A 140,000-nucleotide genomic window follows, 5' to 3' on the forward strand; every position below is an offset into this window, starting at 1 on the left:
GGGGGCATACATCATCAGGAGGAAGGAAGGAAAGAAGAGGGGCTGGGATGAGATTACACTGCTTCGTATGGTCAAACAGGATTTCCCTTACTACTGTAGGCTGCTTTGGTAACACATATAGTACTAGGGCAGGCATGGGCAATGTCTTGGGCTGCTGGATGTGCAGGATTTAGTTCCAGCTCAGCTGTAACACGTGATTCAACGAGACGTGATCTGAATTGAAGAACATTATCAGTTGATTACTTGACATTGTCTGTGTGTTAGTGCTGGGCTGGAACAAAACAGTGCACACACTACAGCCCCTCTAGGACCCGAGGTGCCCACCCTGACATGTTACCACAGTTGGTTATTACACTGAACAAAAATATAAACACATCCTTTACTGAGTTACATTTTATATGAGGAAATCAGTCAATTGAAATAAATTCATTAGGCATTAATCTATGGATTTCACATGACTGGGGATACAGATATGCATCGGTTGGTCACAGACACCTTAAAAACAATGTAGGGGAGTGGATCAGAAAACCAGTCAGTATCTGGTGTGACCACCATTTGCCTCATGTAGCGCGACACATCTCCTTCACATAGAGTTGATCAGGCTGTTGATTGTGGCCTGTGGAATGTTGTCCTACTCCTCTTCAATAACTGTGTGAAGTTGCTGGATATTGGCCGGAACTGGAACATGCTGTCTTACATGTCGATCCAGAGCATCCCAAACATACTCAATGAGTGACATGTCTGGTGAGTATGCAGGCCATGGAAGAATTGGGTCATTTTCACCTTCCAGGAATTGTGTCAGATCCTTGCAACATGGAGCTGTGCATTATCATGCTGAAACATGAGGTGATGGCGGCAGATGAATGGCACGACAATGGGCCTCAGGAACCCGTCACGGTATCGTAGTGCATTCAAATTACCATTGATAAAATGCAATTGTGTTTGTTGTCCGTAGCTTATGCCTGCCCATACCATAACCCTACCACCACGGGGCACTCCGTTCACAACATTGACATTATCAAACCGCTCGCCCACACGTCTGCCTACTGCCTGGTACAGTTGAAACTGGGATTCATCCATGAAGAGCACACTTCTCCAGCGTGCCAGTGGCCATCGAAGGTGAGCATTTGCCCACTGAAGTCGAGTACGACGCTGAACTGCTGTCAGGTCAAGACCCTGGTGAAGACAAAGAGCAACCAGATGAGCTTCCCTGAGATGATTTCTGACAGTTTGTGCAGAAATTCTTCGATTGTGGAAACCCACAGTTTCACCAGCTGTCCGGGTGGCTGGTCTCAGACGACCCCGCAGGGGAAGCAGCTGTCCGGGTGGCTGGTCTCAGACGACCCCGCAGGTGAAGCAGCTGTCCGGGTGGCTGGTCTCAGACGACCCCGCAGGTGAAGCAGCTGTCCGGGTGGCTGGTCTCAGACGACCCCGCTGGTGAAGCAGCTGTCCGGGTGGCTGGTCTCAGACGACCCCACAGGTGAAGCAGCTGTCCGGGTGGCTGGTCTCAGACGACCCCGCAGGTGAAGCAGCTGTCCGGGTGGCTGGTCTCAGACGACCCCGCTGGGGAAGCAGCTGTCCGGGTGGCTGGTCTCAGACGACCCCGCAGGTGAAGCAGCTGTCCGGGTGGCTGGTCTCAGACGACCCCGCAGGTGAAGCAGCTGTCCGGGTGGCTGGTCTCAGACGACCCCGCAGGGGAAGCAGCTGTCCGGGTGGCTGGTCTCAGACGACCCCGCAGGTGAAGCAGCTGTCCGGGTGGCTGGTCTCAGACGACCCCGCAGGTGAAGCAGCTGTCCGGGTGGCTGGTCTCAGACGACCCCGCAGGTGAAGCAGCTGTCCGGGTGGCTGGTCTCAGACGACCCCGCAGGTGAAGCAGCTGTCCGGGTGGCTGGTCTCAGACGACCCCGCAGGTGAAGCAGCTGTCCGGGTGGCTGGTCTCAGACGACCCCGCAGGTGAAGCAGCTGTCCGGGTGGCTGGTCTCAGACGACCCCGCTGGTGAAGCAGCTGTCCGGGTGGCTGGTCTCAGACGACCCCGCAGGTGAAGCAGCTGTCCGGGTGGCTGGTCTCAGACGACCCCGCAGGTGAAGCAGCTGTCCGGTTGGCTGGTCTCAGACGACCCCGCAGGTGAAGCAGCTGTCCGGGTGGCTGGTCTCAGACGACCCCGCAGGTGAAGCAGCTGTCCGGGTGGCTGGTCTCAGACGACCCCGCAGGGGAAGCAGCTGTCCGGGTGGCTGGTCTCAGACGACCCCGCTGGTGAAGCAGCTGTCCGGGTGGCTGGTCTCAGACGACCCCGCAGGTGAAGCAGCTGTCCGGGTGGCTGGTCTCAGACGACCCCGCTGGGGAAGCAGCCGGATGTGGAGGTCCTGGGCTGGAAATGCTCACTAACAGGGATGTAACCCATTTTTTGTGAGTATGGAACATTTCTTGTATCTTTTATTTCAGCTCATGAAACTAACACATTACATGTTGAGTTCATATTTTTGTTCAGTGTAATTCATCAGGTAATCACTGAATAAAACCTTATATGATCACGAAAAAAAATAAAAAAATTGCAATGACACAAAACAGACACTTTCAATCTGATAAACATTGCACATAACACCTTACCCACTACACTTTAGTAGCCTGTAAAGTGGATAAGGTGTTATGGACAGTATACGAGGGGCCAATTGGTCAATACTCCAATTATAGAGACGAGGCTATCGCCAGGGCAAATGATAGCCACTCAGTGAAGTGCTCTAACTGCCCCTCTGGCCAGTGCTGACCCCTTTGATCCTTGCTGATGACCCTCAGGCCAAAGGTTACCTCTCCAGGGTCATAAGGCATTGCTATGGCGCTGAACAGAGAGCAGTCGCCATGGTTACGCCAACATTGACTAAGGGATCGAAGGGGGGGTGTACAGAAATGACCTACAGTGGGCTGCCATACCAGTGATGACTACCTGTACTGGACTACTACAAGGGCTATTCTCAGGCACAACTCAGCCCTTGGCCGTGGTATATTGGCCATATATCACAAACCCCCGAGGTGCCTTACTGCTATTATAAACTGGTTAACAACTTAATTAGAGCTGGAAAAACAAACGTTTTGTCATACCCATGGAATACAGTCTGATATACCATGGCTGTCAGCCAATCAGCATTCAGGCTTGAACCACCCAGTTTATAAAAACATATATAACCATATCATATACACTGAGTGTACAATACATTATGCTCATTCCATGACATAGACTGACCAGGTGAATCCAGGTGAAAGCTATTGATGTCACTTGTTAAATCCACTACAATCAGTTAATATGAAGGGGAAGAGACTGGTTAAAGAAGGATTTTTAAGCCTTGAGACAATTGAGACATGGATTGTGTATGTGTGGTATTCAGAGGGTGAATGGGCAAGACAAAATATTTAAGTGCCTTTGAACAGGGTATGATAGTAGGTGCCAGGCACACTGGTTTGTGTCAAGAACTGCAACGCTGCTGGGGTTTTCACACTCAACAGTTTCCTGTGTGTTTCAAGAATGGTCCAACACCCAAAGGACATCCATCCAACTTGACACAACTGTGGGAAATATTGGAGTCAAGACAGGCCAGTATCCTTGTGAAACGCTTTCAACACCTTGTAGAGTCCATGCCTCGACGAATTGAGGCTGTCCTGAGGAAGACTCAATATTAGGAAGGTGTCCTTAATGTTTTGTACACTCAGTGTACGCATGTATGTACAGTACCAGTCAAAAGTTTGGACACACCTACTCATTAAAGGCTTTTTCTTTATTTTGACTATTTTCTACATTTTAGAATAATAGTGAACACCTCAAAACTATGAAATAACACATAAAAGGGTTAAACGATTCAAAATATATTTTATATTCTTCAAAGTAGCCACCCTTTGCCTTTACACACTCTTGGCATTCTCTCAACCAGCTTAATCTGGAATGCTTTTCCAACAGTCTTGAAGGCGTTACCACATATGCTGAGCACTTTTTAGCTGCTTTTACTTCACTCTGCGGTCCAACTCATGCCAAACCATCTCAATTGGGTTGATGTTGGGTGATTGTGGAGGCCAGGTCATCTGATGCAGCACTCCATCACTCTCCTTCTTGGTTAAATAGCCCTTACACAGCCTGGAGGTATGTTGGGTCATTGTCCTGTTGAAAAACAAATGATAGTCCCACTAAGGGCAAACCAGATAGGATGACGTATCACTGCAGAATGCTGTGGTAGCAATGCTGGTTAAGTTTGCCTTGAATTCTAAATAAATCCCTGACAGTGTCACTAGCAAAGCACCCCCACACCATCACACCTCCTCTTCCATACTTCACCATGGGAACCACACATGCAGAGATCATCTGTTCACCTAGTCTGCATCTCACGAAGACATGGCGGTTGGAACCAAAAATCTCGAATTTGGACTCATCAGACCAAAGGACAGATATCCACCGGTCTAATGTCCATTGATCGTGGTTCTTGGTGCAAGCAAGTCTCTTCTTCTTATTGGTGTCCTTTAGTAGTGGTTTCTTTGAAGCAATTCGACCATGAAGGCTTGATTGACGCAGTCTCCTCTGAACAGTTGATGTTGAGATGTGTCTGTTACTTGAACTCTGTGAAGCATTTATTTGTGCTGCAATTTCTGAGGCTGGTAACTCTAATGAACTTATCCTCTGCAGCAGAGGTAACTCTGGGTCTTCCTTTCCTGTGGCAGTCCTCATGAGAGAGAGTTTAATCATAGTGCTTGATGGTTTTTGTGACTGCACTTGAAGAAACGTTTAAAGTTCTTGAAATTTTCCGCATTGACTGACATTCATGTCTTAAAGTAATGATGGACTGTCGTTTCTCTTGGCTTATTTGAGCTGTTCTTTTACCAAATAGGGCTATCTTTTGTACATCACCCCTACCTTGTCACAACACAACTGATTGGCTCAAACGCATTAAGAAGGAAAGAAATTCTACAAATAAACTTTTAACAAGGCACACCTGTTAATTGAAATGCATTCCAGGTGACTACCTCATGAAGCTGGTTGAGATAATGTCAAGAGTGTGCAAAGCTGTCATCAAGGCAAAGGGTTGCTACTTCGAAGAAGTTACTACATGGTTACTACATGATTCCATATGTGTTATTTCATAGTTTTGATATATTCAGTATTATTCTACAATGTAGAAACCCCTGGAATTAGTAGGTGTGTCCAAACTTTTTGACTGATACTGTGTGTAAGTATTCAGATCCCCTCATTTTGCATTTTCTTTTAGGTTGCAGCCTTATTCTAAAATGGATTCAATTGTTTGTTTTTTCATCAATCTACACACAATACCCCATAATAACAAAGCAAAAACAGGTTTTTAGATTTTTTTTACCTGAAATATTACATTTACATAAGTATACAGACCCTTTACTTAGTACTTTGTTGAAGCACCTTTGGCAGCGATTACAGTCTCGACTTGGGTATGACGCTACAAGCTTGGCACAGCTGTATTTGGTGAGTTTCTCCCATTCCTCTCTGCAGATCCTCTCAAGCTCTGTCAGGTTGGATGGGGAGCGTCGCTGCACAGCTATTTTCAGGTCTCTACAGAGATGTTCGATTGGGTTCATGTCCGGGCCACTCAAGGACATTCCGAGACTTGTCCCGAAGCCACTCCTGCGTTGTCTTGGCTGTGTGCTTAGGGTCGTTGTCCTGTTGGAAGGTGAACCTTCGCCCCCAGTCTGAGGTCTTGAGCAGGTTTTCATTAAGGATCTCTCTGTACTTTGCTCCGGTCATCTTTGCCTCAATCCAGACTAGTCTACCAGTCCCTGCCGCTGAAAAACATTCTCACAGCATGATTCTGCCACCACTATGCTTTAACGTAGCGATGGTGCCAGGCTCCCTCCAGACATGATGCTTGGCATTCAGGCCAAAGAGTTCAAACTTGGTTTCATCAGACCAGAGAATCTTGTTTCTCATGGTCAGAGTCTTTTGGTGCCTTTTGGCAAACTCCAAGCGGGCTGTCATGTGTATTTCACTGAGGAGTGGCTTCCGTCTGGCCACTCAACCATGAATGTCTGATTGGTGGAGTGCTGCAGAGTTGGTTGTCCTTCTAGAAGGTTCTCCCATCTCCACAGAGGAACTCTTGAGCTCTATCAGAGTGACCATTGGGTTCTTGGTCACCTCCCTGACCAAGGCCCTTCATCACTGATTGATAATTTTGGCCGGGCGGCCAGCTATAGGAAGATACTTGGTGGTTCCAAACTTCTTCGATTTAAGAATGATGAGGCCACTGTGTTCTTGGGGACCTTCAATGCTGCAGACATTTTCAAATCAAGTCAAATTTTATTGGTCACATGCGCCGAATACAACAGGTGTAGACCTTACAGTGAAATGCTTACTTACAAGCCACTAACCAAGAGTGCAGTTTAAAAAAAATATGGATAAGAATAAGAAATAAAAGTAAAAAGTAATTAAAGAGCAGCAGTAAAATAACAATAGCGAGAATATATACAGGGGGGTACCGGTACAGACTCAATGTGCGGGGGCCCTGGTTAGTTGAGCTAATATGTACATGTAAGTAGAGTTATTAAAGTGACTATGCATAGATGATAACAACAGAGAGTAGCAGCGGTGTAAAAGAAGGGGGGGCAATGTAAATAGTCTGGGTAGCCATTTGATTAGATGTTCATGAGTCTTATGGCTTGGGGGTAGAAGCTGTTTAGAAGCCTCTTGGACCTATACTTGGCGCTCCGGTACCGCTTGCCGTGCAGTAGCAGAGAGAACAGTCTATGACTAGGGTGGCTGGAGTCTTTGACAATTTCTAGGGCCTTCCTCCTACATTGCCTGATATAGAAGTCCTGGATGGCAGGAAGCTTGGCCTCAGTGATGCACTGGGCCATTCGAACTACCCTCTGTAGTGCCTTGCGGTCGGAGGCCGAGCAGTTGGCACACCAGGCAGTGATGCAACCAGTCAGGATGCTCTCGATGGTGCAGCTGTAGAACCTTTTGAGGATCTGAGGACCCATGACAAATCTTTTCAGTCTCCTGAGGGGGAATATGTTTTGTCGTGCCCTCTTCACGACTGTCAAGGTGTGATTGGACCATGTTAGTTTGTTGGTGATGTGGACACCAAGGAACTTGAAGCTCTCAACCTGCTCCACTTCAGCCCCGTTGATGAGAATGGGGGCGTGCTCGGTCATCTTTTTCCTGTAGTCCACAATCATCTACTTTGTCTTGACCATGTGGAGGGAGAGGTTGTTGTCCTGGCACCACACGACCAGGTCTTTGACCTCCTCCCTATAGGCTGTCTCGTCATTGTCAGTGATCAGGCCTACCACTGTTGTGTCATCGGCAAACTTAATGATGGTGTTGAAGTCGTGCCTGGCCGTGCAGTCATGGGTGAACAGGGAGTACAGGAGGGGACTGAGTACGCACCCCTGAGGGGCCTCTGTGTGGAGGATCAGCGTGGCAGATGTGTTGTTACCTATCCTTACCACCTGTTGGCGGCCCGTCAGGAAGTCCAGGATCCAGTTGCAGAGGGAGGTGTTTAGTCCCAGGGTCCTTAGCTTAGTGATGAGCTTTGAGGGCAATATGGTGTTGAACGCTGAGTTGTAGTCAATGAATAGCATTCTCACATAGGTGTTCCTTTTGTCCAGGTGTGAAAGGGCAGTGTGGAGTGCAATAGAGATTGCACCATCTGTGGATCTGTTGGGGCGGTATGCAAATTGGAGTGGGTCTAGGGTTTCTGGGATAATGGTGTTGATGTGAGCCATGACAAGCCTTTCAAAGCACTTCATGGCTACACACGTGAGTGCTACGGGTCTGTAGTCATTTCGGCAGGTTACCTTTGTGTTCTTGGGCACAGGGACTATAGTGGTCTGCTTAAAACATGTTGGTATTACAGACTCAGACAGGGAGAGGTTGAAAATGTTGTGAAGACACTTGTCAGTTGGTAATCCGTCTGGCCCTGCAGCTTTGTGAATGTTGACCTGTTTAAAGGCCTTACTCACATCAGCTGCAGAGAGTGTGATCACACAGTCTTCCGGAACAGCTGGTGCTCTCATGCATGTTTCAGTGTTATTTGCCTCGAAGCGAGCATAGAAGTAGTTTAGCTTGTCTGGTAGGCTTGTGTCACTGGGCAGCTCTCGGCTGTGCTTCCCTTTGTAGTCTGTAATGGTTTGCAAGCCCTGCCACATCCAACTAGTGTCAGAGCCAGCGTAGTACAATTCGATGTTAGTCCTGTATTGACGCTTTGCCTGTTTGATGGTTCATCAGAGGGCATAGCGAAATTTCTTATAAGCTTCCGGGTTAGAGTCCCGCTCCTTGAAAGCAGCAGCTCTAGCCTTTAGCTCAGTGCGGATGTTCCCTGTAATCCATGGCTTCTGGTTGGGGTATGTGCGTACAGTCACTGTGGGGACGACGATGTTGATGCACTTATTGATGAAGCCAAAACCTGATGTGGTGTACTCCTCAATGCCATCGGAAGAATCCCGGAACATATTCCAGTCTGTGCTAGCAAAACAGTCCTGTAGCTTAGCATCTGCTTCATCTGACCACTTTTTTATTGATCGAGTCACTGGTGCTTCCTGCTTTAACTTTTGTCTTGAAGCAGGAATCAGGAGGCTAGAATTATGGTCAGATTAGCCAAATAGAGGGTGAGGGAGAGCTTTGTATGCGTCTCTGTGTGTGGAGTAAAGATGGTCTAGAGTTTTTTTCCCTCTGGTTGCACATTTAACATGCTGATAGAAATTTTGTAAAACAGATTTAAGTTTCCCTGCATTAAAGTCCCCAGCTACTAGGAGCATTGCCTCTGGGTGAGCGTTTTCCTGTTTGCTTATGGCGGAATACAGCTCATTCAATGTGGTCTTAGTGCCAGACTCTGTCTGTGGTGTTATGTAAACAGCTACGAAAAATACAGATGAAAACTCTCTAGGTAGATAGTGTGGTCTACAGCTTATCTTGAGATACTCTACCTCAGGTGAGCAATAGCTTGAGACTTCCTTAGATATCGTGCACCAGCTGTTATTTACAAAAATACATAGTCCACTGGCCCTTGTCTTACCAGACGCCGCTGTTCTATCCTGCCAGTACAGCGTATAACCAGCCAGCTGTATGTTGATAGTATCGTCGTTCAGCCACGACTCAGTAAAGCATAAGATTTTACAGTTTTGAATGTCCTGGTGGTAGTTTAATCTTACGCGTAGATCATCTATTTTATTTTTCAAAGATTGCACGTTTGCTAGCAGAATGGAAGGAAGTGGGGGTTTATTCGATCGCCTATGAATTCTCAGAAGGCAGCCCGCCCTTTGGACCCTTCTTCTCCGCCTTCTCTTCATACAAATCACGAGGATCTGGGCATATTCCCGGGAGAGCAGTATATCATTCACGTCGTGCTCGTCAGACTCATTAAAGGGAAAAAGGATTCTGCCAGTCCGTGGTGAGTAATCGCAGTCCTGATGTCCACAAGTTATTTTTCGGTCATAAGAGATGGTAGCGACAACATTATGTACAAATAAGTAAAAACAATTAGTTACAAACAACGCAGAGAAACAAACAAAAAAACACAATTGGTTGGGGACACGTAAAACGTCAGCCTTCTTCTCCGGCGCCATGTTAAACAGTTTTTTTAAACAATATTTTTTGTACCCTTCCCAAGAACTGTGCCTCGACACAATCCTGTCTTGGAACTCTATGGACAATACCTTCGCCCTCATGGCTTGGTTTTTGCTCTGACATGCATTGTCAACTGTGGGACCTTATATAGCCAGGTGTAGCCTTTCCAAATCATGTTCAATCAATTGAATTTACCACAGGTGGACTCCCATCAAGTTGTGTAAACATCTCAAGGATGATCAATGGAAACAGGATTCACCTGATCTTAATTTCGAGTGTAATAGTGAAGGTTCTGAATACTTATGTAAATAAGGTATTTCTGTTTTTTATTTTTTATTAATTTTTTAAAAATCGAAAAACCTGTTTTCACTTTATCATTATGGGGTGTTGTGTGTAGATTGCTGAGGATTTTTATTTATTTAATCCACTTTATAATAAGGCTAGGCTGTAACATAACAAAATGTTGAAAAAGTCAATGGGTCTGAATACTTTCCAAAGGCACTGATATATATAAAAATGATACAAATATTTTTCAATGTGATGAGAAGTTCCTTGTCTTCTGTAGTCTACTGAGGGTAGATGACAAAAATATGGGTTAATGAAATGGTTTATAGAGATTGTTTATGATGGAAATCGTTAAGGCGCAATCAGCCACTTCGTTTATAATGACCTGGCGCCATCTAGTGGTTTCTAACGACCCACTGACTAATGCTGCTGAAAGGAGCAAAGCTTTTCATTTTTAACATTCATTAATATAATCACAGAGTGTACATTGACATTTACAACATTGAAATGACATGAGATTACAGATCCAATCAACCATGTCATTTAAATTTTGCAAGCACCAATGGCTTGATGATTAAATAAAAATATGCTTATTTTGATTACGTAAGCTGAACTATTTTAATAGGGCCTACAGGCAATCTAACGTGTATGCAGAAAATTTATGTTAGCCTATATATAATATGTATATTCCAAATGTGCTGACCAGTCTAACATTACATTTTTTAAATGTAACCTATTTAACTAGGCAAGTCAGTTAAAGAACAAATTCTTATTTACAATGACGGCCTACCGGGGAACAGTGGGTTAACTGCCTTGACGGTAGACCGTCATTGTAAATAAGAATTTGTTCTTAACTGACTTGCCTAGTTCAAATAAAGGTTACATTTAAAAACGACAAATGTTTACCTTGTCAGCTCGGGGATTCGATCCAGCAACCTTTTGGTTACCGGCCCAACGCTCTAAACACTAGGCTACGCGTTTGACAATTTATAGTGAAGTATATTAGTCATGCCCATAATTATTTCAAAATATAAACAATACATTCATATTCATACATATTAATAATTACATTCATATTCACATCTCGGGAACTCGGAACTAGTGGTGCTTTCACGACAACTGGGAACTCGGACAAATACGAGGTCAAATCATGACGTCAGTGATTTTCAGGTCGGACAGTCGGAGCACTGGAAAGAGGCCTAAATTCCCGAGCTGGAATTCCGAGTTGGATGACCGTTCAAAACGATTTCTCAGTCGCAGCTCGTTTTTTCCCCCGACTTCTCAGTTGTCTTGAACGCTCTGGTGTCGGAAGTCGGAGAACGCGGCATAGGATATCTCCGACCCCCGACCCCCGACTTCAGTGCGTTCAAGACAACTGTGAACTCGGTGAAAAAACGAGCTCGATTTGAAAAATCATTTTTAACGGTCATCCAACTCGGAATTACAAGTCGGAAACTCGTGCTTCATCCATTGTATGCCAGCAGGTCAAACGAACGACTAAAATAAACGAGTCACTCTGAGAAACGAATCATGGCTCTCGAGTCAACTGCACATCATGGTTGATGCATGCAACTTCTGCAGCAGAATGCAGCCCGCATCGCGAGGACTCCGCCACGTTATCTGCCCAGGCGTTGCTGACGCCAGCCAGATCTTACAACACCTGGATGGTTGATGCAAGCAACTTCTGAGCAGGGGAACACAACCAACATCTCGACCGACCTTGACACACATGGCGAGCCAATCAATCAAGTGCACCTGATGTGTTGATTTACCGTTCATTTTTCTGATCTGTCGGTGTCACTCTTCTAATCTTAAAGTAATTTCAAATGGCTGGGGACATAGCAGAAGCAATTGTAAGTAACATTTGGCATTCAGTCAATAAATGCTCTAGATAAACAAGCAGTGCTCATGGTAGTCTGATTAATCAGGCTGTAATACACTTAATTCGGTATATACAGCCCGAGACGTGTGCAAAATTGTGTAAATGTTCCTTACAAGCCAGAATGATTAAATTAAATGTAAACTTCCTATACAGGTTGTCTGTGCGGTTTGTCCTTCTGCTGATTAAAATTTGAGACAAAATATCCACAGGAAAGTATTATTTACCAGACTTTTTAGAGAGATGTAGGTATATGGTTAGGTAACAAGGTAAAATTCGTTTTATATTGGATTCTCTCGTTAATATCTATTGAACCAAGCATGCCTAGACAATGGAAATAGTATATTCTGAATCAAGGGAGGATGGAGAACAATCCACACCTTAATTTTTTTATTGAAATCCGAATATCGAATGTAAAATGAGTTCTCAGCCAAACATAACCATATGCCTACATATGGACTTAAATTTAGAGCAGCAGAAGGACAAAACCCACAGACGTGTAGAGTACATTTTAAATGTAATTGTATTCAACATTCTGACTTGTAAGAAACATTTACACGATTTGGGGATTTTCAGGCTGTATATATCAATTAATTGTGTATTACAGCCTGATTAATCAGACTACGGTCGTGGAAACACGTGAAAATTATTTAGATTAGTATGAAGTGGGGTTAGCAAGTCACATTTCAGAGTTTCCTAGTTCCGACTACCACGTGAATGTGGCAAGAGGCCTGAGTTCCCCACTTGGAATTCCGAGTTAGATGACCGTTAAACGATTTTTCCCAGTCTAAGCTCCTTATTTTTATAATTTTTTGATGGGGGAGTTCCCACAGTTGTCTTGAACACTCAGAAGTTGGTGTTTCTGAGTTCTAACTAATTTTGAACAAGGCATTTGGCTGCTTGATTGACAACTAGTCAACAAACACACCCTGCTGTGATACTGACGTTAATAGAATACAATTTGGTGCGCTGTTCTGCAGTGTTCGTTTAAGAGTCACCTTGCAATCAGTAGAATCAGTTTCATTTAGTGCCTCTGTCTCTCCTGTAGAGGTTGTTGGCGCATCTCCGTGTCACAGAGCTACGTTCTCTAATGGCTGCCATGGGCCAGACCAAGAGTGGTCTGAAGTCCAATCTGCTGGTGAGGGCTGTGGGGGTTATACAGACCCAGTGCAATCCCCACCTGCTCACAGTCGTCCGCCAGCTCTACCAGGAACGCTACTCCGACCAGATAGTTCCTGGCAGCAGACCGGTGAGTCAGACATGGAATTTTCCCCCAATATAGATCAGGAATTCCTGTTTTTCTCTCACCTTAGGAGAAACGGGAATACTGCTGTTTATAGTCTGCCTGTCTCAAAATTGTGTTGCTGGCAGTGTAATGATTTGATATTTTCTGACAATCTCATGCCAACTAGACGACTCGTGGAAGCCACCAGGAGGAGCAGACCGTGGCGCCGGCGGAGGAGCCATCACACAACCCCACACAGCACATAAACAATCTGACACACAACCCCACACAGCACATAAGCAATCTGACACACGACCCCACACAGCACATAAGCAATCTGACACACGACCCCACACAGCACATAAGCAATCTGACACACGACCCCACACAGCACATAAGCAATCTGACACACGACCCCACACAGCACATAAACAATCTGACACACGACCCCAGGTTGTTCCAGATGGTACCCCTTCCCTTTTACCAAGCCCTGGGGACAGTCCTACCCCCCACACAACTGGGTAGGTTGACCTTATTGTTTCCTTAGTGAAACTTGAATATTTATCTCTTAATCTTGGGGCTGGATTGAGGTTTGTGATTGTTTGACATGACAGTTTCTCTTCTCCCACTGATGTTGTCTGTGGGAGAATCTAAATTGCATACTCCTCGCCTCATTCCTCGCCTTCTCCAATGGGTTTTGAGAAAGTCCGAGACTTTTTCACATCCAATGTGTTTTGCGATGGAGGCGAGGAGTATGCAATTGAGATTCTCCCTGTGTCCATCCAGTGGGCTCTTTCTTTTCCGACATGCAAAACCAGGAGTTCATCCTCATGCTGACGCCAAAGCAAGTGGAGCAGAACAGAAACTGCAAGTCAGCACATTTTCTTACTACACAGGGTGCATTTGTAAATTCACTCTGGAGTGCCACGGTGCACTCTGGACATTCGTAAATTCAGAACTTTGTCAGATTGTCTGTTCATAAATTCCGAGCGTTTTGCTTTCTGAGCGCACACTGTACACTCTGGCCGAGGAGTAGGGTTGATTCGTGCGTTCTGACAACGGCAGTCAAGCACCCAAGCTACCTGACTAAAGTTGGCTCGCTTGCTTGCTTCTTCCAGACACAAATGAGAGAACATCTGACTCTGACCATTTTTCTCACCCTAGCAGAGCTGGTTAGGCTGTTTTCAGGTTATCCAGAGCGTTGGTCACTGTAACTGTGCTGCTGGCCACAATTTAATTACGCTTTTTTACCAAAGTTTACTGACACGGCAATATTCAACGAGTATAGAGTGTTCATAAATGAATCAGTTATCCTGAGCTCTGGCACACTCAGACGAGAGTAGATAGCCAGAGGGAATTTACGAATGCACCCACAGAATTCACTCAAACTCACCATAATATTGTTTATGTTTACAAAACTACTACCAGCACATTCATTCTGAGATCTGTGTATGTATCCACAGGGCGCTGCGACCAGGTGTGCAGAGTGTCCAGGTGGTTCTCAGGTGAGTAGGATGGAGCCTGTAGGAGCCTGCTGGTCATCACTAGAAAGGACTGGAGTACGACATTCTCTAACCACTAACCAAGAGCTTATGTACCTGCTCATCAGTTCTAATGATGTCGCCACTTCTGTCCGTTATGCCAAAGGCTGGCTGCCTGACCTCTGACCTCTTTCAGATTCTGCTTCACAGAGAGTCTTGGGTACGAGGAGGATCAATACCCACCATGCCTGTCCATCAAAGTTAATCAGAAATGCATACCCTTACCGGTAAGCACCAAAAGCTGTTAAATGTTGAACTGAGAATGTTGTGGTCTCTTCACCAATCATTCTTCACTGTCCTTCCGATGCGCTGGGACAGGAACTTCACAGACACTGTACACCCATCAACATAACCCCAGCAGTTTCTCCCGGCCTCCTCCCCTCATTTCATTTATATGTCTGGTGGAAGAGATGTTGCAAAGTAAGTAGTCTTCCCTTTTAATCTTTACTTTCATTATTATTTTAAGGATTTTGTTTTCAATTCTGTATTCTATGCATAAGGAGTGTTGTCTTGAAAATGCCTAGGCAAGATCTAGCGTGTGTGTGTTTATGTAGAGGTACTCTGTGGCTGTGTACCTGGTGAAGGTGCTGTCCCCCTCAGACCTCCTCAGTCAACTGAAGAGCCAATCAGTGGAGAGTCTGACATTCTGCAGACAGCGCAGTGAGTATGGCAACACACACAGAAGCGCACACACTATTTTTGCCTTTATTGCACACAAATACAGTGCAAAAAGACCACTGACATATTGTGTATTAGCACCCAGCTTGAGTTGATGCTCTCTGGTATTTGTAGTCCAGGAGAAGCTGCGTTTCGACCCAGAATGTGAGGTGACCACAACAGGACTACAAGTGTCCCTTATATGTCCGGTAAGAGTTAGCCACTTATCCCTCAGCTGCAAAGGGCAACAATTCCTTCAGCAGACTGAAACATAAATTGAACTGACTGACAGGAAGTTGATTATGACTGTCCAATCCATTTAATGCATTAAATGTATCGATCTATAGACAAAGGGGTGCACTTTTTGTCTTTATTCACTAATCAATTTATCATCAAGCCTTTGATTCGTGGAATCAGGTGTGTAGTGCTAGGGCAAAAACAAAAATGTGCACCCCTTTGGGTACCTAGGAACAGAATTACGAAACACTGATCTAATGGTCAAGGTTAGGCTTGGGGTTGGATAATCTGATCCTGCAGTAGATTGGTTTTAGGGTTGGATCATCTGATCCTGCAGTAGATTGGTGTTGGGGTTGGATAATCTGATTTTGCAGTAGATTGGTGTTGGATCATCTGATCCTGCAGTAGATTGGTGTTGGATCATCTGATCCTGCAGTAGATTGGGGTTGGATAATCTGATCCTGCAGTAGATTGGTGTTGGGGTTGGATAATCTGATCCTGCAGTAGATTGGGGTTGGATCATCTGATTTTGCAGTAGATTGGTGTTGGATCATCTGATCCTGCAGTAGATTGGGGTTGGATCATCTGATCCTGCAGTAGATTGGTGTTGGAGAATCTGATCCTGCAGTAGATTGGTGTTGTGGTTGGAGAATCTGATCCTGCAGTAGATTGGTGTTGGGTTGGATAATCTGATCCTGCAGTAGATTGGGGTTGGGGTTAGATAATCTGATCCTGCAGTAGATTGGTGTTGGGGTTGGATAATCGGATTTTGCAGTAGATAGGTGTTGGATCATCTGATCCTGCAGTAGATTGGGGTTGGATAATCTGATTTTGCAGTAGATAGGTGTTGGATCATCTGATCCTGCAGTAGATTGGGGTTGGATAATCTGATTTTGCAGTAGATAGGTGTTGGATCATCTGATCCTGCAGTAGATTGGGGTTGGATAATCTGATTTTGCAGTAGATAGGTGTTGGATCATCTGATCCTGCAGTAGATTGGGGTTGGATCATCTGATCCTGCAGTAGATTGGTGTTGGATCATCTGATCCTGCAGTAGATTGGGGTTGGATCATCTGATCCTGCAGTAGATTGGGGTTGGATCATCTGATCCTGCAGTAGATTGGGGTTGGATCATCTGATCCTGCAGTAGATTGGGGTTGGATCATCTGATCCTGCAGTAGATTGGGGTTGGATCATCTGATCCTGCAGTAGATTGGGGTTGGATCATCTGATCCTGCAGTAGATTGGTGTTGGTGTTGGATCATCTGATCCTGCAGTAGATTGGTGTTGGTGTTGGATAATCTGATCCTGCAGTAGATTGGTGTTGGATAATCTGATCCTGCACAAGATTGGTGTTGGGGTTGGATCATCTGATCCTGCAGTAGATTGGTGTTGGGGTTGGATCATCTGATCATGCAGTAGATTGGTATTGGTGTTGGATCCTCTGATCATGCAGTAGATTGGTGTTGGGGTTGGATAATCTGATCCTGCAGTAGATTGGTGTTGGGATTGGATAATCTGATCCTGCAGTATATTGGTTTTGGGGTTGGATAATCTGATCCTGCAGTAGATTGGTGTTGGGGTTGGATAATCTGATTTTGCAGTAGATTGGAGTTGGATAATCTGATCCTGCACAAGATTAGTGTTTGGTTTGGGGTTGGTTCATCTGATCGTGCAGTACATCGGTGTTCAGGGTCATCTTCAACCATGAGCCACATTCTATAGGCAAAAGTTGTGGAACACTGCAGATAGAAATGTCATGAATAGAGCTGACATGGTTGTTTATTGTTCGTGTCAGAGGTATGTGTGTTCTACACACCGTATTTCTATCTGAAGGTTCCACAAAGTTCTGCCCAGGGGTGTATTCATTCCGCCGATTCTGTTGCAAAACGTTTCTTAAACAGAAGCAAACGAAACCTACCTACATTTGTCCAATATAAACTTTTGTTTTAGTTTTGCAACTGTTTGGTAGAATGAATACACCTCTGTTCTCCTCTGTCTACAAGCTGGGGAAGATGCGTCTGTCAGTGCCCTGCAGGGGGCGTAAGTGTGCACACCTCCAGTGCTTCGACGGGACGCTCTACCTGCAGATGAATGAGAAGAGGCCCACCTGGACCTGCCCAGTGTGTCACGAGCCAGTTCCGTACAGCCAGCTAACTATCGATGGGTAATTGTGTATCATATATTTAAATACCGGCACCCTGCCCTTTGGCATCTCTGTATGACTATCTGGTCTCTATGGTGATTGATGTAATCTGTGGTTTCATTATCATAGCATTATTATTGTATTGACAGAACAAAGTAAACTGTATGTGCCTCTCACTAGCTGCACCCACAGACAGTCAATTATTGGATATGATTAACTAAACTCAATGCAATGCCAATTTTCCACGGGTCCATGGCACTTGTTGGTTTCCATGTTAAATTAAAATATTTTATAGGCCGACCATGAACCCATGTTACCCACAATTTTTAAGGATGCACATAGCGGTATACACCACTCCAGTTTGAGTACAAATCCCAGCCCCACCGCTATTCTGCAGCTCCCTCCCTTTCATACAAAACAGTGAAATCTATAGTTGCCTTCCCACGGTCACGGAAAACGTGCTTCTTTTGAGCCTAAAATGTAGAAATCTGTCAAATTGTAGGATGCAAATCCGCCGCCAGTTGTGGTACACTGTATTATAATGGCCTGTAGATACTCTTGTGAACGGAGACTTGGCCAAAAGTCGGCATCACCTACATTTATGATAATGAAGTGTGGTGTTCTGCTACAGTTGAGGTCGGAAGTTTTCATACACCTTAGCAAAATACATTTAAACTCAGTTTTTCAAAATTCCTGACATTTAATCCCAGTAAGAATTCCCTGTCTTAGGTCAGTCAGGATCACCACTTTCTTTTGAGAATGTGAAATGTCAGAATAATAGTAGAGAGAATTATTTCAGCTTTAATTTCTTTCATCACATGCCCAGTGGGTCAGAAGTTTACATACACTCAATTAGTATTTGGTAGCATTGCCTTTAAATTGTTTAAATTGGGTCAAATGTTTCGGGTAGCCTTCCACAAGCTTCCGAAAATAAATTGGGTGAATTTTGGCCCATTCCTCCTGACAGAGCTGGTGAAACCGAGTCAGGTTTGTAGGCCTCCTTGCTCGTGCACACTTTTTCAGTTCTGGCCACACATTTTCTATAGGATTTGAGGTCAGGGCTTTGTGATGGCCACTCCAATACCTTGACTTTGTTGTCCTTAAGCCATTTTGCCACAACTTTGGAAGTATGCTTGGGGTCATTATCCATTTGGAAGACCCATTTGTGACCAAGCTTTAACTTCCTGACTGATGTCTTGAGATGTTGCTTCAATATATCCACATATATATCCACACCATTCCTCATGAAGCCATCTATTTTGTGAAGTTCACCAGTCTCTCTTGCAGCAAAGCACCCGCACAACATGATGTTGCCACCCCTGTAATTTACGGTTGGGATGGTGTTCTTTGGCTTGCAAGCCTCCCCCTTTTTCCTCCAAACCTTATGATGGTCATTTTGGCCAAACAGTTCAATTTTTGTTTCATAAGACGAGAGGACATTTCTCCAAACAGTACGATCTTTGTCCCCATTGATTTGCACTTTTCGCACCAAAGTACGTTAATCTCTAAGAGACACAACTCGTCTCCTTCCTGAGCGGTATGGCGGCTGCGTGGTCCCATGGTTTTATACCTGCATACTATTGTTTGTACAGATGAACGTGGTACCTATAGGCGTTGGGAATTTCTCCTTAGGATGAACCAGACTTGTGGAGGTCTACAATTTTATTTCTGAGGTCGGCTGATTTTCTTTAGATTTACCATGATGTCAAGCAAAGAGGCACTGAGTTTGAAGTTAGGCCTTGAAATACATCTACAGGTACACCTCCAATTGATTCATTATGTCAATTAGCCTAACCGAAGCTTCTAAAGTCATTACATTTTTTACAATTTCCAAGCTGTTTAAAGGCACAATCAACTTAGTGTACAGTCGTGGCCAAAAGTTTTGAGAATGACACAAATATTAATTTTCACAAAGCCTGCTGCCTCAGTTTGCATGATGGCAATTTGCATATACTCCAGAATGTTATGAAGAGTGATCAGATGAATTGCAATTAATTGCAAAGTCCCTCTTTGCCATGCAAATGAACTGAATCCCCCAAAAACATTTCCACTGCAGTTCAGCCCTGCCACAAAAGGACCAGCTGACATCATGTCAGTGATTCTCTCGTTAACACAGGTGTGAGTGTTGACAAGGCTGGAGATCACTCTGTCATGCTGATTGAGTTTGAGTAACAGACTGGAAGCTTCAAAAGGAGGGTGGTGCTTGGAATCATTGTTCTTCCTCTGTCATCCATGGTTACCTGCAAGGAAACACGTGCCGTCATCATTGCTTTGCACAAAAAGGGCTTCACAGGCAAGGATATTGCTGCCAGTAAGATTGCACCTAAATCAACCATTTATCGGATCATCAAGAACTTCAAGGAGAGAGGTTCAATTGTTGTGAAGAAGGCTTCAGGGCGCCCAAGAAAGTCCAGCGAGCGCCAGGACGGTCTCCTAAAGTTGATTCAGCTGCGGGATCGGGGCACCACCAGTACAGAGCTTGCTCAGGAATGGCAGCAGGCAGGTGTGAGTGCATCTGCACGCGCAGTGAGCCGAAGACTTTTGGAGGATGGCCTGGTGTCAAGAAGGACAGCAAAGAAGCCACTTCTATCCAGGAAAAACATCAGGGACAGACTATCTGCAAAAGGTACAGGGATTGGACTGCTGAGGACTGCGGTAAAGTCATTTTCTCTGAATCCCCTTTCAAATTGTTTGGGGCATCCCGAAAAAAGCTTGTCCGGAGAAGACAAGGTGAGCGCTACCATCAGTCCTGTGTCATGCCAACAGTAAAGCATCCTGAGACCATTCATGTGTGGGGTTGCTTCTCAGCCAAGGGAGTGGGCTCACTCACAATTTTGCCTAAGAACACAGCCATGAATAAAGAATGGTACCAACAAATCCTCCGAGAGCAACTTCTCCCAACCATCGAGGAACAGTTTGGTGATGAACAATGCCTTTTCCAGTATGATGGAGCACCTTGCCATAAGGCAAAAGTGATAACTAAGTGGCTCGGGGAACCAAACGTCGATAATTTGGGTCCATGGCCAGGAAACTCCAGACCTTAATCCCATTGAGAACTTGTGGTCAATCCTCAAGAGGCGGGTGGACAAACAAAAACCTACAAATTCTGACAAACTCCAAGCATTGATTATGCAAGAATGGGCTACCATCAGTCAGGATGTGGCCCAGAAGTTAATTGACAGCATGCCAGGGCGGATTGCAGAGGTCTTGAAAAAGAAGGGTCAACACTGCAAATATTGACTCTTTGCATCAACTTCATGTAATTGTCAATAAAATCCTTTGACACTTATGAAATGCTTGTAATTATACTTCAGTATTCCATAGTAACATCTGACAAAAATATCTAAAGACACTGAAGCAGCAAACTTTGTGAAAATTAATATTTGTGTCATTCTCAAAACCTTTGGCCACGACTGTAGGTAAACTTCTGACCCATTGTGATAGTGAAATAATCTGTCTGCAAACAATTGTTGGAAAAATTACTTGTCATGCACAAAGTAGATGTCCTAACCGACTTGCCAAAACTATAGTTTGTTAACAAGAAATTTGTGGAGTGGTTGAAAAACTATTTTTAATGACTCTAACCTAAGTGTATGTAAACTCCCGACTTTACCTGTATATGCAGGCTACTGACAGTGATCCTGGCGTTGGAGGGCTTTCAGGACAATACAGAGGTAGAATACCTGGCTGACGGCTCTTGGAGGTTTGTTATAGATGGCGTGAGCAGGACAACACAGCCATTCGCACCGTTGGAGAAGATGGGTGAGACTATGAACAGAGATCACAGATTCAGAGTTGCGATAATAGCTGTCTCAACTCGGTTTTGCATCAATCAGTCACCGATGTGAAAGGGACACTTAGGAGGAAATTTGAGTTAGCGCTTGGATCTCAATTCAGAATATGGGCGTGGGTTAGCAGTGCTTTCACCCTCATCTCTCTCCAACAGAGGCCTGTAGTGCTAGTGTGACTGCAACCACCAGAGCCGTGTCAAAGGAAGTCGTCACTGTGGACCTTACGCAGGAGTCATCCGAGGACGAGGCTGATGAGGTCACAAAGGTGCGCCATAACGATGACCTCCCCGACAGGAACGGGTTTCATGAAGTTGCTCAAGGTTCTGTATGGTCATCAATGATAAATCCATCACAGAGATTAACAGTACAACACATGTCGGCGCAGAGGTAAAATGTGTATGTTTGTTTACAGTTAACCTGGACACCGACCTTTCAGGTCCAGTGGTCAGAAGAAAAAAAAATTGCCTAAGAGGCAATGGTTACTGAGCAGTCCCAAGAGTCTAGAAACTTAACTCACAATTATTGAGCATGGTTACATGCACACAATACTACGATTATTGGGGATAGCTAGATTTGATATAATAGTTTGTTTTAAAACGTTTAGGCCTACATGCTTTGCAAGAAGAATGATTTCCCTAATAATCCTGTGTAGATTGACACATCTGAAATCGGGTAACCACAGTAACCATGTTTTTTGTGAAGCCTATTTGATGCTGAGGTTCGGACATACAGTATAAAGTGTGTATGTGAAAACTATTTCTAAGATAAATTTTTTCCGAACTGACTTCACTCGCGCATTAGAGGAAGGGTTGCGCTACTGGTGCTGGCACATGCACAGATCAGATGCGTTGCTGGAATGCCAATTAAATTGTTTACAAGTCCTAATAATTCCGAAGATTGCTCTAAAAATCAGGTGTTTTATTCGGTGTAAGCTTACTTCAATTTTGACCTGAAGCCATTTTTAAGATGAGCAGAGTAATGTTTTTACATGACTATTTCCATACATTGCCTACGTCATAATCCGTTTAATATCTAATTATTGTGCATGTAAATGTACTCATGTTAATGTATTTAATGCTTTTTTGTAATACCAATTTCTAATAAAAATGATTGTTTCACCCTCCTAAAACATGTTTTGAGTCAAGTTCAAGATATTGTGGAGGAGTATAATAAGAATAAAATTGGTAGATGGATAGGCCTAGATCAGGAGTTCTCAAACTTTAATGGAAAAGGACCCCCTGGGCGAGGACTCCTGGGCGAGGACTCCTGGGCGAGGACCCCCTGGGCGAGCTGCCAATATGCTAGGCAATGACTACCACTGCTGTAGGCTAGTGAGACGGGCAAAGGCTATATTTGCATATTGATGGCAAAATATGATTGTTATTGCGGGTGCATAGGAAAGACAGAAATAGTAATAAAAATGTTACCCTAACACATGTTGTGTAGGTATAATAAAATCAATATTTAATTTAGTGTAAAATGACATTTTTATTTCACCTTTATTTAACCAGGTAGGCTAGTTGAGAACAAGTTCTCATTTACAACTGCGACCTGGCCAAGATAAAGCATAGCAGTGTGAACAGACAACAACACAGAGTTACACATGGAGTAAACAATAAACAAGTCAATAACACAGTAGGAAAAAGAGTCTATATACATTGTGTGCAAAAGGCATGAGGAGGTAGGCAATAAATAGGCCATAGGAGCGAATAATTACAATTTAGCAGATTAACACGAGTGATAAATCATCAGATGATCGTGTGCAAAAGAGCAGAAAAGTAAATAAATAAAAACAGTATGGGGATGAGGTAGGTAGGTAGACTATGTACAGCTGCAGCGATCGGTTAGCTGCTCAGATAGCAGATGTTTAAAGTTGGTGAGGGAAATAAGTCTCCAACTTCAGCGATTATTTTTTTGTTGTAATTTTTGTAATTCTATTTTTTTAAATTTATTTAAAAAAAAAAAAAATTATTATTATTTATTTTTTTGCAATTCGTTCCAGTCACAGGCAGCAGAGAACTGGAAGGAAAGGCGGCCAAATGAGGTGTTGGCTTTGGGGATGATCAGTGAGATATACCTGCTGGAGCGCGTGCTGTTATCGTGAACTGAGATAAGGCGGAGCTTTACCTGGCATAGACTTATAGATGACCTGGAGCCAGTGGGTCTGGCGACGAATATGTAGCGAGGGCCACCCGACTAGAGCATACAGGTCGCAGTTATGGGTGGTTTAAGGTGTTTTAGTAACAAAACGGATGGCACTATGATAAACTGGATCTAGTTTGCTGAGTATTGGAAGCTATTTTGTAGATGACATCGCCGAAGTCGAGGATCGGTAGGATAGTCAGTTTTACTAGGGTAAGTTTGGCGGCGTGAGTGAAGGAGGCTTTGTTGCGAAATAGAAAGCCGATTCTAGATTTGATTTTGGATTGGAGATGTTTAATATGAGTCTGGAAGGAGAGTTTACAGTCTAGCCAGACACCTAGGTATTTATAGATGTCCACATATTCTAGGTCGGAACCTTCCAGGGTGGTGATGCTAGTCGGGCGTGCGGGTGCAGGCAGGCAGCAAACGGTTGAAAAGCATGCATTTGGTTTTACTAGCGTTTAAGAGCAGTTGGAGGCCACGGAAGGAGTGTTGTATGGCATTGAAGCTCGTTTGGAGGTTAGATAGCACAGTGTCCAAGGAAGGGCCAGAAGTATACAGAATGGTGTCGTCTGCGTAGAGGTGGATCAGGGAATCGCCCGCAGCAAGAGCAACATCATTGATATATACAGAGAAAGAGTCGGCCCGAGAATTGAACCCTGTGGTACCCCCATAGAGACTGCCAGAGGACCAGACAACATGCCCTCCGATTTGACACAATGAACTCTGTCTGCAAAGTAGTTGGTGAACCAGGCAAGGCAGTCATCAGAAAAACCGAGGCTACTGAGTCTGCCGATAAGAATATGGTGATTGACAGAGTCGAAAGCCTTGGACAGGTCGATGAAGACGGCTGCACAGTACTGTCTTTTATCGATGGCGGGTAAATGGGTAAACGGTTAAAATGGGTAAACTTCTGTTGGAGAACCCCTGGCCTAGGTTGATAAGTACTTCAGGATACATCATGGAATTCTGTTGAAATTTGGAGACTTTACCACTGTGGCTTTACACAGGCAGTACAATTATGATCTTTTTTTTCACTAACTCGATTTGCGGTGGCAAAAAATTGAGATTCCTGCGCATGTGCGGGATTTCTTTTTACGTAGCTCGGTGCTCCGCAGGCGCTTTGATCAGCACTGAATTACTTTGTCTGGGCTGCATTCCAAACACGTAAAAGACACACCCTCAACCCTCAAATTAAGTAGACACCGGCATTATGACCTATGATGAGTTGACACTTACAGGGCAGGGGCAACGGAATAAATAGTTCATTTTAAATGTGTCACTCGTTCGCCCCATGGTTGTATTCTCAGTCATCATGGAACCACCGGTAGCAGTGTGCTTTATATGCGCTACAGTCAATTATAATTTCATATCTTGGCTAGAAGACAACTCATCCGCAGACATCGATTGCTATCCATCTGACGATATCAGGTACATCGAAAATTAGTGTATAAGTGTGATGTTAGGGAAAGTTGTATGTGCTAGCTAACGTTTCCAAAAGCTAACCAAACATAATTACTTTTATGATACGCGTTTGCCTTCGTGCATTAGTAGCACATTTTCTAACTTATTTACATCCATTTTTATTTACACTTGTATGTTGACTTCTCCATATTGATGTTGATTTAAAGTTTTGGCTGACTTTTCTTAGCGGATGTACAATCATCACAAATTGATGTGTGGGGCGTTTTCAGGCCCCGGAGTGAACAGAGGTGTACACGCAAACTCAGAGGGAGGGCTGAGGGTCTTACGTTGCCAACTTCCCTTGCTTGGCTAATTGTTTGGACCGATGGCAAAGATGGCTGTGGGGATTCCCCCAAGGGCATAAGGCGAGGGTAAGTGGAGGAGGGTGTGTCTTTGATGTGTTTGAAACGCAGCCCTGGTGTAGCCTACACACTTCATGTTGTACACGAAGGACATGTTCGAAGTACTCAGTAGGCCATTAACCATAAGTGTGATTTCAAGTTATAATTTTTTTTTTCAGGAGGGGAGTCAAGCTACATGCAACTATTTAAGCTACTGGTTGTACCCAAAATACATGAAGAAAAAAATCTGACAAATGGGAAACGGATCAATCAATGCCACCCGGAACCATCAAGCTGAATAAAAATGTTAATTGCTTGTTTGTTTTTTTAATTCCTTTTTTGTTGTTGCATATAAACCAAAAAATGACTTGATATTTAGATTTTCACAAGTGGGTGGGTTAAATGTGGAACGCTTGTCATTGGCCAAATGCACAGCCAACCCTTCCTATCCCTTTAAAATAGGAGTTCAACCATATAACTATATTGTGTTAATCTACTAAGAAATTTAGAAATATCACTTCCTATTTTAGATTTAAAGGGGCAATCTGCAGTAAAAGCGCCCACCCTGCAACAAAGCTGTTTCGGTAAACCATGACTCAACAAAATTATAGTTTTCACCATGTTTTGAGGCTATACAATGTTTACAATTACATTGTTTACAAACCAAGGAGTAAAACAAGCTTATATTTTGGGCTCTGATGAGATGAGACGGTTCAACTTAGCTCATGAGGCATTTATAAGTTATGGGAGCCATACTGGTGAACATAAGCCAATTTAAAATCTTTGATTTCTTGCATGTGACAGAACGCTAAATTGTAGCTTGTCCTATCAGATAAAATGGTACGCTTTAGCCCTATGCTATCTTCAACAGGTTGCACTGATTGAGAGCTGCAGTCAGAAGTTTACATAAACCTGTTTTAATAACTCCAACCTGTGTTTCAACCACTCCACAAATGTATTGTTAACAAACTATAGTTTTGGCAAGTCGTTTAGGACATCTACTTTGTACTTGACAAGTAATTTTTCCAACAATTGTTTATAGATTATTTCACTTATAATTCACTGTATCACAATTCCAGTGGGTCAGAAGTTTACATACACTAAGTTGACTGTGCCTTTAAACAGCTTGGAAAATTTCAGAAAATGATGTCATGGCTTTAGAAGCTTCTGATAGGGTAATTGACATCATTTGAGTCAATTGGAGGTGTACCTGTGGATGTATTTCAAGGCCTACCTTCAAACTCAGTGCCTCTTTGCTTGACATCATGGGAAAATCAAAAGAGATCAGCCAAGACCTCAGGAAAATAAATTGTAGACCTCCACAAGTCTGGTTCATCCCTGGGAGCAATTTCCAAATGCCTGAAGGTACCATGTTCATCTGTACAAACAATAGTACACAAGTATAAACACCATGGGACCATGCAGCCGTCATACCGCTCAGGAAGGAGACACCTTCTGTCTCCTAGAGATGAACATACTTTGGTGCGAAAAGTGCTAATCAATCCCAGAAAATCAATCCCAGAACAACAGCAAAGGACCTTGTGAAGATGCTGGAGGAAACGGGTACAAAAGTATCTATATCCACAGTAAAATGAAGCCCATATTGACATAACCTGAAGGCCGCTCAGCATGGAAGAAGCCACTGCTCCAAAACCACCATAAAAAAGCCAGACTACGGTTTGCAACTGCACATGGGGACAAAGATAGTACTTTTTGGAGAAATGTCCTCTGGTCTGATTAAACGAAAATAGAACTGCTTGGCCATAATGACCATCGTTATGTATGGATGAAAAAGGGGGAGGCTTGCAAGCCGACGAATACCATCCCAACCGTAAATTACGGGGGTGGCAACATCATGTTGTGCGGGTGCTTTGCTGCAAGAGGGACTGGTGAACTTCACAAAATAGATGGCTTCATGAGGAATGATGTGGATATACATGTGGATATATTGAAGAAACATCTCAAGACATCAGTCAGGAAGTTAAAGCTTGGTCGCAAATGGGTCTTCCAAATGGACAATGACCCCAAGCATACTTCTAAAGTTGTGGCAAAATGGCTTAAGGACAACAAAGTCAAGGTATTGGAGTGGCCATCACAAAGTCCTGACCTCAATCCTATAGAACATTTCTGGGAAGAACTGAAAAAGCATGTGTGAGCAAGGAGGCCTACAAACCTGACTCAATTACACCAGCTCTGTCAGGAGGAATGGTCAAAATGCACCCAACTTATTGTGGGAAGCTTGTGGAAGGCTACCTGAAATGTTTGACCCAAGTTAAACAATTTAAAGGCAATGCTACCAAATACACTCAATTAGTATGTGAACTTCTGACCCACTGGGAATGTGATGAAAGAAATAAAAGCTGACATAAATCATTCTCTCTACTATTATTCTGACATTTCACAGTCTTAAAATAAAGTGGTGATCCTAACTGACCTAAGACAGGGAATTTTTACTAGGATTAAATGTCAGGAATTGTGAATAACTGAGTTTAAATGTATTTGGCTAAGGTGTATATAAACTTCTGACTTCAACTGTATCTCCTCACCGTTGTGGGACTGAGTGTTTTAGCCGTCTTTGTTTTCCACCAGTTGTTAATTAATGCGTCTGACCAAGGACTTGGGCATGTCCTTCGTCGACAATTTTGACTCCTTCCTTGAATAGGCCTGGCTACGTTGTGGAAGACGGAATTCACCTGGGTGAAAATAGTTTGCTTGGGGTCATTGTCCATTTGGAAGACCCATTTGTGACCAAGCTTTAACTTCCTGACTGATGTCTTGATGTTGCTTCAATATGTCCACATATATATCCACATCATTCCTCATTATGCCATCTATTTTGTGAAGTGCACCAGTTCCTCCTGCAGCAAAGCACCCCCACAACATGATGCTGTCACCCCCGTGCTTCACGGTTGGGATGGTGTTCTTCGGCTTGCAAGCCTCCCCCTTTTTCCTCCAAACATAACGATGGTCATTATGGCCAAACTGTTCTCTTTTTGTTTCATCAGACTAGAGGACATTTCTCCAAAAAGTATGATCTTTGTCCCCATGTGCAGTTGCAAACGTAGTCTGTCTTTTTTATGGTGGTTTTGGAGCAGTGGCTTCTTCCTTGCTGAGTGGCCTTTCAGGTTATGTCGATATAGGACTCATTTTACTATGGATATAGATACTTTTGTAACCATTTCCTACAGCACCTTCACAAGGTCCTTTGCTGTTGTTCTGGGATTGATTTGCACTTTTTGCACCAGAGTACGTTAATCTCTAGGAGACAGAACGCGTCTCCTTCCTGAGCGGTATGACGGCTGCGTGGTCCCATGGTGTTTATACTTGTGTACTATTGTTTGTATAGATGAACGTGGTACCTTCAGGCGTTTGGAAATTGCTCCCAAGAATGAACCAGACTTGTGGAAGTCTACAATTTGTTTTCTGAGGTCTTGGCTGATTTCTTTTGAATTTCCCATGATGTCAAGCAAAGAGGCACTGAGTTTGAAGGTAGGCCTTGAAATACATCCACAGGTACACCTCCAATTGACTCAAATGATGTCAATTAGCCTATCAGAAGCTTTTAAAGCCATCATTTTCTGGAATTTTCCAAGCTGTTTAAAGACACAGTCAACTAAGTGTATGTAAACTTCTGACCCACTGGAATTGTGATACAGTGAATTATAAGTGAAATAATCTGTAAACTATTGTTGGATAAATTACTTGTGTCATGCACAAAGTAGATGTCCTAACCGACTTGCCAAAACTATAGTTTGTTAACAAGAAATTTGTGGAGTGGTTGAAAAACTTGTTTTAAAGACTCCAACCTGTGTATGTAAACATCCGACTTCAACTGTATGTTCTGCCACTCCATAAGGGTGGGGATACAAATGATCTTGACAACTATCGCCCCATTTCAAGACTACCTTCTTTAGCTAAGATTCTTGAATCCTTGGTTAATGTACATCTTCATTCCTTTTTATCTGATAATTGTATTTTTAATATAAACCAATCAAGGTTTAGGCCTGGGCATAGTACTACCACAGCAACCACGCTAGTTGTTGATGATCTTGTCAATGCCTTGGATGCTAAAAAGAGCTGTGCTGCCTTGTTTATTGACCTGTCAAAGCCGTTCGACATTGTTGATCATTCTGTTTTGCTGAAGAAGTTATCAAAAATAGGCCTGGGATATACAGCCTGTTTAAGGTTTCAGAATTATCTTACTGACAGCACTCAGGCCATCTTGACAAAGGTTAAATCTGAATTTCTTGAGATTCAAAAAGGTGTTCCTCGGTTCGATTTTGGGTGCATTATTGTTCACCTTGTATGTTAATGACATAGGAAACACTTAATAGTTGTAACATTCATCTCTATGTAGATGACACAGTTTTGTGGTCCTGTGCCACCTCAGTGCAGCAGGCCATTCGTTAACTTCAGCATGACTTTGATTAAATTCAGAAATCACTTACAGATCTTAAATTAGTGTTAAATACAAGTAAAACCAAGCTCATGCTGTTCTCTGGGTCACGAAATGTTGACCCTGAGGACCTGCATATAAATACCTGGGTGTCTGGATTGATGACAAGTTGTCCTTAGTAAATATAGAAAATCTGACTAAGAAGCTAAGATCCAAGAGTTTTTTTATATCAAAATAAATCATGCCTCAGTATTGAAATTCGGAGAAAGATTGTTCAAACAACGCTTCTCCCTGTATTGGATGTTGGTGATATTGTTTACATGCATGAGACAACCTGTTTTGAAACCCTTGGACGCAGTCTACCATTCTGTAATACGTTTTATCACGGGGGACAATTTTAGGACTCATTGCAGTCTGTATAAAAATGTAGGATGGACCTCTCTGTCTGTAAGAAGAGAGCTGCGTTCTCTTTTATTTATTTACAAAGGAATCTTACAGAAACTCCCTTCATATGTAACTTCATTAATTAAGTTAAGAATCGCAAGTTACCAAACCCATTCTCAGGAATGGATAACACTAGAGATCCCTTCAATTTCTTCAGATTTGGGAAAACCTGCGTTTTGGGTTTTTTGGCCCTAATTTGTGGAACAATCTGCAGTTCACAGCAGTTACATGTGTGCAGGCAATGTGTTCCTATGGGGTGAGATGTCATTGTAAACTGTTTGATGTAAACACCTTCTTTTAACTGTTAAGGGTTAATGCCACACGGTCAAGGTTAGGCTTGCACAGAGACCTTAGGAACGTTCCTGAGGTCAAATTGTGCTTCTAAACCTTAACAGTTCTCTCTCTGTCTCCCAAAAGCAAAAGACTTGAAATGTAGGTCAAGGGTCATCTTCTTGTCACTGTAGCTGCGCTCAGACCGAGCAAGCTACGGTCAAGCGGGGCATCTCGTTGAACTCGGCACGGCCTGGAGACTATGGTGATGTCATTTTTAGTGGTGATTTTCCCTGGCAACAGCCAAGTCAAGCCTATCAGATGGTAGGTCATAAAATAGATGAGTGCATTTACATTGTGCTTCAACAGCTGTCTTGTGAATGCGACATTGAACCATGGTACTAACTTATTAGTGTATTAGTACCATGGTACCATGGTTGTCATAGTTGTCAGTGGTTATGTCATGAACGGTAAAGTCATGTGCCATGTGATTTTGGAAAGAAAAGAGTCACGCACACCCAAGCACAGTACAGTAGCAGGCCCAAAAAATAGTAACTTAGGCAGACAGAAATGTGTACTTATCATTGTCATGTGATTATGACCTCCACTCCAAAAGAGATTAATATTATCCTCAAAGTATAATCCCTTTTTTTCACTTTTCTTTTAGCTTCTGCTCATCAAAGGAGTTGACCACTATCCATTATGACCTGAAAAACATCCCAATAATGGAACAGCACAGGCTCACCTGCCACTTGAAGAAAAAAGGGACTTTTAATGCAGTGTTTTGAGTCCACTCCTTCGGAAAGTATTCAGACCCCTTGACTTTTTACACATTTTGTTAGGTTACAGCCTTACTCTAAAATGTATTGAATTGTTTTTTTTCTTCATCAATCCACACACAATACCCCATAATGACAAAGCAAAAACTTTTTGGGGGACATTTTTGCTAATTTATAAATAAATAAAAACATCCCATTTACATAAGTATTCAGACCTTTACTCAGTACTTTGTTGAAACAACTTTGGCAGCTATTACAGCCTTGAGTCTTCTTGAGTATGATGCTACAAGCTTGGCACACCTGTATTTGGGAAGTTTCTCCCATTCCTCTCTGCAGATCCTCTAAAGATCTGTTAGATTGGACGGGGAACGTTGCTGCACAGCTATTTTCAGGTCTCTCCAGAGATGTTAGATTGGGTTCATGTCCGGGCTCTGGCTGAGCCACTCAAGGACATTCAGAGACTTGTCCCGAAGCCAGTCCTGCGTTGTCTTGGCTGTGTGCTTAGGGTTGTTTTCCTTTTGGAAGGTGAACCTTCAACCCAGTCTGAGGCCCTGAGTGCTCTGGAGCAGGTTTTCATCAAGGATCTCTCTGTACTTTGCTACGTTCATCTTTGCCTGGATCCTGACTAGTCTCCTCGTCCCTGCCACTGAAAAACCTCCCCACAGCATGATGCTGCCACCACCATGCTTCACAGTAGGGATGGTGGCAGGCTTCCTCCAGATGTGACGCTTGGCAATCAGGCCAAAGAGTTCAAACTTGGTTTCATCAGACCAGAGAATCTTGTTAATCATGGTCTGAGAGTCTTTTGGTGCCTTTTGGCAAGCTCCAAGCGTGCTGTCATGTGCCTTTTACTGAGAAGTGGCTTCCGTCTGACCACTCTACCATAAAGGCCTGATTGGTGGAGTGCTGCAGAGATGGTTGTCCTTCTGGAAGGTTCTCCCATCTCCACAGAGGAACTCTAGAGCTCTGTCAGTGACCACCATGTTCTTGGTCACCTCCCTGACCAAGGCCCTTCTCCCCTGATTGCTCAGTTTGGCCAGGTGGCCAGTCTTTGTGGTTCCAAACTTCTTCCATTTAAGAATGATGGAAGCCATTGTGTTCTTGGGGACCTTCAATGCTGCGACATTTTTTGGTACCCTGTCCCAGATCTGTGCCTCGACACAATCCTGTCTCGGAGCTCTACAGAAAATTCCTTCGCCCTCATGGCATGGTTTTTGCTCTGATATGCACTGTCAACTGTGGGACCTTCAATAGACAGGTGTAGCCTTTCCAAATCATGTCCAATCAATTGAATTTACCACAGGTGGCTCCAATCAAGTTGTAGAAACATCTCAAGGATGATCAATGGAAACAGGATGCACCTGAGCTAAATTTGAGTCTCCTAGCACTGGGTCTGAATAGTTATGTAAATAAGGTATTTCTGTTTTTAAATTCGTAATAAATTAGCAAAAATGTCTAAACCTGTTTTTGCTTTGTCATTACGGGTATTGTGTGTAGATTGCTGAGGAATTTGTTTTATTTAATCCATTTTAGAATAAGGCTGTAATGTAACAAAATGTGGGGAAAGTCAACTGTTCTGAATACTTTCCGAAGGCACTGTACATTTTATAAGAATCAATTCCTACAGTGGTCAAACCGTGGGGCCGAAACATTCATATACTTATAATGTAGTCTATTATATGGGGCTGATGGGATTCTTATCAGAATGCACTCTAAATCCAAACAGTAAGCCAGGAGAGTGAAACGGGTAAAAAGGTTATTCTTGTCCAGGCAAGAAATGAAGTATGACTGTCATGGCAACACCTTGAACAAATGGCACAGGACAGAACAGGTTGGATGCAGTCTGTTGATTTGCGGTTCTGCAAAGAATGCCCAAGTAAATCAGTAAGTTGTCAGCCTATCAGTAGGGTGACCCTAGTCTGGTAGCACCTCCTACTAGCTTGTCTCTGCAGTTTTATGCTATTTATGTGTGATACATAACTGCAGAAAAATGTGTTTTTAAAAAATCGGCATGTGTTCATTCAATATGATAATAAGTATTCTAATAATTTGTTTGCTTTAGCTTTCATCAATATGCACATTTGTATCTTTTTAAACTAAGGCCCATTTGTACTGTTACCTAAACTGTACACTGCCACTAGAGGTGAATAAAAGCCTGCTTGTGTGACTGACTAAATTACTCTTCTGCCTCCCCCACCTTTTCCACCAGCCCTTGGTCTTGATGGAAAATATCTCATTTAGATTTCATGGGAGAGTTCCCTGGTGAAACTCCATCCTAATAATTGCCTTTAAAAGCAGTTTATATAGCAAACTTTTACATCCTTAGGACTATGATACCACCAAAGATGTATTTAAACCCTGGATGACTGATGCTATGTATTGGTGATTGAGAGGCTTTGAAGTCACTGGTCGGCCATATTGGCACTCCCCAGTAGGAGCAGTCCTGGTTAAACAGTACAAATATGGCCTACGAAGATCGATCAAGATGGCAGGACAAAGTGGAGGAGCAATTCAGCAGGTCAGACACAAGGCTTAAGTGGCAGGGGCTTCTAACAACCACTGATTTAAAAAAGAAAGCCAGTCATGTCACGGACACCAACGTCACCCTACCGGACGAGCTAAACACCTTTTTCTCACACTTCGAGCATAATGACTCTGACGAGGAGAGCCCCTGAGGACAACGAGGGCTAAGGACTAACATTCTCCAGAGAGGATGTGTGCAAGTCATGCAAGCATGTTAACTCTCGCAAGGCTGCCGGCCCCAACAGCATCCCTAACCACGCCCTCAGAGCATGTGCAAACCAGCTATCTGTAGTGTTTTCGGAAATGTGCAATCTCTCTGTACCTCAGGCCATTTATCCCCATCTGCTTCAAGATGTCCACTATCATCCCCGTGCCCAAGAAGGGGAAAGTAACTGAGCTGAATGACTACCGACCCTTAGCACTCATCATAAAGTGCTTCAAGAGGCTAGTCAAAGATCGATAACATCACCTCCTCCCTCCTCGACACACTCAACCCTCTCCATTTCGCCTACCCCTCGACAGATCCACAGACGACGCAATTCCGCTGCACATTCCCCTTACCAACCTGGACAAAAGGAATGCATATGTGAGGATACTGTTAATTGACTACAGCTTAGCCTTCGATACCATAGTGCCCTCTAAGCTCACCACGAAGCTCACAGCCCTGGGACTGAACTCCTCCATATGCAACTGGGTCCTGGACTTCCTGACGGGCCATCCCCAACACTGATTCTCAACACGGGGCCCCACAAGGGTACGTTTTCAGTCCCCTCCTGTACTCCCTGTATACCCACGACTGGCCTCACACAGTTTCAACTCCATTATCAAGTTCGCTGACGACATGACAATAGTAGGTCTGATTACCTACAAGACGGCTTACAGAGAGGAGGTAGGCACTCTGATGGCATGGTGCCAGGTAAACAACCTGTACCTCAAAGTCAGCAAAACAAAGGAGCTGATTTTGGACTTCAGGGGGGACCAGGCTGGGCCCCATCCTCGTCAACGGGACCGCTGTGGAGATGGTCAAAAATATCAAGTTCCTTGGCATACACATCTCAGAGAAGCCCAATTTGTAAGTCGCTCTGGATAAGAGCGTCTGCTAAATGACTTAAATGTAAATGTAAATGTAAGCTGAAATGGTCAAAACACACAGACATTGTGGTGAAGAAGGCAGAACAGCACCTCTTCAACCTCAGGAGGCTGTAGAAATGCAGCTTGTCCACTGCTCCCTCAACAGACATTTACCCTGCACTCACCCTCCAATTGACATTTATAATTGTTACAGTTGTATATATTATTATTATTTGTATTATTGTTTCATTCACTTCCCTTTTTGACCTACACTGTTGGAGCTCAGAGCTTAAGAATTTCACTGTACCGTTCAACTACATCTGCGTCCCTGTTCATGTGACTAAAACTCCTTTAATCATAGGAATTAATGTTATTCTACAGTTTTTCAATTAAATGTTTTAAGGACAAAATTATATGTATTTAAGTATTTTTTGTTGTCGTAGTGGGGACAGTAACATTAGTAATCTCAAAATTATACTTTAACGAAATATGCTTTATATATTTTTTTATTTTGTAGTTGTATGTTTATCTCGAATAATTTAAACGTATGCAATAAGATGTCTAATCGAATAAATGTGGCAAAAACGAATGTAGACATTAATACAAAATATTTTTTACAACGGTGGGGGAGTGCCAAGATGAAGGCACGGTGACTTCAACACAGCGCCCCCTATCAGTTATCTACATAAATCATTGCATACCACCAGGTGTAAAGGTGTGCCATAACGTCGGTAAAGACAAGTTTTCTCGCGAGACCTTCTTTGTCTTCCTGGACCAAATAGCATCTGATAGTACCGCGAAGAGGGCCAAACTTAGCCGCTACCCCCACTCTTATCCTGGGACGTTGTGTGCAGTCTATGGTCCACATCTCAGGACACGAATAACTTGTTGGCCCAACGGTCCGCTCCTTTTGAACGTTCTGCTAGGCCTAGACGGGTTTGGTGAAGACGACAGTGGGATTGTTAGCTTGAATGGCTAGCACGGATACCAAGCTAAAGCATTAACGTTACTATTGGTATGGAATGTGGTGATGGCTGTGGTCCAACCTTTGCTTGTGTAACTAGTTATCTACAGTTAGCTGTGTTGATTCATTCTTTACCCCAACTTGAAGGTAAAGTGATTAATTTAACAACATACGTGTCTTACTAGTTTGCTAATTATTTGTTTCCATAATGTTAGCTTGCTAGCCAGTTTATTGCTAACGTTAGCTATTGCCTCCTGTGACGGCCAATAACTAACGAGTCATAGCTAACGTATCCAGCCATCTAACGTTAGTTAGCTAGTCTGATCTAAAATACCTAGTTAACTAGACACCTCATTGTCACCCCTGTTGATTCGATAGATACACAGGCTAGTTTGAGAGCTAATTGGCTAGGCAGGCCTGGGGCATTTTGGATCTGCCAACAGCATTCAGTCACTCTTCTGGCGACACAACAAGTTGGGGTCAAGAGACTCAACGCTGGTATCTACTAAGTTATTCTCTAAAACAAAACATGGCCCCCAAAAAAAGACCAGTGCGACTTAACATCACCCCCACCGCTGGTGAGGGAGGATTGTCCACCTCCACAACCATCGCAGCTGCCTCTGAGTAAGTGTAACTCCTTAGCCAGCTGTCTACTGTTAAACTCAAATTCAAGTCAACCTCTACTTTCATGTGAGAATTCACCTCTAATTCTCCCTACTCCTTCGCTCTCAGTGCTAACCTGGAAGCCCTACAGAAGAAATTGGAGGAGTTGGATCTGGACGAGCAGCAGAAGAAGCGCCTGGAGAATTTCCTTACCCAGAAGGCCAAGGTGGGCGAACTGAAAGACGATGACTTCCACCGCATTTGTGAGTTGGGTGTCGGTAACGGAGGCGTGGTCAACAAGGTGTGCCACAAACCCTCAGGCCTCGTCATGGCCAGGAAGGTAAGTGGTGTGAATGCTGTTGCCAGTCTGAAAGCAACCCCCTGACCCTTTTCTTAGATCAGGAAGGACCGGGTGGGTGTGAATGCTGTTGCCAGTCTGAAAGCAACCCCCCTGACCCTTTTCTTAGATCAGGAAGGATCGGGTGGGTGTGAGCCGATTGATGGGATATTTGCCTGAGGGCACTATCTAATGGTTTATATGTCACCATATTGCTTAAACCTGTCTGATCCTTTCAGATGGGAAGCAGTTAGGGGTTGATTTCAGACTAGCCACAAGGTAAAAACAAATCGGTTGATGTGCCTTTTGAGCAAGGCTCTTAACCCTAATTTGCTCCATGGGGGGGGGCTATTGCCTCCTGTGACGGCCAATAACTAACGAGTCATAGCTAACGTATCCAGCCATCTAACGTTAGTTAGCTAGTCTGATCTAAAATACCTAGTTAACTAGACACCTCATTGTGGCTAGTCTGAAACCAGGGGGATAAATTGTACCGTTTTTTTATTGATTATATTGCCTATGGTGTGATCCAGTAATAACAATGGTTCACAAGAAAAGACTAGGCACATATTTCTGTAATGGTAGCAAAACAATTAAGGTGGCCATTTTGAACCAGCAAAACCATCGTACTTATGGCCATTAGTGATGAGACAAAGACATATTGATTTTTGGTGTGTATATATTGCATTCATCCTCCTTCCTTAGCTGATCCATCTGGAGATCAAGCCAGCCATCAGGAACCAGATCATCAGAGAGCTACAGGTGCTGCTTTTGTTATTTAATTTAGCATTATCAATAACTTAATATCATGTTTAAACCAAATCAATTCTTAAAGAAGAGTATTCCTTATGTGTTTAAACCCACCTCTCTCGGTCTCCCTCAGTTGCTACATGAGTGTAATTCTCCCTACATCGTTAGTTTCTACGGCTCCTTCTACAGCGACGGCGAGATCAGCATCTGCATGGAACACATGGTAAAGGATGGGGGAAAGAGTGGGGGTGAGAGAGGGTGTCTTTCAAGAGCAAGTGAAATAATTTTGGGGAGTAGGGTTGAGATAGTAAAGTTGTAATGCAGGTAGACTCGGACCATGTCATACTGTGAAGTGTTTATGTGAGGTGGTTGTGACTGAGTGGCTCTCCTCTCTCCCTGTAGGATGGGGGCTCTCTGGACCAGGTGCTGAAGGAGGCCAGGAGGATCCCTGAGGAGATCCTGGGGAAAGTCAGCATCGCTGTGAGTATCATCAAACTAGGGGTGTTTTTATTTAACCTTTATTTACCTAGGGGTGTTTTTATTTAACCTTTATTTACCTAGGGGTGTGCCAAGTAGTTGGACAAAACGAGTATCGTAACGGAGATGGGCAATATTTTTGATGCCATTATGATCAGAGTATTTTTTTGTAATTATCCGTGATGGGGGTTAATATTCAGGTGCCAGCATCTTTTTCATGTCAGTCAGTTGTGCAAGGTTCTACATGGTCTAAGTAACTCAACTGGCTAGTTTGCATGTCTGTGAAGAGAAGGGTGGGCTTTACGTTGAACTTGCTGCTCTGATTGGATAGTGTATTTTTCCATCCACTCGCTTCATAATTTCACCCGATCAGATTTCCTCGCATGTTTTCAGTCTGATCATTTCTATTGCTGCTGCCTGCTACTATGATTATTCACATGGCGAGGACGTTTCTTATCAAGATATCAATGTGCATAATATCTAACAAGCGGAGCGAGGGTAGGTGAGAAAATATGAATTGCTGATGCTCATTCTGACTGAATGACGGCTAACTAGGCTGCCCGCTGCAAATTGAGGAAACAGATACACCCCTCCATGCGCTGCTCCTAAACTGCAGCTTTTTTTTGCAGTGAGAATGTGCAGGGAGGTATTTTGCCAACATCTATTTAGGCATATTAAAACACTTTTCGATCATGAGTATCATCTGAGCCAACTGGCAACTTACGGATACGATTACGAGTATGGCCATGTCGGCACACCCCTACAACAAACCATAGCTAGCTACATATGAAGATAGTAATGCATGTCTATTGTTTCCCAAAGGATAGAAAAAGTGTTTGACAATTCCAAGTGTGCTCTTGAAACTGGGCAAAAACGGCAACATTTTCACATCTTCACAGGTTCTAAGAGGGTTAGCGTATCTACGAGAGAAACACCAGATCATGCACAGAGGTACACATTGATGCTATGCATTTGAATTTACGTACAGTGCATAGGTAGATACATTTTTCACTGCGTTCTTCTGTGCCTGTGTGTTTTTAGCAATATGCCTGCAGAGTCTAATTTACCCTCCTGTCCCCCAGACGTAAAGCCCTCTAATATCCTGGTCAACTCTCGTGGGGAGATCAAGCTGTGTGACTTCGGGGTGAGCGGCCAGCTGATAGACTCCATGGCCAACTCCTTCGTGGGAACACGTTCCTACATGTCGGTGCGTACCCCTGATTCTGTTTGCTTGTGTGTTTGTGTGAGAGAGTACACGTGTGTGTGTGTGTGTGTAAGCCATCTATCTCTGTGTCTCTAACCAACAGCCGGAGAGATTGCAGGGCACCCACTACTCTGTCCAGTCTGATGTGTGGAGCATGGGGCTGTCTCTGGTGGAGCTGTCTATCGGCCGGTATCCCATCCCCCCTCCTGACGCCAAGGAGCTGGAGGCCATCTTTGGCCGGCCCATCATGGACGGGACCGAGGGAGAAATGCACAGCAGCACCTCCCCCCGACCCAGACCCCCCGGGGGTAGACCTGCCAGCGGTCAGAACACACACACACACACCCACAGCCTCTTTCGCAGATAGAGATAATTTACATATTTGTACTGATGATCTCAATAATGTTTTACTGTTAATCAGGCCACGGTCCTGCGATGGCCATCTTTGAGCTGCTGGACTACATCGTCAACGAGGTAAACACTGCTGAGGATTACCCCCCCCCCATGGCCATAGATAGAAGAATGCAAATGATTGTCACGGAACGGAAGCTAGAATAGAATATGACCAAACTACTGTTATATCAATGGCATGGTGTATAGATGGGCTCGTTATTGATTATGATCATGATTTTGTTACAGCCTCCCCCCAAGCTACCTCATGGAGTATTCACATCTGATTTCCAGGACTTTGTGACTAGATGGTGAGTTCTCAGTCTGAATGATTTATGAATACAATGCCTTGATTTAATAATTAGATCAAATCAAACTTTATTTGCCACATGCGCTGAATACAACAAGTGTAGACTTTACCGTGAAATGCTTACTTACAAGCCCTTAACCAACAGTGCAGTTCAAGAAGATCTCACTATATCAGATTTCTCTTGTGCTTCCTCAGTCTCATCAAGAACCCAGCAGACCGGGCGGACCTGAAGATGCTGATGGTGAGTGTTGGCCTTTGGACTGAAGAGAGAAAAGCTAGCCATATTGGATTCCAGTCCCTTGCTGTTGGCTGCTTAGCTAATGGTTATATTAACTAAAGAGATAGACAGGATTGATATGTCACAGTACATGATTAGCTGAATCACATATGTATCTTTGTACTGAGCCATGTGTCTCTTGTGTTTGTTTCAGAACCACACTTTTATCAAGCGCTCGGAGGTAGAGGAGATGGACTTCGCTGGCTGGCTCTGTAAAACCATGGGGCTGAACCAACCCAGCACTCCCACACGCACTGTAGACTAATCACACGCACACACTCAAACAGACATGCAGCGGCCTGAACACATACAGACTAATGGCCACACATAGACATGCAGCATATATATATATATATCACACACACGCTTTTCTTGTCAGCCACCTCTCCTCCTTCAGGTGATCCAAGTATGAACTGGCCCTATTGGCCCTAAAGCCTCCATTCAGTCACTCTTCTCTAACCATTAGTGCTGAGCGATTAACCAACATTTCGTTTAAAAAATTGTTGTTATTAAACAACTAATTGACCGACGCTCTTTTTTTTTTTTGTGAACCCAATGCACTGTTTCTCACGAGAAATCAAGTCAAGAACTACAGTATGTGGGATGCTGGGCTGTTGTAGTTTTCATTAAGAAAATATTAAACCTAGTTCAACGCAGAAACGTGGTAATTAACTACAACGACATTAATCCATTGCGTCTGTTTTTTCCGTCTCGGATAGAGACGTATCAGAGAGGAAGTGGCTAAGCGAGAGGCTTCACTCGCCAAAATATGTCCAAAATAAGCCGACCTAAGCTTGTCGCCTGCCTTCGCGCCTTTGGGACGATTCCTGTTATTCGGGCGGTGACATGAGCATCTCAACATTAAATACAGATCTCTGTACGGATAAACTTTCATGTCTGCTACGTTATGGACACACAGACTGCATCATGAGAGAGGAATGTACACAACACAATGACGAGAGGGACAGACGCTGTTAGTTATCTACTTTGAAGAACTAGTCAAATGATTTCGCCAGACAGCTCTACAGCATAGGCAGGCTAGCTAAATAGGATGACTAAAAACAGTAGAGTATGGGGAGCACATAGATAACATTAGATGGCCTGGCGGACTGCTACTGCCTGAGCAGAGATGATTACTATTATTTTTCATTCCTTAAAGTCAAGTAATCAGATAAAAACTAAGTAATATACACAACTAAAATGTTTTATTTCATTGGAATTTACACTCTCTATTGATGTCTACCCAATGTGGACCTGACAGACAATGGAATATGTAAGGTTTTGGCAATTGAATGTTCACTATTTTAGGCTTTGGAATTTCTATTATAAAACCCTCAAATCATTGTGAATCCTTATTTCAGCATGCATTCAATAATTTTTTCAAACATTATCAAAATGAATAACTGAACCGACCTCAAAGCACTAATCGCTCAGCACTACTAGCTATGTCAGAAATAAACCCTCAGTTACAACCTTAATCGGGATTGCTTCACTGGTTGGGTTGGGCCAACCCCTGACTGTTGTCAGATTCATCTATCATACTGTAACAGAAGCCTGCATCCCCATACCGCTTCCCCTTGTTGTCTGGATGTTGTAATCTGCAGTATCAACGGGATGGCATCGAGGAGCTTCATTCTCCAGGAAGAGTAGACATAATTTATAAAGTGAAAGATGGGCTCTGGTCAGAGGCTTAATGTACACATACTCCCTAGCCGAGCTCTGTGAGTTAACAATCTTCACGGTCACCATGTTGGCACCAAATGTTTGGGTTTTGACATGTCTATGTACCTGCTGCAACTTCCCCTAAACTCCTTTTCTTGTTTTGGGTTGCTTTAACATCGGAAGCCTTTTGAGCAGAGAGGTTATGCAGAAATATGCCCCCTCCAAAAAAATAAACAGACAGGAAATCTGGAAAGTTGAGCAAGACCTATTTCAGTTTCCTGAGTAAAAATACAACATCTACACTTCATCTGTTTCGAGACGATAATCTTTTGCATTTCTTATTTATTTAACTTTTCAATTACGATTCACTCGGTAGGAACAGTAACCTCAACGTCAGTCACTCTGTAGGAACAGTAACCTCAACGTCAGTCACTCTGTAGGAACAGTAACCTCAACGTCAGTCACTCTAGGAACAGTAACCTCAACGTCAGTCACTCTAGGAACAGTAACCTCAACGTCAGTCACTCTAGGAACAGTAACCTCAACGTCAGTCACTCTAGGAACAGTAACCTCAACGTCAGTCACTCTAGGAACAGTAACCTCAACGTCAGTCACTCTAGGAACAGTAACCTCAACGTCAGTCACTCTAGGAACAGTAACCTCAACGTCAGTCACTCTGTAGGAACAGTAACCTCAACGTCAGTCACTCTAGGAACAGTAACCTCAACGTCAGTCACTCTGTAGGAACAGTAACCTCAACGTCAGTCACTCTGTAGGAACAGTAACCTCAACGTCAGTCACTCTGTAGGAACAGTAACCTCAACGTCAGTCACTCTGTAGGAACAGTAACCTCAACGTCAGTCACTCTGCAGGAATAGTAACCTCAGCGTCAGTTACTCTGTAGGAACAGTAACCTCAACTTCAATCACTCTGCAGGAATAGTAATCGCAACGTCATTGCCCACAGCTACAGTGTGACATTGGTCTTTTTGCCAGGCAATTGGTATTATAACAATCATGATTAGGAGTTGATGTACATCACAGGAGGTTGGTGGTAATGGCTGGAGTGGAATGGTATCAAACACATGGATTCCACATTTACTCTGTTCCAGCCCTTATGAGCCGTCCTCTCCTCTGCAGCCTCCACTGATGTAGATGTATATATCGTTACATATGAGTATGTCTACACATGTCTTGGTGTATGTGGATTCAGATATGTAAAGCATATATACAAATATTCGTTTATTTTCTTTTGGCAGATGGTTATGAGTGTAGTGTTTGTGTCCATGAGAAAGCTTATGATACTGAAATACTGCACTAATCATTCAACTTCGGGTGTCTTTCGACAAGGGTAGCGTTTAAGGTCAACAATGCTGCTCTGAGGTCCAGACCACAAGTCTAAAGTAGTTTAGTCTCCTTCATCTGCACCGTTCTGAAAGCACAGGATAGGTGAAAACACTATTGAGAATATCTGCTGCCCATGTTTTGCTTTCACCTGTCCAATTATTTTACATCAGTGAAGTTTAAGGAAAGGAGACTAGAAAAGGATGACACTTAAATTACAGAGATGCAACCCTATTGTCTGTGAAAGGGGAAGCCATTTAGACTATTGAGATGCAGCCCTAGTGTCTGTGTCCTGGCCAGACTCCCTCCATCCCTTTGTCTATAGGAGAGATTCATGGCTGACCTGTGTTGGGGAATGAACACACTTTAACCAGAGTAAATTCTATCTTTATATCATAATATACTGTACGAGTCAATGTTGGACACATCTAGTCATTCAAGGGTTTTTCTTTATCTTTGCTATTTTCTACATTGTATAATAATTAAGACATCAACTATGAAATAACACCATATGGAATCATGTAGTAACCAAAAAAGTGTTATACGAATCAAAATATTTTATATTTGAGATTCTTCAAAGTAGCAACCCTTTGCCTTGATTACTGCTTTGCACGCTCTTGGCATTCTCTCAACCAACTTCAGGAGGAATGCTTTTCCAACAGTCTTGAAGGAGTTCCCACATATGCTGAGCACTTATTGCCTGCATTTCCTTCACTCTGCGGTCCAACTCATCCCAAACCATCTCAATTGGGTTGTGGTCGGGTGATTGTGGAGGCCAGGTCATCTGATGCAGCACTCCATCACTCTCCTTGGTTTAAATAGCCCTTACATAGCCTGGATGTGCGTTGGGTCATTGTCCTGTTGAAAACAAATGATAGTCCCACTAAGCGCTAACCAGATGGGATGGAGTATCACTGCAGAATGCTGTGGTAGCCATGTTGTGTGCCTTGAATTCTAAATAAATCACAGTGTCACCAGCAACGCACCATCACACCTCCTCCATGCTTCAAAGTGGGAACCACACATGCAGAGATCATCCGTTCACCAACTCTGCGTCTCACAAAGACACGGCGGTTGGAACCAGAAACCTCAAATTTTGACTCATCAGACCAAAGGACCGATTTCCACCGGACTAATGTCCATTGATCGTGTTTCTTGGCCCAAGCAAGTCTCTTCTTATTGGTGTCATTTAGCAGTGGTTTCTTTGCAGAAATTTGACCATGAAGGCCTGATTCACGCAGTCTCCTCTGAATATTTGAAGTTGAGATGTCTGTTACTTGAACTCTGTGAAGCATTTATTTGGGCTGCAATCTGAGGCTGGTAACTAATGAACTTGTCCTCTGCAGCAGAGGTAACTCTGGGTCTTCCTTTCCTGTGGCGGTCTTCATGAGAGCCAGTTTCATCATAGTGTTTGATGGTTTTTGCGTCTGTACTTGAAGAAACGTTCAAAGTTCTTAATGTTCTGGATTGACTGACCTTTATGTCTTATGTCTTAAGTAATGATAGAGTCTTAAGTAATGATAGACTGTCGTTTCTCTTTGCTTATTTGAGCTGTTCTTGCCCTAATATGGACTTAGCCCTATTTGGTAAAATACCGTCTTCTGTATACCACCCCTAACTTGTAACAACATAACTGATTGGCTCAAATGCATTAAGAAGGAAAGAAATTCCACTGTTAGTTGAAATGCTTTCCGGTGACTACCTCATGAAGCTGGTTGAGAGAATGCCAAGAGTGTGCAAACCTGTCATCAAGGCAAAGGGTGGCTACTTTGAAGAACCTCAAATATAAAATACATTTTGATTTGTGTACCACTTTTATGGCTACTACATGATTCCATATATGTTATTTCAGAGTTTTGATGTCTTCACTATTATGTAGAAAATAGTAAAAATACACAAAAAAACTTGAATGAGTAGGTGTCCAAATTTTTGGTACTATATATATATATATATATACATATATACAGCAGGGTATGGATATGCCATTGAAATAAGTGCATTTCTGTATCCTGGGGGGGGGGTTGAGGGCCTTTCGCTGCTTTCTTTGGTTAATTTTGTGTATTTCTTCTAAATAACGTTTAAAAACTAGGAATGGTTTGTTCCACGGCAAAACCGTCTAAGCTTTGTCTTTGTAAGTCATAATTGTCAATAAATGGTATGTGTTGTCACAACGGAACACGGGACTCTTATTGTTCTCTTCTGGAAGCATTACACTCATGATACCACTAGGGGGCCGTATAGAAATTCATAGGCATCGTCAGAGGCGCTTAGGGTAGAATTATCCCTCAGGCACAGATATAGGACCAGTTTACCAAGAGAGGAAAACTGCAAATCTGACCTTAGATTAGTGTCTAAAACAGGGGTGTCAAACATACAGCCCGTGGGTGGTTTGAATAAAAATATATATATACATAGTTATACTTTGAGGGGGAATTATACCTTAAAATCACTAAAACCAAATTGAAACTGTAGAAATGCTAATGGGCCTACATATATACAGTTCCTTGACTGTCCAGCTCACTAATAATCACAGAAATGAAAGCTAAACAGTCAAGGAGTATAGAAAATTCAAAACATGATGGATAGATTATTATCTTTTGTTAATTTTGACGGGGAGGAAATATAACATTTCAGTGCGGACCTCCGGACCTTGTTGAAGACCGAATGTGGCCCCCAGTGCAAAATGAGTTTGACACCTCTGGTCTAGAAACAACTTCATCATATTTCCTCAAAGGCCACTTTAGTAGAGTCATGAGAAGCAAAGGCATGTCAGGTTCAACAAATTCCCCACAGCCTACCTTAGCTATGTGCTGCGTTAATTATATTCTGGTTGTGTGTTTGTGTGTGTGTGCGTGTTTGCATTCTCGCACTTGTGCGTGTGTCAGTGGAGGCTGGTGGGAGGAGCTATAGGAGGACGGGCTCATTGTAATGGTTGAAATGGAACAGAATCATACATGTGGTTTCCATATGTTTGATGTGTTTGATACCGTTCCATTTATTCCATTCCAGCCATTACAATGAGCCCGTCCTCCTATAGCTCCTCCCACCAGCCTCCACTGGTGTGTGTGTATGCTTGTGTTGGGGTTGTAGGGGATAAGTCTAAAGCTTCGAGAGCTCAGTTTGTAGCATTGTGTGTGTGCAGGTTATTGTATATGTCTTTGTGTGTGTATGCACGTTTGGGTGTGGTGGGGGGCAGGTCTAGAACTTGGAGAGGTGGGGGGCTGTGAGGGAGATTGGGGGGGGGCTCTAAGACACTGCGGCAGTAAAACAGCAAAGTCTGCAGTGATTAATATGCAAATATGCAAATGAGAGGGTAATTAAGATCCTGCGTTCGTCAGTGGCTCTTTGATTGCTAATGAATTCCAATCTGCAAGAAAGGGGGAGGGGAAGATGAGAAAAAGACTAGTAAAAAAAGAGAGATGGAGAAGAGTAGAGAGAGGTATATTGCACCTCTATTCACGTTTTATGTAAACCAGAAAGGCTAATGGGGGTCCATCATGAATGAGTGAATGAATGCTTAGATGGATGAATGAAAAGTAGATTAATGCTTTGATTTATTGTCATGACAGAATGTCTCCGTCAGAGAGGGATGGGTGTGGTTGTTGTTTAACAGTGACTAACGCACATCATCACCAAACATACAGCGTGGCGCTAGCCATGCTCGCCACGGGGAGCAAGAGAGATGCATGCTGGTTAACAGTGATGCTTTTGACCCCCGTTGAGATAGAGAGCGAGAGAAAAAGAGAACGTGAGGTACCCTAGGCAGGGGGGTTTGCAGTGGCAGCATATGTGTCGTGGAGCACGAAGGATGTTATTTTGATATTTTTGGCAAGCAGTAACTTCACACATGAGCAGACACACTGCTGTTATTGTTGTTTCCGTGCTCCCTTGACACACCTAATTCTCTCTCCCTCCCTGCCCATCGCTCACACAATATACTGTATCACTCTCTCTCCTTACTTAGCCTTCACCCCCCCACCCATCTCTCTCTCTATCTCTCTGTTGTTCTCTTGCATCTTATGGTAACAACACCTCTTTACAAACATCATAATAGAGGTCATTGTGTTGCTTTAAAATTAAATTGTTCTTATGCACTGATCTAAGATATGTTTTTTGGTTTGTTTTTCATAATAACTGATTCTAGCAGTGATTACGACGGGCTGGTCCTAGATTTGCACTACTGGGAGTATTTTGTGTTTTGTTACAGGAAACAGGAAACCATAGTCACGTTTCAGGAAGCCCCAGGTTGTGCACACTGTACCTGATGCGTGGGTGGCTGCACCGGGGCCTACCACGGAGAGAAGAGAGTTGTGAGTGTAGAGAGAGGGAGCCCAGTGAAAGCGTAGGTGGAGAAGAAGGTGCTTTAGGGTTAGGAAGACGGGGTTCCACGCTCAAAATAGCTTTTCGTACCTTTGCGTGGGCCTATAGGTAAACCATACCACAGTACAATGTTGCTGCAGTGCAAATATTGCTCTACTTACATAAAAACAATCTTTCACGTTTTTACAGAAGAAGTGGTAAGACCTTCCCACAGTCTAGTAAATCTGGGACATGGTAACCTTTTGTCATTAACTGCTCATAGCTGTAAGGGGAGGCAAGTACAGTGGGGCAAAAAAGTATTTAGTCAGCCACCAATTGTGAAAGTTCTCCCACTTAAAAAGATGAGAGAGGCCTGTAATTTTCATCATAGGTACACTTCAACTATGACAGACAAAATGAGAGAAAAAAATCCAGAAAATCACATTGTAGGATTTTTTATGAATTTATTTGCAAATTATGGTGGAAAATAAGTATTTGGTCAATAACAAAAGTTTATCTCAATACTTTGTTATATACCCTTTGTTGGCAATGACAGAAGTCAAACGTTTTCTGTAAGTCTTCACAAGGTTTTCACACACTGTTGCTGGTATTTTGGCCCATTCCTCCATGCAGATCTCCTCTAGAGCAGTGATGTTTTGGGGCTGTTGCTGGGCAACACGGACTTTCAACTCCCTCCAAAGATTTTCTATGGGGTTGAGATCTGGAGACTGGCTAGGCCACTCCAAGACCTTGAAATGCTTCTTACGAAGCCACTCCTTCGTTGCCCGGGCGGTGTGTTTGGGATCATTGTCATGCTGAAAGACCCAGCCACATTTCATCTTCAATGCCCTTGCTGATGGAAGGAGGTTTTCACTCAAAATCTCACGATACATGGCCCCATTCATTCTTTCCTTTACACGGATCAGTCGTCCTGGTCCCTTTGCAGAAAAACAGCCCCAAAGCATGATGTTTCCACCCCCATGCTTCACAGTAGGTATGGTGTTCTTTGGATGCAACTCAGCATTCTTTGTCCTCCAAACACAACGAGTTGAGTTTTTACCAAAAAGCTATATTTTGGTTTCATCTGACCATATGACATTCTCCCAATCTTCTTCTGGATCATCCAAATGCTCTCTAGCAAACTTCAGACGGGCCTGGACATGTACTGGCTTAAGCAGGGGGACACGTCTGGTACTGCAGGATTTGAGTCCCTGGCGGCGTAGTGTGTTACTGATGGTAGGCTTTGTTACTTTGGTCCCAGCTCTCTGCAGGTCATTCACTAGGTCCCCCCGTGTGGTTTTGGGATTTTTGCTCACCGTTCTTGTGATCATTTTGACCCCACGGGGTGAGATCTTGCGTGGAGCCCGAGATCGAGGGAGATTATCAGTGGTCTTGTATGTCTTCTATTTCCTAATAATTGCTCCCACAGTTGATTTCTTCAAACCAAGCTGCTTACCTATTGCAGATTCAGTCTTCCCAGCCTGGTGCAGGTCTACAATTTTGTTTCTGGTGTCCTTTGACAGCTCTTTGGTCTTGGCCATAGTGGAGTTTGGAGTGTGACTGTTTGAGGTTGTAGACAGGTGTCTTTTATACTGATAACAAGTTCAAACAGGTGCCATTAATGCAGGTAACGAGTGGAGGACAGAGGAGCCTCTTAAAGAAGAAGTTACAGGTCTGTGAGAGCCAGAAATCCTGCTTGTTTGTAGGTGACCAAATACTTATTTTCCACTATAATTTGCAAATAAATTCATAAAAAATCCTACAATGTGATTTTCTGGATTTTTTTTTCTCATTTTGTCTGTCATAGTTGAAGTGTACCTATGATGAAAATTACAGGCCTCTCTCATATTTTTAAGTGGGAGAACTTGCACAATTGGTGTCTGACTAAATACTTTTTTGCCCCACTGTATATCTGAAAATGTATAACAGCGATAACATCAGCTTCGAATCAGCATAACAATACAGATCATTACAACATCAGCACAGTAGTCAGGACGTAAGGGGGGGGAAGAGCAGGTCTGTATACATCAATGATGTCGCTCTTGCTGCTGGTGATTCTCAGATCCACCTCTACGCAGACGACACCATTCTGTATATTTCTGGCTCTTCTTTGGACACTGTGTTAACTAACCTCCAGATGAGCTTCAATGCCATACAACTCTCCTTCCGTGGCCTCCAACTGCTCTTAAATGCAAGTAAAACTAAAAGCATGCTCTTCAACCGATCGCTGCCCGCACCTGCCCGCCCGTCCAGCATCACTACTCTGGACGGTTCTGACTTAGAAAATGTGGACAACTACAAATACCTAGGTGTCTGGTTAGACTGTAAACTCTCCTTCCAGATTCACATTAAGCATCTCCAATCCAAAATTAAATCTAGAATCGGCTTCCTATTTCGCAAAACAAAGCATCCTTCACTCATGCTGCCAAACATATCCTTGTAGAACTGACCATCCTACCGATCCTCGACTTCGGCGATGTCGTTTATAAAATAGCCTCCAACACTCTACTCAACAAATTGGATGCAGTCTATCACAGTGCCATCCTTTTCGTCACCAAAGCACCATATACTATCCACCACTGCGACCTGTACGCTCTCGTTGCCTGGCCCTCGCTTCATACTCGTCACCAAATCCACTGGCTCCAGGTCATCTACAAGTCTTTGCTAGGTAAAGCCCCGCCTTATCTCAGCTCACTGGTCACCATAGCAGCATCCACCCGTAGCACGTGCAGGTATATTTCACTAGTCACCCCCAAAGCTAATTCCTCCTTTGGCCGCCTTTCCTTCCAGTTCTCTGCTGCCAATGACTGGAACGAATTGCAAAAATCACTGAAGCTGGAGACTCATATCTCCCTCACTAGCTTTAAGCACCAGCTGTCAGAGCACCTCGCAGCTCACAGATCACTGCACCTGTACATAGCCCATCCATAAATAGCCCATCCAGCTACCCTCATCCCCATACTGTATTTATTTATTTATTTTGATCCTTTGCACCCCAGTATCTCTACATGCACATTCATCTTCTGCACATCTATCACTCCAGTGTATAATTGCTATATTGTAATTACTTCGCCACTATGGCCTATTTATTGCCTTACCTCCCTTATCTTAACTCATTTGCACACACTGTATATAGACTTTTTTAGATTTTTTCTACTGTATTATTGACTGTATGTTTGTTTATTCCATGTGTAACTCTGTGTTGTTGTATGTGTCGAACTGCTTTACTTTATCTTGGCCAGGTCGCAGTTGTAAATGAGAACTTGTTCTCAACTAGCCTACCTGGTTAAATAAAGGTGAAATAAAATAAATTAAATATAAGGAAACGAGGTGAACATCTCATTGTGGGTCTGTGAAGCCACACGTGTGGTGGGCTCTGGGTTCTCGTGAAGCCTGGATCAGATGTACAGTACCAGTCAAAAGTTGACACACCTACTAATTTCTACATTGTAAAATAATAGCGAAGACATCAAAACTATGAAATAACACATATGGAATCATGTAGTAACCAAAAAAGTGTTAAACAAATAAACCGCTGTGTCTTTGTGCGACAGAGTAGGTGAACGGATGATATCTTTATGTGTGTGGTTCCCACCGTGAAGCATAGAGGAGGAGGTGTGAGGGTGTTTTACTGGTGACACTGTCAGTGATTTATTTAGAATTCAAGGCCCACTTAACCATCATGGCTACCACAACATTCTGCAGCAATACACCATCCCATCTGGTTTGCGCTTAGTGGAACTATCATTTATTTTTTAACAGAACAATGACCCAAAACACAACTCCAGGTTGTATAATTTGAAGAATCTAAAATATATTTCGATGTTTAACACTGTCTCTGTTACAACATGATTCCATATGTGTTATTTCATAGTTTTGATGTTTTCACTATTATTCCACAATGTAGAAAATAGTCCAAATAAAGAAAAACCCTTGAATGAGTAGGTGTGTCCAAACCTCTGACTGGAGCCGCAGACACATGCTGTGTTTGTTTATTTTACCACCAGAAGACTCATTTCACGAGGACCAGGTGCCGAGTCCTGAGTCTGTATCACATGTCATTGCCTCTACAAACCAAAGGGAAAAACCAGGCTCTCTCTTTCTCCTTTTTTTAACACACACACACACTATACTATACACACTTCATGTCGGACCCAGCTGTTAGTTAGGCTACTTAGTGCCCGACCCCACCTCAACTGATGAAGCTTTGGTTCATTCAGGCAATTAATTATGGACTACTTCCCGCTGTGGAGGGTACACTACAATCATCCAAACTTCTAACTCCTTTGACTACTGATGGACACAAATAATATTGACAGGGGTCTTGGGTTTAAGCCAACGGCCAACACCATTAGTGGGTTTATCATCGTGGGCTTAGAGTGACTTAAGTCTCAATGATACAAATGGGGTCAGAATATAGCCTTTGAAAAAGGTTGTGAAGAAACACTTCAAAGAAAAAATATTAAAAGTCTCATCCTCATCCCAAATAGAGGATGATAGCCCAGAATATTCTATATTAATTCATAACTCATCACAGTAATAGAACTGTTAAACACCTTTCCCTGTGATATGTACTCCTTGGCACACAAAAAATTATTCAATTTAAGTGGTCTCCCCTTTTTCTCCCTCTGTTGCTCGCTCGCTCTCTATCTCCCTCCCTCCCTCCTGTTCTTTATAACACATGGTATACAGTATGTTGCTGGCCATATAGTTTCCCTACCCCCCACGCTATACAGTCTTACTGTGGTCCCTGGTCTTGTCCACAAATTCTTCACCTCTCAGAGTCTACTAAGTAAGTCATAAGCTAGGGCTACTAGGCATGGTTAGTCCTCTCTCTGTGTGTCAGGTCAAGATTTGGTTGCAGAAAGGAAAAATACTGTGTTCTTTTCTCTGCTGATGCATAAGACTCCTGAGCTCACAAGCTGTTTCCACAAAGGGTCGATGTAAAAGCCAAATGCTCCTGCAGTCTGTACTTTTAAAACCTTAAACCACACTTTCACGCCACCGAGGTGGAGCCATTTGTCGAACACTGCTTTCAGTGACACACACACATGCTCACACACACGCTCACACACACAAGAAAAGCAGCAATCCTAACCCTGATCTGCCTCCTCAAATAATTTTGTGCAAAAGAAAATAAGAATACCGGTAGGCTAGATTATGATTGTTAATTAAATGTTTACAATCTGTATCCATGTAATCTTATATCATAGATGTTATGTCCCTACCTCCACAATAATATTTCACTAAAGGATAGGATAGGTCTGTACATCAAATTAGCCCTATAATAGATTAAATTAATTAGGAGACTACTAATCTGAACACCAACATTACCTAAGGTTTATGGTAAAAACATTTTTTTTTACAGAAGTCTTCGACTGAATTGTATAAGCCCCGTGGAAAAATATATATGTGTTGCTTGTTGTTGTACCTAATATGAGGATGCATATTTTGCAATAGTTTTCAAGTTGAATAATAGCCTTCATCAATAACTGCATCATCCATTTATGCACCGTTGTTGCTGTTAAAAACATTAATCAAACGCTGTCCTTGGCTGATACTTGATGGGGTAACATTGGAGGCAGGCCCAACGAATACTGTCGATATATATTTGGACCTTTTTGCTGTCAATCAGATTTTTGTGGCATACCATTGGTTGTGCGTCTGCGGTAGCCTATTATCATTCCATCTCGCACTGTTTCTGGTCTGTCACTCTTCAGTTTTCCGAGGTCTCCTTCCGCAAATCAACGTAGTTCGCATGGCTTGCGATAAAAAAAACATGACATTTTAATGCAACGACAATTACACTGATGCTGTACAGTATTTGAGTTGATCTCCATATACAATTGTTACAGGATGATTATCAAAAATGTGTGTCTGGTTGTAGGGCGTTTGAAATAGGACACCGCTGGTCATTTAACGTTCTCGTACGCCGCGGAGGGATACTCTTTTGGAACCGACAATGTGGAGGCTGTTAAAATGTCTACTCGGAAGATGAAATGGTTACAATTGTAGCAACTAAAATTATCGCATGATATATCACAAGAGTTATGAATCTATTTGCAATCATTGTTTCATTTTCGTGACGTGGACTGTATAGCGAACCAAGGGTTTGGTAGAACACACGATATCGTCGTTCGGTTTTCGTCTACAGTCCGGAGTACGGAGAGGGAATCTATCCCCAACTTTATGTTTTTCTCTCTACTCCAAGCGTTCATTTTTTCCCGTTGGATGCCACATAATTGAATAGAGGTTACTGAAAGGTAAATATACCTCATCACACGCTGTACATTTGTGAATTATATTATGGTTTTGCAGGGGCATTGAGCAACTTTAGCAAATAATTTTTAGTTGTGTGAGTAGCACGGGCGGAGAAAGCGGGGTCTTGAGTTTTTGTCCGGCCTGGGCAATGGGAGCGAGCGTGCAGCAGTTGGGCAGTACTTGCAGCCTTGTGGGAAAATACTTCTTTGTTCACTTTGCGCAACATTGTAAAGTTTAAAAGTAACCTAACATGCCCGTTCGAACGGCAAAATTCTCGCAGTGATACTATTGCCATGTCTGTATTCATATTTTATTGAATAACAAGCCACATAATTTTTTTTGAAGGTTCACAACTTTTGTTAAATATTTAGAGAAACTTCGTGGTGCAGAGGAAAGTTGCGCCCAGAAATGCACGCTTGTCTCAAATGTATGGGTCAAATAGGTTGTTTGGTTTTGTACGTCTTATGTGTATTATGAAGTAAATGTTCAAATTTCTCTCAATTCCCAGTTATGTGCTCAATATTTTCCACTGTTTATTTCGCATTTGGCAGGAAATCCCCCCCCCCCGTGCTGAACCCCTTGAACATAAAAAAAAAAATCACATATGTGAAAATATTTTACGCACGGTTCTGAAATTCTTACTTCGTTTTTTCATCATAGGTCCGTTGAATTTGATACCCAAAGAGTGCGACGCTTACTCCTTTGTTCTAGCCTTCATCACAAACTTTGCCAGGGCCTGACTCTTTGTTTTAAGTGTATTGGAAGCTACTTAACAACCGGTTTCTCACCCATCTAAAAAGCACGAATTTAACAATAATTCTACGAAATAGTCTGTGTTGACATAACGCGTTCGTTGTTATGGTAAAACCTGCACTCTGGGGATTCCGTCACAATCCGCAAAAACTATTTACATTCTCCGAAGTAGAGGGCCAGAAGATTTGGGAATGGGACATCCAGAGAAATGTCAGGCAACTGTTACAACTCTGTTGCAACTTGACTTTCTGAACCAATCAACAAGATTATAATACATTAATCTTCAATAGAAATGCATGCTTCAGTGTGCTCCATATACTATAGTCATGTCCCTTAAAAACATAATGATTGTTATTCTAAGGGACAGATCGACATTTACTGGAGGGGCAGGGCTGGTCCAACTCAAGGTGTCATACATTTTTTTTTTTTGCCCCTCCCCAATGTAAGAAAAATATTTTCACATTACTGTCCCCTTTGTACAGTGAAATTGACTACCCCCCCCCCCATAACATTAACTCAATAAAATTTACAATAACTAGTGCCCCTGTGTTTATATACGTGGATATCGACTTTGCCACTTTTGTGGCGCAGTCAATGCCACACGGGGCTACTGGCCAGAAGGTTGGGGGTTCACAGACATGCTCACTCTCCCTGCCTGTTTCATTAAACTACGATCAGAGCTGGCTGAAGATGATCAGCTATGGGGATTTCAGATTTTCAATATTTTGATGTTATATTTCTAATTATGTTTTCCGCCAACAGGTTTCTGTGCCAATGCACCACACGACCAATAAACAAAGCATACAGACATTGGGCGCTTCAATATTATGGTTTGGTTTTTCAACATCCCAATAAATAGATTGTGTCAATCTCGACAAACAGAAAATATATCCATCCCTACCTTGTAGGCTTACCCAGTATAGAAGACTTGGCTTGACAATCTCTGAATGTCATTAAACTTTTTGGTGTTTTGTAACAATATCTCTTTCCATTCATAAATTGGTCACTGCACAGTTTGGATTGATTTTAAAGATTTTTTTCAAGTGACCGGGATTGCACAATAAGCCACACTTATTTTCATTGTGGTCCCAATTATTTTTTTTTTTTACATGAATACAATTACAGAGATGAATAAAAAATAATGCTCAACCTCCAGATGAGTATGAGATGCGAGTTTAAGTACAATTCCTACAAGCTTGTTTGGCTGGTAGCTTATTCTTTAGATGCTTGGGGCTGCTGGTGAACCATGATGTGCAGGCATAATCAAAGTGACACTGGACTAGTACACTAGTTAGGTTTCCATCCAATTGGTGATAGATTCTTCATAAAAAACAATGTGCCGTTATAGAAAATTTGGCAACGGACAGCAAGACGGAAGATTTTAATTTACTGGACATTTTGAAAATGTACCAGACATTTGTATGCATTCAGTTCTGACCTGGCACAGCCAGCGCCATCAATAAACAAGGGATATTGGCCAAATGAGCCACATTAATGTGTCCTTAACAGCCTATAACACATTTACAAAAACACTATTACTTGTATTTCAATGTGTAGCATTTGATTTATAGCCTACTTTCCTAAGACAATTGTCCACTTCACATTTCAGCTGTCAGAGATTTGAGTAGTAAATGTATCAGGGCATTGCATGCTTAGGTGTCCGCTGTATTATATGAGCTGAAGAGTGAATGTAAACCAGGGGGGAAAACGCACTACCCTCCCCTATTTTGGACCACCTCTCCTCCCCAGTACATTTCGATCTGTCCCTAGTAGGGTACTTATACCCTATTTGTGATAACATTGCCACCAGTTAAACATTTTATAAGGAGCCCAAACTGAGTTTTGTATGTGGCCCCTCATGTTCTTTGCACCTCACTGTGTGTTGGCCCTTGGCCATGAGTTGCTGCCTGCCTGAGGGAAGGCACACATTGGTCACTCATTCTTGCTCTATTGATGTGTCTGAAATCTAGCAATCCATTCACACACAACCAGAACCCAGTGCTTGTCAACGCCTGAGCTGTTCATAACTTCGATGATGGTGTAGGTTGATTATGGAACACAGATTTGGTAGCCTAAATCTTAAGTTACTACAGGGTGAATCCTCACCAAACCAGGACAAAAGAAGAGCAGTGGACATTAGGACTCTAATAGTAAATCTGATACTTCTAACATTTAACTAAATGGGGACAGTAGGTTTAAAAAAAGAAAAACACAGTTGGCCGCATCCTGATGTTCACTACAGAGGACATGTATTAACAAGCTCTTATTTAATGTAAACAAATATTACACTGCTCTGAAAACTCAACAAACTGTTCCTGAGATATTTACTTGTTAGAAACAATTTCAATGTCAAACTCACAAATATAATTACACAATTATACACATTTACATAAAATGTGCCAATTGTGATGGTAGCCATTTTGAAGGACCATATTATTTGTTTTATCAGGGTGACACCCCAACACGTTATATTGTAGTCCTCTGTAGCTCAGTTGATAGAGCATGGCGTTTGTAACAGGATAGTGGGTTCGATCCCTGGGACTACACATAGGCTAAGTAAAAATTCATGCATGACTCAGTCACTTTGGATAAAAGTCTCTGCTAAATGGTGTTTATTATATTAAAAGCCCAGAATGTCCTCTCAAAGGTACAACAGGACCTAACGCAGCGGCATGTATGGCCTTAGAGATACGGACCAAAAACACATGTCCCATAAGAGATGACAAAAATGAATGGCAGGGTCTCAGGAGGTTGTTACATTTTGACCTTTCCCAGGCCTTTAAGACTCCATAATGGTTCATCTATAAGTGCTACAAGGCACAAATTGGTGTCGTATGAAGCTTTGCTCCACTTGCTCTGAAATATGAGTTCTATATTGATTTCAAGAATTTTCTTACATTCATTTATGAGTGGATAAATATGCATATAGAAAAAAATAGTTGGTTTATTTGGAATATTTTTCTATATATTGTTGAACATAGTACTACATACTGCTCTACTACAGGCATATCAAAGTTCCAGAGTGAGGTCTCTGCCAGTTTTCAGGTAACTGCCCGTTTTATACAGAGAAATTGGCATAGTAGGCAATGTAACCAATCACAGCCCTCCTTTTACCTGCATCATTGTACATCCTGCAAATCACCAGCAGAGGGCAACCATTTTGAATCCATTTTCACATTCACTGTGATGGAAATGCTTACAAACTGGATCATAATGCTAAAAGTAGCAGAGATCCCACTCTGGAACGTTGATATTCCCATAGAGTATATTATGTAAAGCAATACATTGATAAATGGTACAAATCAAAAATAGTGTTTTCAATATTCATGTTTATTTTTCAATATTCTAAAAATTGTTATTTAAATCAAAATACAACTCATATTTCAGAGCAAGCGGTCAAGCTTCATATGACACCAATGTTTGCTTTGTAGAACTTGCAGATTAAAGAGGTAAGTAACGTCTTATGGCTGCAATCCCGTTAACGGGATGATATGACAACAGCCAGTGAAAGTGCAGGGCGCCAAATTCAAACGACAGAAATCTCATAAAAATTCCTCAAACATACATGTATCTTATACCATTTTAAAGGTAATCTTGTTGTTAATCCCACCAAAGTGTCCGATTTCAAATAGGCTTTACAGCGAAAGCACCACAAACGATTATGTTAGGTCACAACAAAATCGCAGACAAACACAGTCATTTTTTCAGCCAAAGACAGGAGTCACAAAAAGCAGAAATAGAGATAAAATGAATCACTAACCTTTGATGATCTTCATCAGATGACACTCGTAGGACTTCATGTTACACAATACATATGTTTTGTTCGATTAAGTTCATATTTATTTATATCCAAAAACCTCAGTTTACATTGACGCCATGTTCAGAAATGCCTCCAAAATATCCAGAGAAATTGCAGAGAGCCACGTCAAATAACATAAATACTCATAATAAACTTTGATGAAAGATACATGTTTTACATAGAATAAAAGATAAACTTGTTCTTAATTCAACCGCTGTGTCAGATTTCAAAAAGCTTTACGGCAAAAGCACAATATTCAATAATCTGAGAACAGGGTTCAGCCACGAAAGGAAGCCATACAGTTACCCGCCAAATTGTGCAGTCAACAAAACTCATAAAAAGCATTATAAATCTTCACTTACCTTTGCTGATCTTCGTCGGAATGCACTCCCAGGACTCCCACTTCCACAAGAAATGTTAGTTATGTTCGGTAATGTCCATAATTTCCAAATAGCTATTTTTGTTAGCGTGTTTGGTAAACAAATCCAAAGTCAGGAAGCTCGTTCACTAAAAGCAGACGAAATGTCAAAAAGTTCCGTAACAGTCAGTAGAAACATGTCAAACGATGTATTGAATCAATCTTTAGAATGTTATTAACATACATCTTCAGTAATGTTCCAACCGGAGAATTACATTGACTTCAGATGTGCGATGGAACAGAGCTCCCTCTCATGTGAACGCGCATGGTCAGAGCATGGTCAGGTCATGGTAGACCTGACTATTTCCTGTCTCCTTCGGCCCCACTTCACAGTAGAGGCATCAGACAAGGTTCTACAGACTGTTGACATCTAGTGGAAGCCGTAGGAAGTGCAAACTCATCCATATCCCACTTTGTTCAATAGCGGCTGTGTTAAAAATCTACCAACCTCAGAATTTCCACTTCCTGTTTGAATTTTTTCTCAGGTTTTTGCCTGCCATATGAGTTCTGTTATACTCACAGACATGATTCAAACAGTTTTAGAAACTTCTGAGTGTTTTCTATCCAATATGAATAATAATATGCATATATTAGCAACTGGGACTGAGGAGCAGGCAGTTTACTATGGGCACCTCTGTGCACCTTTCATCCAAGCTACTCAATACTGCCCCTGCAGCCATAAGAAGGTAAGGCCAAGATGTCATGGACATGCCAACTGATTAATTATTTCTCAATTGTTCTATTAGATACATGTCACATGTCAATCTTCGGATTAATTGTTGTATATATCCCCCAAATCATAGTTTTTAATCTCTACATTGATGTCTTGTCACATTTACCTTGGAAACTGTCTGAAGTTTATGAGAAAGGCACTTAAGACCTATGTTGTGTTCATCAGGTACAAACAGGAAAAGGTTGTGAAACAGAAAATAACTAGGTTTGTTTTTTCCCCTAAGTATCTGGGGTTACTGGTGTGACATTTCATACTGTATGTGATAGCCTTTGATGCTGTGGCTTGTTGGTGAGAAATTCTCTTCCAACAGGTTAGTTTCTAAGGTTGCCAAGGCAGCCCGCAGGGAGGACAAAGTTGAGTATTGACCTTGTGGTGTAATCAGAAGTTATACTCCACTTAGTGTGTCTGATGTGGGCTAGGACAGGGAAAAATCAGAATTCATGTAACACTAGATTTGATTAAGGCTCTCAACCTGTATTACCCAATGATTGAAGCAATGCTGTAGTAGTTCATCTCAGAGTGTAAGTTTGTCAGTAGTTTCTGTACCTGTACCTTCCTGACTTTGGATTTGTTGATCATTGAAGGATGTGTGTGACATCACGATGACTCAATGCTGATGATATTTACATCATGACGTAAGGAGTTACTCTGCTCTATGCATTTAATGTGGCCGACTGGGTATCAAACAGACCCAGATACACCTTCGCGTAAAGACCGTTTTAGCCCACTGGGCTAAAGCCTATTTATGGGAGCCCCTTGTTTGCTCAGGGAGCAAACTTGAGTCTTTAGGTCTCAGACAAGGTCTCTTATCACGAAACACCTCCTACATGCGCTCCCAAATGTGAAGTGATGTTCTGCCAAGGGACATTGTAATGTGGTGTATCCATTTCAAATAGAGGTCTAACCAACCACACAGTAAAACAAGTGGTTGCAATCAAGTTAATTGTTAGTAAAGAGGAATATTGATGTCAGTATAGGGATTTTTTTTGGTGGATTTGAATCATGAAGCAGAAAATGTACCCTTTACACAGGAATCAATCGAGTAGTATTTGACTTCACACTTTTGTCACACTGTGACTCTTGTCTTCGGTCCATTTCAACTATTTGTACCTTAATCCAGACTTATCCCACAAAATGACAGTCCTCTCCCCTCTCCCTAGTCAATTGCTGAGACTGTGAGGGCCTAAGGAACAGCAGCAGAGAATGGCTACAGTGGGGACAGACAAGGAGCTCAGTGACCTGCTGGATTTCAGCGCGGTAAGAGATCTTGGCTGTCAACAGCCCTACAATATCTTTGATTATCTTAGACCATAATGCTAGAATCTTTGATCAGAACACTTCCTTCAAGAAAGTAATAGGTTGTTTGTAGTCAAATATACGTCATCTCTTATGAAGGGATGGGCAGCAAAAACTGAATTGCTTCAACCTATGCTTTTTATTGTATAAACAAGACAGTGTTTCTCTACACACATCAAGATAGACATGCCAAAGATCCGTTTGAATCAAAATGTGGTCTTGTTACTATAAAAAAAAACGAAAGTTGTGGAGCACTTGAGTGCATGGGCTTTGTTGTATTAGTTGAGATAATGGGTTGGTACATAAATGGAAGAATAGCATGGTATCAATCAGTCTGTGTTGTTATTGGGCAGTTGTTGTGAGTCACTCGCATCAATGAGTCAGCCCAAGCTTGGCATGTTTAGATTGCTTCCCACAGTTGACAGCTGCTGGAGTCTGTTGTAACTGAGAATGACTAAATCCTTCTATCGGATAGGTTAAATTGGCACCTAGCACCAAACAATGTAATATCAGAGGTGTAATATAACAGTTATTATATCTGGGTGGTTAGAGCCCTGAATGCTGATTGGCTGAAAGCCATGGTATATCAGACCGTATACCACAGGTATGCCAAAACATGTATTTTTACTGCTTTAATTACGTTGGTAACCAGTTTATAATAGCAATAAGGCACCTCGGGGGTTTGTGATATATGGCCAATATACCACGACTAAGACACTCCATGTTGCGTCGTGCATAAGAACAGCCCTTAGCCGTGGTGTATTGGCCATATACCACACCCCCTCGTGCCATATTGGTTAAATGTACTTTGTCTATTAAGTAAGCAGCTTGGGTTAATGTAGTCTAGTGAAGGTGACTACTAATGATGAAGTGTTTAGCCACAGGGTAGATATTTCCCAAAGCATAGATACCAAAGGAGACTTCTGCTATTTTTTATATTTTTTAAGACTTCAGTGCAGTTTTTTTGACCCCATCTCTGGTTTAATGTTTTTGACACTGTGTCTGTCTACGTTTCAGATGTTTGCACCGCCGGTGTTGAATGGGAAGAACAGGCCCACCACTCTAGCCAGCAGCCAGTTCGGAGGCACTGGTAAGACTAGCCCTTTGGTTCTAGTACAAAAATAAAGTCAATATGCACTGACGGTTTGCGGCTCCCATTTATTTTATTTTATAATGCCTAGGGATGGTACAAGCGTTTAATAATTTCAGTCAAAATGGTCTTCAGGTGATCGTACAACAGCGTTATAACCCGGGATGTTCTTCATATGTACCCAATATGATCAAAATTGGTCAACGTCTACCTTTCCTCTACTTATCTGAAAGTAATTCATAATTTTTTTTAACTGGTACCGGGCTACCTTTAGGTGAGTCGTGTGGGTGTTCTATAGCAGTACAACCAACATGTTTGTGAGAGACTCGCCTTTCCATAGAGGGGTCATAATAGTTTGTTCGCCAAACCGTTCAGACAGAAGTTAGCAGATCGGCAGTACCGACTTCAGATGAGTCACATGATGCTTGTGGGGGTCGCAGAGCAAAACAACCAACATGTTAAATGCCTTCAGAAAGGATTCACACCACTTGGCTTTTTTCTAATTTGTTGTTACGAGGTGGGAGATAGATTGAATTGTCTTTGTTCTTTTTTTGTGTGTGTCACTGATCTACACAATACACTGTCAAAGTAGAAAAATTCCAACATTTGTAAAAAAATAAATAATATATATATAAAAAAAAAGAAAAAGAAAACTTATCTTGATTATTCAACCTCTTGAGTCAATACATGTTAGAATCACCTTTTTCAGGGACTACAGCCGTGAGTCTTTCTAGTTAGAATCACCTTTTTCAGGGACTACAGCCGTGAGTCTTCCTAGTTAGAATCACCTTTTTCAGGGACTACAGCCGTGAGTCTTTCTAGTTAGAATCACCTTTTTCAGGGACTACAGCCGTGAGTCTTCCTAGTTAGAATCACCTTTTTCAGGGACTACAGCCGTGAGTCTTTCTAGTTAGAATCACCTTTTTCAGCGACTACAGCCGTGAGTCTTTCTAGGTAAATCTCTAAGAGCTTTGCACACCTGGATTGCACAATATTCTTTGAAAAATTCTTCAAGCTCTGTGAAGTTGGTTGTTGATCATTGCTAGACAGTAGGGCTGAGCGATTGATCTACATTTAGTTGTATTTTTTTGGTTATTGAAATACACTACTCGACTGAGGGACATTACAGATAATTGTATGTGTGGTGTACATAGGGGTATGGGGTAGTCATTCAAGTCATGTTAAACACCATTGTACACAGAGTGAGTCCATGCAGTTCATTTGACTTGTTAAGCAAATGTTTACTCCTGAATTTATTTAGGCTTGCCATAACAAAGGGCTTGAATAGTTTTTGATTCAGGACTTCATGTTTACATTTTTTATGATTTATAATGTTTTTTTAGATCAGTGTGTAGATCAGTGACACGATCTCAATTTAATAAATGTTCAGGCTGTCACACAACAAAATGTGAACACTTTCGGAAGGTGCTGTCTGTGAGAGTCTCACCAATCCATAAAGGGGTCATAATAGTTTGTAGGCCAAACCGTTCGACGCTACAGACGTTTTTGTGAGAAGACTATTTCCGTGATGTCTCGGTCTGACAAACACTGCTGTAGCTCTTCCACCTTTCACCAAAGATGCGGAAGGCCGATAGCGGCGGATTTGGTGGATTGAGACTTAGCCCATGCAACAACAAACCCTCTGCATATCTATCTTAAACGGACATTTTTTATGGGGATTTTAATTATGCTAATTTGATTTCTGTGGGGGTGCGGAAATTGATTTGAGGGTTATTAAAGACACAGCATGACAGTGATTGGCTATTACAGGCCAAACTACACTTTCTCTTATTCCTTCCTAGAACCCTCTCACTGTCTCACCTCTGACCCCTTCATCCCCCCTACTGCCCTTCTTACTGCCCTCGTGGGGAGTGCTGTCTGGAGTCAAATCCCAGTAGCTGTATCAATACTCCAAATATGCCAAAATGGCATGCTGTCCTTCATTACCAGTGAGGGTTCAAAGGATTGAATAGCATTCCACCATATTGCTCCCACCTGTTAATGAGGGAAAGAAGCTAGTTAAAACAGACTGAACCAGCCCCTTCCCCCTCCAGGTGTCCCCTCCCTCACCTTATCAGCTGCTGCCTCTCCATCATGCTCTACTGAGGGTGTAAAGACTGGAGGGGTGATGGGAAATGACCCTATTCACCCCCCACCTCTCACCCTGTGGAAGGAAAAACTATTTCTGTGTTTCTTTGCTCCTCCTCACCTACAGTCAACCACCATCCCTCGATAGGCCCCATCTCCTCTTGTTGACAACCATCCAAAGATCAACACAAGAACCATGCTCCACATCCAACTACTGTCTTCCTTCAACCCTCTTTCCCCCAATCACTTGCCCTCATCCTCTCTCCTCCACCACCTTCATTCACCCTCCTCGAACCTCTGAACCGTTGCTGTAGGTCCTTTCAGCTCCTAACTGAAAAGAAACAGGATATTGAAGTAGCCGAAATAAGATGAAAAGGACGGGCAGGGTTGAGGCCAGGGACCCAAACTACAGCTTGAGTGCCACTTAGGTCTTCTTTTGTAGCAACAAAAGGTGCACGTTTACAAAAGGTCTTTACTGTTCTCAATCCAACGGCTGCTCCTGGCATTGTGTGGCAGCCCTCAGCCCAGGTCTCCACAATGCTCATTAGAGGCCCAGACAAAGGTTCTTGGCCACTGAGAGAGAACTGGATAGGCAGGCAACATATGTGGCCCAGTGTATGATTTCACCCAGGAACCCCCCAGCCCCCTCACCCCACCCATATTTTCACAATGAGAATGATGAGGCTTTCTGAGGGAAGGTTCTGGATCTCTCTGCCATACCTTCTCCTTGGTACCATTAGTTAGTATCTTCTCTGCTTTGCCTTTTTATATAGATTTTGATTTAGATGAGCTGTTTTTCTCTGGTGCTCAGGCTCATCCCTGTCGGGTGTAAAATGGCTGTTTTTCTCTGGTGCTCAGGCTCATCCCTGTCGGGTGTAAAATGGCTGTTTTTCTCTGGTGCTCAGGTTCATCCCTGTCGGGTGTAAAATGGCTGTTTTTCTCTGGTGCTCAGGTTCATCCCTGTCGGGTGTAAAATGGCTGTTTTTCTCTGGTGCTCAGGTTCATCCCTGTCGGGTGTAAAATGGCTGTTTTTCTCTGGTGCTCAGGTTCATCCTTGTCGGGTGTAAAATGGCTGTTTTTCTCTGGTGCTCAGGTTCATCCCTGTCGGGTGTAAAATGGCTGTTTTTCTCTGGTGCTCAGGTTCATCCCTGTCGGGTGTAAAATGGCTGTTTTTCTCTGGTGCTCAGGTTCATCCTTGTCGGGTGTAAAATGGCTGTTTTTCTCTGGTGCTCAGGTTCATCCCTGTCGGGTGTAAAATGGCTGTTTTTCTCTGGTGCTCAGGTTCATCCCCGTCGGGTGTAAAATGGCTGTTTTTCTCTGGTGCTCAGGTTCATCCCTGTCGGGTGTAAAATGGCTGTTTTTCTCTGGTGCTCAGGTTCATCCTTGTCGGGTGTAAAATGGCTGTTTTTCTCTGGTGCTCAGGCTCATCCTTGTCGGGTGTAAAATGGCTGCCATGTATTGTCAAGGACTCATGGATTAGGATGAATTTACCCTGACCCTGGATACTGGACTAAGGTCTGTTTTGGGGGAGGGGTAAACTGATCATTGATCTGTGTCAAGGACAGACTTCTACCCGTAGTAGCTGTCATGCATCCCTGGTTCTCTCTGACATTAGGTGGGTATGTGCGATTCCCTTGAGGTGCCACCTAACTTCCAACCAAGTTTCATTTACTGGCAACCAGAAACTGAGAATCTGAACTGGTATTTTTAAACCCTGGCTTTGGCTAAATGGAGAAGAGCAGAGTGTGTTTTGCATGAACTTTCTGTTCTTTAGGAAGTTTCCTTCATGTGAATGGAAATGGAATTGGTCATTTAGTAACTCGATCAGATTTGCATACGAATTGGATTCCTTGTGTGGTCTAGAGGCATACTATGTCTGACTGCTCAAACCGCAGAGCTTTAAACATAACATCCATTGTCCAGAATATAAAGAGGTGTACCAGTTGCGTTGAGCCCGCTACTAAGGTCAGCATTTTCTGAAGGATTTAGCCTAATGCTTGTAGCTTCTAACTTCAATGATTTCAAAAATATCTTCAATGTGAAAGTAGCATGCCTAATCGTGTTGAAGTTTGGAATGTAAAATTGGTGTTTAATATTGACCTCTCGGCATCTTAACACCAGCTCTTATGAATCATTTCAGACGCATCACACACCATACTGTTGCATTTCCATTCTAGACATTCCTTAAATCACAATCGCGCTCCTTAATACTTATTAGTCATTTTGCCTTGTCTGGGTGACTCACATTTCTGTCATACAGGAGAAAGAAGAAAGTGTAGACGGACAGTACACCAGTAAGTGTGTACATGTGTCTGCATGTTCCCTGTGTTTTAGTCCTGTAGCCTCAGAGCCAGTGACTCAGACTGACTGCTCCGTTTCCACTATCTCTTCCTGTGTTAATTATAGACCAGCCTCAGTCTCTTAAAGGGGTGGTGAGGCCCGGGTTTAAAGGGAAGGCTCGCTATAGTGAACGTGTCTGTCCTGACTCAACCCTCTCGCTCTCTGAGACATTCACTGACGTACGTACGCACGCATGCACACAAGTTTCCCCGCCGGCAAACCCCATAAAAAGCGGTTAAGGTGTAAAGTCCTTGCCTCACGTATGTTAGGGTTGTTCTAGTCAGCAATGGCTCTGCAACATAGTAGACAAACCACTTTCAAGATTATTGGTTTATTCGTCATACTTTAAATGAGTCCATAGAGTTAGAATGTGGAGTTCAATACGGGGTCCTTTCTTCTAACGATTTCTATGGATGTGTGAAACCAGGGATTTGTGGACAGGAGCTCCGTTGTTTTCTCTGTTGTAGTAGTGTCTTATATCAGGCTGTCATGGTAACGACTTGTAGGAGGAAGCCATTTGAAGTTTGAGCAATACAGAGGAGTCTACTTAGACGAGTCTGTCACTTATTCTCTCCTTCATCTACTAATCAGCAGCTCTGTTATTTAGAAGGAAAATGTGGAATAAAAAAATGTGAATTCGTAATGAATATGCATGAAAGCTATTTTGATGTTTTACTTCAGAGTTGCTCACTTGCGCTCTCCCTCTCAATGTGAGTCATTTGTGTGGTGTGAAACAGTCTTCATATTTGTATCTCCCTGGTTCAAATGAACTTTCCCTCCATACCTTTTTTAATACAGTTCAAATCCCTGGACAACCATAAAAATCCCTTGCAATAAGTGTTGTGATGCTACTTACAACTTAACCCAGAAGGTCTAGGAGAGCACTTCCTTCAATGCATTCCAAACCCCCTCTCCTCTCCATTCCCTCCTTACTTCCTGTCCACCTTTCCCTCCCCAGGAGAATATGTGAATAGCCCGGGGCCAGGGGTTCTAGGTACCTGCGGAGCTCTCCTTTATCCCCATGGTGTCAGTTCAGATCTGGATCTCCCCTCCTTTGCACCTGTCAGTCTTCCTAAAGAGCAGTAAGGGATACCCACCGTGTTCATTTCCTACCCCAGCGGCTATGCTAAGTCTTCCACATTCTTCAGATGACTCCATTTTAGGCGCCCATTCATAGTATTGACTTGAGGGGAATGTGGATTGTGTGGCTTGTGAAGATGGCTTCTGAGGTCCGGCCTGGTTTAGCAGCAGCAGGAGGAGGAGACCAGACCAAGACGTCCTCATAATGTTTGTCTTGGCAGCCCTCGACAGGGTTATGGAGATGGTTAACCTCAAGTTTAACGCATCTTGTGGATATCTAGACTGTGGTCTGTACAAGTAGTCAGAAGGTGATTTTAGGCTAGCTGTTTAGCACATGCCAAAAGGTACAAAGCTGTGACAAAGTTAAAAAAATATATATATATTATTGGATATTATTGGAACACCTTCATAATATTGAGTTGCACCGCCCCCTTTTGCCCCCAGAACAGCCTCAATTCGTCGGGGTATGGACTCCACAAGGTGTCAAGCGTTCCACAGAGATGCTGGACCATGTTGACTCCAATGCTTCCCACAGTTGTCAAGTTGGTGGATGTCCTTTGGGTTGTGGACCATTCTTGATACACACGGGAAACTTTTGAGCGTGATAAACCCAGCAGCGTTGCTGTTCTTGACACAAACTGGTACACCTGGCACCTACTACCATACCCTGTTCAATGGCACTTAAATATTTTGTCTTGCCCATTCACCCTCTGAATGGCACACACACAATCCATGTCTCAATTGTCTCGAAGCCTAAAAATCCTTTAACCTGTTTCCTCCCCTTCATCTACACTGATTGAAGTGGATTTAATAAGTGACATCAATAAGGGATCATAGGTTTGACTTGGATTCAACTGGTCAGTCTAACATGGAAAGAAAAGGTGTTAATGTTTTGTACACTCAGTGATGGGGGGGGGGGGGAATTGATAGTTGCATATCGGGATATTATATTTGATCGTATCGCTTTGACAATATTGCAATATTTTGCGCTAGTTGGCTGTACCTGCACCAGAACTTCGGTGTTTTTCCTTCATAGCTTGTTGTTCATCTTTTTAAATAGGGAGCCAATATGTTTTCAGCACTTTTATTTCAATGACTGATCAAAACTGGTTTTCTCATGGCTCTCTAATCCCTCTGCAGCAGACATATGGTGAGAAATATGTTTGGAACATCAAATTTCAAAATAGAATCATAATACATATCGTATCGGCACCTGCGTTTGGTGATATCGTGAGGTCCCTGGTGAACTATCCCTTCGTTGGCGCCTTTGCGATCCCCCTGGGAAATGACTAGGAGAAACACTGTTGTCATTTCCAGCAGAGGAAGGGACTGGTCCTTATGTGTGCTGTTCTATGTCTCTGCTGTGTACATTTCCTCACTACTGATTGACATGGAGAGTGACATCACGTCGAGGCAACAAGCCCCTCGTCTCCATCTGCCATTCTGCTGGCATCTCTCTTATAGATCAGTTGTCACGGTGATGTAGCAGCTCACTCCACTCTGGACCATCATTCTCCTCGATGGCTGATCGTCTTCTTCCTACCCGTTCGCCTCCGCCTCTCTGTTTTTTTAATTAGACAACAAAACAAAAAAATATGAATATTCATAGAGCAAAGCCTCATTAATATGCACTATTATGCAGATCAGCCCACAATTAAGCCACAGCTTCCCCCCAGAGATGCTGGGTAGTGGTAAGAGAGGAGGTTGGAGGGAGAGTTGCTGCTTCACCAATCTTTAAAACACTCCCTACTTTCCCCTTTTTTCAATGCTAATCATTTGACCAGGGACAACATGGCTAAATGACTTGTGTCCATTCTGTTAATGTGTATCCCTTAGTCTGTTGTCATGCAAAGAGGGTGTAAGGGGATGGGGATATTAACTGCTACTGCGTTGCCATGGAAAAATGTAAAGGAGTGAAGTGGGAGAATGACAAATGTTGAGGATGATTGTAGGAGCCTCATGCTTGTTAATTATTCAAACTTCCTACAGCTCTTAGCCACACTAACATGCTGACCACACTGCTCCCGTAGCAAAATAAATGTATTGTACACACAAACTCAGCAAAAAAAGAAATGTCAACTGCGTTTTATTTTCAGCAAACTTAACATGTGTAAATAATTGTATGAACATAACAAGATTAAACAACTGAGACAAACTGAACAAGTTCCACAGACATGTGACTAACAGAAATTGAATAATGTGTCCCTGAACAAAGGGGGGGGGGTCAAAATCAAAAGTAACAGTCGGTATCTGGTGTGGCCACCAGCTGCATTAGGTTCTGCAGTACATCTCCTCCTCATGGACTGCACCAGATTTGTCAGTTCTTGCTGTGAGATGTTACCCCACTCTTCCACCAAGGCACCTGCAAGTTCCCAGACATTTCTGGAGGAATGACCCTAGCCCTCACCCACCGATCCAACAGGTCCCAGACGTGCTCAATAGGATTGAGATCCGGGCTCTTTGCTGGCCATGGCAGAACACTGACATACCTGTCTTGCAGGAAATCACGCACAGAACAAGCTGTATGGCTGGTGGCATTGTCATGCTGGAGGGTCATGTCAGGATGAGCCTGCAGGAAGGGTTCCACATGAGGGAGGAGGATGTCTTCCCTGCAGCGCACAGCGTTGAGATTGCCTGCAATGACGACAAGCTCAGTCCGATGATGCTGTGACACACCGCCCCAGACCACCTTCAAATCGATCGTGATCCAGAGTACAGGCCTCGGTGTAACGCTCATTCCTACGACGATAAATGCGAATCCGACCATCACTCCTGGTGAGACAAAACCGCAACTCGTCGGTGAAGAGCACTTTTTGCCAGTCCTGTCTGGTCCAGTGACGGTGGGTTTGTGCCCATAGGCGATCTTCACACTGATGAGCAGGGAACCTGGGCATCTTCCTTTTGGTGTTTTTCAGAGTCAGTAGAAAGGCCTCTTTTTAGTGTCCTAAGTTTTCATAACTGTGACCTTAATTGCAGACCGTCTGTAAGCTGTTAGTGTCTTAACGACCGTTCCAGAGGTGCATGTTCATTAATTGTTTATGGTTCATTGAATAAGCATGGGAAACAGTGTTTAACCTCTCTAGGGTACGCGGGACGGTAGCGTCCCACCTCGTCAACAGCCAGTGGAACTGCAGGGCGCCAAATTCAAAACAACAGAAATCCCATAATTAAAATTCCTCAAACATACATGTATTTTACACCATTTTAAAGATACACTTGTTGTAAATCCAGCCACAGTGTCCGATTTCAAAAAAGCTTTACGACGAAAGCAAACCAAACGATTATGTTAGGTGAGTGCCTATTCACAGAATAACACAGCCACGCGTGCAAGTCCAGCGGAAAGTACGGACGAAAAGTTTAAAAAAGTTATATTACAGTCTGTAAAAACATTACAAACTAAGTATTGAATCAATCTTTAGGATGTTTTTAACACAATTCTTCAATAATGTTCCAACCGGAGAATTCCTTTGTCTTCAGAAGTGCGATGGAACAGTACTCGCTCTCACATGAACGCGCATGGTCAGTGCATGTTCAGCTCATGGTATACCTTACTCAATACTCTCTCATTCGGCCCCACCTCACAGTAGAAGCATCAGACAAGGCTCTAAAGACCGTTGACATCTAGTGGAAGCCTTAGGAAGTGCAACTTGACCAATATCCCACTGTATCTTCAATAGGGGCCGAGTTGAAAATCGACCAACCTCATATTTCCCACTTCCTGGTTGGATTTTTTCTCAGGTTTTTGCCTGCCATATGAGTTCTGTTATACTCACAGACATCATTCAAACAGTTTTAGAAACTTCAGAATGTTGTCTATTCAAATCTACTAATAATATGCATATTCTAGCTTTTATGGCTGAGTAGCAGGCCGTTTACTCTGGGCACGCTTTTCATCCGGACGTGAAAATACTGCCCCCTACCCCAAAGAAGTTAAACCATTTACCATGAAGATCTGTGAAGTTATTTGGATTTTTATGAATTATCTTTGAAAGACAGAGTTAACATGTTTTTCAATCATTGCACCCACACTGCTCACACGCGTCTGCGTAGCCAGGCGCTAAAATAGAACTTGGTTCTATTTATGATGCTTGAAGCGCTGCAAGTCCCATCTTTCCCATCTCCTCGTTGGTTTTTAGGAGCATATACCCACGTGGGTGATTGAAAGATGAACTGAGGTCCATACTCCAGATTTTCTAGACAAAATCAACCCGCGTCATGTTGGTGGCAGAGCGGACACTGGACGCTGAAGTGGGTATAGTGGTTACTGAAGTAGCCAAAGGTTTTTATAGCACTCTGGATCTTCTGGATCTGAAAAGATTGGATAGGTATTGAGGTTATGGTAATGGCTCCACCTTGATTGGCTGGGTGGAATTTTTGGCATATTCTGCACACATTTCCAACCCACTCAAACCTATCAATACTCGGGTGGGGGGGACTAGGGGTTATTTAGATTAAGTAGTTGGTCCTTTTCTCCCTCCTTTTCCAGTCCAACACCTCTCAGGTCTAACCCTGTGTTCTGTGTTCTAGGTATGGATGAGCGAAGCGGTTCTACCCCCTGGGCATCTGGAGAACAGAACAGCCCTTCCTTCAACCAGGGACGGGTAAGGGACACTGCACTTTTGTGTATATTTATTAGTTTTTTTTACCTTTAACTAGGCAAGTCAGTTAAGAACAAATTCTTATTTTCAATGATGGCCTAGGAACAGTGGGTTAACTGCCTTGTTCAGGGGCAGAACGACAGATTTGTCAGCCCTGGGATTTGAACTTGCAACCTTTCGGTTACTAGTCCAACGCTCTAACCACTAGGCTACGCTGCCGCCCCAATATATAGTGCAAGTGTATGTGGACACCCCTTCAAATTAGTGGATTCATCTATTTCAGCCACACCCATTGCTGACGGGTGTATAAAATCGAGCACACCTCCATGCAATCTCCATAGACAAACATTGACAGTAGGATGGCCTTACTGATGAGCTCAGTGACTTTCAACGTGGCACCGTCATAGGATGGCACCTTTTCAAGAAGTCAGTTCATCCATTTTCTGCCCTGCTAGAGTTGCCCCGGTCAACTGTAATTGCTGTTATTGTGAAGTGAAAACATCTAGGAGCAACAATGGCTCAGCTGCGCCGAGTGCTGAAGCACGTTGCAACACTCACTACCAAGTTCCAAACTGCCTCTGGAAGCAACGTCGGCACATGAACTGTTCGTCGGGAGCTTCATGAAATGGGTTTCCATGGCCGAGCAGCCGAAACACAAGCCTAAGATCACCATGTGCAATGCCAAGCGTCGGCTGGAGTGGTGTAAAGCTCGCCGCCATTGGACTGTGGAGCAGTGAAAAACGCGTTCTCTGGAGTGATGAATCACGCTTCACCATCTGGCAGTCTGACGGACAAATCTGAGTTTGGAGGATGCCAGGAGAACGCTACCTGCCCCAATGCATAGTGCCAACTGTAAAGTTTGGTGGAGGAGGAATAATGGTCTGGCGCTGTTTTTCATGGTTTGGACTAGGCCCCTTAGTTCCAGTGAATTTAAATTTTAACGCTACAGCATACAATGACATTCTAGACGATTCTGTGCTTCCAACTTTGTGGCAACAGTTTGTGGCATGCCCTTTCCTGTTTCAGCATGACATTGTCCCCATGCACAAAGCGAGGTCTATACAAAAATGGTTTGTCGAGCTGTGTGGAAGAACTTGACTGGACTGCACAGAGCCCTAACCTCAACCCCATCAAACACCTTTGGGATGAATTGGAACACCAACTGCTAGCCAGGCCTAATTGCCCAACTTCACTAATGCTCTTGTGGCTGAATGGAAGCAAGTCATGCAATGTTCCAACATCTAGTTAAAAGCCTTCCTAGAAGCCTTCCTAGAAGAGTGGGGGCTTCTATAGCCGTAAAGGCGAGACCAACTCCATGTTAATGCCCATGATTTTGGAATGAGCTGTTCGACAAGCAGGTGTCCACATACTTTTGGTCATGTAGTGTATCAACATCGACATGTTCTTACACCGTGGATATCACTAATCCATAACCCTGATATCGTCCACCGGGGATATTACTCATCCATATGACTAATCTTATCTGGATGTAACAGATTGGTCCAAAGAGCTCAGAGGCACAGTGCGTTTTGCTTGTAGATGGTCATGTTGAATCTGTTTTAAGACACAGCATTTGATTTAAATTCTTCATCTTTCTCTTTGTCTGTTTATTTCTCTTCTTCCCTCCAGGGTTATGGTGAAGGAACTCATTACAATGAGCATGAATGCCTGGCTTCCACCCCTATGTTCGGCTCAGGAATTGTGGGTAAGGAGATCTGAATATATTTCCTCCATCCTGGCCTATGTTTTAGATCTTGTATCTGGAACAGGTTCTCTCCCTGGCCTTACATTTAATTAAGCTCAGCTGATTGGACGTCCCCATCATGACAAAGGGTGGGGGGTGTGAGGGGTTTAGGGTGGGGTTGAGGGGTTTAGGAGCACCCAAGCACAAACAAACCTCTCCCAAGGGATTAGTGTAGCATGTTTGTGTGTCTCTCAGCTGAGCTGTCAGGAGAGCAGAGATGGGGGTTAGGCTTTAATTACCCCCGGACCCTCTATAACGAGCCAAGTTGTTTTGCTCCTGTCTAAAGTCATAAATACAACCCTTCATATAGAGCACCTCACACGGCGGGCGGGTGGCAGATAAGGGGCGCCCAACTGGAGAAAGGGGAACAGGTCAGATTGGTTGTTAATGTGCTGGAGATGAGTGAAACGGCCTTTAAAGGTTTTTACCATGTCCTGCCCTGATTGTCCCTCTATCTGTTTTTACAGGCAAAGCTGAGCGAGGACCCTACTCTTCTTTTGGAGCACAGGTAAAATCAGTCGCTTCTCTTCCAACTTGGTTTTTCGCTCTTGTGACTAGTTCTCCCATCTGTAGCTGTGGTCTCTTCAGCTGAGTGATTTTTATTGTGAATCTGCTCCCCTCGTCCTTCTCATCCTCTCTCCTGCTCCCCTCGTCCTTCTCATCCTCTCTCCTGCTCCCCTCGTCCTTCTCATCCTCGTACTTCTCATCCTCGTCCTTCTCATCCTCTCTCCTGCTCCCCTCGTCCTTCTCATCCTCTCTCCTGCTCCCCTCGTCCTTCTCATCCTCGTACTTCTCATCCTCGTCCTTCTCATCCTCTCTCCTTCTCCCCTCGTCCTTCTCATCCTCGTCCTTCTCATCCTCTCTCCTGCTCCCCTCGTCCTTCTCATCCTCTCTCCTGCTCCCCTCGTCCTTCTCATCCCCTCATCCTGCTCCCCTCGTCCTTCTCATCCTCTCTCCTGCTCCCCTCGTCCTTCTCTCCCCCTCCCCCTCTCTCAACATTACTATCTCTAGCAGTATTTGTGGGACTGACCTGGTCTTCTCTCCTCCTGTGTAGCCGGGCTTTATGCCCAGTGAGATGCCCATGCCCAGTCCTGATGCCCTGTCCCCCTCGGGTCTGAAGTCAGGCTCCCAGTTCTACCCCTCCCAGTTCAATCCTCGCAGGAGATCCACCCAGGAGAGCATGGGTAAGGACAGAAACCACAGAATATTATCCCATAGAATGCAAAGGAGATGGAGCACACATTCCAATGTAGAACCGACATTCCAATGTAGAACCGACATTCCAATGTAAAGCAGTGTTCCAATGTAAAGCAGTGTTCCAATGTAAAGCAGTGTTCCAATGTAAAGCAGTGTTCCAATGTAAAGCAGTGTTCCAATGTAAAGCAGTGTTCCATGGTGTTTCCTTCTGGTCATATTGGAGGGTGTTTTTTAATTCCAGTTCTATTTCTACTGCTAATGCTTACTGCAGTTGAATTACATGAAACAATTCATAGTGTCACCTAATTGGCAGGTCCGTGTAAAATCACATGGAATTCACGACCATATCCACTCCACTAATACTATTACTATGTGAAGGAGTTGCTCTTTACTCTGGTGTATATGTAGGACTGTGATTACCCTCACTTCTCCTACTGATGTTTAAAATAACAACCAGAGAACTCTCACTTCTGCTAAACCAGCCAGGGGTTCAATGGGAGGAGCGGCGCGGTGACACCGTTGCATAAACACACTGGTTGGATAAGATAAGATTCCGTTTGATTAAGGCATTTATAAGGGCTCATAAAGACAGATATTCCTACCAGCACAGAGCTTACCTAATGGACAGCATGAATGAACCCATTCACAGCATGAATGAACCCATTCATCGATATGCCCGAACTGTTAACACTGCATTCATAACTCTGTTGTTTCATCTATGTACTCACTGTGTGTGTCTCCTCAGATGGCCAGCCAAAAAAGATCAGGAAAGTTCCCCCTGGCCTGCCCTCTTCAGTAAGTACTGCCCCCCTCTCCCACCATTACCTCCTCGTACCAGACTGCCACACCTTAGTCTGCCTATTGTCCCTGAAGAACACAAACCTGTTTCGGACCTTTTGCCCCTTCCAACCCAAAATGAGCCCACCTACGCAAGAAACCTTGTCGCCCAACCATATTCAAACCTTTCCCCACTCACTCTCAGGAATGCTTCCTCATCTAAAACATTCACCCCACCCACTCCCTTACACACACATGTTCTGCATCCCCCATGCCTAAACTGCCTCCCAGCCCTCATTGTCAGTGTGTGTAATGTGGACGCACACCAATCCCCAGACTATAACCCCGGATTTTAGAACGGCAGCCAAACTGGCAGAGAGAGAGAGGGCCTCCAGCCCCACAGCTGTGTGCTTTTGCATTGCCAACGAGGTGAAAAAATCAACGGAGCCCCACTCATTCACCCATTCATTTATTTAGACTTCTGTATTTATAGTGGGTTTTATTTGTAGGCCATTTATTTTATAGATGTGCATGCATTCCTTCCAGCCCAGCATTCTCACCCGTCCATTGCTTAAGGTAAAGAATGAGGCTTGATGACTTCACTAAACCTCCTCTATACAGTGTCGACTGTTCACCTTCCATCTTTTTATTTTTCTCCCCTCCCTCTTTTTCCTCTCCATCTCCCTCTTGTGAGTTCTACTTGCTCCCACCCTCCTTTCTGTTTCTCTCTCACCCTCCCCCGTTCTCTTTTCCTCCATCTCACTCTTTTTCTCCCTCCCCCATCCCTCTATCCCAGCTGCCTGTAGAGTTGGCTGCAGTCCAGGAATGGGCAGATGGCACAGTAATTAGGAGTGCATCTCTCCATTCCCTCTTCCTCTCTTCCTCTCACCCTCTATTCCTCTCTTCCTCTCTCTGTTTAATCAAATTAGAGAAACAACTTCACTGTGTAGGAACTGAGTCGTCTGGCCCATAGTTTTATTATCTCATGCCTGCCAGAATTGGGCTGATTCTGTGGCATCTGCTAGTTCACAACCTCAGGACCTTCACCTCTTTAGTGACATGCCAGAGACAACTATCAATTCTGTGTGATGCTCTGTAAGCCAGAGAGAAGACTGGATCATGTGTGTTAACCAGAACCAACTTGATAATGTGTGTAACGCGCGGACGCGTACACACACCACACACTGGCACAGACACACCGTATACATCTCAAACCTAGCCGTAAGACCCTGAGATCACAGAGAAGAAACTTTGGGTTTATGGCTCCTTCTGAGCCAGTAAATAATGAATTTGTTGTCTTGGTAATGGAACATAAGGAGTTATAAGGAGTTGAGATATTGTTCTGGGTTAATGGCAGCCTCCCTGTCATTGGTTCAAGGCAGTTTACTGAACCTACATGCAGCAGATTGTACAGGAGCACACAGAGTTTCTTGTACTTTGTATAGGCTAGTTCATTTCATGAGTATAGGCTAAATAATCTAGAAAAGTATGTTTACACTGAGGTTAGCTGTAGTTAACATGTGACCAAAAGGCTACTTTACTATAACTGTGTGTGTGGAATTCTTGTCTGTTTAAAATCTGTTTGTTGTCTTAGTAACAGAACATCCCCTAAGAAAACCTTCCACACTGCTTAGTTCAATAGTAAAGACAAAGCCCCAGTGTCCTCAAATGCCACAGAGGCTGTTGATTTTGAATTAAGCAGTAAAAAGAGATAGTAAAAATGTACTCCTCAATTGACATACCAACCATTTGAGCAGTGTTCAATGTGTGTGTGGGTGGGTGGCCTAATCAAGACAGGATACAAGGTTTTGACCACACACAGTCTACTATTTCAGATCACTTGGGAATCATTAGAAAAGACCATGTTACAGACTCCAGCCAACCAAGCCATAGACACCAACAGGCTCCTGAAAAGCTTCTATCCCCAAGCCATAAGACTGCTAAATAGCTAACAAAATGGCTACACAGACTATCTGGGTTGACCCTTGTATTTTTGCACTTTCTATGCACACTCACAGGACTCTACACACTCACGCACACTGGCACTCCAACACACTTGCACATACACTCACTTAATTTGCTCACACATTTATACTGACTCTATATATAGGGGTAAGGTGACAGGGATACTGGAGTGATGGTTGTAGATATGTATAGGGTAAGGTGACTAGACATGAGGATATATGATAAACAGAGTAGCAGCAGCGTATATGATGATTGTATGCGAGTGTACAATCATCATATACGCTGCTGCTACTCTGTTTATCATATATCCTCATGTCTAGTCACCTTACTTTATACATATCTACAACCATAGATATATATGTATACACACACACACACTCGCATACAATCATCATATACGCTGCTGCTACTCTGTTTATCATATATCCTCATGTCTAGTCACCTTACCCTATACATATCTACCTCTATCACTCCAGTATCCCTGTCACCTTACCCCTATACATATCTACAACCATCACTCATCTATCCCTGTCACCTTACCCCTATACATATCTACAACCATCACTCATCTATCCCTGTCACCTTACCCCTATACATATCTACAACCATCACTCCAGTATCCCTGTCACCTTACCCCTATACATATCTACCTCTATCACTCCAGTATCCCTGTCACCTTACCCCTATACATATCTACCTCTATCACTCCGGTATCCCTATCACCTTACCCCTATACATATCTACCTCTATCACTCCGGTATCCCTATCACCCTACCCCTATACATATCTACCTCTATCACTCCAGTATCCCTGTCACCTTACCCCTATACATATCTACCTCTATCACTCCAGTATCCCTGTCACCTTACCCCTATACATATCTACCTCTATCACTCCAGTATCCCTGTCACCTTACCCCTATACATATCTACCTCTATCACTCCGGTATCCCTATCACCCTACCCCTATACATATCTACCTCTATCACTCCAGCTATCCCTGTCACCTTACCCCTATACATATCTACCTCTATCACTCCAGCTATCCCTGTCACCTTACCCCTATACATATCTACCTCTATCACTCCAGCTATCCCTGTCACCTTACCCCTATACATATCTACCACCATCACTCATCGGTATCCCTATCACCCTACCCCTATACATATCTACCTCTATCACTCCAGTATCCCTGTCACCTTACCCCTATACATATCTACCTCTATCACTCCAGTATCCCTGTCACCTTACCCCTATACATATCTACCTCTATCACTCCAGTATCCCTGTCACCTTACCCCTATACATATCTACCTCTATCACTCCGGTATCTCTGTCACCTTACCCCTATACATATCTACCTCTATCACTCCAGTATCCCTGTCACCTTACCCCTATACATATCTACCTCTATCACTCCAGTATCCCTGTCACCTTACCCCTATACATATCTACCTCTATCACTCCAGTATCTCTGTCACCTTACCCCTATACATATCTACCTCTATCACTCCAGTATCCCTGTCACCTTACCCCTATACATATCTACCTCTATCACTCCAGTATCCCTGTCACCTTACCCCTATACATATCTACCTCCATCACTCCAGTATCCCTGTCACCTTACCCCTATACATATCTACAACCATCACTCATCTATCCCTGTCACCTTACCCCTATACATATCTACAACCATCACTCATCTATCCCTGTCACCTTACCCCTATACATATCTACAACCATCACTCCAGTATCCCTGTCACCTTACCCCTATACATATCTACCTCTATCACTCCAGTATCCCTGTCACCTTACCCCTATACATATCTACCTCTATCACTCCAGTATCCCTGTCACCTTACCCCTATACATATCTACCTCTATCACTCCGGTATCCCTATCACCCTACCCCTATACATATCTACCTCTATCACTCCGGTATCTCTGTCACCTTACCCCTATACATATCTACCTCTATCACTCCAGTATCCCTGTCACCTTACCCCTATACATATCTACCTCTATCACTCCAGTATCCCTGTCACCTTACCCCTATACATATCTACCTCTATCACTCCGGTATCCCTGTCACCTTACCCCTATACATATCTACCTCTATCACTCCGGTATCCCTATCACCTTACCCCTATACATATCTACCTCTATCACTCCGGTATCTCTGTCACCTTACCCCTATACATATCTACCTCTATCACTCCGGTATCCCTGTCACCTTACCCCTATACATATCTACCTCTATCACTCCAGTATCCCTGTCACCTTACCCCTATACATATCTACCTCTATCACTCCAGTATCCCTGTCACCTTACCCCTATACATATCTACCTCTATCACTCCAGTATCCCTGTCACCTTACCCCTATACATATCTACCTCTATCACTCCAGTATCTGTCACCTTACCCCTATACATATCTACCTCTATCACTCCAGTATCCCTGTCACCTTACCCCTATACATATCTTCCTCTATCACTCCAGTATCTCTGTCACCTTACCCCTATACATATCTACCTCTATCACTCCAGTATCCCTGTCACCTTACCCCTATACATATCTACAACCATCCCTCCAGTATCCCTGTCTCCTTACCCCTATACATATTTACCTCTATCACTCCAGTATCCCTGTCACCTTACCCCTATACATATCTACAACCATCCCTCCAGTATCCCTGTCTCCTTACCCCTATACATATCTACCTCCATTACTCCAGTATCCCTGTCTCCTTACCCCTATACATATCTACCTCTATCACTCCAGTATCCCTGTCTCCTTACCCCTATACATATCTACTTCTATCACTCCAGTATCCCTGTCACCTTACCCCTATACATATCTACAACCATCCCTCCAGTATCCCTGTCACCTTACCCCTATACATATCTACCTCTATCACTCCAGTATCCCTGTCACCTTACCCCTATACATATCTACCTCTATCACTCCAGGATCCCTGTCACCTTACCCCTATACATATCTACCTCTATCACTCCAGGATTCCTGTCACCTTACCCCTATACATATCTACCTCTATCACTCCAGTATCCCTGTCACCTTACCCCTATACATATCTACCTCTATCACTCCAGGATCCCTGTCACCTTACCCCTATACATATCTACCTCTATCACTCCAGGATCCCTGTCACCTTACCCCTATACATATCTACCTCTATCACTCCAGGATTCCTGTCACCTTACCCCTATACATATCTACCTCTATCACTCCAGTATCCCTGTCACCTTACCCCTATACATATCTACCTCTATCACTCCAGTATCCCTGTCACCTTACCCCTATACATATCTACCTCTATCACTCCAGTATCCCTGTCACCTTACCCCTATACATATCTACCTCTATCACTCCAGGATCCCTGTCACCTTACCCCTATACATATCTACCTCTATCACTCCAGGATCCCTGTCACCTTACCCCTATACATATCTACCTCTATCACTCCAGGATCCCTGTCACCTTACCCCTATACATATCTACCTCTATCACTCCAGGATCCCTGCACATTGTATATATGATATTGAAACTGACCCTGTATATGAATTACTTCTCGTGTTCTTATTTTTTTTGTGCTTGAGTTTGTTCTACCTCATGTTGTTTTAGTTCTACATTGATATTGATTATTGTATTGTTGGGTTTAGAACCTGTAAGGAAGGAATTTCACTGTACTTGTGCCTGTGAGATTAACTTGAAACCTTTTTTACTGTGGATGATTTCCCCCATCTCCCTACTGTGTGTGTTCTGTAGGTGTATGCGTCGGCCTCAGGAGAGGACTATAACAGAGACGGTGCAGGGTATCCTGCCTCCAAGCCTGGGAACGTGGGCTACCCCGGCTCCTTCTATATGCAAGGTTAGTGTAGTGTATACCAGATCTTGTCTGTGGGCCTAAACTACACAATATACTTAGCACTATGGGTTTACCCACTTTGATACCTCGGCAACATAGAGAAAGTTGTCTGAAATGTATTTATTTATTGAAAACATTTATTTAGCTGACTAATGATGTCATATACACTCAGTGGACAGTTAATTAGGTACACTCATCTAGTACCAGGTCAGACTCTCCTTTGCATCCAGAACAGCCTGAATTCTACGGGGAATGGAAACATTGCTCAATTGGTATCAAGGGACCTAACGTGTGCCAGGCAAACATTCCCCACACCAGCAGCCTGTACCGTTGACACCAGGCAGGATGGGGCCATGGACTCATACTGCTTATGCCAAATCCTGACTGCCTGACTGAACAGGAACCAGGGTTCGTCGGACCAGGCAACGTTTTTCCATTCCTCAATTGTCCAGTATTGATCGCTTTCCCACTGGAGCCACTTCTTGTTATAGTTAGCTGATGGGAGTGTTTCTGAGATACTGGAACCAGAAGGCCTGGCACAGACTCTCATACCATGCTCAATCACTTGTTTTGCCCATTCTTTTCTTTTATTATAAGAATTGTTGTTGTTGGCCTTTTTACCCCTTTTTCTCCCCAAATTTGTGATATCCAATTGTTAGTTGGTCTTGTCCTCTGAAACACGACCCTGCCAATCCGCACTGCTTCTTGACACACTGCCCGCTTAACCCGGAAGCCAGCCGCACTAATGTGTCGGAGGAAACACCGTACACCTGGCGACCGTGTCAGCGTGCATTGCGCCCGACCCGCCACAGAATCGCTAGATCGCTTTGGGACAAGGACATCCCGGCCGGGCAAACCCTTCCCGAACCCGGACAACGCTGGGCCAATTTTGCGTCGCCTCATGGGTCCCCTGGTCGCGAACAACTGCGACAGAGCCCGGGATCGAACCTGGATCTGTAGTGACACCTCAAGCACTGCGATGCAGTGCCTTAGACCGTTGCGCCACTCTGGAGGCCCTGTTTAGCCCATTCTAGCATTCAATCAAACAGTAACTGAATGGCTCTGCCGTGTGCCTGCTTTATATAGCAATTCACGGTCACCTGAGTCAATGTCTGTAGAAGCGATCCATTTTCGTGAACAGGCTGGTGTACCTAATAAACTGGCCACAGTGTATGTGCCCCATTACTGCCTGTATTGTCTCATCCTCTCTGTTGAAACACCTTATGACAGTGTGCTAGTGAGTCGTCTGTCTGTCTGTACAGTAAGATGAAGTCATCAGGCGAATGTGACCCCTTGTCTTATTTCTGGTGGCTGCTGTCCCTCTGGTACTCACGCTCTTTCTATTCCCCTCCTTCCCCTGTACCCTCACTACCTCTCCCCTCCACACAAACACCCTTCTCACCACCCTCTCCCCTCCACACAAACACCCCTCTCACCACCCTCTCCCCTCCACACAAACACCCCTCTCCCCTCCACACAAACACCCCTCTCACCACCCTTTCCCCTCCACACAAACACCCCTCTATACCCCCACCCCCCTCTCACCACTCCCTTTACACACAAACATCCCTCCTCCTGGTTCCCCCCTGACAGAAGGTCACCACCCCTCCCCTGACCCGTGGAGTTCTGCCGGGCCGATGGGGCAGCCGGGCTACTCTGCTGTGCTGGGTAACTCCCCTCACCTGGGCCAGCCCGCCCCCTTCACCGCCATCAACCCCCAGGACAGACTGGTGCGACTACTAACACACACTAGCTGGTTCTCTATATAGTAGTATAGAATACGTTACCATTTCTCTCTCACTGAACGCCCAGAGAATGACTTTGAGCCTGTTTTTGTGCAGAAGCGCCAGCCGTTGCCACTCTCGCCCCAGAACTACCCCCTGCACGGCAGCGAGGTGAACGGGAGCTTTCACCCTGGGTCCACTGGCTACGGAGTCCCCAACCACACACCCCCCATCAACGGAACAGACAGCATCATGGGTACGACTGTCTACCACTGACACTCTGTAGACTGTCTGTTTTTATCTGCCTGTCTCTGTTTTTCTCTCACTTTCTGGCTCTTCCTTTGTTTCTTCCTTTACCTCCATCTTTTCTCTAAATTGAAAATGTCAGTTCTAATGGTTTGCTATCCACCCTGTTCCCTCCCAGCCAACCGGGGAACAGCTCCACCTAGCTCAGGAGATGAGATCGGCAAAGCCCTGGCATCAGTGAGTAGATTGGCACAGACTGCATCAAGCATAGTCTTCAGTGATTATGCAAAGTTGATTTATTTACCAAGACTAAGATGAAACCCAATCTACAAATAATAGAGAAGGCCGAGTGTCTTTTCTACTGTTTTCTGTATCACAGATCTAACTATTGAATGACCGTTTCATTATGTTTTTTTCTGTGTAGATTTATCCTTCGGACCACAACAGCAACACCTTCCCTTCATCTCCATCTACTCCAGTGGGCTCTCCCCAGGCCATAGCAGGTGACTGGGCAGGGAAAATACACCTGTAACTAGCTCCCCCCAGGCCATAGCAGGTGACTGGGCAGGGAAAATACGCCTGTAACTAGCCCTTCCCCTGGACATGGCAGGGAAAGTACACCTGTAGCTTGGAGGATCACAATTGGGTTAACCCTTAGTGAAACCTAGCAAAGCATTTCCTATATGGTGGGTTGGAGCCTACTGCTGATTCCTAGCTAGTTTATATTCGGTTGTGACTGAACACTGGGCTAAGGTGATATTTTGCTAAAGAGATTTAAGTGTTTGGGTAGGTGTAAGAGCAAAAACGTCAGTGACCTGACCTAGCGGATCCCACCTGACCTATCGGATCCCACCTGACCTAGCGGATCCCGCCTATTTTAGTCCTTAGGGTGCCATATCCTGTGGTGTAAGGTTACAGCCACATGGAAAATGACAAAAAATAGCTTTTTTCTCACAGGCAGATGAAGTGCAAATGTCACTGTTGGTCCAATGTGGAATCGAGTGACCAGATGAGGTTCTTTTTTGACACCAGTGCTTTGAGTGTGGTGTCTGAAATGGCCAACCATAAAACCTCTAATGAAATTTGACATAATTAGATTACGTCTTGTCTAGAGTTACTAGATAACAAGTTATGGTTGACTGCTTTTCAACCGAATGGTCGTTTGCCTGGTAGATGGACAGCCCCACTCTTGCGGTTTGTGCCAACTATTTTCAAAGACAAAGTTTTTGTCCAGATGCTTAATGTCTCTCTGTCTCTGTAGGTTCTGCCTCTCAGTGGTCCCGGGGCTCGGGACAGGCCACACCCTCTCCAAACTTTGAGGGAGGACTGCAGGCTCTGGTGAGTTACGTGTCATGTCCTACTCCTGAACGTGTGTAGTCACACATATGAGTAGCAGTCATAAAAGATCACGAATAACACCTTGGTCTGAAGCAAGCTGGATGAGTTGAAGTTGATGAATAAACAGGGTTCGTTATACTTACCCCGCTATACTCACCTTCTCTTCTACAGCAAAACAAAATGGAGGACCGTCTGGAGGAGGCAATCCACGTTCTGCAGCGCCACGCCGGGGGACAGGGGGGCCCAGGGGGGCTGACTGACATGCACAGCCTCCTCAGCGCTGGGATAGGAGGTCTTGCCCAGGCCTTCAACAACGCTGGCCTGGGACTGGCCAACAGACTGCCCAACCTAGTAAGAACTGGAGGGATGAATAGATCTATAGTGGGCATATCTAGCCATATGGAAGTTTTAGGATTCTGTCTATTTATTGTCATGCTGTTCTATAAAGCCTCATGTAAATACTCATGTAACAGCTATGTTATGAAGAAACTGTAGGACTGTAACTATCGAATCCCATGTTTCTCCTTTGCTCTGTAGATGTCCAACCACCATGAGGACTCTGCTGGTCCGCCCTCTAGTGGTCCTGGTCTGCATGGTCACCATGGCCCTCCCTCAGCCCAGCCTGGCAGCCAACCTGAGGGCTTCACCAGTTAGTTCCTCCTTGTCACTTTATTTTCCTCTCTCTTGCCATTCAGGAAAGGAGACAGAAAACTCTCCCTCTTTCTCAAAATATCTACTGTGCTTGGCATTGACTTGTCCCCCCCCCCCATTTTCCCTCAGGCCTCTCCCGCTCCACACACTCGTCCAGTGGCGCCGACATCAAAAGGGAGGACAAGGAGGATGACGAGAACTCCTCCGTGGCTGACAAGTCAGAGGACGAGAAGAAAGACTCGAAGGCCCGCCCCCGAACAAGGTGACTAAGCCCTCTGTCTGTAGCAATGACACATTAATATGACTGAAATCAGTCAGTCACTCTCTTGAGATGCAAGTATAGGACTTCTATGTTTAGGCAAGTCGTCGTCGTCAATGCATGATTTACCTGGAAGTTTACATTAAGTGCTTGTTTAAGTTAAGATTCAGATCGATGTTTTCTGGCAGGTATTACCGTGTAGAAATTGTCTGATCAGTTGGCACATTGATCAAATTAAGTCATTTTGACACCATACTGCATTCCAGTCTCTTTTTAGTGTTGTTTGTGCAGTGCTATTTACAAAGTAAATAAAACTCCCGTCAAAACCTAAGCACTAGGTGATTGTTGTGGTATCGGAAGTGGGACATTTTGATCTGTTTAACCATCTTGTTAGCTTAGGCTAGCGAATGTGACTCAATGATTTGTCCTGGGGACTGTGCTGCTGTTATTATAAAGGGGGTAAACTCTCACTGAACGTTATCAGGATTTATTTGATCATTTTCAAGACATCTGTTGAAAATGATTATGTCCATTCAGGGAGTGCAGGTTTACCCTCTCTATTTCAACCTAACACAGCCCCAGCACCCAAAAAGAGGTGATTCTCCTTAGCACTGTTATCATGTGTGCCCTCGTGTCTACCGTTGTTTTCAGAGAGACGTTCTCCTTCCAGACCTTCTCTTCCTCCCTATCAGACACGGGAGCAGAGTAAGTCTGTATCCAGTCATGTGCGCCTCACCTCAGGGGGTGTGGCCAGAAATATAGACACCAAATAAAATGTGAGAATAATTATAAACTGACATCTATTTATTTATACCTGGTCGGCAGAATTTCAGCATAAACAATTTACTCAGGCATAGCAAACGTTTTTCTCGCTCCTTGAGCCGTGCCGTTGTTGGTGCCTTGAGTGAAGGTTTGTATCATCTTGCAATTATAACACACAAGCTCTGAAGGGGATACCCCAGGTTTAATAACTGATGGCGTAAGTATATTATGAATTTGAATTGTCAATTTGATGACTTGAACCTAGATGAAATTGGATTTTATCATTTCACAGCTATTGCAGCACATGCACCTGGCTTTTACCATAACATTTTCTACATTGATAAAGAAAAGATGTTTGTATGTTGTATATGAGTTTGCTAGAGTATGTTAGAGGATTATATAAAGTCCTGTTTTCTTGTTAAAAGAATGAAGAGCTTATTCTTTGTCATAATGGTCCAGAAGCTGTAGTACAGCACTCCCAGAATGAAAGCATTTAATCATTCTCTAGCAAGTGATTAGAACAGAACGTAATAGTCTTGTCCACTTTAGTAAATATGTCTTCTATCCCTTCCAACCAAACCTCCCCCCTTGGCCTACATTGACTCTTCATCAGTCACGATGATGAGGACGAGGATGACGAGGATCTGCCGCCGGAGTTGAAGAAAGAGCGGGAGAAAGAGCGGCGGGTGGCAAATAATGCCCGTGAGCGTCTGCGCGTGCGGGACATCAACGAAGCCTTTAAGGAGCTGGGGCGCATGTGTCAGCTTCATCTGACTAATGAGAAACCCCAGACCAAACTGCTCATTCTGCACCAGGCCGTTAATGTTATACTCAACCTGGAGCAGCAAGTCCGAGGTCAGTGTGCTGTCACTGGGGTCCAGTTTTAGACGGGACAAAGAACCAGGGTAGGGCAGCGTCCCAATTCTCTGATGCCTTCTAGTATCCTTCAGGGTAAAGGCCCTGGGATGTCTCCATACTCTTGAGTGGTTTGCTTTCCTTGTCTCTTTTCCTTCATTGATGTGAAGTCATTGGAAAGGTGTCAGTCATATTGCTTTCACCTGTCCTGTGTTTTTAGATCATTGCAGATAGAGAGCAGACTAGGCGATGAGGCCACTTTCAAGTATTGAGATGCTCCCATAAGACAAGTTTCCAACCATCTAGTTGTTTGTTATGATAGGAGAAAACGGGACGAGGAAAGGAAGCTATTTAGACTGTTTGGGATGTGGCCCCTTCTCCGTTCCTTTGAGGCTTTGCTGCTGTTCGCACACATACAACCTACCACTGGATTCATGTCTGGTTTGGTGTCGTATGTGTTGCCTGATCTAAACAGCATGGGTCTGTCTGTCTGGGCTGCTTCATGTGACTGCCTCCCCCTCCACTATATTAGGGGCGTTCCACCAATTCGGTGCCTTTTGAGAATTGGGGCGGCAGGGTAGCCTCGTGGTTAGAGCATTGGGCTAGTAACCGAAAGGTTGCAAGTTCAAATCCCCCAGCTGACAAGGTACAAATCAGTTAACCCACTGTTCCTAGGCCGTCATTGAAAATAAGAATTTGTTCTTAACTGACTTGCCTAGTTAAATAAAAGTAAAAATAAATAAATATATAAAATAAAAAAAGTGTTACAAAAACTTTGGGAATTCTCATAATTTTGACATTCTGTCATAAAGGGCACATGTTCAACTTAATAAAAAAACATGTTTTCCCATCTCGAGGTACAAAGAAAAATATATACTACATAATTACTAGCCGAAGTAACCAGGTGGACAAATTCATGTTAAATCAGCCATAAATCCCCTTGTGATGGTGGGAAGCTTGGAAACTTGTGTGCAACAGGGAGAGGCAATTGAATGCAAGCTTCACAAAGTTTCATTGTTAAAACATTTCTATGTGTAACAGGGTTGAAGTGTTACGCTTGACCAGCTCAGTTTTCCACCACAAAACACCAGCAAATGGACAAAAAGAGTAGAATCAGATCACCTACATTTACACTATCATTTGACTAGTAGATGTTTCTTTTGGAAAGAATATTGAAGGAATAGTTTCACCATATTAAAACGAGAGTTCAAGTCGCGTAACAGGGTTGACCTTAAAATGAGGGACAGACTTAAATGAATCACTAATTGCATGAAATAATTAATCTTCAGAAATGACTTTGTCAAAGTAACAAAAAGGCTAGCACTTCACAATGATGGTGAGAACTTGGAGAAATGTTGCTTAAGAGGGTTAAAATCTTCCTAGAAGTCAGAGGCTGCACGGAGAAACATGTCAAAATGCTGAATTTTGCACTTTAGCAAGTCTATTCATATAAAAAATCTGATTGAATTCTCCATGTGATCTATATTAAAGGGCACTTCATTTAAAATAACAGGCTTTTAAAATTCTATATTTGTGCAAAATTTCTACTTAAAATATCAAAGGGATGCAAAAGGCACTCATTTGGTGGAACGAACCATTAACATTATATTTCTGATTTCCCTTATACGCTTCTATCGCTGTCTCCCATCACTGTGCTTCTTATGAGGCCATAGCAACACGGTTTAACAACCCATTATGTTTGTTAGCTTTTTACACTGTTACAATTATTTCAGGCCCCCGATAATGACTTCTAGATTCATTTGATCAGCTTTGGGTAATGGCCCAAAGTGAAGTGCAAAGATTTTTTTGTCCGAGAGGATTCCCACATTTTCAACATTTTTTTAATACACTCTGACCTCGGACTTGCTGCTCCAGGTTGAGTATAATGTTAACGGCCTGGTGCAACGTGTCACCATTCCCAAGTTACAGCATTGAGCCCCCTGTATTCTGCCTGCTGATTGGCTATACAGATGCAGATACAGGTTGTGATTGGATGAGAGGGGCTCACTGTTCTGCTCCTATCCCATTCCTCAATGTATTAACTCACTTCACTTTCGTATTGCAGTGTCTCTGTGTTGCATGCCCTTATTCGTCAAATGTTAACATTTTTAATTTACTGATTTCATTGAAGTCCTCGAAATACCATCTCCATCTCTCTCTTTCTGTCATTTCCTTTTGCAGATGGCAGCAGTGATTTCAGCTTCCTCTCATTCAGATAATACATCTCTGACCGCTGATGTATTTAACATGAGGCACCAGCATCTAGCTCTCTCTCTGTTTCTTTATCTCTGTGTTCCTGTTTCCCATTCTCTAGACCTGGTAGAGGGTGTGTTGCTGTCTTTCCTCCTCTCCCTCTCTTTCTTGGTCTTCTTTCCTCCTCACTGACAGCCCCCAAAACCCTCATATTATCACCTGTGAATACACTCCTGGGTCCTGATCAGCAGGAGATGTAGACTGTTGGTCTGGGTTCTGTCAGATTCCATTTGGAACATTTGGTATGATGGTTATCAACCCGTAACTCAACATTTTAAATACTCAATTTGACAAAATAACCTTAAGTCGCTGTTTAGCCAATTGAAAGTCTCCCAAGAAGTGATGGAAAAACATGCTTTGGGTATATAAAAAAAAAAAAAAACATTCCCGGTTGCAAATATCATTTGTGAGGTCTTAAAAGATGCGTTAATGGACAATAGCAGTAACAGTAGTGCTCTCGTCTCAGGATTCCTCCGTGTAAAAACAAAAGGATTCTGTTACCGCGTCCTTCGCAGTCCATCCATCCGCTCTCTCTCTCGCTCTCCTGCTCCACCGCACCACTCTCCACCGGGATCATCCATCCGTGATCCTCCTCCTCGTCCCTGGAACACATTCTGTCCATCTGGACTACCACCACTTCCTGCTGCTGGCCTACTGCCCAAATATGGCACTTTGAATGATGTCACAGTCAGGCAGTCTGATCTAGGATGTGAATAGAGTAATGTGCAGGGAATGCTGTAGGGAAGTGCTGGTCTAGGATCAGGTCTAACTATGCCAGACAAAAGATGGGAACAGGCCCTGGAACAGCAATTGGCTATCTACATAAACTATCCATAAAAACTGTCAGCATTTAGGGGTAACTTAAATCCGTAAGGGCAACTTGGTGGGTAAAAGCAGCAGGTGTTGGGGTGTACCATAATGCCCCCTCCCTCCTCAGCAGCAGCTGCAGCGTGGCCTCGCCCAGCGACGACAACCTGACGGCAGAGGAGAAGGAGAAGCGTGAGCGGGAGCGCCGCTCGGCCAACAACGTCCGGGAGAGGGTGCGCGTGCGCGACATTAACGAGGCGTTCAGGGAGCTGGGCCGGATGGTGCAGGTGCACCTGCGCGGCGACAAGGCCCAGACCAAACTCATCATCCTGCAGCAGGCCTCGCAGGTCATTATGGGCCTGGAGAAGCAGGTCCGAGGTAGGCCTCCTTTTAGGAAATTATCCAGTACCCTCCACCCAGCCAACTATCACTCAACTAGCATGGCAGTGAAAGGGTTCATATTGGAGCTTGAGATCTGAGGTAGCTCCCCTTTTAGGAATAGATCTAGTACCACCCAGCCAACTAGCTCTTAATACTGGGCCTGGAGAAGCAGGTCTGAGGTAGGCCTCCCTTTAGGAAATTGTCCAGTACCAGCCCCACCCAGCCTACTAGCTCTTAATACTGAGCCTGGAGAAGCAAGTGCGAGGTATGGCTTCCCTGTAGCTCTGGAAGGATTCCTTACAAAACCCCAACCCGAAAAGAGATGGGGAAGAGGAGGGGCTTCACCTCTGCCAAACACTTAGGGACCTCACTGCTGCCGTCTGGCCGTTCCTCTGTTCTGTCCAGCTGTCTCCTCTCTTTGTTTGGTCTTTTGTTCTCCATGATTTTCCAATTATATATTTTTCTATTTTGTTTCATATCTAGAATATTGTGGCATTTACACCTTAATCATACCTTCCGTGCCTGTCACATCTCCCTGCCTTTTTGTTTTTAACATCTCTCGTTCGTAGATAAGCCTAACCTCCCAAGCCCTTCTCGGTTTACTAGAATATGTGAAACCTGATGTTTTTTGCCCCTTGCGTCCATCTTTGACTATTGTCTTGTGCTCACCATCAGTTTACCTGAACCTGTAGATCCACTTCTCCCCTGTGATTCTGTGTCTCCTCTTCCTAAAGAGCGTAACCTGAACCCCAAGGCAGCGTGTCTGAAGCGGAGGGAGGAAGAGAAGGTTTCGGGGGTGGACCCCCAGATGCAGATGGGAGGGGGGCACCCCGGGTTAGGCGGCGATGGACACAACTCTGTGAACCATATGTAACACCCAGGTAAGCTGTCATACTGTAACTGTCAATACCCTATGTATTGTTGTGGCATGTGTGAGCATAAAATGTATTTTTTTTCTGGATCAAAAGGGGGGATAGGTGGTGGGCGTGGCAGGGGACATGGAAATAAGCATGGTCGACCCGTCTGAATTTGACATGTTTAGAGGCCACACCTTTAAACATCTTGGTGGTGTAAAGACATTTGCATTCTAAGCCTATTTCCTACAAATCTACAAATTATGCCATAGCTAATGCTGTGTTCTTTTGCTCAAACATAATAACAAAATCATTACTACTACATTCATTTGAATTCTCCTGACTGTCTAGCTTTTATTTTGGTCATTGTTAGTTCTCAAAGATTATTATAAAAACAATATATAAAGGTATTGTCTACTCTATCTTTACAAGTGTACACTGAAAGTTTTTTTCCATCCCAAGAATGTATTTTAATATGCATTTAAAAAAAATCACATTGTTTTGGACTTCAGTGGATTTCAATGGCAGAAAGACGTGTAATATAACGATCCCCGTTTGTCTTCCAGCTCCTGTTGATTGTACAGCTCTTAGAAGACGTGGCCTTATTGTCTTATTATGCATCTCAGTGGGCGTCAATCCACAAAGGTGCGCTCTCGATATAGCACATATAGTGGAGAAGCGCATACACACACACACACACACAACTGACAAAGCCAGTGGCCACATTCCTGACCATGAACACCCCTATACACCAGAGTTTTGAAGAATATTTACAGTTAACATACCCTGAACTCCAAGGAGAGACTGGGCCACAGAAAGAGGAAATTTAAACTCAATGATTTTCTGCCTAATGGTCATGTTTTTGTAAGACATTTTGAGAAGTTGCTTTACATGTTGGGAGCAAAATTTGTTTGGATCAAATAGTATTTTTGGATCAATTGCTCATGTGAGCAACAGGATTTTGTGTCCTTTGGGTAGTCATCTGCCATTCCCACCTGAAAAGAAGGTCATAGTTTCATTACAAGCAAAGGTGACACCAGAATCTAACCTGTGAGTAACTATGTGCCTGATATACATGCATAACGCCAAGGCTTGGGAGAGTTAGAATTGTCGTCATCCCCACCATTTTTTCCCTCAAATGGCTGAAACACAGTACAGTTTGAGGTATCCAGCCACCCCACCAGAATGTAAAAGACTGGACAGTCATAGTGATGAAGGGACACTTATTGAATCGGCAGGCACAGTGCTGTTATATAGCACAATGATTAAAAAAAGTTTCTGCCCTCTCGTAAGGGCTGACAGGCCTGTCTGAAGGATTTGTATGGTGGGTATTTATTTGATCCAGGAATCCTACAAACCTTCCGTTTTTGTCCTCTTCATCTGTTTGTTGCTACTGCCATGGGTGGAGTGGAAGCACTCCCAGTGAGGAAGGTGTCCCCACCCACCAACACATACAGAGACCCAGGACAGGTCATGACTCGCTACTAGCTGAGAACCACTTCCGGTTCACCTACTTTTCAACAGGATCACACAGTCATCTCAAGACTTCCTCACTCTTGGGGAGATTGGACTGAAACATGCAGGAAGTGTGTGTGTGCTCTGAACCAGAGCAAGCCTCTCCCCCTCCACTGCCACTCCCTTACCCTTCTTTACCCCTCCTGTTCTGCCTCCATTTCAGCCAGGCCATGTGGATGCATGGTCAGTACCCTCTGCCCCAAACTGAGTCAACCACCTGCCTTCATTTCTTTCTCTTCATGTTTGTGGAGCAAGTGTCATCAGTTGGCAAGGCAAACCTACATGGCCATGTCATGCGTACTTAAAGATTTTATGTACGACGTAAGGAAATGTCTGTTTTTTAAGTAGACTACAGTTATTTCGACGAGTATGGAAGGAATAATGGTTGGACTTCAAGAGGGTTGATTTTTGTGGAGTGGGTCCTGAAATATCATAGCGATCTTCCCTTGAATGCGTTCAACTGCCATCTATGGACAACAATTTTTGTTCCTTAAATTACAGGAAGCATTGGGCGTTTTGAACAATTTATAAAGTCTGTAAGGATCCTCCTTTTTGTAGAAGTGATGTGTTATTTTTTTTATTTTTTATTTTGTAATATAGCTGTATGAGTTTTCTTTTGGATTGCATTTATTTTTGTTTACCTTGTTTAAATGTAAGAACTCTCATTTTAGATGCCAGGAACAAACTATCTCTTTTTCCATCCCAAACGTAGTAATCTCTTTTTTTATGATGACAAAAGCAAGAAGTGCCAGTTGCTAAGGGGTGAAAGTAGTAAACGCCAACACTCCTAATAAGGCTAGAATATCCACCAACTATTTTGGAAGTACAGGTCATTTGGAGATGGTCTGTATAAATCATTTAAACCAGTTACTACTTCATACTTACTATCAAAGGATATGTCAAAGTATTGGCAAGCTTTGTCACTCAAACATTTAAGTGCAAACTCTGATATTGTTGAAAAAGGAACAACGTATTACGTTTTTCATACCAGTTTCATTTTATGGCAATCCTTTTCAGCTTGCTAGGTTTTTGACTTTGGTATCATTCTTAGTAGTTACTCACCAGGCCTGAAAATGTCACTGTTGAAACTTCACTGTGATTGTCACTGCATGCGTGGCTTTCCAAGAGAACCTTTTACAGATATAGACGATTGACATGGGAGGGAAGTGTTTCAGTACATATAAAAAATATAAAGTAATGTTTTTGACCCTTTTCCTCTGTTTCTCAGTTAGTGATGGGCATCCCTGAACAACTGAGTCCACTTTGATTTACTGAGCCCTATTACCAGTTTCTAGAATTGAATGGATATGAGTGTTTCCAGACCTGTTATCTTCCGTATAAAACATTGATTTAGACAACACTCAGAGTACCATATCCTTCCTTAATTGTTTTTTTGTTTTTTTAAACATTCTCAACTTTGTTTTCTACTAACTAGGGCAGAGACATTTTTGTTTTGATATGAAAAATGTGAAATTGACATGTTCAGTATGTACCTATACAAGACCTGGCCAGTTGATGTTATAGAGATCAACTAAACAGTATTTTTTCCCCTGCAGAGTGATACTGAATTGCAACAGTATTTTCTCAGTTTGGCCTGTTTGTCTTTCATAATAACCATCCTCCAGATGAAAACCCTAAGCTGCCATTGGTTCTTCTGTCTCACAGAAGACACATTGTTTTGGGATTTATATATATTTAAAAAATGATCTGAAACTGAACATTGCTGATGTTATGTGTTAATTTTTGTTAATATTAAACTGCAAATGTTGAGTACAGTATCCTTAACTTCCCTTGTCAAAACGCACAACTAGTATTTTGCCAGCGGTCTCATGGTCTGCCAATCTCTGCCCCTTCAACAGACGGTCACACTGCTACAAAACCAACTGTCGCTCTTACATTGGGGACAGAATCCATTTGTCCTCAAAGTGCCTCCAGTTTCCTATTTTTATATATATATATATCTATATATATATATATATATATATATAAAGTAGATATTGAGAACTGTCATGTATATAACAGTAATGTAGCAATAAATGTGCCATTTTTAACAGAAATATACCTTTTTTTCAATGTCTGTCTTTTTGAGCTTGTATACCTAAATGAGAAAAAAAACATTGTAATAAAGGGTTGAAAACATGCTAAGATTCTTGGCTCATTTTGTGTGTATTGAAACAATTCTCCATGTACAGTCGTGGCCAAAGGTGAGAATGACCAATTAATTTTCCCAAAGTTTGCTGCTTCAGTGTCTTCAGATGTTACTATGGAATACTGAAGTATAATTACAAGCATTTCATAAGTGTTAAAGGCTTTTATTGACAATTACATGAAGTTGATGCAAAGAGTCAATATTTGCAGTGTTTACCCTTCTTTTTCAAGACCTCTGCAATCCGCCCTGGCATGCTGTCAATTAACTTCTGGGCCACATCCTGACTGATGGCAGCCCATTCTTGCATAATCAATGCTTGGAGTTTGTCAGAATTTGTAGGTTTTTGTTTGTCCACCCGCCTCTTGAGGATTGACCACAAGTTCTCAATGGGATTAAGGTCTGGAGTTTCCTGGCCATGGACCCAAATTATCGATGTTTTGTTCACCGAGCCACTTAGTTATCACTTTTGCCTTATGGCAAGGTGCTCCATCATACTGGAAAAGGCATTGTTCATCACCAAACTGTTCCTGGATGGTTGGGAGAAGTTGCTCTCGGAGGATGTGTTGGTACCATTCTTTATTCATGGCTGTGTTCTTAGGCAAAATTGTGAGTGAGCCCACTCCCTTGGCTGGGAAGCAACACCACACATGAATGGTCTCGGGATGCTTTACTGTTGGCATGACACAGGACTGATGGTAGCGCTCACCTTGTCTTCTCCGGAAAAGCTTTTTTTCCGGATGCCCCAAACAATCGGAAAGGGGATTCATCAGAGAAAATGACTTTACCCCAGTCCTCAGCAGTCTAATCCCTGTACCTTTTGCAGAATATCAGTCTGTCCCTGATGTTTTCCTGGAGAGAAGTGGCTTCTTTGCTGTCCTTCTTGACACCAGGCCATCCTCCAAAAGTCTTCGCCTCACTGTGCGTGCAGATGCACTCACACCTGCCTGCTGCCATTCCTGAGCAAGCTCTGTACTGGTGGTGCCCCGATCCCACAGCTGAATCAACTTTAGGAGACGGTCCTGGCGCTTGCTTCACAACAATTGAACCGCTCTCCTTGAAGTTCTTGATGATCCGATAAATGGTTGATTTAAGTGCAATCTTACTGGCAGCAATATCCTTGCCTGTGAAGCCCTTTTTGTGCAAAGCAATGATGATGGCACGTGTTTCCTTGCAGGTGACCATGGTTGACAGAGGAAGAACAATGATTCCAAGCACCACCCTCCTTTTGAAGCTTCCAGTCTGTTATTCGAACTCAATCAGCATGACAGAGTGATCTCCAGCCTTATCCTGGTCAACACTCACACCTGGGTTAACGAGAAAATCACTGACATGTCAGCTGGTCCTTTTGTGGCAGGGCTGAAATGCAATGGAAATGTTTTTGGGGGATTCAGTTCATTTGCATGGCAAAGAGGGACTTTGCAATTAATTGCAGTTCATCTGATCACTCTTCATAACATTCTGGAGTATATGCAAATTGCCGTCATACAAACTGAGGCCGCAGACTTTGTGAAAATTAATATTTGTGTCATTCTCAACTTTTGGCCACGACTACAGTGCATTCAAAGTATTAATACCCCTTATTCCACATTTTGTTGTTACAGACTGAATAAAATATTTGAAAAAATGATCTCCATGTAGCATGTACAGTGTGATTCCACACATTTTCCCCCTGATGTGCATGCTCATTCACTCCATGCATTTGGAAGGATTAGGCTAATGAAGGAAATATAGTGGAATCTTTCCCTGGCCGAGAACGTGCATCTTCATCAATGCAACGGCCTGGGGTGTATTCATTACGGAAACCCCTTACCGTTTAAGAACCAAATTTAGAAAAATGAGTTTCTATTGGACAAATTCAGGAGTTCACTCCGTTTTTGTTTGCTTCCGTTTTAAACGTTTTGCAACAATCTGTGTAATGAAAACACCTGTTCTATTTTAATCCTCAACTCGCCTCGTAATAGGGATCTCATCTGGCATTGTTTTATTGAAGGATTATTTATATGGATATATGTACTCCATTGCAGTCTAAAGATGGATATGAAAGAAGGCTACTGGAGTTGTTTATTCAATTTCCATCAACTATAACTATGCTAAAGCTATATTATTGAGACTCCAAAGAGAATGAAAAACTTGACTAATCCTAGACTTTAATTTATTTCCAGTCCACAGATTTTGGTGTGGGGATACTGATGGTTTGTCAGCACTGGGGGTTAGTTTAAGTAGCAGGTAAGGAGAATTATCGTGGCAGGTTAGGGGAACTGATTTTGTTGGTTAGGAGACAGATTAACTAAATTAGTTTATTTTGCTAAATTACTACAGTTGTAAATTTATCCCCGACGCAACTGCTAGATGGCGCTGTAGTCGTAGCCACAATGGTAAAAATCATCAGTCTCGACAAACATCAGTATCTTTTTTATTATTTTTATTATTAACAACAAATCAATACAGAAAGTACATGAGGGAACAAGTATATATAGATTATATATAATGGACAATCGAGCTAGGGGGTACAATATCACATTACAATTACACAAGGACCTTAAGGGATATGCATACACTTACAATTCTAACAGCTTTTTTATTAGTAGAGTATTTAACTGTCTTAAAATACAGTTCAATTTCTTTTTGTAGGGTAAGAAAATTTGTTTTTTTGTTAGTAAATTTACATTTGTGTATATGATATTTGGCCAAAAGAATAATGAAATTAATTACATTAAAATGTTTCAGCTTATTTATATCGTATGTAAAGAATCCAAGCAGTACATCTCTCCACAATAGTGTAAAATCTTCATAAATGTGTTCAATTATAAATCTACTGATGTCTTGCCACAGTTTTCTTACATGAATACAATGCCAAATACAAACATCAGTATCATAACGCCGGAAATAACCGGAAATGGCGTAGAGATCCTTTTTCGCATGGGCATGCGCTCAGAGTTTTCCCAGGTTTTCCCTTGGTGGTTAGCAACAACATCCAGCTCCAACATGCTTGGTAAATTGATCGGTCAGAAATACTTTTCCATCGCGAGAACATGGTAAGATAATGTATGTTTACTGACATCTTGCTATTGATATTTTATCAAATAAGTTTCCAATGCAATGTCTTATTCTGACTTGCCCTTGTCTGTTTTACCCTTAGCTAGCTGAGGTCATGTCCGGAAACGTTAGTTAGCTAGCATACTGGCTACTGCGTGCCTTGTATGGTAGCAAAGCTAGTTAATAAACGCAGCATTGACCCGTAGAAGGTTGCCAAGGCCGTGAGCCAGAAACGCCGACCTGACTTTGATCAATTGGAGAACTAGTTAGCTAAGTACCTCATTCTTAAACTAGCGCTAGGGGGCGGCAGGTAGCCGCCAGTATGAGCGTCGGGCCAGTAACCGCAATCCGACGTTCTGCCCTGAACAAGGCAAGTACTGTTTCCCCGGCGACGATGACGTCAATTAAGATAGCCCACGCACCTCTTTGATTCACAGGGGCTGGGTTAAATGCATAGAGTTGTGCAACTGACTAGGTATCCCCTAGCTCGATTGTAAATTACCTATTCAATTTTACCCCCAACGCAGGGTTCCAACGTTGGCGGTGTGGGGTTCAGTTGGAGGGGTGGCATTGGTACACTTCACTGACTGGCGCTTGATCTTGGATTATGTACCGTACGTCAGCGGCAAATACAAGAACGATGACTAGAGGCGTTTCTGTGGCTGAAGGTGAGTAAATGTGCACATAGCATCACAGTAAGGGTATGCTCTCTACGAAGTGGTTTACTTGACTTGTTTTTTTTAGGGGTGGACTGGCCATCTGGCATTTCGGGCAAATGCCAGATGGCCCGTCCATTTTTAGCCCAGTGGGCCTATCTGGCTTGAGTTGTTTTGGTAAAAATATAATTGTCTGGCTAATAATGGGGGCCTCAAGGGGGAAAAAATAGTCCAGTGTGAGGTCTCTAAGGAATGTGAGGGCTGATTTCTGGTCCCAGTTCACCCCTGCCTGTTTTTACAGGGTGTCTCTGCAACAGATTGTCAAACCTAGCTAGAATAGTTCTGACCAGTAGGTCACAGTCAGTATATCTCCCTATAGGTCGGAATGCTTGGCTGCCCGCGCGGGGTAGGGTGGGTATAATTTGTGGAATGTTCCAATAGGAATCTGTTCCAAAAACTTTGTAAATAACAAGGTTGCCAACAAATGACGCATACAAAGTTGTATAGCGGCAGAATAAGATACCAGGTAGGGTGTGGGCTATTTCTTTCACTCACCACGTTTATTCCGAAAAATGTCTGCCCTCACTCTGGTAGCCTATGGACAAGCATTCGATTAATGCCCCGGGTGAACCGGGTTAGCGTTGATTGCATTGGTTTTGGGACCGGGCTGCCTCTCATGTGTGAGCCAGTGATTGTGATTGATTTTGATAAGGCTTTATCTGCCTTCCCAATGAATACTAGTTTGAAAATTCCAACATCTATTTTATGGAAAAGGGATGTTTTCCTTGATGCCAACATGACTGAGCGCAGCAGATTACTGTTTGATTTGAGAAGGGCACTCCTCTCTCACTGCTTTTGCCCATTCACGTCACAGGCCATAGCCCAGGGATCTAAATCAAACTCCCTCATTGTTTCAACTGCTGATTAGCCCAATATTGGACTAAATGAGCCTAAAGTTATTCCTTAGTCCAAGGACCTTACATGTTCTGTTTAAATGGAGAATTGGCTTGAAGCCAAAACAGACAAATACTCCATCTAAATGTGAATCGAATCTCAATTGCGTTACGGTTCAAGAAACATAAATCCCTCCATATCACATCAAAATATTATCACAAATGCTAAATACACACTTACTCTTCTAACCGGTTTTAAAACCGTTGCAGCTTTCCAGTGACAACACGTTTGTGCCGTTTATCTTCCGTTTACACACTGGTGTTTGGCGACGCAGATAGCTAATTAGCACACTCGCATCTTTTTTTCCTTAAACAAGCGTTGTAACATGGAAATATGGCCATGTGGGAACCCTATAAAGGTGTGTATCAATTTGTATTCATTGTTTTTATGATTTCTATGATAAGGTCCTTATGATTCCAAAACGGTACCGCAAATGATGCATGTTAATGTTCAGACTGAGCATCGCGGCTCTTAACAAAACTCCCCCCTACAGAAGACGCCTTCGTTCAATGACTCTTATGTGTGATGTAATGGAAATGAGTCATGATCAAGGGCTAATTGCTGCTTTAGGTCCTGGCTGTTGTCTTCAATCACAACATTGCTGGCAGCGGTGTAATTGAAGCCAACTAGGGGTTTGCACATGAGCCAGCTTCTTGAGAGAAGGACAATAGTGTCGTGTCCCTACAGGATGATAACTCTGCCTTGCCCTTTGGATTTAAATGTTGAATTTTCACCATACTGCTCATTGCTGGCATCTTCAGTATGTAATAATCTCAGATCCTCAGTGTCGGATCGATTTGGAAAGTCCTTGAAAGTATTAAGTAGAGACTGTGACACCCACCCAATCTTTTTGCCTGTAGGTCAATCTGTGCTGTCAGAGACGGGCCAAGAGAGATGGAGAGAGTGTGAACAGACCATCAGGCACCATGACTCAACTCCACCCCAGGACAAAGAGAAGAGGAACACTGCTTTCACCTTTTTCAATCATTTTAAATGGACTTTTCATCCTGATTTTGAAATAACCGTGTTGTGCATTTTGTCTTTTTTGGTAATTGCTCAGCCAATGGAATGACATGGAGGAAATAGAAATGCATGTATTGAGACATTAACATTGTAATATTTATTCCCTTTTTGTTTGATTGAATTCTGTTGTCATTTTAAAGCTTAGAGTGAAATTCTACTTTTCGGGGTCAGTTAACTTAAGTGTTTCGCACTGGTTTTAACTGTTTGATTTTCCAGAGCGAGGGCTATGAAGTTAAAATCATAGTCTCTGTTTTTCCCTTTGCTTTCGGTTCACTGTATCAACCATTATCGTTTCAGTGTAGCCTGGCTACTATTGGTAGTCAGTCTGTTTCTGCTTCTAAACTGTTGGCATGACAACGATGTAGTTTAGTTCAACGCACAAACTTTTTGGTACCCGGCTTGTTTTCTTGGACCTCCTTTGTCCAACTTCTTAATGATCATGATGGTTGTTTTAATCAAATTAAGTGTACAAAATTGTCTGGTATTTTTCCCTAGCCATTTGAAATCTATCCACAATCTTGTGATGATAATGGGGAAAAACATTAATAAAACGAGTAATGTAACCTAGGTATATTCAGTGCTTTTGGGTTTATTTTTTTCTTTCACCTTTATTTAACCAGGGAGGCTAGTTGAGAACAAGTTCTCATTTGCAACTGCGACCTGGCCAAGATAAAGCATAGCAATTCGACACATACAACAACACAGAGTTACACATGGAATAAACAAAACATACAGTCAATAATACAGTATAAAAATAAGTCTATATACAATGTGAGCAAATGAGGGGAGATAAGGGAGGTAAAGGCAAAAAAAAGGCCATGGTGGCGAAGTAAATACAATATAGCAAGTAAAACACTGGAATGGTAGATTTGCAGTGGAAGAATGTGCAAAGTAGAAATAGAAATAATGGGGTGCAAAGGAGCAAAATAAATAAATACAGTAGGGGAAGAGGTAGTTGTTTGGGTTAAATTATAGATAGGCTATGTACAGGTGCAGTATTCTGTGAGCTGCTCTGACAGCTGGTGCTTAACGCTAGTGAGGGAGATAAGTGTTTCCAGCTTCAGAGATTTTTGCAGTTCGTTCCAGTCATTGGCAGCAGAGAACTGAAAGGAAAGATGACCAAAGGAGGATTTGGCTTTGGGGGTGACCAGTGAGATATACCTGCTGGAGCGCGTGCTACGAGTGGGTGCTGCTATGGTGACCAGTGAACTGAGATAAGGCCGTGCTTTAACTAGCAGAGACTTGTAGATAACCTGTAGCCAGTGGGTTTGGCGACGAGTATGAAGCGAGGGCCAACCAACAAGAGCGTACAGGTCGCAATGGTGGGTAGTGTAAGGGGCTTTGGTGACAAAACGGATGGCACTGTGATAGACTGCATCCAGTTTGTTGAGTAGAGTGTTGGAGGCTAATTTATAGATGACATCACCGAAGTCGAGGATCGGTAGGATGGTCAGTTTTATGAGGGTATGTTTGGCAGCATGAGTGAAGGATGCTTTGTTGTGATATAGGAAGCCGATTCTAGATTTAATTTTGGATTGGAGATGCTTAATGTGAGTCTGGAAGGAGAGTTTACAGTCTAACCAGACACCTAGGTATTTGTAGTTGTCCACGTATTCTAAGTCAGAGCTGTCCAGAGTAGTGATGCTGGATGGACGAGCAGGTGCGGGCAGTGATCGGTTGAATAGCATATTCAATCGCTCCCTATCCCAGTCTGCTGTCCCCACATGCTTCAAGATGGGTACCATTGTCCCTGTGCCCAAGAAGGCAAAGGTAAATGAGCTAAATGACTACCGCCCCGTAGCACTCACTTCTGTCATCATGAAGTGCTTTGAGAGACTAGTCAAGGATCATATCACTTCCACCTTACCGGCCACCCTAGACCCACTTCAGTTTGCATACCGCCCCATTCAGTCCACAGACGATGCAATCGCCATCACACTGCACACTGCCCTGTCCCATCTGGACAAGAGGAATACCTATGTAAGAATGCTGTTCATTGACTACAGCTAAGAATTCAACACCATTATACCCTCCAAGCTCATCAAGCTGGAGGCCCTGGGTCTCCACCCCGCCCAGTGCAATTTGCTCCTGGACTTTCTGACGGGCCGCCCCCAGGTGGTGAAGGTAGGAAAGAACGTCTCCACTTCGCTGACCCTCAATACTGGGGCCCCACAAGGGTGCGTTCTCAGCCCCCTCCTGTCCTCCCTGTTCACCCACGACTGCGTGGCCATGCACGCCTCCAACTCAATCAAGTTTGCAGACGACACAACAGTAGCGGGCTTGATTACCAACAACGACGAGACAGCCTACAGGGAGGAGGTGAGGGCACTCGGAGTGTGGTGTCAGGAAAACAACCTCTCGTTCAACCTGCCGTTTCCAGCTACAATAGTCATTTACAATATTAGCAATGTCTACACTGTATTTCTGATCAATTTGATGTTATTTTAATTGGACAAAAAATGTGCTTTTCTTTCAAAAACAAGGACATTTCTAAGTGACCCCAAACTTTTGAACTAGTCAATCTACAGATTTCACATGACTAGGTAATAGAGATAAGCATCTGTTAGTAACAGATACCTTCAAAAAAATGGGCCTCACATTAATCCTCAGGGTCTCATCACGGTATTTATGTGCATTCAAATTGCCATCGATAAAATGCAATTGTGTTAGTTGTCCATAGCTTATGCCTGCTAATACCATAAACCCACTGCCACCATGGGGCACTCTGTTCACAACGTTGACATCAGCAAACCGCTCGCCCACACAATGCCATACACGTGTCTGCGGTTGTGAGGCCGGTTGGACGTACTGACAAATTCTCTAAAACGACGTAGAGAAATGAATGTACAATTCTCTGGTAACAGCTCTGGTGGACATTCCTGCAGTCCGCATTCCAATTTCACACTCCATCAAAACTTGAGACATTTGTGGCATTGTGTGACAGAACTGCATATTTTAGAATGGCCTTTTATTGTCCCCAGCACATGGTGCAACTGTGCAATGATCATGTTGTTTAATCAGCTTCTTGATATGCCACACCTGTCCATGTGGATGGATTATCTTGGCAAAGGAGAAATGCTCACTAACAGGGATGTAAACACATTTTAGAGAATATTTTTTTTGAGTATGGAACATTTCTGGTATCTTTTTTTTTCATCTCATGAAACATGGGACCAACACTTTATATGTGGCGTTCATATTTTTGTTCAGTATTTTTATACTGTAGAGATCAGTGGTGTAGTGGAGGGTAAATGCAGTTTACACACCTTTTGATGAAAAATGACGAGACGGCGATCAGAGTTTACCACTACATCACTTGTAGAGATCATGTTTTAAGATAGTGAGGTTTCTAGCTGAGGATAGCTGAAGGCACCAGAGTTAGAACCTCTCACTTTGACAGAAATTCACACACATACAAAGTCTAATTGTAGTTTTGTCAGTGTTAGACTGTGGTAATGTTTTCAACTTTGAACGGCCATTCAATAAACTTTATTACTGCTAAAGAGATACTTTGGGATTTTGTCAATGCAGCACTTTATCTCCTTCCCCAGAGTCAGATGAACTCGTGGATACCATTTTTATGTCTGTGTCCAGTATGAATGAAATTAGCAGTGGTGGAAAAAGTACCCTATTGTCATACTTGAGTAAAAGTAAAGATACCTTAATAGAAAATGACTTAAAAGTTGCCCTGTGCAATACTGCATGAGTAAAAGTCCAAAAGTATTTGGTTTTGAATATACTTAAGTATCAGAAGTACATGTAATTGCTCAAATATACCTAAATATCAAGGGTAGAAGTATAAATAATTTAAAATTCCTTATATTAAGCAAACCATAGGGCACCATTTTTTTTTACGGATAGCCAGGGGCACACCAACACTCAGACATTAATTTACAAACGAAGCATGTGTTTAGTGAGTCCACCAGATCAGAGGCAGTAGGGATGACGAGGGATGTTCTCTTGATAAGTGACCAACTTTACTGTCCAGCTAAGCATTCAAAATGTAAGGAATCATTTTGGGTGTCAAAGAAAGTGTATGGAGGAGAAAGTACATACTTTCCTTTAGGAATGTAGAGAAGTAAAAGTTGTCAAAATAAAAATAGTAAAGTACAGATACCCCCCCCCAAAAAAATACTTAAGTAGCACTTCGAAGTATTTTTACTTATGTTTTTACACCACTGGAAATTAGAGGTATTTTCGCAAGCCAATGCTAACTAACGTTAGCGCACTGGCTGGAAGTGGAAGTCTGTCGGTATCTGCAAGCGTGCAATAAGATTTTGAGGTGTTTGACAAGAGTAAATGTTTACTAGTGCTGTTTCATCGCGGTACAAAATCCTAAATGCTCATTCTGATAAACATTGTTACACCATGTGCCATCCACAGAATGTCAAATTCCTATAATATCTAAAGCATTATTTTAAAAGGAGACATCGGAATTCCGGAAATCTCACTGATATAAACAGTCTGGCACCATTGCGCAAAATAAACTATGATTGAGCTATGCGTGGGACGGTGCAGGAACTGACCAATGGCAGGTATCAATGGACCGACCAAATGGCAGTCACTAATGGGCGTTTGCTGATATCAATGAGTTTCTTGATAATCAATAACTGATCAATAACATGCACAAAGGGGCGTGTCCTGATTTTAAAAAACGCCCCGAATTGCGGTCTGCAATTACACCATGTTGGAGAGCACAGCTGAACAGAAAGAAAACCCACAACAATAATTTCTAGACTCATTTTTCTATCCTATGCAGATTCCCTAATCGACAAATATCCAGCAATCATAACCTGCAACAAGCATAGAGAGAAAAAGGTAGGTTTGAACGAATTGCTCAAAATAGTATTGAGAAGGATAAGTAGTAAGCATAAAGACGGTATGTTAGACGTTATCGAAGTCTGCAGGAAAAGCTTTATAGCTCTCATTAGGGAAAGCGTGTATGTATGTATGTATGTCTGGCTGGCTGGCATTATTGTTCCTCGATGGAGTAGCCTGGTAGGTAGCTGGCCACTAAAGTAAGAAATCGTCCTCTTACTAGCTAAAACTGTAACAAAAAAGTTAAAAGACCGCCGTCTCCAGATTGCATAAAAAAGGCATTGATTTGCTAACGTTAGTTTACTAGCCATCGTTTGTTAACAAACTAACATCAGCACTCCCGTAGCAGGTGATCACACATGTATTTGTTAATTAGCAGGTAGGTGTCGGTCACGAGTCTATTGGGTGCGTTTAACATTCGAGACTGACAAACAAATCACCATGTGTCATAACTACTCTCTTATTTGTAGATTAGTTAGTCACATTTACCCATGATACATCGCGCGTTTGATGCTCTTAAACGGTCAATGTTTACATCGGTGTTAATTGATTCACATGTGGACTTTCTAGCTAATACAGTATTATGAGGGTTATACCGTGCTGTTGGTTAGCTAGGACAGCTAGCTGACTTTCATGGTTTACTGGTGGGTATTTTTGCAGGCTGAGGCTCTCTGATAACAAAAATGTACTTGATTGTAGTCATTTAGTGACTTACAGTGCATTCATTATAAGATAGCTAGGTGGGACAACCACATCAGTCATAGTAAGTACATTTCTCCTCAATAAAGTAGCTATCAGCGAAGAGCTAGTAAGGGAGGGGAAAAGTCAAGTGTAAGTTCTTTCACGAAAGCCCTTTTTTTTTCTCACTTCAAGGCTCTTTAAAAAAAAATCTAACTCATATCAAGTTTTAATATGCATTAATGATAGTTTCCTGAACTGTAATAACAATTATTCAAGTTTCTGAACAGTCTTTGTAAAAATAACTTCTTTTTTTTCATGGTTAACTACGTTAGTAAGTTTTAAAAGACAGGCTGTGTGGTGAGGGTGCTTATTTATATTCATGAGCTCGCTTTGACTGACAGCTCTTTGAAACGCCTATGTCAAGCAACTTGTTGCAGTAAAACCATCTCAAGCTAATTTGGTGAAAGAGAAATCAACTCAAACAACATTGAAATTTCATCTGATATAAAAAAAAAATTACCTTTATTTAACTAGGCAAGTCCGTTAAGAACAAATTCTTATTTACAATGACGGCCTAGGAACAGTGGGTTCGCTGCCTTGTTCAGGGGCAGAATGACCGATTTTTACCTTGTCTCTCGGGGATTCGATCTAGCAACCTTTCGGTTACTGGCCCAACGCTGTAACCACTAGGTTACCTGCCGCTTCAAGATATCTTTAAATAAATAAAAATATATATATACACAGCTCCAGTTTGGAATGTCTCTTGTGATGCGGTTCACAGCACATGGGACTGGGCGACCCATGAGGAGGCTCACAATTGTCCAGGTTAGGGGAGGGCTGCCCTCAGGTTATTGCCTCAATTGGCTGGCCGGGATGTCCTTGTCCCATGGCGCTCTAGCGACTCCTGTGGTGGGCCGGGCGCATGCACGCTGACACTGTCGCCTCCTCCTCCGACATGGGTGCGGCTGTGTGTCAAGAAGCAGTGCTGTTGTGTTTCGGAGGACGCATTGCTCTCGACCTTCGCCTCTCCCGAGTCTGTAAGGGAGTTGCACCGATGGGACAAGTCTATCTACCAATTAGGGAGAAAGTATTTTTTTAAGTAAATAAAGCAACAATCATTTTTCATACTTTGGTCATCATACTTTGATCTGGCTTCCTTAAAATTTCAAATTTCATGAAAAAACATGATTTTGACTGTTCATGACCTTTTAATCAAAATAAAACAGTTATTTTGTCCTCAGTGCCCTCATTAAAGTTGTAACTGCAGGTTGCTGATAAGCTGCCCTCGGGTTATCACCTCAATTTAATGCAAATGTTTTTTTTGTTTTTTTGCTGTCCTGTCTTACTGCCTCATTTAGTGACCCTGGAAAGAGATTCCTGAGCAAGCCCCAGCTAGCTCGTTACCTGGGCAACACCACGGAGGTGCAAGCCATTGAACCCTGTGCAGGAAGGATGCTCATGAATAAGCTTCAAAGGAACCGGCACAAGCATCGCTATGACGACAACAACCATCAGATCAAGGTGAGAGAGGGTTTTGTAGACCAGGATCATGTGTAATCTGTTTGACCTTTGAACAATGATCCCTGACCTGTTTCTGTCTGTTTTGAAGGTTAAGCCGGACCTGAACACGACCTTACCAGTCAGACAGACAGCATCTATCTTTAAACAGCCTGTCACCAAGGTGACCAATCACCCTAGCAACAAAGTGAAGACAGACCCCCACAAGCTGTCGACCAATCAAGACAGGTGAGTCCAGTGATGCTCGGCTCTTATTGGTTGTGATATAATGATACTGTTATGTTATTGCTGCCATATGGTAGGGAGATGAAGTCATCTACTCTGGCCTAGCCCTCAAAGCTTATTATTGGGATGAGTCACTCAATTTAACAAGCTTAATCAAAGCTTGTTAAATCATTCCTGTAATGTGCTAAACATTTTGAGATGTTCTGAGTGGCAATGATTTCAATTTATTTATCACATTAAGTGATGCACGCGGAGTCCGATGTCTAGTTGTTCTTTACACACTGTTGGTCCTCAGCTGTTTTGGGAGAGGAAGCTGAGTGGTCTGAGTGTGTTTGACATTGCAGAAGAGCTGGTGAAGACCATGGACCTTCCCAGGGGCCTACAGGGTAGGTACTGACCTTCCCAGGGGCCTACATGTTGAGTACACACAGCAGCGAATACTTGAGTTTCAATATACATATAAACGCACACAAAATTGTTGGGTTTTATCTGACCCTGTGTATGTCCCCGTCCCCAGGTGTTGGGCCTGTGTGTTCAGACAAGACCTTGCTCTCTGCAATCTCCAGCGCCCTGCACACCAGCCCCACCCCTGTCACTGGTCAGCTGACCGCAGCCGTGGCGAAGAACCCTGGGGTATGGCTCAACACCGCCCAGCCGCTCTGCAAGGCCTTCATGGTTACCGATGATGACGTCCGGTAGAGTACACATATAAACCCTGTGGTAGGGCACAACAACACCCAGCTACTGTGGGGCCTTGTCGTTAACCCTGCCAAGAGGACTGTCATCAATCATTGCTCCCTAACCCCTCTCCCACTATGTGGTGTATGTAGGAAGCAGGAGGACCTGGTCCACAGTGTGAGGAGGAGGCTGGAGGAAGCTCTGATGGCGGACATGTTGGTTCACATAGAGGACCCCACCAATGAGGCAGACGCTCTGAAGAAGGAGCAAACCGAGCAGGAGGACAAGGAGGGCGTATAGCCAAGGTACAGCAGAGCAGTATAATATAGAAATTAAATAGATGGATTGAGGTTACTTTGTCTTTTAGAATGTTGTGTTCTGTGGGTTTGTTCATAATACTTTACGTAGGGAGAGAACGGGTAAAGTCCAGAATTAAAACATTAACATAATTCTGTGACAATACCAGTAGTAACATGCTATAGACAAACGTATTGATTTACTTGTGATCGTTTCTCTCCTACGGGGTTGGTGAATACTACAGAGGGCTGCCTGGAACACTGTATTCTACCCATACATGTACAGGATATTCACCAGGATCTGACTAGCATCGGTCAACATGAAGGATCCTCTCTCCCACTGGGATCTCCACACGTCTTTCTGTCTGGAAGTCGGCCAACTACAATTGAATCCATATGTATTTTCGACCAATTTAAATTGATTTTAGATGGGGGGGAGGGGGAATTAAGACCTTAGACAAGGCTTTGCAGTTCAAAGTTTAAATTCTCTTATTTTTACCCTCAATAATTGTCTGGAATGTGGACAAGTATGTATGTATGGTGCTTTAGACAACTTAGTCTTACCTTTTGTGAATACTCTTAGCAAGTTAAAGGTCGAAACAGAGTTAACGTTTGTGTGCTTGAGAGAGAGAGTGAGAGAAGGGGGGGAAGTGTGTGTGTGTTTTTGAGAGGGAAGAACAGTGTGTTTGTGGGGCACCACTCAGTCCATTCCATTTGAAAGGTTCCATCTAGCTCTGTCTTGTGTTGCCCTGGTTCCACTGTCATTTGTGGAGAATTAGAGGGGTGCGGATTGGGCAAGGGACCACATACTGTAAGATAAATTGGAGGCTCAAAATGGACTTAGCAAAAGACTACCTGTTGCATCAGGAATCAGTCATAGATAAACGTGCATCATATGACCTGATATATCCTATAGGTCTTGTTATCCTTATCTTGTTTGGTGTTCTTCAAACAATGTAGTCTGGATAGTCGTGAAGAGCAGTGACCTGCACAGAGGTTGCATTGACTCGCATGGCTCACATGTTCCAATAAGTTCAAAATGGTGCTAATCTTTGTAGATGTATTTTTGCTTTCATGTTACATTGAACTGTCAATAGATGTGAAGGCTGACATAGACTGCTCCATTACTCTGAGATAGTTGCCTATTTGGGATAAAAAAAAAAAATGTTATGTACTTTGTGTCAAGTCACAATTATGCCGTAGTTATTTAACTGATTTTTTTTTTCAGGTTTTAAATGCTATTAAATGTTTACCTTAACCTGTTCTTGATTTGAGGTATGAATGCGAAGATCATTCACTGTCATATGAAGACGTCTGAAAGTAGGAACCCCCCCCATGAATTGTAATTGTTCAAATTATGCTTTGTAGTAAAATAAAATGTTTTTCCTCAGAGGGATTTGTTACCATTGCCTGTTTTAGAAATTGTAAGTCAAACATCAAGCAATTTTTTTTTTTTCTATAACAAAAATAAATGCAGTCTATTGTCATCTGTGTTCTTTTAGATGCTTGCTATGTGAGATCAGCAGACGGAGAAGACTCCTCACCAGACTTGTCTGGTTTGGTAGGCTACGTAGTGATTCTGTAGGTAGGTCAATGTGAGCATCAGAAGTTGAAGCTTGAGTTTGCATAGCAATCAATAATGGATAATTAATGTATTATTCTAGAGACTACATGGAATCTGGCATCTATTATTCAGTTATTGTCCCATTTGGTCAACCTCAAGGGGTTGACAAGCACCCACACAATAACGGGGACATTGCTTTCGCTCTAGACCTTCAGACACAGTTGGTGATCTTGAACTGCTACCCTTGACAAAAATGTTGAGGTTGATAGGTTATTTTGTCCCCATTTTCCCAATAACTCACTCTACCCAACCTGTAAGTTCTGACACCACCTTAGCACCCATAACTGTCAATTTCCCACAACGTTCTCAAAAACTGACACGGAACCATCAAACGAATTATAATTTGCTTTATCAATTTCCAATGTGGAAAATGATCCACCAGCACAATAACTGAGGTATAAAATAACAATATCAATCGCGACGTGCGTGCCTTGGCCTTTGAACCCATTGTTGTGTCGCGGATGACGTCAGTTCTGTGTGCGAGACAGGCAGAGCGGCGTGCGCCTGGCGAGACAAAGGCGGCGGACCAGGGAACAGCTAAGAGAAAGAGGTTAGCTAGATCCAGATACAATTTTCGGGAGGTATGTGCATTGAAATGTAATAGACTACGAACCGATACGAAAAATGATGGGCCGCTAAACGACATCTGGCTGGAATAGGTTCTCATCAACAGACTGTCCCTTCTCATTCGTTTTTAAACATTTTATCCAACGCCCCCCAATTTAGCGAGCTAGCTAGCATTAGCGCACTGGTCGCCACTCACCATTCCTTCAAGAATCAAAAGAGAGGAACTCAATAAAATCGGGAGTTGGCCAAAGGGTAAAGTAAATTTCAAGATATTTTACCCCCCCCCCCCAAAAAAAAAGTATTTGGCTTAGACAAATTATTTAACTGAAGTATTTCTGCTTTGCTTTCCAACTAACGTTAGCTAGCTGTGGTACTCCCAAACAAAGGGGACGACAACGTGACTGACTCAACTGTGGAACTAGCTAGTTTGCTAACTAGCGTACTATAGCTAGCTAACAACAGATTAGCGCTTTCCCAAATTTGATGCTCCGTTTTCGGGATGATACCGATTGAATAGACAAAATAGAATGATCTAGTGTTCAGTGTTATTTAATATTGGCTTATTAAAATATGTATGATGCACATTTCAACAAGATAACCAGTCAGTCACACAGACTATTTTTGCCAGACAGTGAGACAGAATGCAACACACAGACAAAGCAGTATAGGAGGCTTGGAAGGGGACGGTGTCCAAGACGAACAACACACTAACCTATTTAGTTATGGAACTAACTAGCTGTATGACAGCAAATGTTTTTTTAAACTTTTAGTACATTTCATTTGTGTGTTTTCTAAAACTTATCATGCCTAAAAACGTTTTGTGCTGAAACTCCCTTTGTTTGCCTCTCCCAGAAAAGAGCGCTTTTACACCCACAGGCGACCCAAGATCGGATGTTCATCCTCGGGGACTATGCCTAGCCCCTTATTCCACCCCGAGATTATGGACCACGACATGGTAGTGAGCAGCCAGCACAACGGGGTCAGCTTGCCCCGAGAAACGGATCAGGAGTCCCGGGACGAGGGCCATCAGGAGGCTCTCCGCTACGCCCTGGACCAGCTGTCACTTATGGCCCTGGAGAAGGTGGACCTTGGGGGCGGTGGTGGAGGGCACGTTGACCCACTCGACGAGAACCAGGGACCGGTCTCCGAGAATTGCAACGGCGGTTATGTCAACCTGCAGTTGCTGGAACACCCAGGAGGCTCCCGGGAATCCCCGACGTCCTGCTCCCCGTCTCCAGAGTACTATGGATCGGGCGGGTACCACATGGCTGGCCCGCACTCTCACTCCATGCTCGGGGAACAAAACTCAATTATCTGCAATCGCAAGAGGAGTGTCAACATGACCGAATGCGTACCTGTGCCCAGCTCCGAGCACGTTGCTGAAATAGTGGGAAGACAAGGTAAGAATTCGGTATTTTTCCCACTTTTGTTTACCTATGTGGTTTGGCCGTAGCTAACTAGTTCATAAGCTATTAAAGCTAACCTTATAGATGTTAGGGTCTAGTTATTACAAACTACCCCTCTCATAACCACGAATGCATAGGACCATGCACCAGACAGCCTTCCTTTGTTTGGGTGGTGATATGTCTCTGAAATGTATCAGCGTCTGGTGTTATTATGAGAGTTGTTATTGATGTGTACAGTGGATGTTGTTTATTCGCATAATACATGTAGACATAGAATGATTTACTGGCCTTATTTGCGTGTCCTTACAGCAGTGTTAAATCAACTACAGATGTTATTGGTTGTGTATGGTGCATGGGTAGGGGGGAGGGGTGGGAGAGGGTCAGACAAAGCGGCAGATTGTCGGGAGTCTGGACATGTCTAGCAGGCTGCACCAAACAAAAGAAGCCTATCGAGTAATTTAGCGATATGTACGAAATAATTCACCAATTTTAAACAATATGTCTGGTGTTTATATTGACGTCCACGTTCAAATTAGATTTGTAGTAATTTTATGTAATTCATACTCAGCCCTAAAGCGAGGCAGTTGGGATGGCCGCCGCGCAGAACACGGGACTGGGCGGTGTTTTCGCCCCGCATCCAGCCCAGTCGACCGCTCTCTGCCGTTTTTCAAAATACATACACATTTTCTCTCCGCACACATTTAGCACAATATTGACTACTTAACATACACACAGTGGCTATGCTTGGCGCGCCGTTGTGGCTACGTTATGGCATTATTCTCTTTGTTTGAAAATGCCATGCTTTCTGCCTACCAAAATGACATCACACACGTCCCATCCTATTGGTGGGTGAGAGCGAACTGTCCATATTTAAAGAAACAGTTCAGCGGTCCTTGGGTTAGCGTTAGAAATGCTACGAGGCTAATAAGCTACAGGCGTACATAATGGAAATATATTTTTGCCATGCTGTTTGTCAACCAGTGAATGCAGTGCGGACAGATGATTATTTTAACCAGTTTAGTAAACATTTGTCCACAACAAAGTCCTATTCTCTGAATCAATCAAGTTAGTCACAGTAGCTATATATTATGTATTATTCATATTCATTTTATGAAACAACCATTACTTTACACAAAAATTCCCCCATTGAAAATTATTAATTCTCAACTCCGCCAAACACAATTGGCCAACATTGTTATTTCCCCTCTTCCTCGCCTTTCCATCTCTCTTGGCCCCAGGCTGTAAGATCAAGGCACTGCGTGCAAAGACCAACACCTACATAAAGACCCCGGTGAGGGGCGAGGAGCCCGTGTTCATCGTGACAGGGCGCAGGGAAGATGTGGAGATGGCCAAGCGGGAGATCGTCTCGGCGGCCGAGCACTTCTCCATGATCCGGGCGTCCCGCTGCAAGGCCGGGGCCACGGGCACAGGAGCACCAGGGACGGGGGGAGCAATCCCAGGACCCCCACACCTGCCTGGACAGACCACCATACAGGTACGACAACCACAGTGGGAGATACAGTAGCCTAATGTTTTGTTTGCTTGTTGTTTATTTAACCAGGTGAGTTTCATTGAGATGGTTATCTTTGTTTCACGACAAGGGAGCCTTTGCCAGTAGCCAGCATCACAAGTACCTGTGGAGATATACAAATATGGGTTAGCTAAAATGCCCCCTCGTTGAATAGAGGTCATGATAATATCTAACTTCTACTTTCATACACTTAGTTCACAACTGTTCAGTTCCATTTAAATTGCAGTTCTTGATATTGTTTTACTGCTCTGCCAGTACATTGTGTGATTCATCACCTGTTTTTATGGGTATGTGATTTCCTCCTCCATAGTTTTACCTGGTCAGGTGACGTGGTCTGGAAAACCCTTACTCTTATTTCCTCCCCTGGTGCAGGTTCGGGTGCCATACCGCGTGGTTGGGTTAGTGGTTGGTCCCAAGGGGGCGACCATCAAGCGCATCCAGCAGCAGACCCACACCTACATCGTGACACCCAGCCGGGAGAAGGACCCTGTGTTCGAGGTGACGGGCATGCCAGAGAATGTGGACCGAGCCCGGGAGGAGATCGAGACGCACATCACCTTGCGGACCGGGGCCTTCGTGGACCTCCAGGGAGACAACGACTTTCACACCAACGGAACCGACGTTAGCTTAGAGGGCCTGGGCTCGCTGGGCGCTGCTCTTTGGTCTCGGGCCAACAACCACCATGCTGCCCCTCCACCCCCGCCTCCCCCTCCACCACCGCCACTCCCCCTGGCCATGCACCACTCATCTGGGAGGAAGCTATCCTCCTTGGCCTCCTACCATCAACACAAGGGAGGGATGGGCTCTGAGAGCTACAGCGCCCCCAGGAGGGCCACAGAGGGAGGCAGCCCAACCAGCCCCTTCAGCACAGGCTCCAGCAGCGCTGGAGGAGGAGGCGGGTTCACCCCTGGCCTCCCCTCTGAGGAGCTGGGCTTTGAGTTCAGCGCCGCCAACATCTGGGCACCCTTTGTCAATGGAGGAGGAGGGAAGGTCCCAGGCTCCTCCCAGCAGCAACCTCTCCGCCGAAACAGCAGCGGCCTGAGTGGAGGCGCCATCACACCCCGCCTGTCCCCCACCCTGCCCCCCGACGCTGTGGTGGGACCCCTGGATCATCCGATGGCCCGCCGGGCCCAGAGCGACCCTCTCAGCGCCCTCTCATGGCTGCAGTCGGGCGGTACTGGTGCAGGGACCATCTCTGGAGCATCTAGCTCCAGCTCCGGAGGCTCATCCACCGGTTACTCCTCCTGCTCAGCCTCCTCCCTGCCCGGAGGCTCTCCCACAGACTCAGAGGGCGGGGGCAGTGGAGTGGGCCTGGCCTCTGGCATGCTGGTCCGGCTGAAGGCTGCGGCAGGCTCTGGGGCTGGAGGTCTGATTGGTGTAGGGCCAGGGGGCGGGAGCAGGGACTGTTTTGTGTGCTTTGAGAGCGAGGTGACAGCGGCACTGGTGCCCTGCGGCCACAACCTCTTCTGTATGGACTGCGCCGGACAGATCTGCCAGTCCGCTGAGCCCGAATGCCCTGTCTGCCACATCCCTGCCACACAGTGCATCCGTATCTTCTCCTAATGAACCCCCCTCCAAAGACAAGGGAGGGAAGGGGACACAAGGGGAGGTGAGAGGAGGGGTGTCATCTTAAAAAACATCACTTTTTGTCCCTCTGGCTATCCAAGAGAACTGCAGTTGGGCATCAACTGTGGAGGAACGGACACCAACAACTTTTGCGAATAGGATGGGCTATAATGATTACAATATTAGAAATGACACTATACGGATGTTGATTTAATTATAATAACTATGACAAGAATAATGGTAGTAATAATAATAATGAATATTATTTCCAGACGGGCTGATTTTGATTGATTCTGCAGACTGCAGAAGCAGTTGGGCTTGGAATCAAGAGAATTCACGGTGGACTTGTGTCTTATCTTTCTTCAGGCCTTCATTCTGACCTGGACAAGCCTTCAGGACTGACCTCGCTCAGCCTCTAGGTTGCCTGTCTGTATAGTTTTCATTCCCTCGCGTCTTCTTCAGATATCTGACTGCTTCTTTCACAATCCTTTTCCTTTGCCACTTTTGTAATTAATAACAGATATTTTTCGACGGAGCTGCCTAGACCTGCACCTTTCTGGTTTCTTTCCGATGTTCTTTGACAGGATACGAAACACTGTTTTTCTGGTCTTCTCTGTTCTCTTTAACTCTCTCTTTCTCTCATGCTGTAGTATAGTGACGTAAAGAAAAGGCTTTGGGATTGTGGTATGAGCCTGGAACTGACTTTGAAACAGGCACAGAAAGAGACACCTATGAGACGAGGCTGAGGGACCTCATAGATGTTATGAATGAAGACTGAAACACTTAAGATATTTATACTGTTCAAAAACTGATATTCAATGTCTTGGTTTTAACGTCCAGTATAGGAATAATATAATAGTTTTAAGTTATTTAAGGAATATCAGTAGTAATGCCATAGGTCAGTTACTCAGTCCCCGTTGGTCTGTCTTTCTCTCAAACCCTCTCTTCCTATCTCCCCTCTACCCTCCCCTCTCTCCTTCAATAGTTCCAGAGTTGAGCTTTGTTTCTGGTTCGATTGAATGAAGCGGAGCCGAGCCTTGTATTAAACCCTACTGTTGTATTCCATGTCGAAGGCTCAGCTGACAACAGAATGTGTAATTGAAACAAACATGTCTTGTTTTTGGCTCCATTCCTCTTTCTTCCCCTTGTGGAGCTCAGTGTAGACACCTAGCCATCCACATGACAAACTAAACCCAGTCCACCCAGATCTTCCATTTTATACAGTTTGCTTTGGACAGCTAAATATTTTTTAGATAGGTTTTGGCTTTTTCACTGTAAACTGTGGTCTGGTTTGCCCCTGACTTCTCTTTCTCTCTGTCTGTTTCTCTCTGTCTCTGTCTGTCTGTCTGTCTCTGTCTGTCTGTGTGTGTTGAAGTCCAACAGGAGAATATTGGTCTTGGTGATGTCACACACACAGGAATGTCTCTGCCAATAGGGATCTTGGTTAAGAGGAGGTGGCCCGTCCCCAGTATTAAGGGGCGTCAGAATGAGCCGTCTCTCTGTGCACTGCAAACCTTGAGCGACACATTGTAATGTTTTTAGCCCCCACCTCAACTCCCCCAGCTAAGCTCTTTTTCTCCTAGTCTAACCCCGGATCACCCTGCCCATTCGGCAGTGGCATCCTGGGAGATATGTTTTCTGTGTATTTTCGTTCTAGTAAGTTCACATCAACTGCCTCTCTCCTATGGTGTTTTTAACTATGATGTGGACAGGTTGGTTTTGTTGTGATGGTACGGTACACAGTTGTAGTATGTAGCCCTTTGAACGTACGGATGTATTCATAGAATGAGACAAGCCATGATAAACAAGATTAAAAACAGGGCTTCCTATGAGCACACACACTACATTTTCAGGTGTTTAACATTCTCATTGGTGACAACAGCGAGAGTAATCAACTTATCCTAATGGCAGCTAGTAGCTATTTCATCCAGGGCTTCCAGACACTATGTGTTCAAACCCAAACAGCTGCAGAATGTGTTGCTTGTTCTTTTCTCTCTGGTCTACGTCTATAGAACAGTAGTCAACCTTGTTTTTTGGTCAACCCTGTTAGTACCGGTCTGTCTCAGTGGTCAACCCTGTTAGCACCAGTTCTTCTAATTCACGTCCATCGTCTGTGAACAAATTAACAGAAGGCCCTGTTCCAATACTTTTCAACTGCAGCCTTCCTTTCTCCCCTCACACCTTGAGGTACTAATCAGTGATCTACCATGTGTGGACAGGTGTTCCCAGCAATAAGGTCACTTCAGATCAGTGATTGCCTTCAGGGAGGGAGAAGGAAAATATGCATTTCAAGAGAATGAACACACTTCACATGGTATAGGCAGAGCTGAAGCCAAGCTACTTTTTAACAAACCCCTTCTGTGTGTCTAAGATGCCTGACTAAATGAGCTAGCCAAGTGAAGGGGACAGCGGCTTGAGGTCTTAATCTGTAATCTAATAGTCAACCCTCCTCATTTAGATACACAATATCTCTCCCAACTTGAAAGGCCCTCCATGTCCACAGTTGTGGAGCTAGTAGCCACTGAGGACAATTGACTGAAGACTACTCTAATGGTGCGTTGGTGCGAACTTGCTACTGACACAGATACTGTTTTTAGAAAAAAGGAACGGCCATATAGGGCAGCACAGGGGCACAGCTTCCCCTCTCCAGCTCCTCTTTTAGGAATTAACTGTACAACCCTGACCACCCCGTGGTCTCTTTCTCTCTACCCTCAACGTGAGAGCGATCAATCTGTGTAAACTGGCAACCTGTCCCTGCTGGGCTTGGTGTCAAACGTTTAGTTTTCTCTGCTCCTGCAGACACAAGTTAGGTGCAGGGGAGGACGTGACCATGTCTTTAAAGGAACAGCTAGACTGTGAGTGTTTGTGTGAATCTCCTTTAGTGTTAAATGGAGGCCAATTTTAGAAGTGCCCCTTTTTTCCAGAACTGCCCATGACTTCTGTCACTTAATGTCCATAGTTGAATTTGCCAGGTGGTTCTGGTGTAGGTTCTGGTCTGGTTGTTCCATGGTCCAGAGGTGTTATGGTCATGTACAGTAACAAACAGCTAAAAGGTACAGAATATTCTCATATTCTGCAGATAAAAAAATTTCTGAGCTTAACCTCGCCCCTCTCCTTTAGGTTTGAAAACAGGGTTTATAGAGGCTCGTTGAGTGATGATCTCTGACCTTTTTGTTACAGAGGTGGGCCCAGAGAGCGCCACGCCCATCTGGGCAAGCCCCTCCCCCTGAAACTGCCTTTCTATTTGCTTTAATTCTTCTTGTATGCAGAACCAAAATGTTACGTCAGCAAACAAGGTTTCAGGCCTGACTTGTATGTATATACCCTGAATACAATCAATGGGATCTCGTTTTTTTTTAAGTTACCAGACTTAAGTAATGAAGTTAAGTGTAGTTTTTAAAAACATGTATAATTATTTGTAAGTTAACCATATGCATGTCTTCAAGCCATCAGGCATTAGAGGGGAAAAACTTTTTACACATTTTTATTTTTACAATTTATTTGCTTACCTAAATATCCCAGACAATAATGTGACCGTTTTTTATTACTTCAAAATGATTTTTTATTTACCATATTATTTTCCTTTATTTCCTGTGTACTACATATAGCCAATTTTATAACAAAATGAGAAAAATATTGAAGAAATTTTTAAATTGAAATATATTTTATTTGAAAGTTTATGGACCTTTTAACCGTGAGCCGGAACAATTGTATACGCATATCATTTGAGCTGACTTGACGGTTATGAGAAATGTATCAAGAGTTTTATTTTTTATGCTACTTTAATAAAATCTTGTTTTTGGTTTCTTTTTTTACTGTAAAACAATAACCCTATTGTGTTTGCATTTTCTTTCACCTCTCTTTAGCTTACTTTATGGTCAGACCACATAATTGAATACCACCTTATGCTTTACCAAATTAACTAAAGTAAATCTTAACTCTTATGCTCTCAACTGCATTGTTGGTTGTTAGTAAGCATTTTCACGGTAAGGTCTACCTACACCTGTTGTATTCGGCGCATGTGACAAATAAGATTTGATTTGATTTGACTGTAGAGTAGTAACTAGTAGGAGGTTACCTTGCATTCCACACTTTCAACCAAGTCAGGCTGTGTTGGTCTTTTGACCGATCCGAATTGGGCCGCCAGTCTAAACTGAGTTGTTCTTCCCCTCTAATCAGATTTAGACCTGGAACACCAGGTGGGTGCAATTATCAGAAATAACAGAACCAGGGCTCAGTACATAGCGTAATAGGACGTTCAATTGAACGGTGCTGTGCTGAATGACCAGTTGAAAACGGGAAGGGTTGCCCTTTAAATACATCACTCATTGCTTCACCGCACACCCGCCGAACGGAGCAAAGGTATCTCTGTTCAAGAACGTACGAAAACGTGTTTCTCATTACAAGCCGCTCTGCAACGTAGCAAACGTTCAATCAAACTGAACGCACCTCGTAGGGTAAGTTTTGAATAACCCTGGGATAGGGCATGAAAAAATGTAATAAAATGTATGCACTCTACTGTAAGTCGCTCTGTATAAGAGCGTCTGCTAAATGACTAAAATGTAAATGACATTTTAAGAATGCTTATTTGGGGTGGTTTGGAAATTGAGGACAGGGGCTATGTTTATCAAAACTGAAGCATGAATGTCCATAGACTGCTTTCAAGGTAATGAAACGAGTAGCTTTTAAATATGGGTGAACTATCCCTTTTTTATCCCAAGTTGGGCACGTTGTCATCTCTCATTCCACCACATGATGGCAGTAGATATCAACCATGGGTTATGAACGATCGGGGTGGGGGGGTGCATACTGCCAAAGCTCTCCCATTCAGACGGGATGCAGCTGCAGTTCCCAGCAGACAGCTTCTGGAAGCAGTAGATAGATTTAGTAGGACAGTACATGGGAAGGACAGTGTCTTTTTACATGTGATCACTGCGCGTCAGAGATGCTCTAATAGAGGAGAGAATAAAGTACAGAAAATGGCAGTTAGACACAAATGGCCTTTTAATAGGAAGCAGTTCACAACCAGGCTGCATTCTAACCCACCTTCATTCTAGATAAAGAACAATCAATCGTAATGATAATAAACAAATTAGAAACATCCTCAGTAGAAAATAATTCTCTCATGCGAATTCCGTGTACACGCTACATTCATATTGGTTAAATATTTGTATGTATTCACAAGCCTTTTAAAAAATAAAATGTTATAATTCATTATCATTACATAGGTATTCAAATGAAAAGAGAAAAAAATCCCATTATTGGTAACATTAAAGAGACGCGTGCTGGCACGATAAAGTTCATTTTCCCTTCATGCACTGGTGTTTGTTTTTATTCACAGGGTGGGCATCACTTGGTCTCCATGGAGATGGAGATGTGGTGGCGTGCATGCATGTCATCATCTCACGTGTGCCCTTTTGTGCTTGCGCATATGTTAGTGTATGTGTATATGTGCGTGTGTGTGCAGTCTTTCTATGAGTGGTAAGAAACAGCAGGTTATTGGAGTTAAATTAAGTGATACATGTGCTTTCAGAAGCACCACTAGCAGTACTGTCAGCTGTCATGATCATGTGATGTGAAATGACATTCAGAAGCCTTGCCTTTGGTTAAACAGAAGCTCAGAAGATAAAAACAAAAACAGAACAGCAATGTATTAGCTCTCCCTCCACAATGCAACATGACACAGTCCATGTTGCTCTCTAGCCATGAAAATAGCAGCAGAAGCTCTAGAGTTGATTCAAACTCATGTACAACAAGCACAAACATCACAATACAAGCATTTTGTGCCAACACCCATATGGCATTTGCATTGTAAAAAAGAAAAGTAATAAAAAACTATATTGTGACACTGGAGAGAGCCAGTGAAATGTGTTGTTTTACAGTCAGCCATGGTGGAAAACGGGAAGGGTTGGGTAGGGTGCCCCTGGAGCAAATTACAATAAGATAAGTCTTTATATGCTGAGTGGGTGGTTGATATATAGATGGCTTGATGTGGTATTATTAAACTACTACGATGGCTTGATGTGGTATTATTAAACTACTACGATGGCTTGATGTGGTATTATTTAACTACTACGATGGCTTGATGTGGTATTATTAAACTACTACGATGGCTTGATGTGGTATTATTAAACTACTACGATGGCTTGATGTGGTATTATTAAACTACTACGATGGCTTGGGCGTTGACACTTCTACTAGCCAACACAAGTCTTTGAAAAACACTAGCTGGTCCATTTGAGTTGGTCCATTCATCTCAATCTCTGCAAAGTCATCCTCTGGAAAAGTCAGACCAGGAGCTGACTGAACAGCAGATAGGAGAGGTCTTAATGTAAGCCGAAATTCATTCTCTCCAATGTACAGTATTCCCAAAGTATTTCCCAGTATGCCAAGCAAAACACACACATGTCCTATGAGAAGGAAATTGAGATGAGTCCATTATAACAAGGAATTTCCCACTCAGTGGTCCAATGAAAATGTGGGATTGGCATTCCACTCCTTGGATCATGGTATTGCAGTTGGAATTCCTGGGCATGCCACAGGTCTCCAGTGATTACGTTGGGGTTATATTGCTTGCCTCTACATACCACAAATAAACCCTGAGCCCAGAAATCAGGTAGGACAGAAACGACGGACACAGACAGACACACACACAGCCATACTCCAAAACGGGCTAAAGCTTATCCTCAGAAAAATGCAGGGCCAAATTGTCAAAACAGACAAATAGGTATTGCCTTAAAAACACAGAATCAGATGATTGAAAAGGCAGTCAGAGAAACCATGCAGTTGCTCTGTAGTGACCTTATGGTGTACAGTGAACTCCAAAAGTATTGGGACAGTGACACATTTTGTTGTTGTTTTGGCTCTGTACACCAGCACTTTGGATTTTAAATGATACAATGACTATGAAGTTAAAGTGCAGACTGTCAGCTTTACCTTTAAGGTATTGTCATCCATATCGGGTGAACCATTTAGAAATTACAAAAAGTATTGGGACAAATTCACTTTCACATTTATTAAAGTAGTCAAAAGTGTAGTATTTGGTCCCATATGCCTAGTACCCAATGTCTACATCAAGCTTGTGACTCTACAAGCTTGTTGGATCCATTTGCGGTTTGTTTTGGTTGTTTCAGATAATTTTGTGCCCAATATAAATTGGTAAATAATATATTGTTTCATTTTAGAGTCACTTTTATTGTAAATAAGAATATAATATGTTTCTAAACACTTCTACATGAATATAGATGCTATGGCTAATCCTGAATTAATTGTGAATAATGATGAGTGAGAAAGTTACAGACACACAAATATCATACCCCCAAGACATGCTAACCTCTCACCTTTACAATAGCACAGGATGTTAGCATTTAGCAATCTGAAACACAACCAAAACAAACATGCAAATGAATCCAACAAATTTGTAGAGTCACAAGCGTGATGTATTCATTACATGCAAGGAATATGGGACCAAATACTTAATTTTTAACTACTTTAATACCCATATAAGTGAATTTGTCCCAATACTTTTGGTCCCTTAAAATGGGGGGACTATGTACAAAAAGTTTCTAAATTAAAAGTCATTGTATCATTTCAAATCCAAAGTGCTGGAGTACAGAGCCAAAACAACATGTGTCACTGTCCCAATACTTCTGGAGCTCACTGTATATAGTGGCCTATGGGTTAGTTTTATCTTATGGCCCATAGCACAGAAAACATATTTATAAAATTCTCACAAACACAGATGGGTGGAGTGACCAGGCAGTGTGTCCCTTCAGTAATGTCTATGTCTGCTGGTCCTGTAGCCCTTTGCAGTATTTGTGCACTTTCAAGGGAACATAGAAGGGGGTTTATGAGGGGTTGAATCAATCATCTATTGGCTAGTATTACTCCTTTATAGTAATGTCAGGCCAGGGCCATTGCTAGGGTAGGTGAGTATGTAAAAAGAGAAGACCATCTTCAAAAGGTACATGTTTGGGTCTGCGGCACCATCTCAGTGTCTATATACAACATGGCCATATGGTGTGTTCCTAACACGCTGACATCCAACAACTCTGATCCAAACCTCAACCCATGTGAAAGACTGGCGTATCTTACAATCATCCAAAATACACATTCATATCAAACGTCGGCACATTCTTCTTTTCTCACGTAGTTTTTTACTGGATAGTAGTTTTCTTCATGGTTACAAAGGTTATTATTATGTTAACCCTTATTATACCAGGTTATATGCACCGTGCACACAGGTATAAGGTGTCAAGTGTCCGTGGGGGGCGGGGTCTGTACAGCTGTTGCCGTGGTATCAGCTAATTAATCACAGTGTTCTGAGAATTGGGTTCAACATGCAGGAAGTACATCATCACACGAGGTAGGATGAAGCTGCACCCAGACGCTGATCTAAGATCAATGTTACATTTCCCCCTCCCCAACAGGCAAAGACAGGACAACTGTGTAAGCTGATCCTAGATCTGTCACTGAGGTCTACTTCTACCCAGAGCACATCACACGACAGGAAGACTGAGCACAACATAGAGAAAAGGAAAGAGAGCGAAAGAGAACGACACACTGATAAACCCACAGACAGACTAATAGGAACAGATGGAGAAGTAAGAGTTGGGGTTTAGGGCTGCTCTCCTGAACATGCCGAGAGGTCAAAGTGCAAAGTCATCTGTCTCTATAACTCCACCATAACTCATCCGGTGATATTTGTTTCTCACATTTCTGCATTAAATATATATAAAATGTGTAATATGCAAGAGTGAAAGAGAGATAATGAGAGAGAGAGAGCAGTAAAAATTGATTGATAAATTGATTGGTTCATTGACAGGTGTTCAAAATACATCTATGGCAGAAGGAACTGTTGGCCACCTCTGTGTTTGTGTACATGTGATAATCATTATGTGATTAGAGATTATTAGTGTGTTCATGACTGTGTTTATATGATATAAACATGCCAGTATTGTATTAGTGTGTGTGTGTGTGTGTGTGTGTGTGTGTGTGTGTGTGTGTGTGTGTGTGTGTGTGTGTGTGTGTGTGTGTGTGTGTGTGTGTGTGTATCTAAATCAGTATCTTGATCACTAGGCCCATCTCTACTCTCCCTCTCAGCTCGCCCGTCCCTCCTCGGCAGAGCGCTGGTCTGACTTGAGCTTGACAAACTCTTTGGCCACGTCGTCGTTGTTGCGTTGGGACAGGATCCTCAGTACCGTCAGGCCCGTCTCGTCCATGTGGACCCTCTTCCCCAGGGGGAGCCAGCACGTCATGCTGCCCCGGGAGGCCATGTCCTTCAACTGCATCAGGGCCATGCCCACCGTACGGTCCTCCCTGGCGAAGCAGTAGTCCTTCACACACACCTGCAGCTCATAGCCCTCCGGACCCAACTCGCTGCCCAAGGAACTGGAGAGGAGACAGAGGAGAGGTTTGTTAGATAGCGCACACACACACACAGACCCCCCCCCCCCCCCCCCACCAGACAGAAACCTGATATACTCACTACTGGAAGGTCTCGTTGAACTTGGGCGACCAGCTGTTGTTCTTGGACTTGGTGGCGTGCTTCCTCTTTTTGTCAGTGAGGTGGGGACCAATGATGTAGACCTCCACGAAGGGACGAAATATCCCCTGTGTCTGCCACTTAATGTCATTAGCAGCAATCACTGAGTGAGAGAGAGAGAGAGAGAGAAGGGTGATGAGAGAAGAGGGGGAAGAGGGTTGGGAAAGAGGTGCAGAAAGAGGTGCATGAGGAGGGTTGTTTGAAGAAGATGAGCAGAGATGACATGTAGCTAGTTTGTAGTGCATTTCAAAGAAGCTCAAGTCTAGTGCAATTAGAACGCATGTAAAGCCCATCATCACCCCTACCTTACGCACTCCCGTTCCCCATTACACCCCCCCCCCCCCCCCCCGCCCCCCCTCGCCCTCAGCCCCTCCATCGATCCCTCTCTCCCCCCCTCAGCCCCTCCCGCCATCGCTTCCTCTCTCACCTCTCACAGTGATCTTGTGTTCTCCAGTGTTGGGATGGGTGTAGATCTCCACGTGCATTACCACCTCTCCGATTGGCTCCTCCACTCCCGACCCTGCCAGAGGTCAAGAGTTAACCACCACATCAGACACACAGAGTTGAGATCACTGCAGTTGACCATAGCCCTCTGACCCCACCAGTGTTTCAGACAGTGACTGGCTGTGTGTGTGTGTGTGTGTGTGTGTGTGTGTGTGTGTGTGTGTGTGTGTGTGTGTGTGTGTGTGTGTGTGTGTGTGTGTGTGTGTGTGTGTGTGTGTGTGTGTGTGTGTGTGTGTGTGTGTGTGTGTGTGTGTGTGTGTGTGTGTGTGACTGTGACATTTGGATCGTTCTGAGCTAAATGTAAAAATGTTGTTGATTTCACAAGTTTAAAAAATGAAGGAAAATCAGCTCTATGAACTGTTACTTTTTGGGGGATCGAACCGGTTTAGAAAAAAATAGGGATTCTGCTCGGAACGGAACGATTAGTACTAAAACAAACACACATATACACACACCTCTTGGTAACGAGATGAACAGGGCTTAGCTGAGCAAGGTTTAATACCAGGGTTAAGATCAAGCTACAGGATTGCAGACAAGACTGTAATTCACTAATTGAGGGTACTTCTCCTGAAAACACCTGTTTAAAATGGATAGGTGTAGAGAGAAGGAGAGGGAGGAAGAAATGGAGGGGTGGGTGGGGGTATGCACGGTCACAGGCACTTACCCTTTTCTGGTAATGTGTCTTCGTTGAGGGTATACCTGACCCCCTTCCCTCCATGGACTAGCAGTGAGAGAGGGAGAGAAGACACCTCAATAGGATGTATTCTTTTAACACATTTCACAATGACAGTTAGCATTACAAAATAGATCAGACACACAGGCAGCCAGCGAGCCAGCCAACCAGCCAGCCCACTAGCCAGACAGACGGGCCAGCCAGCCAGCTACTAGCCAGCCAGCCAGACCACTAGCCAGACAGCCAACCAGACCACTAGCCAGACAGCCAACCAGACCACTAGCCAGACAGCCAACCAGACCACTAGTCAGGCAGCCAACCAGACAGCCAACCAGACCACTAGCCAGGCAGCCAACCAGACAGCCAACCAGACCACTAGCCAGACAGCCAACCAGACCACTAGCCAGGCAGCCAACCAGACAGCCAACCAGACCACTAGCCAGGCAGCCAACCAGACAGCCAACCAGACCACTAGCTAGACAGCCAACCAGACAGCCAACCAGACCACTAACCAGACAGCCAAGCAGACCACTAGCCAGGCAGCCAACCTGACAGCCAACCAGACCACTAGCCAGACAGACAGAGACAGAGGGTGTGACGTACCCTGAGCGTTTTGTGAAAGGACAAACTTCCTGATGAGCTTGTCAGTGTGTTGTGTGTAGAGGGACAGGGCATAGTGCAGAGACTTCAGGTCAGGACTCTTCTCCAGGAACGTCTTCTTCAGACCCACACCACCCGCATGGAAGTATTGCTGCAGGGGCAGAGGTCAACAGGCATTGTTATTTATCCTTAGAGAGATGTAACATAGTATAACCCTTGTTATAAGACATCCCAAAGGCTCGGACATGCTTATAACAAGTTATGAAGCATCATACAGTATCAGACATACTATTTACTGCATAGTACACATTTTACATACTGTACATGTAGTATACGGTACCTTAATGGTGTCCAATGCCAGCTCTATGATGGCACACTGTTTAGGGGAGAGAGCCTTGGCCTCCTCTCTCACAATGTGCTCCTGCAGAGTACCGGGAAACAGACAACAGAGTTAATGCAACAATGTAGTTAATACGACACAATACAACCCAGGCCTGCATTTTATATGAAACGTGCTGTAGAAATCAAGAAAGGAACTCATCCTAATGCGTCACCATAAAGGAACTCATCCTAATGTGTCACCATAAAGGAACTCATCCTAATGCGTCATCATAAAGGAACTCATCCTAATGCGTCATCATAAAGGAACTCATCCTAATGCGTCACCATAAAGGAACTCATCCTAATGCGTCACCATAAAGGAACTCATCCTAATGTGTCACCATAAAGGAACTCATCCTAATGCGTCATCATAAAGGAACTCATCCTAATGCGTCATCATAAAGGAACTCATCCTAATGCGTCACCATAAAGGAACTCATCCTAATGCGTCATCATAAAGGAACTCATCCTAATGCATCATCATAAAGGAACTCATCCTAATGCGTCATCATAAAGGAACTCATCCTAATGCGTCACCATAAAGGAACTCATCCTAATGCGTCATCATAAAGGAACTCATCCTAATGCGTCATCATAAAGGAACTCATCCTAATGTGTCACCATAAAGGAACTCATCCTAATGCGTCATCATAAAGGAACTCATCCTAATGCGTCATCATAAAATAACTCATCCTAATGTGTCACCATAAAGGAACTCATCCTAATGTGTCACCATAAAGGAACTCATCCTAATGTGTCACCATAAAGGAACTCATCCTAATGTGTCACCATAAAGGAACTCATCCTAATGCGTCATCATAAAGGAACTCATCCTAATGTGTCACCATAAAGGAACTCATCCTAATGTGTCACCATAAAGGAACTCATCCTAATGCGTCATCATAAAGGAACTCATCCTAATGTGTCACCATAAAGGAACTCATCCTAATGCGTCATCATAAAGGAACTCATCCTAATGTGTCATCATAAAGGAACTCATCCTAATGCGTCACCATAAAGGAACTCATCCTAATGTGTCACCATAAAGGAACTCATCCTAATGCGTCATCATAAAATAACTCATCCTAATGCGTCATCATAAAGGAACTCATCCTAATGCGTCACCATAAAGGAACTCATCCTAATGTGTCACCATAAAGGAACTCATCCTAATGTGTCACCATAAAGGAACTCATCCTAATGCGTCACCATAAAGGAACTCATCCTAATGCGTCATCATAAAGGAACTCATCCTAATGCATCATCATAAAGGAACTCATCCTAATGCGTCATCATAAAGGAACTCATCCTAATGCGTCACCATAAAGGAACTCATCCTAATGCGTCATCATAAAGGAACTCATCCTAATGCGTCATCATAAAGGAACTCATCCTAATGTGTCACCATAAAGGAACTCATCCTAATGCGTCATCATAAAGGAACTCATCCTAATGCGTCATCATAAAATAACTCATCCTAATGTGTCACCATAAAGGAACTCATCCTAATGTGTCACCATAAAGGAACTCATCCTAATGTGTCACCATAAAGGAACTCATCCTAATGTGTCACCATAAAGGAACTCATCCTAATGCGTCATCATAAAGGAACTCATCCTAATGTGTCACCATAAAGGAACTCATCCTAATGTGTCATCATAAAGGAACTCATCCTAATGCGTCACCATAAAGGAACTCATCCTAATGTGTCACCATAAAGGAACTCATCCTAATGCGTCATCATAAAGGAACTCATCCTAATGTGTCATCATAAAGGAACTCATCCTAATGCGTCACCATAAAGGAACTCATCCTAATGTGTCACCATAAAGGAACTCATCCTAATGTGTCACCATAAAGGAACTCATCCTAATGCGTCACCATAAAGGAACTCATCCTAATGTGTCACCATAAAGGAACTCATCCTAATGCGTCACCATAAAGGAACTCATCCTAATGCGTCACCATAAAGGAACTCATCCTAATGTGTCATCATAAAGGAACTCATCCTAATGTGTCACCATAAAGGAACTCATCCTAATGTGTCACCATAAAATAACTCATCCTAATGCGTCATCATAAAGGAACTCATCCTAATGCGTCATCATAAAGGAACTCATCCTAATGCGTCATCATAAAGGAACTCATCCTAATGTGTCACCATAAAGGAACTCATCCTAATGTGTCACCATAAAGGAACTCATCCTAATGCGTCATCATAAAGGAACTCATCCTAATGCGTCATCATAAAATAACTCATCCTAATGTGTCACCATAAAGGAACTCATCCTAATGTGTCACCATAAAGGAACTCATCCTAATGTGTCACCATAAAGGAACTCATCCTAATGTGTCACCATAAAGGAACTCATCCTAATGCGTCATCATAAAGGAACTCATCCTAATGTGTCACCATAAAGGAACTCATCCTAATGTGTCATCATAAAGGAACTCATCCTAATGCGTCACCATAAAGGAACTCATCCTAATGTGTCACCATAAAGGAACTCATCCTAATGCGTCATCATAAAGGAACTCATCCTAATGTGTCATCATAAAGGAACTCATCCTAATGCGTCACCATAAAGGAACTCATCCTAATGTGTCACCATAAAGGAACTCATCCTAATGCGTCATCATAAAATAACTCATCCTAATGCGTCATCATAAAGGAACTCATCCTAATGCGTCACCATAAAGGAACTCATCCTAATGTGTCACCATAAAGGAACTCATCCTAATGTGTCACCATAAAGGAACTCATCCTAATGTGTCACCATAAAGGAACTCATCCTAATGCGTCACCATAAAGGAACTCATCCTAATGCGTCATCATAAAGGAACTCATCCTAATGCATCATCATAAAGGAACTCATCCTAATGCGTCATCATAAAGGAACTCATCCTAATGCGTCACCATAAAGGAACTCATCCTAATGCGTCATCATAAAGGAACTCATCCTAATGCGTCATCATAAAGGAACTCATCCTAATGTGTCACCATAAAGGAACTCATCCTAATGCGTCATCATAAAGGAACTCATCCTAATGCGTCATCATAAAATAACTCATCCTAATGTGTCACCATAAAGGAACTCATCCTAATGTGTCACCATAAAGGAACTCATCCTAATGTGTCACCATAAAGGAACTCATCCTAATGTGTCACCATAAAGGAACTCATCCTAATGCGTCATCATAAAGGAACTCATCCTAATGTGTCACCATAAAGGAACTCATCCTAATGTGTCATCATAAAGGAACTCATCCTAATGCGTCACCATAAAGGAACTCATCCTAATGTGTCACCATAAAGGAACTCATCCTAATGCGTCATCATAAAGGAACTCATCCTAATGTGTCATCATAAAGGAACTCATCCTAATGCGTCACCATAAAGGAACTCATCCTAATGTGTCACCATAAAGGAACTCATCCTAATGCGTCATCATAAAATAACTCATCCTAATGCGTCATCATAAAGGAACTCATCCTAATGCGTCACCATAAAGGAACTCATCCTAATGTGTCACCATAAAGGAACTCATCCTAATGCGTCATCATAAAGGAACTCATCCTAATGCGTCATCATAAAGGAACTCATCCTAATGTGTCATCATAAAGGAACTCATCCTAATGCGTCATCATAAAGGAACTCATCCTAATGTGTCACCATAAAGGAACTCATCCTAATGCGTCATCATAAAGGAACTCATCCTAATGCGTCACCATAAAGGAACTCATCCTAATGCGTCACCATAAAGGAACTCATCCTAATGTGTCACCATAAAGGAACTCATCCTAATGCGTCACCATAAAGGAACTCACCCTAATGTGTCATCATAAAGGAACTCATCCTAATGCGTCACCATAAAGGAACTCATCCTAATGTGTCACCATAAAGGAACTCATCCTAATGTGTCACCATAAAATAACTCATCCTAATGCGTCATCATAAAGGAACTCATCCTAATGCGTCATCATAAAGGAACTCATCCTAATGTGTCACCATAAAGGAACTCATCCTAATGCGTCACCATAAAGGAACTCATCCTAATGTGTCACCATAAAGGAACTCATCCTAATGCGTCACCATAAAGGAACTCATCCTAATGTGTCATCATAAAGGAACTCATCCTAATGTGTCACCATAAAGGAACTCATCCTAATGTGTCACCATAAAATAACTCATCCTAATGCGTCATCATAAAGGAACTCATCCTAATGCGTCATCATAAAGGAACTCATCCTAATGTGTCACCATAAAGGAACTCATCCTAATGTGTCACCATAAAGGAACTCATCCTAATGCGTCACCATAAAGGAACTCATCCTAATGCGTCATCATAAAATAACTCATCCTAATGCGTCATCATAAAATAACTCATCCTAATGCGTCATCATAAAGGAACTCATCCTAATGCGTCACCATAAAGGAACTCATCCTAATGCGTCATCATAAAATAACTCATCCTAATGTGTCACCATAAAGGAACTCATCCTAATGTGTCACCATAAAGGAACTCATCCTAATGCGTCACCATAAAGGAACTCATCCTAATGTGTCACCATAAAGGAACTCATCCTAATGTGTCACCATAAAGGAACTCATCCTAATGCGTCACCATAAAGGAACTCATCCTAATGCGTCACCATAAAGGAACTCATCCTAATGCGTCATCATAAAATAACTCATCCTAATGCGTCATCATAAAGGAACTCATCCTAATGCGTCACCATAAAGGAACTCATCCTAATGCGTCATCATAAAATAACTCATCCTAATGTGTCACCATAAAGGAACTCATCCTAATGCGTCACCATAAAGGAACTCATCCTAATGTGTCACCATAAAGGAACTCATCCAAATGCGTCATCATAAAGGAACTCATCCTAATGAGTCATCATAAAGGAACTCATCCTAATGCGTCATCATAAAGGAACTCATCCTAATGCGTCACCATAAAGGAACTCATCCTAATGTGTCACCATAAAGGAACTCATCCTAATGCGTCACCATAAAGGAACTCATCCTAATGCGTCATCATAAAGGAACTCATCCTAATGTGTCACCATAAAGGAACTCATCCTAATGTGTCACCATAAAGGAACTCATCCTAATGTGTCACCATAAAGGAACTCATCCTAATGTGTCACCATAAAGGAACTCATCCTAATGTGTCACCATAAAGGAACTCATCCTAATGTGTCATCATAAAGGAACTCATCCTAATGTGTCACCATAAAGGAACTCATCCTAATGCGTCATCATAAAATAACTCATCCTAATGTGTCACCATAAAGGAACTCATCCTAATGCGTCATCATAAAATAACTCATCCTAATGCGTCACCATAAAGGAACTCATCCTAATGCGTCATCATAAAGGAACTCATCCTAATGCGTCACCATAAAGGAACTCATCCTAATGCATCATCATAAAGGAACTCATCCTAATGCGTCACCATAAAGGAACTCATCCTAAAGCATAATCATAAAGGAACTCATCCTAATGCGTCATCATAAAGGAACTCATCCTAATGTGTCATCATAAAGGAACTCATCCTAATGTGTCATCATAAAGGAACTCATCCTAATGTGTCACCATAAAGGAACTCATCCTAATGCGTCACCATAAAGGAACTCATCCTAATGTGTCACCATAAAGGAACTCATCCTAATGTGTCACCATAAAGGAACTCATCCTAATGCGTCACCATAAAGGAACTCATCCTAATGCGTCACCATAAAGGAACTCATCCTAATGCGTCATCATAAAATAACTCATCCTAATGCGTCATCATAAAGGAACTCATCCTAATGCGTCACCATAAAGGAACTCATCCTAATGCGTCATCATAAAATAACTCATCCTAATGTGTCACCATAAAGGAACTCATCCTAATGCGTCACCATAAAGGAACTCATCCTAATGTGTCACCATAAAGGAACTCATCCTAATGCGTCATCATAAAGGAACTCATCCTAATGTGTCATCATAAAGGAACTCATCCTAATGCGTCACCATAAAGGAACTCATCCTAATGTGTCACCATAAAGGAACTCATCCTAATGCGTCACCATAAAGGAACTCATCCTAATGCGTCATCATAAAGGAACTCATCCTAATGTGTCACCATAAAGGAACTCATCCTAATGTGTCACCATAAAGGAACTCATCCTAATGTGTCACCATAAAGGAACTCATCCTAATGTGTCACCATAAAGGAACTCATCCTAATGTGTCACCATAAAGGAACTCATCCTAATGTGTCATCATAAAGGAACTCATCCTAATGTGTCACCATAAAGGAACTCATCCTAATGCGTCATCATAAAATAACTCATCCTAATGTGTCACCATAAAGGAACTCATCCTAATGCGTCATCATAAAATAACTCATCCTAATGCGTCACCATAAAGGAACTCATCCTAATGCGTCATCATAAAGTAACTCATCCTAATGCGTCACCATAAAGGAACTCATCCTAATGCATCATCATAAAGGAACTCATCCTAATGCGTCACCATAAAGGAACTCATCCTAATGCATCATCATAAAGGAACTCATCCTAATGCGTCATCATAAAGGAACTCATCCTAATGTGTCATCATAAAGGAACTCATCCTAATGTGTCATCATAAAGGAACTCATCCTAATGTGTCATCATCATTACCTTGAGCTTGGAAAGCTGACCCAACTCCTTAGCTGCATTAAAGATCATCTGAGTGCCCTGTGATGGAGAGAGAGAGAGAGAGAGAGAGAGAGAGAGAGAGAGAGAGAGAGAGAGAGAGAGAGAGAGAGAGAGAGAGAGAGAGAGAGAGAAGAATGATGAGAGAGAAGGATGATGGTGGTGAGAGAAGAGGGGGAAGAGGGTTGGGGAGGTGGTGCAGAGAGCGGAGCATGAGGAGGGGGAGAGTTGTTTGAAGATGAGGAGAGTACAAATTACACATACATGTAGTTAAACATGTCACAATAAAGAATCGGGGGAAAAGACATGTGCAGGAGAGGTTTCAAATCCAGTACGGGATTGTGTGGTAACCTCCAATCCATTCAACATACAGGCAACACTGTAGTGGAAGGACATGTTCCTTCTAAAAGAAAAACGTGACAAGGAGAAAAATATGAGACAGGTAAAGGAGGGGAGGAAGAGGAGAAAGGGGACTAAAGAGGGGAGGAAGAGGAGAAAGGGGACTAAGGGGGAGGAAGAGGAGATATGGGATAAGGAGGGGAGGAAGAGGAGAAAGGGGACTAAGGGGGGAGGAAGAGGAGAAAGGGGACTAACGGGGAGGAAAGGTGCTGTATTACAGTGGCACCAGGTCAGGTATTCCATGGCTCAGCCGTGCACCATGCTCATTTCATTTCTAACATACAGACAGGGTTTGATAATGACACTATACAATGCGCTCAAATCAATCCCTCTCCTCCTATCCACTAGTCACTCATGTAGATCTGGAGGGAGTGGATAGGTGTTAGCCTTACTGCTTACAACAACCCAATCCTTCTGGAGTTATACAAGTAGGCCTAGGGGCTGGGGATAAATCTGAGACAGGGAGGGGGTTACACTGAGTAGCATGGGGGACAAGAGGAGTGATGTCACAGGTAGCAGAGGACTCCGTGTGTCTGTGCTGACAGACATCATACAGGGAGAAACACACACACACACACACTCATTCACGCGAGCGCGCACACACACACACACTCATTCACGCGAGCACGCACGCACGCACGCACACACACACACACACACACACACACACATCACAGACACACAAACACACACAGTACTTACTATAACCTGAGGAGGAGAGGGTGGGGCAATGGCGAGAGAGAGGGGGTCAGTGAAACTGCACAGGCCCATCTCAACAAATCAACAACCAGGAATCCTCTACATCTTATTCTAGCCAAAGAGTACGTTCACAACTTCATATTTCTAAATTAATGGTAGATACTGTATTATACTATGGAAAATCATTTTTAAAGACTGGAAGCAGAGAGAATGTATGGAAGAGAATTATGCTCAGGTTTTTAGACATAAGAAAATGTGTGTGTGTGTATACGTGTGTGTATACGTGTGTGTTACTCACCGACTGGTCTGTGAACGGTGGAAGCACAATGCTTTTCTCCATAGTGTTAATGACCAGTTTCCACAGTTCCTTCAGCACTCTCTTCAGCACAGTCTTCTCACAGATCTTAGCAAACAGCGACAGACTAGAGAGGAGAGAATACATCTTAGTACACCCATGCAGAAGAAGAGAGAGAGGGAGGGAGGGAGTGTGTGTGTGTGTGTGTGTGTGTGTGTGTGTGTGTGTGTGTGTGTGTGTGTGTGTGTGTGTGTGTGTGTGTGTGTGTGTGTGTGTGTGTGTGTGTGTGTGTGTGTGTGTGTGTGTGTGTGTGTGTGTGTGTGTGTGCATTTTCAACCTGTTTAATCTTCAACAGATTGCAGAAACCATCTACAGCCAAACAACTTTAACTGTTTATTAGCAATGAATTATTCACCACTTTCCTTAGCATCAGTATAACAAACCCCTTACAGTTTAACATCACAGGGTTTCCTTGATGTACACTGGAAAAACCCTTTGTTTCCCCCATTGAATCGACTATATAGATAATGTACGTGGATATAACATCTGCTGAACACCATCCCCTCAGGTTGTCCAATTTGCAGCAACAATCATATGTTCCAAAACCTCGCTGTGATTGTATTGCTTTTTTTGTAAGCTTTTTCAGGCCAACTCCAATATTGTTGTGACTGTGTCACCCTTACATCACATTCACAGCCTGGCCTGCTTCTGACTCTCAACCCGCATCCTTCTATCAGGGCCCCAGTCGAGACGGCTGCCTACTTTACCAGACGAGACGGCTGCCTACTTTACCAGACGAGACGGCTGCCTACTTTACCAGACGAGACAGCTGCCTACTTTACCAGACGAGACAGCTGCTCTACTTTACCAGACGAGACGGCTGCCTACTTTACCAGACGAGACGGCTGCCTACTTTACCAGACGAGACGGCTGCCTACTTTACCAGACGAGACGGCTGCCTACTTTACCAGACGAGACGGCTGCCTACTTTACCAGACGAGACAGCTGCCTACTTTACCAGACGAGACAGCTGCTCTACTTTACCAGACGAGACAGCTGCCTACTTTACCAGACGAGACAGCTGCCTACTTTACCAGACGAGACAGCTGCTCTACTTTACCAGACGAGACAGCTGCCTACTTTACCAGACGAGACAGCTGCCTACTTTACCAGCTTGTCTAGACAAGGATGGAAGGTGACACGATTGTCAATGAAATATGTTCATGGGTTTTTATTGTCATGTTGTGTGTATTTTGAGTAGTTTATTAGGTTACAATACCTTTTGACACGAAAGTATGGATTGACTGTTATAGATACATCTATTAAACTAGACCGTACTGATAAAAGTAGCAAAAAGGAAGGAAATTAATGGGGTCACACTTTATTTGGATAGTCCAGATAGTATGACCAGCTAACATCAACAGATGGACTATCAACAAATTATCTGTTGATAAGCAACTGCTTGCTAAGGTTACGGTTAGGGTTAGAATAAGGGTTAGGGTTAAGGCTAGTGTAAGAGTTAAGTTTACGGTTAGGACAAGGATTAGCGTTAGGGCTGGGGATAGTAGTTAGGGTTAGGGCTGGGGCTAGTTGTTAGCGATAGGGCTGGGGATAGTAGTTAGGGTTAGGGCTGGGGCTAGTAGTTAGGGTTAGGGCTGGGGCTAGTAGTTAGGGTTAGGGCTGTGGCTAGTTGCTAGCGATAGGGCTGGGGATAGTAGTTAGGGTTAGGGCTGGGGTTAGTTGTTAGGGTTAGGGCTGGGGCGGGTAGTTAGCATTAGGGCTGGGGTTAGTAGTTAGCATTAGGGCTGGGGGTAGTAGTTAGGGTTAGGGTTATTACATGGACCTCCCCATTATAATCTGAATGTCTTGTTTGACTTCAGAGACTTGTATGTGACCAATACACTACATGTCCAACAGTATGTGGACACCCCTTCAAATTATTAGCCCTAACTACTATTTCAGCCACACCCGTTGCTGACAGGTGTATAAAATTTAGCACATAGCCATGCAAATTTCCACAGACAAACAGTGACTTTCAACGTGGCACAGTCATAGGATAGCATCTTTCCAACAAGTCAGTTCGTCAAATGTCTGCCCTGCTAGAGCTGTCCCGGTCAACTGTAAGCGCAGTTAATATGAAGTGGAAATGTCTAGGAGCAGCAATGGCTCAGCCGCGAGTGGTAGGCCAAACAAAGGCAACCGAACGGGACCGGCAAGTGCTGAAATCCTTTGTCCTCGATTGCAACACTCACTACTGAGTTCCAAACTGCCTCTGGACGCAACTTCAGCACAAGAACTGTTCGTCAGGAGCTTCATGAAATGGGTTTCCATGGCCGAGCAGCCTCACACAAGCCTAAGTTCACCATGCTCAATGCCAAGCGTCGGCTGGAGTGGTGTAAAGTTGTACTCTGGAGCAGTGGAAATGCGTTCTCTGGAGTGATGAATCACACTTTGCCATCTGGCAGTCCGACACACAAATCTGGTTTGGTGGATGCCAGCAGAACTCTACCAGCCCCAATGCATAGTGCCAACTGTAAAGTTTGGTGGAGGAGGAGTAATGGTCTGGGGCTGTTTTTCATGGTTTGGTCTAGGACCCTTAATTACAGTGAAGGGAAATCTTAATGCCACAGCATACAATGACATTATAGACGATTATGTACTTCCAACTCTGTGGCAACAGTTTGGGGAAGGCCCTTTCCTGTTTCAGCATGACAATGTCCCTGTGCACAAAGCAAGGTCCATACAGAAATGGTTTGTCGAGATCGGAAAAACTTGACTGGACTGCACAGAGCCCTGACCTCAACGCCATCCAACACCTTTGAGATTAATCGGAACTTTAACTGCGAGCCAGACCAAATCGCCCAACATCAGTGCCCGACCTCACGAATGCTCTTCTGACTGAAAGGAAGCAAGTCCCCACAGCAATGTTCCAACATCTAGTGGAAAGCCTTCCCAGAAGAGTGGAGGCTGTTATAACAGCAAAGTAGGCACCAACTCCATATTAATGCCCATGATTTTGAAATGAGATGTTCGACGAGCAGGTGTCCACATACTTTTGGTCATGTAGTGTATGTGACAAATTTTGAAGTGCTTCGTGAGCCACAACATACTTGTGTGTGTGTGTGTGTGTGTGTGTGTGTGTGTGTGTGTGTGTGTGTGTGTGTGTGTGTGTGTGTGTGTGTGTGTGTGTGTGTGCGCGGCTCGGTCTCTGTGTCTCACTTGGTGTCGAGGAAGTCCATGATGGGCTGCAGGACGTTGTCTGCGTCACCGGCCACGCTGTTGTTGTCTGTAACAGTCTGTCCCTTCACCTGGCCCAAGATATCTCCCATCTGCTTTACATTTTCCTCAATCTGGGGCTGGAAACTATATACAGACAGACACACAGACAACAATCAAAACCCACAACTCTGGGTTGTATTCATTAGGCACCAAGCGGAAGAAAGCTGATTGAAAGAGGGAGTTCCAAAACGTTTTCCATTGCATGTCCTAATGAATACGACCCTGAAAGCGCCATGTTTCAACTAAACAAGTGCACACATACCCACACACAAACACACACACACACACACACCTGACGGCGAAGATCCTACTAAGGTCGTCCATGACGTTGTTGAGCTTTAATTGCAGGTCCTTCAGGAAGTCACTGGCCTCCACGTTCAGCTGGGGGCAGGAAGTAAGTGTCCTTAATAATACATTTATTTACATAGCAGGAAGTGTTCTTAATACATGTATTTACATAGCAGGAAGTGTCCTATATACATGTATTTAGTAAATTACATACTGTAGGTACAGTGTAATTACATTGTAGGTATACATTTTTACAGTATGGTTTCTGTGATAGCTCATAGAAGTCTGAGTGATGACTCAGAGGTCTGAGTGATGGCTCATAGAGGTCTGAGTGATGGCTCATAGAGGTCTGAGTGATGGCTCATAGAGGTCTGAGTGATGGACGTGGACGTTGACAGACTCACATTTTTGCCTCCCATGGCCTCAAACATCTTCTCCAGCTGCACTCTCAGCTGTTGGATGTTATTCATGATGATGCAGGGCTGAAGAAGACACAAATAAGGAGAGATCATATTTTACATCTCTCTCTGTATCTTGCACAGACAGACAGACAGACAGACAGACAGACAGACAGACAGACAGACAGACAGACAGACAGACAGACAGACAGACAGACAGACAGACAGACAGACAGACAGACAGACAGACAGACAGACAGACAGACAGACAGACAGACAGACAGACAGACAGACAGACAGACAGACAGACAGACAGACAGACAGACAGACAGACAGACAGACAGACAGACAGACGCTCAGTGAGTGTTGACTATAGATGAGTCAGTCCTTTGGGAGACTTAGTTCCCCTGAGAGCCAGTCCAGCTTCTCCCTTTAGACCACATTCAGCTAATCAAACACTCCTGCCCTTACA

The 140,000-nt window shown here is 43.3% G+C and overlaps 6 protein-coding genes and 1 pseudogene across 13 annotated transcripts in view; 6 read left to right on the forward strand and 1 right to left on the reverse strand.

The window, feature by feature from the left end:
• The first annotated feature begins 11,015 nt into the window (after positions 1-11,015).
• On the forward strand, positions 11,016-25,593 carry pias4b (protein inhibitor of activated STAT, 4b). 3 transcript variants are annotated; one of them, XM_071361143.1, is made up of 14 exons: positions 11,016-11,707; positions 12,782-12,982; positions 13,146-13,479; positions 13,745-13,829; positions 14,422-14,463; positions 14,636-14,726; positions 14,818-14,919; positions 15,054-15,159; positions 15,292-15,365; positions 17,400-17,560; positions 21,165-21,301; positions 21,486-21,595; positions 25,167-25,307; positions 25,457-25,593. In XM_071361143.1, exons 1-13 carry the CDS (start codon positions 11,681-11,683, stop codon positions 25,176-25,178), a joined length of 1,482 nt encoding a protein of 493 aa, XP_071217244.1. In that variant the 5' UTR covers positions 11,016-11,680; the 3' UTR covers positions 25,179-25,307; positions 25,457-25,593. The 3 variants fall into 3 exon arrangements, with proteins under 3 accessions (XP_071217244.1, XP_071217242.1, XP_071217245.1); XM_071361141.1 differs by lacking the exons at positions 25,167-25,307; positions 25,457-25,593 and having other exon boundaries at positions 21,486-22,459; XM_071361144.1 differs by lacking the exons at positions 21,165-21,301; positions 25,167-25,307; positions 25,457-25,593 and having other exon boundaries at positions 21,486-21,585.
• Positions 25,594-35,473: 9,880 nt separating this feature from the next.
• map2k2b (mitogen-activated protein kinase kinase 2b) lies at positions 35,474-40,759 on the forward strand. The gene is made up of 12 exons (XM_071361145.1): positions 35,474-36,348; positions 36,457-36,667; positions 37,370-37,426; positions 37,548-37,637; positions 37,817-37,894; positions 38,791-38,842; positions 38,974-39,098; positions 39,199-39,418; positions 39,517-39,569; positions 39,735-39,796; positions 39,991-40,036; positions 40,227-40,759. Exons 1-12 carry the CDS (start codon positions 36,254-36,256, stop codon positions 40,335-40,337), a joined length of 1,200 nt encoding a protein of 399 aa, XP_071217246.1. The 5' UTR covers positions 35,474-36,253; the 3' UTR covers positions 40,338-40,759.
• Positions 40,760-53,125: 12,366 nt separating this feature from the next.
• LOC139550320 (transcription factor E2-alpha-like) lies at positions 53,126-95,186 on the forward strand. Of its 4 annotated transcripts, none has more exons than XM_071361148.1 (21): positions 53,126-53,639; positions 60,501-60,597; positions 61,654-61,726; positions 71,762-71,835; positions 73,462-73,537; positions 74,044-74,084; positions 74,631-74,760; positions 75,519-75,568; positions 81,303-81,405; positions 82,996-83,132; positions 83,244-83,382; positions 83,551-83,609; positions 83,797-83,875; positions 84,634-84,710; positions 84,882-85,061; positions 85,248-85,359; positions 85,491-85,623; positions 86,272-86,325; positions 86,996-87,237; positions 91,413-91,559; positions 92,099-95,186. In XM_071361148.1, the coding sequence occupies exons 2-20, from the start codon at positions 60,544-60,546 to the stop codon at positions 91,550-91,552; spliced, it is 1,953 nt and encodes a 650-aa protein (XP_071217249.1). In that variant the 5' UTR covers positions 53,126-53,639; positions 60,501-60,543; the 3' UTR covers positions 91,553-91,559; positions 92,099-95,186. The 4 variants fall into 4 exon arrangements, with proteins under 4 accessions (XP_071217249.1, XP_071217247.1, XP_071217250.1 ...); XM_071361146.1 differs by lacking the exon at positions 86,996-87,237 and adding an exon at positions 90,428-90,675 and having other exon boundaries at positions 53,127-53,639; XM_071361147.1 differs by lacking the exon at positions 86,996-87,237 and adding an exon at positions 90,431-90,675 and having other exon boundaries at positions 53,128-53,639.
• A 2,847-nt stretch (positions 95,187-98,033) lies between these two features.
• On the forward strand, positions 98,034-101,436 carry uqcr11 (ubiquinol-cytochrome c reductase, complex III subunit XI). Its single transcript, XM_071361150.1, has 3 exons — positions 98,034-98,231; positions 98,760-98,900; positions 100,703-101,436. Exons 1-2 carry the CDS (start codon positions 98,038-98,040, stop codon positions 98,878-98,880), a joined length of 315 nt encoding a protein of 104 aa, XP_071217251.1. The 5' UTR covers positions 98,034-98,037; the 3' UTR covers positions 98,881-98,900; positions 100,703-101,436.
• A 4,762-nt stretch (positions 101,437-106,198) lies between these two features.
• On the forward strand, positions 106,199-110,473 carry LOC139550322 (methyl-CpG-binding domain protein 3-like; annotated as a pseudogene).
• Positions 110,474-111,145: 672 nt separating this feature from the next.
• Positions 111,146-119,604, forward strand: LOC139550323 (RNA-binding protein MEX3B-like). 3 transcript variants are annotated; one of them, XM_071361151.1, is made up of 4 exons: positions 111,146-111,255; positions 112,125-112,672; positions 113,917-114,173; positions 114,582-119,604. In XM_071361151.1, the coding sequence occupies exons 1-4, from the start codon at positions 111,167-111,169 to the stop codon at positions 115,770-115,772; spliced, it is 2,085 nt and encodes a 694-aa protein (XP_071217252.1). In that variant the 5' UTR covers positions 111,146-111,166; the 3' UTR covers positions 115,773-119,604. The 3 variants fall into 3 exon arrangements, with proteins under 3 accessions (XP_071217252.1, XP_071217253.1, XP_071217254.1); XM_071361152.1 differs by having other exon boundaries at positions 111,193-111,524; XM_071361153.1 differs by having other exon boundaries at positions 111,195-111,286.
• Positions 119,605-120,755: 1,151 nt separating this feature from the next.
• LOC139550325 (protein unc-13 homolog A-like) overlaps positions 120,756-140,000 on the reverse strand; it is a 112,506-nt gene continuing 93,261 nt past the window's right edge. Inside the window, exons 32-42 of the mRNA XM_071361154.1 lie at positions 139,535-139,612; positions 139,135-139,223; positions 138,783-138,926; positions 135,567-135,690; positions 134,156-134,212; positions 127,437-127,517; positions 127,100-127,247; positions 126,488-126,544; positions 125,747-125,839; positions 125,263-125,422; positions 120,756-125,165 (exon numbers count right to left, since the gene is read on the reverse strand). Coding sequence (XP_071217255.1) covers positions 124,874-125,165; positions 125,263-125,422; positions 125,747-125,839; positions 126,488-126,544; positions 127,100-127,247; positions 127,437-127,517; positions 134,156-134,212; positions 135,567-135,690; positions 138,783-138,926; positions 139,135-139,223; positions 139,535-139,612 — 1,323 coding nt within the window. The 3' untranslated portion in view covers positions 120,756-124,873. The remainder of the gene's footprint in view (positions 125,166-125,262; positions 125,423-125,746; positions 125,840-126,487; positions 126,545-127,099; positions 127,248-127,436; positions 127,518-134,155; positions 134,213-135,566; positions 135,691-138,782; positions 138,927-139,134; positions 139,224-139,534; positions 139,613-140,000) is intronic.

Source organism: Salvelinus alpinus, chromosome 23 (assembly GCF_045679555.1).
Source record: "Salvelinus alpinus chromosome 23, SLU_Salpinus.1, whole genome shotgun sequence".
In the NCBI taxonomy this organism is placed as follows: Eukaryota; Metazoa; Chordata; class Actinopteri; order Salmoniformes; family Salmonidae; genus Salvelinus; species Salvelinus alpinus.

Bases quoted from the DNA above. Each gene is read 5' to 3' on its own strand.
- map2k2b (XM_071361145.1), top strand. From the start codon at position 36,254: ATGGCCCCCAAAAAAAGACCAGTGCGACTTAACATCACCCCCACCGCT. The intron at 37,638-37,816 runs GTAAAGGATGGG...CTCTCCCTGTAG, and splicing joins GCATCTGCATGGAACACATG to GATGGGGGCTCTCTGGACCA. The intron at 40,037-40,226 runs GTGAGTGTTGGC...TGTTTGTTTCAG, and splicing joins CGGACCTGAAGATGCTGATG to AACCACACTTTTATCAAGCG.
- pias4b (XM_071361141.1), top strand. From the start codon at position 11,681: ATGGCTGGGGACATAGCAGAAGCAATT. The intron at 13,480-13,744 runs GTAGGTTGACCT...GTGTCCATCCAG, and splicing joins CCTACCCCCCACACAACTGG to TGGGCTCTTTCTTTTCCGAC. The intron at 14,727-14,817 runs GTAAGCACCAAA...GCGCTGGGACAG, and splicing joins AGAAATGCATACCCTTACCG to GAACTTCACAGACACTGTAC.
- LOC139550323 (XM_071361151.1), top strand. From the start codon at position 111,167: ATGACGTCAGTTCTGTGTGCGAGACAGGCAGAGCGGCGTGCGCCTGGC. The intron at 111,256-112,124 runs GTTAGCTAGATC...TGCCTCTCCCAG, and splicing joins GGAACAGCTAAGAGAAAGAG to AAAAGAGCGCTTTTACACCC. The intron at 114,174-114,581 runs GTACGACAACCA...CCCCTGGTGCAG, and splicing joins CTGGACAGACCACCATACAG to GTTCGGGTGCCATACCGCGT.
- LOC139550320 (XM_071361146.1), top strand. From the start codon at position 60,544: ATGGCTACAGTGGGGACAGACAAGGAGCTCAGTGACCTGCTGGATTTC. The intron at 61,727-71,761 runs GTAAGACTAGCC...TCTGTGTTCTAG, and splicing joins CAGCCAGTTCGGAGGCACTG to GTATGGATGAGCGAAGCGGT. The intron at 74,085-74,630 runs GTAAAATCAGTC...CCTCCTGTGTAG, and splicing joins ACTCTTCTTTTGGAGCACAG to CCGGGCTTTATGCCCAGTGA.
- uqcr11 (XM_071361150.1), top strand. From the start codon at position 98,038: ATGAATACAATGCCAAATACAAACATCAGTATCATAACGCCGGAAATA. The intron at 98,232-98,759 runs GTAAGATAATGT...CCCCCAACGCAG, and splicing joins TTTTCCATCGCGAGAACATG to GGTTCCAACGTTGGCGGTGT.